At 39.3% G+C, this 127,964-nt stretch overlaps 3 protein-coding genes across 6 annotated transcripts; 2 read left to right on the forward strand and 1 right to left on the reverse strand.

The window, feature by feature from the left end:
* Window positions 1-41,802: 41,802 nt before the first annotated feature.
* On the forward strand, window positions 41,803-75,765 carry LOC120515127 (phospholipid transfer protein). 4 transcript variants are annotated; one of them, XM_039735857.1, is made up of 16 exons: window positions 41,803-41,957; window positions 46,061-46,187; window positions 46,783-46,882; window positions 47,119-47,247; window positions 47,531-47,686; window positions 48,298-48,361; window positions 50,547-50,610; window positions 50,933-51,024; window positions 58,265-58,441; window positions 61,919-61,978; window positions 62,142-62,306; window positions 62,524-62,591; window positions 72,801-72,843; window positions 73,437-73,500; window positions 73,586-73,662; window positions 73,745-75,765. In XM_039735857.1, exons 2-16 carry the CDS (start codon window positions 46,082-46,084, stop codon window positions 73,838-73,840), a joined length of 1,461 nt encoding a protein of 486 aa, XP_039591791.1. In that variant the 5' UTR covers window positions 41,803-41,957; window positions 46,061-46,081; the 3' UTR covers window positions 73,841-75,765. The 4 variants fall into 4 exon arrangements, with proteins under 4 accessions (XP_039591791.1, XP_039591793.1, XP_039591792.1 ...); XM_039735859.1 differs by lacking the exon at window positions 41,803-41,957 and adding an exon at window positions 42,089-42,107; XM_039735858.1 differs by lacking the exon at window positions 41,803-41,957 and adding an exon at window positions 42,307-42,346.
* Window positions 75,766-75,958: 193 nt separating this feature from the next.
* On the reverse strand, window positions 75,959-109,141 carry ctsa (cathepsin A). Its single transcript, XM_039735860.1, has 15 exons — window positions 109,011-109,141; window positions 101,949-102,112; window positions 98,157-98,268; window positions 97,939-97,989; window positions 93,462-93,548; window positions 92,992-93,147; window positions 92,814-92,905; window positions 92,352-92,436; window positions 90,611-90,702; window positions 83,420-83,498; window positions 83,007-83,155; window positions 77,899-77,974; window positions 77,555-77,644; window positions 77,368-77,469; window positions 75,959-76,850 (listed from the first exon to the last, which is right to left on the reverse strand). The coding sequence occupies exons 2-15, from the start codon at window positions 102,110-102,112 to the stop codon at window positions 76,767-76,769; spliced, it is 1,419 nt and encodes a 472-aa protein (XP_039591794.1). The 5' UTR covers window positions 109,011-109,141; the 3' UTR covers window positions 75,959-76,766.
* A 12,977-nt stretch (window positions 109,142-122,118) lies between these two features.
* On the forward strand, window positions 122,119-123,616 carry neurl2 (neuralized E3 ubiquitin protein ligase 2). The gene is made up of 2 exons (XM_039734954.1): window positions 122,119-122,883; window positions 123,098-123,616. The coding sequence occupies exons 1-2, from the start codon at window positions 122,184-122,186 to the stop codon at window positions 123,211-123,213; spliced, it is 816 nt and encodes a 271-aa protein (XP_039590888.1). The 5' UTR covers window positions 122,119-122,183; the 3' UTR covers window positions 123,214-123,616.
* The last annotated feature ends 4,348 nt before the right edge of the window (window positions 123,617-127,964 follow it).

The raw sequence follows: 127,964 nt of genomic DNA on the forward strand, positions 1-127,964 counted from the left end.
CCCTTAATGGATTGGCACACTATTCAAGTTTGGTTCTCACGTTGTGCCCAGTGCCACTGGTACACAGTCTAGATCCCCGTGGCCGTGAACTGGATGATCAGGTTTGAAAAACTAATGGATCTTTCTTATTGTAATCCACTAGTAAAATAGATTCAGTGCCTAATAATGTCACTCCACCCATGCATAGGCACATTCCTTTCTTTTCAATACAATGTATTAAATAATTTCTTTTGAGTGACTATATTTTGACAGGCATTGCCTATAAAGACAATACAAAGCTTATTGTGCTAATGCACATTATGGAAATGACTATTATAATAAATATTGTATCAACTATTAAATAATGTTAGTAAGAGTGTGTCCAATCTGATTATAACGTACACTGTTTTTAGTGCTGGCATGTTATAGGCAGGTTTTTAGTTCAAACATCCATCCAACCATTTTCCAACCTGCTATATCCTAACTACAGGGTCACGGGGGTCTGCTGGAGCCAATCCCAGCCAACACAGGGTGCAAGGCAGGAAACAAACCCCAGGCAGGGCACACACACACCCCCACACACCAAGCACACACTAGGGACAATTTAGAATCACCAGTGCACCTAACCTGCATGTCTTTGGACTGTGGGAGAAAACCAGATTACCCGGAGGAAACCCACGCAGACACGGGAAGAACATGCAAACTCCACGCAGGAAGGACCCGGGAAGCGAACCCTGGTCTCCTAACTGCGAGGCAGCAGTGCTAGCCACTTCACCACCGTGCCGCCCCTAGTTCAAACAAAATGGTTGAAATTTCACTTCATTTAAAGCATTTTGCACGATAGGACCACTGAAGTGAGCTTTTAAGCAAGTGTCTTCAGTCTCATCAGTAGTTGGAAGTGAAATTTTTCTGTTTACATTCTAGATGTTTAATATAATGGACAAAGAGTGGTGCAATGGTAGCACTGCTGCCTCACAACCAGGAGACTGGGCTTTGTGTCCTAGGTGCTCTATGCATGGAGTTTGCGTGTTGCCAGTGTTTTCATGTGAATTTCCTCAAAGACAGGTTGGACAGGTGAAGTGGTGTTGCTAAACTGCCCTGTGTGTGTTTGTGTGTGTTCACCCTGTGATGGATTGATTTGCCCAGTCCAGGCGTTGTTCCGCCTTGTGTCTGATGATTGCTAGTATAAGCACCATCTTCCCTGTGACCATGCTCTGGATAAGTGGGTTAAGAAGACAGATAGATGGGCAAAGAACAGTATGTAATATACAGTATACCAGAAAATTAGGCTTTTGAGGTCAGGAAAATTTAAAATGTATTAGTATTCATGATTTATATTATACAGTGTATGACACAAACTTCTTTTATTAAGAGTCAATGGACATTACTAACAGTCTAACATTACAAGAGAATATTCAACAATTCATTTAATTTAAGTTCGGGTTTGGAGGGGGGCAAGAACTTATCCTGGCAGCTTTGGGCACACAGGAGAAATCAGCCCTGGATAGTGTAACAATCCATTAACATAGGGCCAGTTTAGAATCACAGCATAACCTAGTACAAACATTGTTGGCATTGGGATGAAACCACATTCAGTGCTGTCTCTTACTATGGAGACAGTGAAGTAAAAATCTGACCATCAAGATGTTTAGCAAAAAAGAAAGCAGATAAAAGAGGAAAATGAGCAACAACCACAACATAAAGACATTCATGTTTCATCTATTTCTGAAACCCAATCAGAGATGCTATATCACTGTATTTGCTGGCTGAACATCTTTGCCCAGCTCTCAAGTAGGCATAAAAAATAATGCTTAAAATAAAATATGACAAGCTAACTCTTCAGCATTCTCACAAAGTTTCACACAATCTTTGCTTTCTAGTGAGGTACAGATCTGCTATTTTAAACAAATGGTATTGCTAATGAATCCTACTGCCAGTTTACTGTAACATGAAGTATTCCAATAACCCAGTGCCAATTCTGTACTAGTTTTATATTAGCTTCAGTCTACAGCTTGAATGTAACAGTTTACAATACAGGTGATGGTATTGTCAGTTTCTGAAAGATGTGTAAAATTAGATAATTTAGCATGGCTCTGAAAGGTAACTAATACAATGTTTCAAAATAAAAAAGTTATAAAAGCATTGTAAGCATTTTATTTGCAATATTTGACAGTTGTTTTTAATGTCAAAACTTCAAGGAAGATGAGGTTAGGAGCACACGCTGATACAGCTTCAAACAAATAAAAATATTGAACTAGCCATCTAGTATATTAATATAAGGTATTTGGGTCCTCCCAGGAGTATCATGTTTATATGCTATATAAATCATATACCAAGTGTTGTAATTATTTAGAAAGTCATTGGACATACAGTATGTGTTTGGAGATGCCCTTTGGCCCATCTATCTTCTTCTTATACTGTATATGAATAAAAAGTCTATGTGTGTATGTATGTATGTTCCAGCATCACGTCCGAACGGCTGCAGCGATTTTCATGAAACTTGGTACACATGTTTCTCATTGGTCGACTAAAAATACTGTAGGGTGAAATCAGCCGTAACCCACCCCCTTCTGGGTAGGGTGGGGGGTGATCTTGCGGTCTTGTATGCGTGTTATCATCCAATTGACACTCGGAACAACCACCAGAGGGCGAACTGGAGGCGACTGCCAGCATTCTTTATGTTTGAGCAGCACCGCACCCAAGTTGCTTTTGAAATTAAATAGAGTTCTACGCCTGGAAGTGTGTGTGTGTGTGTCTGTCCGGCCCGGAAGTGAGACGTAGAGACGGGGTGAGGGCTCCAGCTCCGAGGATGCGCAAGCAAGGCAAGTACGCCGGCAAAAGGAAACCTTCTAAGAAAGACAGTCGCTTAGCTGCTAATGCACACACGATGCGAGCACTTCGGCAACATGAAACCTTCTAGCAGAGAGATGCCCAGTGTAGTTCTGACGATTTAAATACTTTCTAGTATTAAATAGTTTCAATTATCCCGTGCTTTTAACAGTTCGTATATACAAGGCGACTGCCAGCATTCTTTATTTTTGAGCAGCACCGCGCACCTGTTGCTTTTCAAATTAAATACAGTTGGCCGGTTCCGAACGTCAACTAGATGATAACATACATACAAGACCGCAAGACAAGGACATTAGTGAGTGTTTATCCATCCATCCATTATCCAACCCGCTATATCCTAACTACAAGGTCATGGGGTCTGCTGGAGCCAATCCCAGCCAACCCCGCACAGCAGGAAACAAACCCCGGGCAGGGCGCCAGCCCACCGCAGACACGGGGCTAACATGCAAGCTCCATGCAGTGAGGATCCGGGAAGTGAACCCAGGTTTATTGTTTGTTAATTTATTTTTATTTTTAAAGTTCTTTAAGTTTAAGCAGCACCGCGCCCCACTTGCTTTTCAAGTTAAATAGAGTTGGCAGGTTCCGAGTATCAACTGGATGATAACATACATACAAGACCGCAAGACAAGGACATTATAGAGTCTTTATTGTTTGCTAATTTATTTTTATTTTTAAAAAAATGTTTTTCTCAAACAAATAAAAAAAAAAAACTTTATTTTCCTCCCAGGCAACGCTGGGTATTTCAGCTAGTTGTAGAATAAAACTTGTTTAGCCTTTCTGTTAAGTGCTAAAAGCCTACCTTTTCAGAGGACCTATAAATGCCATAGCTTTTCACTGTCTTCCCTGGTGTTGTTAATAGACCCTATTTGTGGAACATATTGGTTTATTGGTTATGTAATCTGAAACAAAACATTTAATCATGAATGAATTTCGCTTTTTGGCATTCTTTATTCCTATTTAGCTACAGAGCTTTATCCTCATTCAGTTATTTAATGAGCTGCCAGTGTTGTATTTTTATTTTTATTTATAGCTTATAGCAATTCATATGTCACCCCTGCCTTTTTCTGTGTTCCATCTAGCATCTAACTTACTGTAAATGTTTTCTTTGTCAAGTGTAATAACCATTTATTTTTGATTGACATTTTTATTTGTATGTGTTACCGTCAATGTGTGAAATTAGGCATTGTATAGAATTCCTAGGAAATCTATAGAATGCTGAAAATGGGACATCAAAATATGAAACAATTTAAATTTCAAACGTTTCCTAAGCATTCTATCCAATGCCAAAAGGAAAACCTGCAAAGTATAAAATACTTAAGCTAGTGACCAATGTCTCCTCTAGTAATTTTTATAGATGTGCTGTATAATTATGCAATTTTGCAAAATAATTTTTAAAACAAAATTAAATATGCGGAATATATATGTTTTATCAGTAGTTAATATTAGTTTATCAGCTGAGTGCACGGGAAATAAAGAAAAATGCTCAATTTGATACAATGCATGGCCAGGTCTTGTTTAAGTCTTAAGCTTTGTTTTATAATACTTTTTTCATTTTCATATACGCCATTTCATGATTCACTTTTCATACTTTTGCCTAAATAGCATTTGTCTTTCTGTATAATACCTATGTATTATATACAGTGCCCATGGAAAGTATATAGAATATTAAAGTAACACAGACATTTCATGTTTTACTTAAAAATGTCACGCATTTTATAAATTTGCTAAGCATTCTGTACAATACCTGCTTTTCACACATTGCTGCTAACATATTTATATACAGTTGAGGGGTTTATTTTTATTTATAACATTGTTCCTTTTCATTTGAAATTTGTATGGTTTAGGTTTCAAATACACCAGTCTATCCATTTTCCAAACCTGCTTATCCAGAGCAGGGTCACGGTGAAAGCTGGAGCCTGTTCCAGTAAGCGTTGGGCACAAGGCAGGTAAAATCTCTTGACTAGGCACCAATCCTTTGCAGAATTTCAAATACAATACAATATTGATTAAATCCAGCCAATAGTGTATTTTATAGCCTAAAAAATCAACATTTTCTGCTTTGAATCCGTTGTGTATTTGTGTCGGGATATACAGAAAATGGTATTGCACAGATGGAACAATGATTAAAGTATGTTAAGGACGGATGGGGATCCAGAGTCATGAAGATCTAAATCTGGCCTTGAGTTGTAAAAAAGGTTAGGCCTGGTAATTATAAGTGAATGCTGCTGTCAGGGGGTCGCACAGTGGTGCAGTGATAATGTTGCTGCTACCCAACAAGGAGACCGGGGTTCATATCCCTGGTGCTCCCCGTGTCAATGTGGGTTTCCTCAATGTGCTCTAGTTCCCTCCCACAATCCAAAGATTAGGTGGATTTGCACTGATAAGTTGGCCTGATGTGTATGTTTACCTTTTAAAGGACTTGTGCAGTGTCCAGGGTTGTTCCTGCCTTGTACTTGCTGGGATTTTGTGTTCAACCTACTCATAACAACCGAGTTTGAAAATGGATGAATGCTGCTGTCAGATAAAGAAACAACTAAGAGTTGCTAATGAAATCTCAAGAGCATCACAGCTCTAGTCTAGTGTCAAATACAACTCGCTCACTTACATTGCTTATGGTTAATCTTTTGACCTAAAGAAGCATTACCTTAGCTTAGCATATGGTAATTACATAGCTGATTAAATAATGGAAGCAACCAGTAGTTTTTTGTGAGGTGTCTTTTGGCCAAACATTTGCAATAATCTAAGGAAGACATAGTGAATTGTGAATAATCTAAGGAAGACATAGTGAATTGTTTCTCTATCTGAGATGCAGCTTTTGAAATATGTGTCTGCGGTCAATTGTCAGGTGCAGACACATGTGTGCCTGACAAACAGAGGTTGTAACATATAACCAGTTTTCATGTTATAACACGCACGTCTGCAGTCGTTTCAAGGATATTAATAAGTACTATTATTAATTTTTAGCATTACATTTATACATCACTAAACCTCTACTAATTTGAATTTTAGGGCTATAATTCGAATTCCAGTACTAAACAATTCATTTTTGTTCACATTTCAAAATATCTCATTAAGAGCAGTATTACTGTTTTGGTCTAATTCTTTCCTATATTTACTTGTTTAAACCAGTAAGGAGTTAATATTTACTTTAGTTAAGAAACCAAGGATTTTGATATTAATGTAAAAATTAGATTTTCTTAAATTACAGTTCATATCTTTATTTATATGTATTACCGTTTACACAGAACTTTAACAATGTTAAAAGTACCTGCCAAAATGTTGAAAAAATAAATTAATAAATAAACTAAAGCGATTTCCCGCCGCACCCAACATGGCGGCCATACACCGTCTACCCTGTGATTTTGATGTGTTCGCTCATTGGTCAAAACGCTCAATAAAATCTTCCTTCTTCTTTCTTCTTCTTTTTCTTTTATTGGTAGTTTTTATACCCTGTGTTGTTCTGGTAAAACCACTCCCTCTTATTGGCCCGAATGTTGTCTCCGTCAGTGCGAGTGGGTGTGACCATTTGAATTGACTGACACACGAAAGCAACGCCCCAATATTGCGGAGCGGCCTTTGCATGTTTAGCTTCGTTTGGTTTAGAAACTAAACGTGCTCGCTCTTCTCGTGTTATGAACGTCATAGAGCATCATCAGTACACCTCGCCATATTCGTGAAGTTAGTACGATTTCGAGAAATACAAAGATCACGTTTTAATGTCATGATCTGCCTATAAATGTACCGCCGAAGTGAAAGAAGGCTGCCGAGTTTTAAGTGAGTGACATCAACGTCTGCTGTCAGGTGTAAATTCCTGAAGTTTCGTGTTGGTTCTAAAAGCTAAACAGGTTAATTTTAAAATTAAACAAACTATATACAGAACTGTTGAATTACTGCGATATTGATTTGTTTCGACAGTAATAACTGTAATTTTTGTTATGACATAGAAACAGCTTATCATATATTTTTTTTATTAATTCTTTTCAGTCTGACTGAGGGATTTTATGCGAAAAATTCGCACCTGGACAGTTTTCAAGGCAGATGGTTTTCAATAAAATTCTCAAGCGTTTATTTAATCTTTTCTTCATAAATATAAATGTCATAGTTACCCCACCCATCCTTGATTTAGTTACAACAATTTATTAATCTTTTTAAATTTATAACATAACATATTCCACCCGGGGTGGGGGCGGGAGGACAAACGCTAACATTATTCAAAATTATTGTCTGTTTTTACATGCATTTTTATTACGCTTTAATTTAATATTGGTTTTTATTTTGTATCAGTATACTGCTGCTGGATTATGTGAATTTCCCCTTGGGATTAATAAAGTATCTTATCTATTACCTAGTGCCTTTCATATCTATCTATCTATCTATCTATCTATCTATCTATCTATCTATCTATCTATCTATGCCTGGTTTGTTAACATTTTTTTTATTTGATTTGATAAACTTTATTAATACCTAAGGGGAAATTGTCTCTTCACATGAAATTTGGTTGATATAGTTTTAGTTAGTTTTTATTTATTTATATATCACATTAAAACAACTAGAAGTTGACCAAAGTGCTTTACATAGGAAAAAAGTATGAAATAAAAGCCAGATAAAGAATTATTAAATAAAAAACAAAATGAAACATTATACATACATGAATACACATATATCAATTATCAACACACAAAAATAAATAAAATTATGCAAAATAAAGAAATACATAAGATGAGCTCAGTATAAAAAATATAAATAGAAAGATTTAACCCCTCAAACTCGCAAGCTAAAAAGCAAGTGAATAAAGGTGCTTTTTTAGCAAAAACTTAAAACTATGAAATGTGGGAGCTGACCTTATTACAAGTTGTACATTGAATGCCAAAGAGTTAAAAACATCTTTTCCATGTGTAGTGATAAAAGCAAATTATGTCAAAATGAAATCAAATTTACAAACAAATTAGAAAATGTAAACATGGTGCAATATTCAGGTGCTTTCATGGTCCATAAAGATACTGTGGCCCTCAACAGACTGAGTTCAGTAGGTAGGTTCTAGAACCTTCTCAGTTCATTTCAATGTCTGGCAAAATTCTGAATACAAGAATTGACAGGACTCTAGTCCATCATAAAGACCACTCACACATGGTATTTACATAGAGTAACAATTTGCAATTGCCAATCAACATAGGTTAAATTAAATTAAAAATATGTAATTAATTCCTTCTTTGCTTGAGCAAGTCTGGCTTTAGTAATTTCATGAAATGTGACTTGCAAAGCTTTTCAGTTATGACAAATATTAGGGAATATTAGAATTGAAAGGTAAAGGTGGCCATTATGGATATCAGATTACTGTAGCAATGGAAAGTAAATTATATGGTGACCAGATTTTTAAAGTTCCAAACTGGTGTGTAACATATACACATGCATAAAGTCCACCCTCATTTGTTCAATGGTTGCTTTATCTCATCATCATCAGTGAGGGATCAAGGCGCGGGAAAAAAAAAAAAACACCTTCACATATGAACACAAATGATTCTACACAGTGCTTCAAGTGGAAACAAATACACGGCAGTACTTGTCTATTTTTGTGTGCTTCTTGGTCAGAACAGTGGTTAGTACTTTTTATTCTTTTTCATGTTCCTTCATTCAGCACTACACAAATTCATTACCTGGATTTAAAATTATTTCATATATGGAGTTTAGATTGTATTCATGGATCATTTAAGCAAACTAAAAATGGTTATCAAAGTAGTATAGTGGTGGAAACACGAACTATGCTGGGAACAGATTCTGTTAAACTGGCATTAGACGGGTGACCAGTTTTAGGCCTGGAGGACTACAGTGAGTCAAGCATTTTCTTACTCAGAACCATTCTTGGTTTATGGAGCCTGTAACTGAACTGAATATCAAATTCCAGGTATTTGCTATCATTCTGCTGTGTCTAAAATTGCTCTCAGTGACTTGCATTTTACTTTCCACTCACACTTTTTTTCTTTGTATTTCATTTCACAAAGTGATTTACTATAAGCAGCTACCTTATAATGATTATACATGGAAGTGGAAATTGCATCAGTTTAGTTGATCAGCTTCTGTCCTTTTTATTTTACATTTATAATTTATTTTCTTAACAACATTAACTGTAAGGAACTTAGTTTTTTACAAGCATAAATAAAATGAAGCAAAACAGAGATTTCTCAGAACAAAAGGTCACAACAGCAGTAAGCATAAAATCACATTAGTAATTTCTGATACAGTAGGCAGCTAGAATGGGTCATCTGATTAAATGAGTGTAATTAGCAACATGTTTGTATATTGTAAGTCTGAACTTCTGGGGATTCCATAGTAATAAGGAATTATGGGTATTGGGGAGCTGTTAGGAAGTACTGTAGATAATAAGATGGTGTAACGTGTGCTCAAAAATGATCTTAGTAAAAGGACCTGTTAGAGTTTATCACTTTAAACCTGATTCCGTCTTCTTCTTTTATATGAGTACAATATACAATGTTTGCCATCTCATTAAAAATTACTTGAAAGAAAAGTTTGCAGCAAAAGCAGCATTCCTTAACCAGTACTTCCCACTTGTGCATTGGATAGTTACTCTGATTTAAAGAGATAGATAGTACTTAGCTATATGATTCCTAGAGGTGACATGGTGGAACAATGATTAGTACTGTTTATTATTTTTCATATTTCTTTATTCAACTCCGCACACATTCATTACCTGAATTTAACATTTGTTCCTCATACCGGAAAGAATTCCTGACATTTCTGCTTAGCTCTGTGTATCCTTGGATGATATGATGGCACGGCGATTAGTATTGCTGCTTAATGCAACCAGTGCCTGGTGGCTGTAGATTGCCAGATCCAAATAGACCGGATAGACAACTATTGGACTTATTAGATCTCAGTTTAAGGACTAATGAATTTGAATTTAATGGGAAGTTATATTTACAGATTCATGGAACAGCTATGGGGAAACGTTACGCACCGGCATATGCGAATATCTATATGGCAGAATGGGAGCGGTCGGCCTTTGCTAAATGCCAATAGAGATCAGAGCAATTACTTATCCAGCCCTGGAGTGGGGGGAGTGAGAAGAGAGGGGGTGGAAAAGTTAGACCTTTATTTTGAGTGTCCAGATGGATCACAAAGAACTGAGATGGTACAGAAAGGATGGGTGCGACTAGGATTATTGGAAGGTGATTATAGTTTGTTGGAGGCATTATGGGGAGATAGAGAAGAAAGAGTGGAAGAGGTGGAGGAGAATATGGATAGAACTAGAATTGAGGAGGTTGGGATGGGAGAGGTAGAATCATATAGATATGAACAATTACAACAACAGGGGAGAATACAAGAAAGAAAGGATAGAGAAGAAAAGATCCTACCCATTGTCTTCACATTTTCGGGACAGGCTAGACAAGTAATGGAAAGTTTAAAGAATAATTTTTTGAATTTCCAAAGTCAGGAGGGGGAATGGGCAGAATGGAGGGTGGTAAGCAGCCTACCGGCGGAATAAAACATTAAAGGATATATTAGTAAGGGCTTCATGCACAAAACGAAAACGAAAAAATAAATGTGCTTGGACAATTCCCGGCTGGGTGCGCTGCCCTGCAATCAAGGCCGGAGTCGGGTGAGGAGGAAGACGAGGTCGGTGCAGAGGAGGCGAGGAGAGGCCCAAGTGTGATTTGTGTGAGAAGAAGAAAGTGGCTATTGAGAGCCTGGACTTTGGGAGACTGTGGGGCTTGGTGGCGGTGCACGTAAGACTTTGTATATAGTAGAACTGTGAATAAACGTGTGGTGAAGGCTGAAACGGTGTCCGCCTGTGTGTTTGGGCTGCCCTATTTCACAAATATTACAAAGTCTTCATGGATTTTTCACTAGATTGGAAGAAGATTTATAATAGATATTATAATGTGCAAATCAAATGTAAGGGTGATGTGGTAGTTTCTGATTCAGTTATCTTTCCCGTAATTTAAGTTAAATATATAAGTTTGCATATAGAAAAAGGTAAATGTACTTTGATGGAATTGTTGAAGGAGGTAAAGCTGCACTGTTAAATTACTGCATAAATATAATAAATATTTAAATAAATAAAATCAGTAAAATAGAAACAGAAGGTCATTGTCCAGAAAGTTACTAAAACTTTTAACAAATAATATAGATACATTTTGTTTTTCAATAGATAAAGTCAGCAAAGTGATGTAGAATTTGAAGATCACTCAGGTGAATACAGTTGCACACAAACGATTTCAGTGATGTAAAAAAAAAAGAAAGGGCTCCAGACGCAACTCTCTATTCCCAAAATAATACCAAAGAGTTCAAAATTATAAAAAGGTTTGCTTATCATAAAAATATAGAACACACAAACATAATAAATAATTCATTGCTGCCACTGTGGACCTTACTGCTGTAACCCTGTCTACTTCCACCTCCAGAGTGTCACCAAATATACTGTAACACTTACCATGCCCCATCTCTCACTTTCACTTTCTCTTCCTCCCTTGCATAAGCCAGTTCTCCTCCTACCTCCAGATTCAGCCTGTTCTTTCCATTCTCAGAGACACTCTGGTCAAACTCTGTAATCACAATCCTGGTTAGAGCAGCACTACTTTGACTTCTAGAAATTCTTCCAGTAACACCTGGTGTTCTTCCACAATTAGGTATTTAATAACCCTTAAGAGACAAAGTTTCTAAGGCAGACTCCACCCTTTTCCCTCCTTCAGAGGAAAATCATTGCTCCAGCTGTTCCCATTTGGGACCATATTTTCTCCAATGCCTAAAAAGTTATGTTTATGTGGCCTACAATTATATCTCCATGGTTCCTGACTTTACTTTAAGGAGACAACTTGTTCCCCTTTTTAAAAAAAAAGTCATCCCTCTCTCTCATTTTCCTGCAACTACTTGACAATCTTTATTACCCGCTCCAATACTAAACAGAGTAATGACACCTGCAGAGTCACCTGCCCTCTAGTGTCTTGTGGGAATATATTATGTTTTCTCTCTTACACGCCTGCTTATTTATGGTCTGGCGAACATCTTGTCAGGAATGACATGGTGGTATAACCATTAGTCCTTTCTTTTACCTGTTTGAGTCTTTTGCTTGGCAACATTTCCTTATTTCAGGGCAAAGGAGGCATATTCCTTTAGCTAGGGTGATCAGGTAGCTTTAGTTTTATTCGTGTACAAAAGTAACAGCTAAACATAAGCAGATCTTGGTATGTTTCTCTCAGTCTGTGTTCCCTGATCCCTGTTTTTGTTTCCTTCTAAAATTACGTATTTAAAAATTGGGTATGTGTTAACTATCTTGTAACGTGGACATTTTCTATAATTATAAGAATCCAGGAGAAGTGTTATTGTGTGCTTTAACATAAATTAATTACCTCAACTAAAATTATTAGAGAAATTACCACAAAAAAGATTTTGTGGAAGAGAAAGAAATTATGTGTCCATTTCAAAATGTTTTATGCAAGGCTAAAACAACCACAAAGTACATAATAAATTTAGAATTCATCTGACCATTTTCTAATCAACTTATCCAGCTTAGGAGATCAAAAGCCTGTCCAAGCAACATTATTAACAAAGTAAGAATCTACCCTTGACAATATGTCCATCTTCTACAGGGAACACTTCGGGACATACTCACACCGGACAATTTAGAGTCTTTACTGTCCATTTTCATATATCTGTGATTAAGTATGTATGTAAAGTTGCCACATTTGTACTTCATTGTATTTGTAAATCTAATCCTGTTTTTCAATGTCTTCTGCACTTTTCTCTTGCCCTCTTTTAACTTTTTCTCAATTTCTGTGTCCTCAGACGAAATCTGTCCCTGCTACTTGTACCTTTTTCGCAGGGGTGCCTTGAAGTTCCTGTCCATTCAGTCAGTTTGGAAACATGATCTGTCACAGTCTGCTCCTCTTGATTGGGACCTGATTTTTAAGAACATCACTTTTGCCTCTAGGAATTAAAATTGTCAATATATACACTTCCAATTTGTGCAATTTCAGTCTCCTTAAATGGTTTGCTATGGACCTTTATAATGATCCCCATGGAGGAGGTGTTTTTATATTGTATTGTTGTTTTCATCATTATGTTTGATTTACTCTAACTTGTATTTGCAAATTTACCTAATAAAATTTGATGACAAAGGAAAAATCTTAATCCATTTTCAGTGAATTTCACAAAATAAGAATATATAAGACTTTTATTTAAAATATAAACTAAAAAAAAAAAACATATAAATGATGTAATGAAAGCAGACCATTGTAGAAGTAATCTGTACCCAGAAAAATAGCAAGGAGGCAAAAACGTGCAAAACTGGCACCTTTAACAATTACAGAGGGGGGATACTCAAAATGAAATAAACAGAAATACTTTCTTCCTTAGCTATTCCCATTTTCATATGGAGATACTTTTTTTGACTAGACTTCTTCACACCCTGCAGTCTTCATACGTGTTCCTTTTTAATCCTCCTCTCCTTCAGAACTTTACTTATGCAATCCATCCACCTCTTCTTTCGTCTCTCTTTCTTCTCCTTCCTTCAGCATCCAATCTCACTACCATCTTGCCTACATACCTGTTGTCTCGTCTCATAACATGGTCATACCATTGCAGCCTTTTCTTTTGGAACTTCTTCAAGATTTCTACACCTTTTGCTGTTTTCTTTATCTTGTCATTTTTGATCACGTTTTGTCAGTTTGCACATCCACCTCATCAACCTCATGTCCACTATGTCTAGCTTTCTGTCTTGGGTCTCCTCTTCAGGGGCCATATTTAAGCCCCATAGATAATTGCTGGTCTGACTACTGTCTTATAGAGTTGTCCTATAATTGTAACACCAGACAACTGTTTCCAGCAGTTCCATCCTGCCTGTATTCTATGATGTACCTCAATATCTAATCCACCATTTGCTGTCACATAGCAACCAAGATATTTCAGTTCACTTACCATTTTTAATCTCCCTGAGAGCAACCGAATGCTTCCTTCTCAATACTCTCCTTTAAAACACATATTGTATATTCTGTCTACTTTCTACTAATCTTGAATCCGCTATATTCCATGACTTCTCTCCATAGATCAAGGTTTCATTGCAGTTCCTCTCTTTTGGAGGCAATTATAACTATCTCATTATCAAAGAGCATGGCCCAAGGTGCTTGTTGTAGGATCTCACTACGTAGGACATCCATTATAAGATCAAAGATGTAAGGGTTTATGAATGATCCCAGGTGGAGTCTAATCTTCACAGTAAAGTTTTCTGTAGTTCCACCACTACTCTTGACTTTGACCATAGCCTTGTAATACATATCTTTCACTAGCCTTACATACTTCTCAGGTGTCTCTTTTTTCCTCATACGCCTCCATACCTCCTGCCACAGCACCCTGCCATATGCTTTCCCAGATCTATAAATCCTTTTTCTCTGTATCTATTTACGCTTTTCTCTGTACTTTTCCATTACTTGCCTCAATGCAAATATGGCACCACTTGTTCCTCTTTTGGGCATTAAGCCAAACTGCTGTTCACCGACTGTTGTTCCCTCTCTCATCATTTTTTCTAATATTCTTTCACAATTTTCATTGTGTGGAACATAAGTTTTATGCCAGAATAGTTTCCAAACTCCTGTATGTCAACTTTCTGTTTACAAATAGAGGTGAACACACCGTCTGTCCATGCATTTTGTATCCTTTCTTCATCTTACTCATTAAGTCCCATAGTAGATTCACCCCATCCTCACCCAGACTTTTCCATACTTTGTTGGCTGGTACTACATCAGATCCGGTAGCCTTTTTCATTTTTAATTTTTCCTCAAAGCCATTTTAATCTTTTCCCTATTTATTACAGAAGTTTCCTTTCATTTGGTAAATCATCCCTAGACCTTTTCCAGGGTTTTTGTTCATTTAGAAACTTTCAGAAATATCCTCTCCATCTTTTCTTGATTTCATTCTTACTGCCTAGGATTTTTCCATCCTCCTCCTTTTATTGTCTAATTTGCATAAAATTATTTTTTGGTTTATTCCTTACTTTGACGATATTATAGAGATTTTTCCATCCTCTGGAGTTTACAGCTCATCATATACAATGTCCATTGTTCTTGCCCCGGCACTTGCCACTGCTCTTTTTGCTTCTTTATTTGCCAAGATAAATGATTCCCTCTCTTCCTCTCCACCTACATTATTATGTACATTTTTAGCATCTTTCTTCATCTAGACTTTATCTTGTACTGCCTGATTCCACCACCACACTAATTTATCTCATGGAATGCCCTTTCCTGAGTTTTTATCAAGCATCTCTGTTCCTGCTTTAGAATAGTCTTGCTGTTTTCTTCCCAGTGTTCATGTACCTTTGCATTTGGTGTTACAACCTGGATCACTTGTTCTTTAAATTGATCCCTGAGGTTGCTCTTTAAGCTTCCACCAGTAGACTTTAGAAGTCATCAGTTACTTTTCTTTCCAATATGCTACCATCTGATGTTGTGCTGTTGCACTTTCATTGTTAAACACTTTGCAGTTTACAATCCTCTTTAAAAGTGACTTCTTCTGCACAAGATGTAATTACTGGTCTTCAGACTTTATAGAAAATGTGTTCCATATTGCCATGTCACATGCTACTACAAAGTCAACTATGCTGTCTCCTTCAGTGCTTCTTCCTCCATATAGCCCAAGCCTCAATGGATCTTTGGAGTGATTCCCTTATTTCTGCCTACATGACCATTTAGATCTCCACCAATAAAGACTATCTCCTTCTGATACTGAAGCCACCCCTTCATCCAGTTGTCTTCAGAATACTTCCTTCTCCTTCTCCTCACACCCCACCTATGGAGTGTAAGTACTTACTACATTTATTACTGTATTGCCATAATCAAATTAGGGCCTCACTGCCCTTTCTCTTTTTCTTAACCTCCACCAGATATTCTCTCCATTTCCTATTCAAGAAGATCCCAACTCTGTTTCTTCCTTTAATGTGTGCTCCACTGCACAGTAATTTTCAACCAGACCCCTGCTCTTGGGCTTTATTTCTTTCCATCCTTTTTCTTGGACTAAGGTTATTTCTATCTTCCTTCTCTCTATCAGATCCACCATCTCCCTTCCTCCTCGTGCCATACTACCAACATTGTTAGCTTCTTTACATTTCAGGCTTGCTTCTTTAGCCACGCTAAGCCATGACTTGATAGCACCTTGCTCACTTTCCACAGGAGACTGGCAAAGCTCCAGTGCATGGCTTACAGGGTACACTCTAACATTTTCCAAATATATATTTAAAGTAGGGCAGCATGGTGGTGCAGTGGTAGCGCTGCTGTCTCGCAGTTAGGAGACCCAGGTTCGCTTCCCGGGTCCTCCCTGTGTGCAGTTTGCATGTTGTCTGCGTGGGTTTCCTCCTGATGCTCCGGTTTCCTCCCACAGTCCAAAGACATGCAGGTTATGTGGATTGATGATTCTAAATTGGCCCTAGTGTGTGTGTGTTTTGTGGTGGGTTGGCACCCTGCCCAGGATTGGTTCCTGCCTTGTGCCTTGTGTTGGCTGGGATTGGCTCCAGCGGAACCCCGTGACCCTGTGTTTGGATTCAGCGGGTTGGAAAATGGATGGGTATTTGAAGTATTAATCATGTATAGGCTTCAGCATGTTTTTTACAGCCTGATGCCTTTCCTGATGCGAAAATGCTGATAATATCTCTCTATTATATAAAAAAAATCCTGAGACGAGACAAGACATTTTAGCCTGGGACGAGATGTGACTTTTTCAGAGAGATACTTTCAAATCCCATGAAATGAGACTTTGTGCCAAGAGATTTAACCAAGCCCGTGGCCGGAAATAAAAGACAAAGAGTAGATGATAAAGTAGAACTTCATAAAGAGGTTCAAAAACGTTGGCGTGATACACATGCAGAGCAGGTTAGAGATAATGAAAGTACTAAAATTTGAAGTCTCAAAAAAAGATGGTAAAGATTGCATTAGTGCAAACAAGCAGAAATTATTACTCAGTGAAGTAACCAAACAGCAAAAAGCGATCTAATATATTGTTCAGATTTAAACTTTAAGTCTGAGACTTGTAGATCGTCTAATTCGTGTTGCCATCAGGGAAAGGTAGTGTTTCTTCCACATGAAGGAGGCGTATCTGCAAGAATTAAAAGATTTGTTGTTTGGTGAAAGTGAAATCCACATATGAGAGTGGTGGCAGAGACGCGAAGTGGCTGGCACGTAGCTGAGGCCTGGGAGTTGGTGAAGCCCCTTAGTAAAATAGATATTTTTTATTTGGTTGGACTGATAATTAACCTGGAAACTTCATAAAAATGTTAAATATAATGAGATTTCTGAGAGGTTGCAGTTAGAGCCAAATCATTCAGTATGCACCCCAAAATTTTCAAATCCATTTAATCTAATACAGAGATACTCTAGTAGATATTTATCTAATGAAAAACCTACTGCCTTTGTACCCTCCACATTTCACACTCGCATAAGCCCAATTTTAAATCAACAATCAATCAAAGTGGGATGTTCAAAAACATTCCTCAGTTAAAAAGACTGACACCTAATCAATGACCTATCCAAATGAGTTAAAGACAGCTTATTGGAGCACTAGAATGTGTCCATCAAATGTGACCATGTGTTCTTTCCTTATAGTCCATAGTAATTGAATTATAGTCTAGACAAGACGTACCTTTGCAAATATTTAATTTAGGGAGCATATGTATCTTTGTCCTTGTGGTGTCCCAGCCCTGGATATGTGGGTTAGGAAGATGGATAGATGGATATCTTTGTGGGATATGCATGGACACCAGAAAATGCTGGAGTCAATGGGAATATCACAAATACAATGGCTGATATTGCATTAAGGAAAAACATTGTTAAAATTGCAATGTATAATGGATATTTTGAACTTAAAAACTTTTTAAAGGTTTCATTCCTGGTTTGAGTGTGATGTTGGTGGAATAGTCTTTGGCTCCTGCATCCTTGAATTTGAAATGGATGGATATGTTGCACAGCTTTAGCAAAATGATGGGCAGATACTGATTAAAGTTGCATGACAATGTAAATAAATCATTTATAATTAACTAAGTTAAGAGACTGCACTTTAAATCAGATACTTGTACTTCTGGAATACCTGCCAGTGGCTAACAGTATGTATTGCTATTGTGAAGAGTCTCTTCAGCCTGTATGGCTTCATTCCCGGAGGTCTTCATTTCCTGCAGGAATTGGTTTCATACAAATTCTTAATTAGAACCCATGTATTTGCTGCTAAAGTAACATGCTTTTTGGTTGTAATTTTAGTTAATTTACTTTTTATGATTCAAAAACCTTGATTGCTTATTTAATGTTTAAAAAGCTACAGCTAGGTTTTAATTGTTTCCTATTTTGATAACCAATTAAAAATGAGAAAAAAATGAAGAAACCACCAGCTCTCTGGATAACCTGGTTCCATTTAAAGATATATATTTACATCATGAAATAGCTATGTTAATAAAATATTTAGAAATAAATGAGAGAGAAAAGGAAATGACCATAGAGTACAAATGCATAATGCTTTGGTTCACAAAACATATGGATAATGTTCTCAGAAAATCAAAATCTGCAATGTGATAAAGATTTAGCCTTGCCCAAAATAGCACAAACAAACCATATAATTAAATACCAACATAACAATGGGATAAATGTAATTTGTTGTTTTCGTTTTTGGCGGAAATGGACTTCCATACTTCTAACTAGGAAACTGATTGGAACGAAAACCTGCTTTTATTGTGGTCCATGACCGAGGACCCCTGCTGTATGACACCATTGTATAATTTAATAAAGTGTTAGGGAATTAAAGGGAAAATACTATTTACCGATGTACCGATGGGAAAGAGAACCAGCTACATACGTATTTACATAATTTTCCCGCAGCATTAAGACTACAGTAGAAAAAGACTTAATGTGAAGACGTTGCGGCCAATTCCATCTCCATACGGTAGATGGCAGTGATGCACCGTTCAGCTCATCCTTTAACCACTTTTCTAGGTGAGGTTCGCGGCGGCCGCGGGCCAAGCAGATCTAACTGCCGGTACAGATTTCAACTCTTATTCTTACGACAGCCGGGAGATTGAATCCTGCCACTGTTTTGACACAAATCCTTTAACATTTCTATCATATGAAGAAACGGCAGCAGCTGCATTCCTTACTGCTGGTTAGGAGGTTACGTTAACGGTTAACCTTTTACGACGCTGCAGGTTATGCATTTATTGTACAAGGTGAGAAACGTGCAATAGCAAAACGGCACACCTAGTTTAAGTTTTTCAAGAACTGAGCTCCCCTTTTGTAATTAAAATATTCAGTTGCTACCCTTGTGCCACATTTTAGCTTAGTTTTTACACAAATATGTTATGAGACATGAATTATGAACACCAGTTTTGTGTTTTCATTTCAATATGTGGAGTGAATGTAAAACTGCTTATTTATAATGTTTAACACATCCATCTATTTTTCTGATCTTGGCATTGCAAATTTAGGCACGCTGGTGTTGCCAGCACATCTGTCATCAAACACCCGTGCATGCATAATGTTCTGGGCAGATAATGAGTTGGGGATTATTTATGGCACGAGGTTGCTTAGCACTGGGGGACCTGGAGAAAAGTTATAAAAGAGATAAACATGGAGAATATGTAGGTCTTATGCTAAAGTTGTACCAGTAACAAACTGCTGCACCCTCCTCACTTCATAAAGGGCTACAATGGCTGCATGTTTTCATTCCAACCCTTTCTTAATTAGTAGCCAGTTAGTACTGCTAATATAGCATGTTGCTTCCCATGAATGACCTGTACTTGAATATTCTAACACCTTAATTACCAATTTTGTCCATGATAAGATGTCAATTAACAAGCGCTGAGCTGTTGGGTGATGGTCTCTGAAAATTAAAAACAATACTGGAAAAGTCAGATGTGTCAATGTGAGTGCACTGCCAAGCTCTAATACATCTATCTATCCAGTCCTAGTTATTCAATGCAGCTCTAACACACATTGTTCAGTCTTAGTTTCGGGTGGACTGCAGTGTCTTCAGGCATTCACTTTAACTTATGTATCAAAAAATTAAATTTGAGAACACTGAATATTAGTTCTAGTATTCTCTTTCTTTTTTCATTTCAAGTACTGTATATATGAAAGTAGCTGGGTGTACCAATATTTAAAAAAAAATGGAATCAACAAATAACCAATGTTTTTCCCTAAAGTGATTAAAAGGGTACAATATAGCCATAATATTGCATAAAACACTAAATGAAATAGGAAAATTTGTTGAATTGTGATGCATTACTGTATTTGACTTATATTTTGTATAATTGGAACACAGGCAAGTTTGTTGACCTTGTAAGGATGCCATGGAGAGTAAGTGATTGGGACTGAACCAACAGCCTTATTTATGGCATACTCGCAAAATACCCACGCTTCGCAGTGGCAAAGTACTACCTTCAAATTTTTATTAAGAAGAAAATTAAACCTTTTTAAACTGAGGGAAAATATACCAATAATTATTTGTTAAGGATCTCTTTGTATACCACATTGTGAGTTCAGCCCTCCGGTTGTAACATGACCAAGCTGTGCGCTGAGCTTACTCTTGAGCATGCAACGTACAGTTGGCCATGTGAACAGTAATCTTGTTTCAAATCTCACAGCTTGGATTGCTGCTGTCACAATCGGTTTGAGTTTCATGGTTTGTTTCAATTACGACAGTATTTGCAGGATTTGTTGTGTTGAAGTGACATTTGGCATCTGTCAAGCGTTGTAAGTATAAAACCGGTTTCATCGATAACTTCACATCCAGCTTTTGAGAGTTTAAACATTCATAAACATGAAAGTGTCCACTACTGAAATCGTCACCTGTCAATCTAAGATGTTTAAGAGGCATTGGCGGTTGTCGAAAGGTGTAAAATATTTGGCCATTTCGGTACACTTGAAAGCGACAACCGAACAATTCAGCAGCAGCCATCAACTCACATGCAGATCCATAGGTGAAGGGCTTAAGGATTTCACTCTTCTAGTGCTCCTGTGTAGTATAATTATCTCCTGTACCGTCATCAGTCCACACCTTGAACCTGTCCCAGTCATTCAATACTTAAGACACAGTGTTCCTCCAGATATCAAGAGTGAGCCTGATATTGCCGTGCAATATGTAACAAAGAGAATGGAAAAGGCAGGTGCCATCTCCGGGCATGGAAACTACTCGGTAAGTGACAGTTCTTTGATCGATGGTGATCACCTCGATAGACATGTTAATGGGGGTACGGTTGGAATGAAAAAGGAAATGGGTACCTGAACAATGTAAAGTAAGTCTAAAATACCTACACAATAACTATAATCGTAATAAGTGAACAATAAAACAGCGGAGAAGCCGTGGATTAAATAAAAAGGCTGTAGTTATCAGCAGGGAGACGTGACTCCCGTGGCAAAGCAAGGAAGGGAATGAAGAGACCGGAGCGATGGACGGCCTTATATAGGCAGGAAGCCAACAATGTGGGAGGCGTGGGGATGGGGGACCCGCCGCCTCACACGGTGACCGAGCTGCAGGCTATGGACGTATATATGTACGTAAGTAGGATTCAGTTAGCGTTGGGAACCCTTGTACCAAATTTCTTGAAGATGGGCCCATAAGTAACAAAGACCGTTGAAAAGTTCAATATGGCGGCCAACAGTGGCATCATACCACTGAAATAAGTACCAAATTTCAGCCTTCTACCTACACGGGAAGTAGGAGAATTAGTGACGTTGGAAAGTTCAATATGGCGGCTGACAGTGGCGTCATACCACCAAAATAAGTACGTACATTGGTTTTGGTTAGCGCAGGGAAGCAACCTACCAAATTTCGTGAAGATGGGGCCATGAATAAGAAAGTTCAACATGGCGGACGTTGTTGACCGTTATGACCATTACGCGTAGAATTTCGGAGTGAAACCTGCTTAACTTTTGTAAGTAAGCTGTAAGGAATGAGCCTGCCAAATTTCAGCCTTCTACCTACACGGGAAGTTGGAGAATTAGTGATGTTGGAAAGTTCAATATGGCGGCCGACAGTGGCGTCATACCACCGGAATAAGTACATACATCGGTTTTGGTTAGCTCAGGGAAGCCGCCTACCAAATTTCGTGAAGATGGGGCCATAAATAAGAAAGTTCAACATGGCGGACGTTGTCGACCGTTATGACCGTTACGTGTAGAATTTCGAAATGAAACCTGCCCAGCTTTTGTAAGTAAGCTGTAAGGAATAAGCCTGCCAAATTTCAGCCTTCTACCTACACGGGAAGTTGGAGCATTAGTGATGAGTCAGTGAGTCAGTGAGGGCTTTGCCTTTTATTAGTATAGATAAACTAAGACTTTAGGCCTCTAGCACACACTGTCTTTAATCTTAGCAGACATTAAAATCTCAATATTAATTCAATTAAGGATTATGAGTTTTGAAAAGGAAATACTGTTATCTGAAGAAGTATTTTTGGTACTCGTGTGTTACTCATGCGTAGAATCTTCCAATGGCGATGACCCTTTCCATGTGAAACTTTGTGACAGAAGTAATGTTTCAAAAGTAATTAAAGATCAAATTTTACTTATTCTTGTTTTTGTTTTGTAAATAAACTTCTTCTTATTCTTCTTTCAGCTGCTCCCATTAGGAATTGCCACAATGGATCATCTTCTTCCATATCTTTCTGTCCTCTGCATCTTGTTCAGTTACACCCATCACCTGCATGTCCTCTCTCACCACATCCATAAACCTTCTCTTAGGCTTTCCTCTTTTCCTCTTCCCTGGCAGCTCTATCCTTAGCACCCTTCTGAAAATATACCCAGCATCTCTCCTCTGCACATGTACAAACCAATGCAATCTCGCCTCTCTGACTTTGACCCTCTAATGTACTCATTTCTAATCCTGTTCATCCTTGTCATGGCCAATGCAAATCTTAACATCTTCAACTCTGCCATCTCCAGCTCTGTCTCCTGCTTTCTGGTCAGTGCCATCGTCTCCAACCCATATAACATAGCTGGTCTCACTATTGTCCTGTAGACTTTCCCTTTCACTCTTGCTGATAACCGTCTGTCACAAATCACTCCTGACACTCTTCTCCACCCATTCCACCCTGCTTGAACTCTCTTTTTCACCTCTCTTCCACAATCCCTGTTACTCTGTACTGTTGATCCCAAGTATTTAAATTTCGCCAACTCTACTCCTTGCATACTCATCATTCCACTGACCTCCCTCTCATTCACACACATGTATTTTGCCTTGTTCCTACTGACCTTCATTTCTCTCCTCTCTAGAGGATATCTCCACCTCCCCGGGGTCTCCTCAGCCTGCTCCCTACTATCGCTACAGATCACAATTTCATCAGCAAACATCATAGTCGACGGGGACTCCTGTCTAATCTCGTCTGTCAATCTGTCCATCACCATTGCAAATAAGAAAGGGCTCAGAGCTGATCCCTAATGTAATCCCACCTCCACCTTGAATGCATCCGTCACTCCTACCGCAGACCTCACCACTGTCACACTTCCCTCGTTCATATCCTGTACAACTCTTACATACTTCTCTGCCACTCCCGACTTCCTCATACAATACCACAGTTCCTCTCAAGGCACCCTGTCATATGCTTTTTCCAGGTCCACAAAGACGCAATGCAACTCCTTCTGGCATTCTCTATACTTCCCCATCAACATCTTCAGAGCAAACATCACATTTGTAGTGCTCTTTCCTGGCATGAAACCATACTGCTGCTCACTAAACATCACCTCTCTTCTTAACCTAGCTTCTGCTACTCTTTCCCATAACTTCATGCTGTGGCTCATCAATTTTATCCCCCTGTAGTTACTACAGTTCTGCACATCCCCCTTATTCTTAAATATCAGCACCATTTTAGATCTGAGATTGGCTAAAATTTCAACAATGTCCGTTGTTAATACCCAGCCATCATTACTCAGTTTGCCAATACATGTCAGAAGGACGGATGCCAAAACCGAACTGCCCAAAGATAGATTTCGACGTACCAAGCAAATGGCGATATGTTCTTAATTACTTACGGTTCCAGAGCTGTCGAAGGGTTTAAGTCAGTCAACGATGTTAGTCCTGGAAAGTAGGCCCCAAAAACCAACCAAACGTACTGTTATCTGCTCGAACCAGCACCGACTTACTATACTTGGCCATCCAGCGGCGTCACTGAAGCATTCAAACATTCTTAGCCAATCATGCAATACTGCGTCTGCATTTGCCACGTTATGTTCTAACTACAGAGGCAGAGTCCCATTGCATGGTTCTAACTTGTATCGAGTCGAGGTATTGACATGAACTCCATACATACCTGGTATTGATGCGAACACCATACATACGGATAGTATCAAATTGATGCGAACACCGTACATACGGGATATTGACATGAACACCATACATACGGATAGTATCAAATTATATACAAGGATATTGGGATCAGTACTGCACAATAATGTGCAGTGAATACACTTGACTTGACCATACTCCACGCTCGTATGCATCCGACGCACGGCTGCCCGCTGCCCAGAGTTGATTCTTCAATAAAATGAAAATAAAGAGTAATAATTCCAAAACTCTTCCCTTTTAATATAAAGCTGTAGTACAGAGTTTCAGCGTAGTATATGTGTACCAAATTTCAGGCTACAGGTTATTTGATTTCTGACTTTGAAGATCCTGGGTTGATATTTGACCTTGGAGGTCAATCATCACCCTGAAAGCGGATAGTAGACGTCATGTAGTATATGTGAACCAAATTTCAGGTCAATAGGTCAAACGGTTTGCGAGCTACAGGTGATTTAAAACCCTGGACAGCCACGGTACTGTATTATATAAGAAGATACCTTTATGCTTGTAGTGAAGCACGTCAGGGATCCATGGCCATGTATGGTTTTAAAGAGAGTGCAGCTCAGGCTTTGTGGGTGTAGGTGCGCAGTGGTGGAAAGCTGTGCAGCTACAGAATGCTTGATGGAGAAATTGACTCATTGATCATTCACGTGCAAGCATGATCAGCACATCCATTCCCCACTGACACACTGTGTGTCATTAAGGCCATCACCTACACACTCAAGAAACAAAATGGACCTAAGAAGAGATAAGAAGGATCAAGATCATGAACAGGAGAAAAGGGAAAAAGCATGAGAGAAATTTGGCTGGTCTGTATAGTGTGGCTGAGAGGAGACAAAGCAGTCAGGTTGCCCCATGAGGGAGCGAGGGGAACAGTTGAGCACTAGAAGCAGGAGTTGCCGAGGGCTCTAAGGATTAGGCTGTGAATGATAAAGACAGACTGTGGGCATCCTAGTGGGTACTGTCTGAGGTCCCTGGGACGAGGGATAAAAAGGGTTAACCGCCTATCCTGTAGAAGAGAGCCAGAGAGTAAATAGTGGCGAAGGTGAGAGATTGAAAATAGAGAAGCATAAGAAAAGGAATGCAATTCTGGTTCTGTTTTATTCTTGATTTTTATTGTATTTATTGGACCTTATTTATTGATTGATTTTAAACTGTGCATGCACTGGTTCGTATGGATTATTTATTTGAGGAATTGCACTGCACTTTCTTGGACACAAATTGTTTGTTTGAATGTTAATAAGCACACTACTCAGTTTTGCACCAACCTTGTTGTTTGTGTCCTCATTGTTCTAGTCCATCCTCAGTTGTGACTATCAATGTCCCAGGATATGGGTGCATCACAATGCTGCAGTGGTTAACACTGATGCATCACGGTTCCTAATTTCAAACCTGCTTCCGACTGAAATCTGAGTGTAGTTTTGACATCTTCCCCTTGCCTGTTTGGATTTTTCTCCAACATTCAAAAAGATAACTATTAGTTTTATTGGCAACTCTAAACTGGGATTGCTGCCTCCCAGATCCAGTGGTCTGGGTTTAAGTCCCACATGCCAAGTTCATAAAAATAGATGGGCAGTGTTGAGTTCATACTTTTTCCTGTGTCGGTGTGGGTTTTCCTCTGGACACTCATATTTCTCCATCCACATGCAATAGAAGTGCATTTTAAGATAACAGGCAGCTGTGAGCAGGTCCACATATGAGTACATGAGTGTGGAGTATGTAAGGGTATCCTGCGATCGAGTGGTGTCCCATCCAGTGCTGGATCCCATCTTGTATCGGGTATTGTTTGGAGAGGCTTTGGCCTCCTTCAATCCTGAATTATATTAAGTGGATTTAAGAATGTTGGGTTACACTGTGACATTACTGGCAACTGTAGGTTAAACTATATTTCCTTATGGTTGTGATTCAAATTCGATATCTGCTTTTAAGTTTGATATTTTTTTGAATGTGAGTCACTCTAAATAGCCACAAGTTTAGTTTTTTTAAGGTTAGGGTGTAAGTCAAGAAGTCTTGAAAAAGGATTCTATGGATACGCATGAAACAGAGATTTGTTTTTGTTCTTTTATAAAAATCACACAACTCGTAAATAACGATTAGTAAATGCATTTTAGGACATCTTGACCTTGAATATTGCTTTTATGTTTAGTTTGTACAGCAAAAAGTCCTAGAATGGTTTTATAAATAGAAAGAGGTAATTTGAAACATCCTTACAGCTTTCCTCATTTAATACTGAAACCTATCATGGTAATGTAACTATTAATATTATCTTACATGACAATGATTAGCTTTGGTGCGTATTTTGTGAAGTCAAAATATTTTTAATGTTTGAAACTCTTACTAGTTTTTAGTCCTTTCAATGGTTTATAAAGGTCTCAATATCCATCCATTTTCTAGTTTGGCTTTCTCCATTACATAATTGTGTTGAGCAATGAGCAGTATCAGAAGTAAGGTTGTGATTGGGAGATCCATCTGTAGCAGGGCATCTTCGGCACATACCACCACTTGCCCGTATTGGGGCAAATTAATGTCCAGTCAACCTAATATGCAATTTGTGAAATAGAAAGAATTCTGGCTAATCCGTGAACACTCACATACACAGTGACCTAATGGAACCATCATTCCAGGAGAGATGAGGTAGTTGTGCTAACCACCATGCCAATATTCCATTTACTGTTATGTATTGTAACTCCAAGTCTAAAATAAATTATTAATCTTTTGTAATATAAGGGTAGTCCAAAAGATCAAGTATTAAGTGATTGATATAATAAATATATTTCCTTTTAGTAAGCCACATATTGTTTTACTTTTAATGATTAATATTGCAGACTTTAATTTACTGTATTTGCAAGCACATACTGTAAGAGAGTATTTTATGTCAGCTCACTTGTTGATACTCATAAGCAAGTTACTGCAGTAGTACTGTATCTCGTGGAGTGAAATCTGTGCCTTGCATTCTCAAATAGTGTAATTAAGAAAAAAAGTACCATATAATAGTTGAAAAAAACGTTTAAACATTAATGCTTGGCTAGCAGAATAATATTCTGTTTTCATCTGTGACATTTTAATAGCAATGTCAAGCGCATCATTTTTTAATTCTCTGTCAAAGCAGTTCATGAAATTAGTGGATATTTGCAGTATAAACTGCTGATTTACATTTTCAAAGAAGACCTTTACATCTTCAATTTAATTTATCCTGAAAACATGTTTGTGTTCCTTTCTTATTGGTTTTCTGTGTAAAGAAATACAAAGAGATTTTTGTCACACTGTAATAATTTTTTAGCCGCAAGTCCTGTAGATACACCCATTGCTTTTTTTAATGAACAACTGAATGTGATGGTAATGTTTTTTTGTATACTCTGTATTAAAGTAACCAATAAAAATTGTTTATATCCGTTTATCCCCTGTTAAAGTTTTTTTTTTCTTCTGTTCTAATTTTTCTCCCGTGTTTTAAAATTATTCTTGTATTACAATTTGTACATACTCCGTTTTGCACATAAAGCAGAATATATCCTATGTACTTGAGGCTTCAATAATCAGATTCTTTATTTTCTAGCAAAATACACTGTACCACTGTTTAAAATATCCTTGTTAAACTTTGAGTATTACCTGTTAAATGCTTTGCTTGTTATCGCTCAAGGTTTTAGAGTACAAACAGTTTGTCAATTAAAGCATTGCAAGACATTAAAGTCTCTGAGAAGTCCCTGAGAAATATTCATGAAAACTGCTTGAGATTAGCCAAGAAAATTTTTGGCTTAGCTTTATCCTTGAGTATCAATCTTTGTAATTTGTGTTTCAGTGTGATTAATAATCACCCTATTACCAAAAAAAGAAAAGCCATCATTAAATTTCCTGGATGTCCTTTTTCACTTAATGAGTCTTTTGGAGTTGTACCATACCTCAGAGGGTGGCACGGTGGTACAGTGGTGCAGTGGTAGTGCTGCTGCCTCGCAGTAAGGAGTCCTGAGTTCCCTGCGTGGAGTTTGCATGTTCTCCCCGTGTCTGTGTGGGTATCCTCCGGGTGCTCTGATTTACTCCCACAGTCCAAAGACTTGCAGGTTAGGTGTGTGTGTGTGTGTGCCCTGTGGTGGGATGGTGCCCTGTTTGTTCCTGCCTTGTGCCCTGTGTTGGCTGGGATTGGCTCCAGCAGACCCCCGTGACCCTGTGTTAGGATATAGCGGGTTGGATAATGACTGACTGACTGACCTTATGTACCTCGGGTGATGTAAGTGGAATGGCAGTCTAGAAATGATGGGAACTCAGAGTAATCTCTAGTAGTATTGTTTTAATGACACATCTTAAATCTAAAAGGGTATTGGTCAAGCCATTCATCTGAAGCATGTACTTACTAATCTTTCAGTAGCTGAATATATTTTTGTAGTTGAAACATAAAATGTCTTCAGTAATACATTTTTGTTATGATGCATGTTAAAGATACAGTATACATAATAAACTATATTATATATAATATATATAATACTACAGCAGGAAATTGTTTATCATTTAAATGATGATTTCACTGTTATTCTCAACTAGCAAAATACCCGCACTTCGCAGCAGAGAAGTAGTGTGTTAAAGAAGTAATGGAAAAAAAAGGAAACATTTAAAATTTAAAATAACGTAACATAATCCATCCATCCATTTTCCAACCCACTGAATCCAAACACAGGGTCACGGGGGTCTGCTGGAGCCAATCCCAGGGCACAAGGCAGGAACCAATCCTGGTTAGGGTGCCAACCCACCACGGGACACACACTAGGGCCAATTTAGAATCATCAATCCACCTAACCTGCATGTCTTTGGGAGGAAACCGGAGGGCCCGGAGGAAACCCACGCAGACACAGGGGAGAGAACATGCAAACTCCACGCAGGGAGGACCCGGGAAATGAACCTGGGTCTCCTAACTGCGAGGCAGCAGCGCTACCACTACGCCACTGTGCCGCCCATATGTAACATAATTGCCAATGTAATTGTTTTGTCACTGTTATGAGTGTTGCTGTCATATATATATATATATATATATATATATATATATATATATATATATATATATATATATATATATATATATATATATATATAAACATATATATACATATACACATATACATATACTTACATCCACATATATATATATACCCTTTGGGGTGCGAGCAGCTGTTGCTGGGGGTACCAGAATCCATCGAGGAAGAAAAATGAAAAACATTATTTGTACAAAATCTTAATTTATCTATCCATTCCTAAATAATTAGTGCAATACGCTACTTGTTAAAACAGATGACTCCTGCTCTTACGTGTATGTAGTGCTGCGTGGGTATTATGAACTATTGTATCTGTTCAAGTTCTATTTAAATTTTAAATATAAGTAATTTTTATTTAGTCGACAGAAATATGTTTGGTAGGAATGTAAGTTAAATTTAGTCATCATTGCATAAAATTTTCCTCACCATAGAAATTTAAAGACTAAATTCAACTTACATTACTACCAAAGATATTTCTGTCGACTAAATAGAACCTACTTATATCCAAATAGAACTTGAAAAGATATATTTTTTCGAATCTGATCGCGCATTTTAGATCGACTTGACGTGCACTACATCGAGCCTGTGCGCTATTGAGCTGTCGCCTGCCTGCCTCAATAAGTCATCGTCGCTTTGCTCTTACTTTTTTACCGTTCATTTAATCATGGCTAGTCGCGAAAAAATTAGAAAATGGAAGGAGGATTACACTGAGTATGGCTTTACCAAAACAATTATTGATGGCGAAGCATAAAGCTTCAATTGGTGATCTGTTTTTCTGCGTTAACCTAATATTTTTTCATACTACTTCTCAAACCAAGGAGGTGCAAAATCGGGATCGTCCGTCACAGGGGGTGCGAGTGTAAAATGAATCGGGAAGCGCTGATATATATGTATATATTGAAATAGTTTTACTGTCAAATAATGCAAAGAGTACGCAGCACATGTTTCACCCTAATTCTGGGCTCATCAGGCATACACACTCACTGCACCCTCTCTCGGGAATCAAACCTCAGACGTCAGCGCCAGAGGCGAAGCCTCTTGTGTTGCGCCACGGCGTGTGGTTCGTTTATTTGACAGTATGTAGATCGGGGTATATATCTATACTAATAAAAGGCAAAGCACTCACTCACTCACTCACTCATCACTAATTCTCCAACTTCCCGTGTAGATAGAAGGCTGAAATTTAGCAGGCTTATTTCCTTACAGCTTACTTACAAAAGTTAAGCAGGTTTCATTTCGAAATTCTACACGTAACGGTCATAACGGTCGATAACGGTCGACAACGTCCGCCATGTTGAACTTTCTTATTTATGGCCCCATCTTCACGAAATTTGGTAGTCGGCTTCCCTGCGCTAACCAAAATCGATGTACGTACTTATTTCGATGGTATGATGCCACTGTCGGCCGCCATATTGAACTTTCCAACATCACTAATTTTCCAACTTCCTGTGTAGGTAGAAGGCTGACCCCATCTTCACGAAATTTGGTAGGCTCATTCCTTACAGCTTACTTACAAAAGTTAAGCAGGTTTCATTTCGAAATTCTACGCGTAACGGTCATAACGGTCAACAACGTCCGCCATGTTGAACTTTCTTATTTATGGCCCCATCTTCACGAAATTTGGTAGGCGGCTTCCCTGCGCTGACCAAAACCAATGTACGTACTTATTTCGGTGGTATGATGCCACTGTCAGCCACCATATTGAACTTTTCAACGTCACTAATTCTCCAACTTCCCGTGTAGGTAGAAGGCTGAAATTTGGTACTTATTTCGGTGGTATGATGCCACTGTCGGCCGCCATATTGAACTTTTCAACGGTCTTTGTTACTTATGGGCCCATCTTCCTAACTGAATCCTACTTACGTACATATATACGTCCATAGCCTGCAGCTTGGTCACCGTGTGAGGCGCCGTTGGGTCCCCAACCCCCCTCCCACATTGTTGGCTGCCTGCCTATATAAGGCCGTCCATCGCTCCAGTCTCTACATTCCTTTCCTTGCTTCGCCACGGGATTCACGTCTCCCTGCTGATAACTACAGCCTTTTTATTTAATCCACGGCTTCTCCGCTGTTTTATTGTTCATTTATTAGGATTACAGTTATTGTGTAGGTATTTTAGACTTACTTTACATTGTTCAGGTACCCATTTCCTTTTTCATTCCAACCGTACCCCCATTAACATGTCTATCGAGGTGATCACCATCGATCAAAGAACTGTCACTTACCGAGTGGTTTCCATGCCCGGAGATACCACCTACCTTTTCCATTCTCTTTGTTACATATTGCACGGCCATATCAGGCTCACTCTTGATATCCGGAGGAACACTGTGTCTTAAGTATTGAATGACTGGGACAGGTTCAAGGTGTGGACTGATGACGGTACAGGAGATAATTATACTACACAGGAGCGCTAGAAGAGTGAAATGTTTAAGCCCTTCACCTATGCATCTGCATGTGAGTTGATGGCTGCCGCTGAATTGTTCGGTTGTCGCTTTCAAGTGTACCGCAATGGGCAAATATTTTACACCTTTCGACAACCGCCAATGCCTCTTAAACATCTTAGATTGACAGGTGACGATTTCAGTAGTGGACACTTTGATGTTTATGAATGTTTAAACTCTCAAAAGCTGGATGTGAAGTTATCGATGAAACCGGTTGTATACTTACAACGCTTGACAGATGCCGAATGTCACTTCAACACAAGTCCTACAAATACTGCCGTAATTGAAACAAACCATGAAACTCAAACCGATTATGACAGCAACAATCCAAGCTGTGAGATTTGAGACACATGGCCAACTGTATGTTACATGCTCAAGAGTAAGCTCAGCGCACAGCTTGGTCATATTACAACTCACAATGTGGTATAAAAGAGATCCTTAACAAATAATTATTGGCATATTTTCTCTCAGTTTAAAAAGGTTTAATTTTCTTCTTAATAAAAATTTTAAGGCAGTACTTAGCCGCTGCGAAGCGCGGGTATTTTGCTAGTATATATATATAAGATAACTCCTGTAGCCACAATAAATGCCTTTATTGAATAGACAAACCAGGGGTGAGCACGTCCCTTTCTACTGCAGCCACAGCCGCGACACACATAAAAAACATCAATAATAACTCATAAACTTGCAATATTATTTAGGAAAATCCCAACATTTTACTCACCAAAAATTCGGATTATTTGTAAACAAAATCCATCCTCCTCTCTTTCCTCAAAAACAGTTCAATCACTCTGTCAAACGGATTATCCATGCGCTTCAGTTCCTTTAAAAAGTCACTTTCTTTCTCCATCGAAGCTAATGCTGAAAGTCGAACCTGCCCTGTCATATTTGTGGCATAAGTTTTCATTCACTTTAGGGCTAAAAATGTCCACTCGACAGAAGCAGTGTACACGGGAATGGTCACCACCAAATATACCAATGTGAACAGCTGCCCCATGCTCTCATTCTGATTTTTCTGATGAAGGAAGTCAAGGAGAGTCCATCGAGCTGCAGTCTATTACAGTATATGGACGAAAATAGGTTCCAGTTATGACCACTACACAGAGAATAAGTAAGCTGTAAGGAATGAACCAGAGGGGACTGGGCGGTCTCATGGTCTGGAATCCCTGCAGATTTTATTTTTTTTCTCCAGCCGTCTGGAGTTTTTTTGTTTTTTCTGTCCCCCCTGGCCATTGGACCTTACTCTTATTCGATGTTAATTAATGTTGATTTATTTTGTTTTCTTATTGTGTTTATTTTTCTATTTTTTATTATGTAAAGCACTTTGAGCTACTGTTTGTATGAAGATGTGCTATATAAATAAATGTTGTTGTTGAACCTGCCAAATTTCAGCCTTCTACCTACACGGGACGTTGGAGAATTAGTGGTGAGTGAGTGAGTGAGTGAGTGATTGAGTCAGTCAGTCAGTCAGTCAGTCAGTCAGTGAGGGCTTTGCCTTTTATTAGTATAGATTATTTGTATACCAGTAACGGCGTATCGTGCAGTGAATACACTTTACTTCAGCATTCCTAGTTTTCATCCTCTTTCTCTGTACGTTTAGCATTCGTTTGCTCAGAGGTTGATGTGCTTGCTGCTTCCTGAGCAGCTCTTCTTTTCTCCACCCTAGCGGCCCGCTGCTTCTCTTCTTTCGTCGGCCTCTTTTTGCGTTAAAACTGATTAAGTTATTTTTTGTGTTCAATTACTTAGTACGTTTTCTTTAATTTTTCACTTACGCTGGCACTTAAGTCATCAATCTGCCTCAAGAACGATTAGCGAATATGGTAGGGAATGAGAACAGCGCCTGTACGCATGCGCCACACAGCCGTCCTGCTGTGTGCCGCCGAGAGTTGATTCTACAATAAAATAAAATAAAAATAAAAATAGTAATAAAAATCATCACCCCGAAAGCGGATAGTAGACGTCATGTAGTATATGTGTGCCAAATTTCAAGTCAATAGGTGAAACGGTCTGCGAGCTACAGGTGATTTAAAATCCTGGACAGACAAATGAAAAGCCATGGTAGCGTATTATATAAGAAGATACATCATGGAACACTAATGCTTAGCAAGGTGTAAACTGTAATATTAACACAAAATTCTCAAATCTATTTACTACAGCTCAATGTTATAGGGTGCTAGAGCCTGTCTCAGAGTATTTGACACAAAAGAAAAAACAATCCTAGATTGGACACTTAATTATTGCAGCATGCATTCATAAACCTATGAAACACTCACATTTACGCAAGGCTAGTTTAGATTCAAAAAATATACTTCATACACATGTCTTTTGAACTTGAAAGTATTGCATTCATAATATCTTTATGTTAAGATACTCATTAGAAAAATAAGTTTGCTTTATTATTTATTTTTTTGAGTGGCGCAGTGGTAGTGCTGCATGTTTGTATCCCAAGTCCTCCCTGCATGGAGTTTGCATGTTCTCCCTGTGTCTGCATGGGTGTCCTCCTACTGTCCCAAGGCATGCAGGATTAGGTGACGCTAAATTGGCGCGTGTGTGTGGTGCATACATGGGTATGTATACCCTGCGATGGTCTGGCGCCCTGTCTAGGGGATTGTTGCTGCCTTGCCACACTGTGCTTGTTGATATAGACTCCAGCACCTGTTTAAGCATGCTTAGGAAATTGTACGGTCTAATTTATTTGGAACATTTCTTCAGTCAGGCTTGGTCTGGGGCACAAAGACCATTTTCTTGGCACAGGTTGCAAGGCAGAAAGCTACCCTGGACAGGTTGCTAGTCCACCACAGGGTCAACTCACAAACATAGCGAATTTGAAATTGTCAGATATCTTTGAGAATGTGGGAAGAAACACACAACTACATGGGGAGACTGAGAGGACTCCACACGAACAATGACTGGGTGGGGGATTCAAAGTCCAGGATGCTGGATCTATGAGTCGGCGGCACCACCCACTGTTTCCCCTTGCTGTCCTATTTCTGCATCCCATAGGAGTGGATTAACTTTTTCAGATCTACTCGCACCAAACAAACCCTTTGAGTATGTTATTTATTTATCTTTACCCACTTGTCAGAAGCTAACTGCCTTCATTGTACATTTCTCATCTCCAAAATGTTTTTTAAAAGATGATATTATGAATACATAAAAAACATTTTTTTTGTCTTGGAAATGGTTATTACAAATTGAGTGTGTCTTGGGGTCATTTTTGATGACATTATGAGGTAGCATTCTGTCTGAGCATTGACTGGGGGCTGTAATATTTTGGTATCTTCTGCCATGAATTAGGGCTGAAAAAAAGCAGATTCTGTTCACATTCTCCTCGGCAGGAGTGTGTTCAGTGTTCTCCTTACATTGTGAGAGTTCCTTTTCTCTTTAACTATCTTGATGAAATTTGCGATCAGTAAGTTGGGTGGTGTGTCTGTTGGCTTAATTGAGCTGATTTCAAATGAAATGAGAGTTGGGTACCACTTTGCACGTCTTGTTATAAGTCTGCTGGTTCACATCTCCTATAACTGCCTGAGTTATGAGACTGACCTGTCTGCTACAGCTGATTGTTACTTCTTATTTTCCCATAAAGAATAAAGAATTTTGTGCTTCTGCTCTGTGTATGTGCATTTGCATGGGAAAAGCCTAGCATATTTCAGAAGTACACTGTGAGGGAAGCTGCATTTTCAGATTTAAAAGCCATCGTGCACAGCCACCAAGTCAACTTTTACACAGACATTATCTTTGTATGAAGGCGGAATAACTTTTATGACAAACCAATCAAAATGTTGATATTTAATTTTTACTTTGATATTCCATCCGGTAAAAATAAAATCTTATTCCAGAGATTATAAAGTCTGAAATAGGTTCGGTTTGACCAAATGTAATGAATAAATCATGACAAACTCAAAACTCCACTAAATCCAATTCAGAGTTGTGGTATACTGGAGCCTGTCCTGGTGGGCTGTCAGACCATCATAGGGCCCACTTATGTGCACACAACATCACAAATTAACCTTAACTGCGCATCTTTCGGGAGGAAGAGCCCATGAATACATGGGACTAACATGCAGATTTTATACAGAAGATAACTAGGTGTGGGATTTGAACCTTGTGTGCTGGATCGGCGAGAGGGCAGTGCTGCCCACTGTACTGCCCCCAACTAAATTGGAAGTTTAAATATAGGAGAAGTTGATATATTCTGGAGTTAGTTTAATATTGTAACATTATATAATTAAAAAATGCAAAATGTGTTAATTCAGGAGTAAAAAATGAAAGCACGATGCTAATGTTTTAAATATCAATCTTTTTTATGTAGCACATTAACACTGATGTAATATCGTAAACTCTTTACTTCCTTGGACTGATTGCCAGTTTAAAATCCCTACTTACAGTAACTCTTTCAGGGCTGATGTCGACTTTTGTCAAAAAGAAGAATGGTAATCAGTTGTAAACTTTGACAAAACCAACTGTTATGGTTTAGTTGGACTCTCGTTGTCTGAAGGAACGTTAGATTCATTGGTCTGACCGAGAGTTCCTGCGCTTTCGTGAGCAGCAAGGCGAAAACAATGGCAAAAATGGTACTGAGATCTGGCGAGAAATCAAAGCGAATGTGCAAAGTGGAACGCTCCGCAGTCGACATTTTGCATATTATCTCTGAACTGGACTATGACTTGTTGGACTCTGATTTTGATACAAATGATTGAAAACAAATGTGAGGTTCCAGCTTCAGCTGGTTGGTCCCCAGCTAATCGTGGTACTGACAATGTTCACCAGGTAGAACTGCCACTTAACAATGATAAGAGGTAGAAACCACATTGCAATGCACTGTGACCGTGACCGCTGCTGCCCCAGCCACACAAAGAGAGCCTGGCAGCAAACCTGCTGCACATTCTTTGCAAACTGGCAGCCGCAGCATGTAGATAGATAGATAGATAGATACTTTGTTAATCCCAAGGGGAAATTCACATAATCCAGCATCTTAGCAAGAGACGTTTAATGTTGATTTCTGTGTGAAACCGTTGCTTTTCAGAAACTGATTTTTGGAAAAAAATATTCAGCCCTCAAAGAGTTAATCAAATCTTCTCTTTGCTTGCATAAAGTGTTTTAATTGTATGTTACTTTGCAGTGTGCTTAATGGCATTGATGAATAAGTCTGAAATTTTATACTTTTATTTCTTGATTCTTTCTGATCGGATTAACCTCAAAGCACTCTGTTCTTAATTTAATGAAATTGTATCAAAATATTAAAATCGTAAAGTCATATTAAGACCTTGTGTGTGATCTGTAGCGATAGTAGGGAGCAGGTTGAGGAGACCCTGGAGAGGTGAAGATATGATCTAGAGAGGAGAGGAATGAAGGTCAGTAGGAAGAATACATGTGTGTGAATGAGAGGGAGGTCAGTGGAATGGTGAGGATGAGGGAGTAGAGTTGGTGAAGGTGGAGGAGTTGAAATACTTGGGATCAACAGTACGGAGTAATAGGGACTGTGGAAGAGAGGTGAAAAAGAGAGTGCAGGCAGGGTGGAATGGGTGGAGAAGAGTGTCAGGAGTGATTTGTATCAGACGGGTATCAGCAAGAGAGAACTGAAGGTCTACAGGACGATAGTGAGACCAGCTATGTTATATGGGTTGGAGATGGTGGCACTGACCAGAAAGCAGGAGACAGAGCTGGAGGTGGCAGAGTTAAAGATGCTAAGATTTGCATTGGGTGTGACGAGGATGGACAGGATTAGAAATGAGGACATTAGAGGGTCAGCTCAAGTTGGACAGTTGGAAGACAAAGTCAGAGAGGAGAGATTGCGTTGGTTTGGACATGTGCAGAGGAGAGATGCTGGGTATATTGGGAGAAAGATGCTAAGGATAGAACTGCCAGGGAAGAGGAAAAGAGGAAGGCCTAAGTGAAGATTTATGGATGTGGTAAGAGAGTACATGCAGGTGATGGGTGTAACAGAACAAGATGCAGAGGACAGAAAGATATGGAAGAAGATGATCCGCTGTGGCGACCGCTAATGGGAGGAGCTGAAAGAAAAAGGAGATCTCTTTAATCGCTAAATTAATTAAAATGTTTAGATATTAATGCAAATTGTGCCTCTTGGCAGATTTTGTGAATTCACTTTACATTCCAGGGTTGTGGACACCTGTAACCTGCACTAGTAACATCACTCACGCACACACCAGGGCAGTTTAGAGTATTCTGTACACCCAACTTACATGTCTCTAGATTCAGGGGACCTCAAAGGGAGCTTGCCAACTGGTAAAACAATAGGAAATGCTGTGTTTTTTTTTTTGTTTTTTTTTCAGTCATGCGTTTTTGCCTCCATCTCATCATATCACAAACTCAGAATTTAATGTAAACAGAACATGCTGACTGTTTAAACCCCTCACAACACAAATGAAAACTGTGCACGGCTCCATTTCAAATATACTCTTAAATTTAAGAAAAAATAGGTTCATTTTTAAGAGAATGGGTCATTCTTTCCAGTTTTAAATCTTCTTAGTCCAGTTTAGGGTAATTGAGCCAAAGCCTGGCCTGATGGATTAGATGCAATGTGGGAACCAATGCTGTTCAAGGCACCGCCCCATTACATGCCACACTTACCCATTTGGTGCCAATTTAGTGACAAACCTGGGATTCTAATCCAGTTTAGTGACGCTGTGAGGCAGCAGTACTAGCCACTCTTTCAAAATGTATTTTAATGTAATTTAACAGTACACTGTCTCTTGTGTTCGTATTACTGTAAGATTTTGTTTTATATGACTGTCTGGAGGTTTTGTCTTTTTACTTACAGTATTCTTGTAAAGAGCCACTGAGGAATAGTATGAGGGCTTCAAGTGTTGTGAGTAAAACTGTGAAAAATTAAATAAGGGGACTGAAAAGTGAAGATTTATCTTACCATTAGATGTTACTTAAGTAAATTCAGTATCGATGCATATGTTTGTTTTATATATGCTTCCACTTACTGGAGAAAAAAGCTCCAGTTTTGTCCAACAGACATTCTCACAGAAGTATTGTGACATGTTAATATGCATTTTCAAAAATTCCATTCTCCTGGGTCTTCTTTAATTAAAGAAAAAAGCTAGTGTGAAAAATCACTGTAATCCAATTATTTATGATCTTTTTTGGCTGTACCAAGAAATGTAACCAGGCTATTGTAGTACATCTTTGTAGAAGAAGCAGTGGAGTACTTGATCTCTGCCCTGCGGTGGGCTGGCACCCTGCCCGGTGTTTGTTTCCTGCCTTGCACCCTGTGTTGGCTGGAATTGGCTCCAGCAGACCCCCATGACCCTGTAGTTTGGATATAGTGGGTTGGATGATGGATGGATGGTATTTGATCTCTTTTCACACTTGCTTTGCATTACTCGATGACATATCAAAGGCATTCAAGTATACATGGGACAACCGCTTTTCATTTATTCACATTTCAGGAGGCATACAGCATATTTTCAGCTAGCTTTAAGGGTTCCAACACAACATATATGTCATACATACACTGTGTGCACAATTATTAGGCAAGTTGTATTTTTGAGGATTAATTTTAATATGGAACAAACACAGTGCTATCAGTCAATCCAAAATGTTAATAAACCTGAAACCTGAATGTTTCACAACGGAAATGTGAGTGTGAACATCATCAGGGGAATACATATGTGCGCACAATTATTAGGAAACTAGTGTGCAGATTTATTAGGCAACTAAAGGAAAAATGAAAATTTTCCCATCTCACTTGTTTATTTTCATCTGTTATAGTGAGAATAATAAACAAACACCTCAAAATTTACAAATAAACATCTCTGACATTTCAAAAAAAATAAATCAATCAATGAATGACCAATACAGCCACCCTTCTTTCCAATAACAGTCATAAGCCTTTCCATTCATGGAGTCTGTCAGTTTCTTGATCTGTTGACGATCAGCTTTTTGTGGAGCAGTGACTACAGCCTCCCAGACACTCTTCAGAGAGGTGTATTGTTTTTCTCCCCCGTAAATCTAGCGTTTAAGAAGTGCCCACAAGTTCTCGATAGGGTTTAGGTCAGATGAGGAAGGGGGGCCATGTCATTATTCCTTCATCTCCTTTAGGTTTGGGAGTTGATTTTGAGTTCATCTTCAATGCAAAAAGGTCCAACTAGCTCATCTTTAAAAATACCAGTACCCCACCTCCACGTTGGAGTGGAGCTCTGTGCCCATTACTGATCCACAGGTCCATCCATCTGGTCCATCAAGAGTCACTCTCATCTCATCGGTCCATAAAACCTTTGAAAAAAATCTGTCTTCAGATATTTCTTGGCCCAGTTTTGACGTTTCAACTTATGTTTCTTGTTCAGTGGTGGTTGGGTTTCAGCCCTCCTTACCTTGGCCATGTCTTTGAGCACTGAACACCTTGTACTTCTGGGCACTCCAGGTAGGTTGCAGCTCTGGAATATGAAAGTACTGGAGGATAATGCGTTCCTGGTAGCTTCACGTTTGATTCTTCTCAAATCTTTGGCAGCTAATTTGCGTCTTTTGTTCTCAACACGTTTCTTGCGACCCTGTTGACTATTTACAACAAAATGTTTGATGATTCTGTGATCACACACCAATATCTTAGCAATTCCAAAAGTGCTGCATCCCTCTGAAAGACTTTTTACAATTTTTGACTTTTCAGAGTCAGTTAAATCTCTTTTTTGGCCCGTTTTGCCCGAGGAAAGCTAGCTGCCTAATAATTCTGCACACCTTGATATAGGGTGTTGATCTCCTTAGGCCACACCCTCCCTCATTACACAAATACACATCACCTGACGTGCTTAAATCCAATAAGCATTCAAGTTAATGCAGCTTGGAGTTGGAATATACGCACAAAAATGATGATATGGTCAAAATACTCACTTGCCTAATAATTGTGCACACAGTGTATAGAATGCATTGAACTTCTTACTTGCATGTCTGACCAACATGACCTGTAGCAGCTTGCCACTCTTTGGCACCATGATCTGCCAGTATTACTAGTTGATCGTGAACTTGAGCTTGAAACCTTTGGATTCTGCCTTTCCCTAAAGCAATCTTTTTAAAAGAAGTACTCTGCAAATCTATGTCATCCACATTCTGAAAAGGATCATCCCATAGGCAAATATCAGTTTAATTTGATAGAAATCACCTGAAAACTGGTTTGTCACATGCAGTGGGGCGTCCACTCCAAGGCAGTTCAAGTGCAATCACTGTTATTAAGAAGAGAAAGAAATTGGAAAGGACTAACTAATGGTGAATCAAGAGTCATTCCTACAATCAATTTAAAAGTAATTTAAGAGGGCAATCTCAGTAGCACCTCCAGTATGACAGTGCTGAACTTATTAATGACTTGGAAGTGCTACATTTTGCCTGAACTATTCCTTTAATGCTCTGATGAGTATGCCTATTTCATAACAAGGCAGACTAAAAGCTCTTGAGTCATAGGAAGCTTACTATTGCTGGAGGGCCCAGGATGAGTTAACAGCTTTAAAGAATGGTGCATAATATCTGTTGAGTCAAGACAGAAGACAGACGGCTAAGACAAATCCAGCCATGCTGTATACAGATTTTATGAAAGTGAGCAAAAAGCAAGAAGACTAGAAATACAGCTCACAAAACACCTCTCATTGATTTTTACAGAGTCTGAGCGTGCTGTAAAGAGAGGCGTGCCTCACAACCACAGGCTCCTTCCCAGGAGCCGTTCCAGGCAGGATAGCCTCTGTGGCTTTACTGAAGTTCTGCTTGTCCTTTGGTGCTGCTATTCTGAGAAGTCATTAATGTATCTCCACTACGACTTCAAAGGATCAAAACTTGAGGAGGTTTGGCAGCTCATGGCCGCCTCTTCTCTTCTTACAGTATTAATGATCAGCTTTAAACTTCTAGAATTTAGAAGAGAAAGTAAAGTGCCCCCCCCTCCCCCCCCCAAAACCCCTTACCATATTCAAACTGAGACTATGGATGGGATTTCTATTTAGTTATTCACAGGGACCTCAGCAGGGTCTATGAGAATGCCTAGAGTGCACCCCCTGTAGGCTGCCCCCATAAACAGTGCTGACTCACCACGGTGGTGTGATGGGAGGGTTTTGACTAGAATTTGATTGACTGGTTCATATGAAAGGGGTGGTATGATCTGCCTCAAATGCTGCAACTTTTCTGCCCAGTTATTAAGTGAATTACAGTGATTACAGCAAACCACACATCAGTCCTGCCCAGAGAGCTGAGACCCCACCTGCCTATATAATAAGAGGGTTTGCAGGAGGCGAAGAGAGTGAGAGTGTGTGGCGTAACTCCATACCAGCTGCTTCTTTTTTTTAAAAAAAAACAAAAAACAGTTCCAGTTAACGGACAAGCCAAGCAGCCAGCCAAAGATAAGAGCTGTAAGTATTAAGGTCTGTTGTGCAAGCTGTTAGAAACTCTGAACAAAGGTGAAAGACGTACAAAACAAGGCAAACTGCACCAAACTGGAATGGCTGTGGCGGGACGGATGTCAGCCAGGTTATGCAGCCAAGAGAATGGCCCTGGCAAAGGTAGGCAGGTTGCGGACAATCGGGTCATTGTGCTGTGTTTAGGTGGCACTTCCGTTGTCATGGTAGTGCTACTGAATGGGTCTCGTTTTAAGTTGTAGTGGAGGCACACTGAGTGTGGGGATGAATAAAGTTCAGAGAGAGTAACTTGAAAACCTTTCCCTCAGTTATTACAAGGTGTCCAGCCTAGCTGCCTGATAGATGATGCCTGCTGCCCACTATTGTCCTGTTTTCTTGCAAAGGTGGGTTATAGTGTCACTAATGGGTGATGACTACTGAGGAAACTGGAACATCTACAATTGGATTTCAGGAAATCTGAGGAATCTTCATTCAGCCCATGCAGGAAAATCACAGCTAGCACACATTCATAATTGGTTATAGCATATTCGTGAGTAACTGATGGGTTGCATGATTGTATGGGACCTCGCTCTGTGATAAGGATGTTAGTTTTATTCAGTTATTTGTAGGAGACTTGGATTGTTAATGAGGGAATCTTGACCAAATAGGCTGCCCTACTCGTAGCCCCCATTTTTTCCCCTGCCTTCAGTCTGTGAGTTCATGACTGTATTTTTTTTAACACTCTATGGCACTATATTTATTTCCTGTGTTCTTGGAAGTTCCCACTTATCCTTGGGATGTCCTGTCTGTGGTCTTGTTTTGTAGGAAGCCAAGCCTTGTGACCCTATAAATGTGTTAGTTGTTGCAGGGGCTCAGCGAGAAAGGCTATTTGGCTGTTAAAGGAAATTTCTTTGTGGGTCAGCAGCTCAGGAGGAAGTGGCTTGGTCACTTTGAATTATTCCCCCACCCCTACCGAATTAGATCAAAACGTTTAAGAGCTGTCACATCTCACTGGAGGCAGCAGTCTGCTGATAAACAGGACACTTGGAGGTTACAAGATATTCTGTGGTAAAACGCTTAGCAGAAGGAGCAGCTGCCACACAGGAGGACACCAGTGAGAGGAATCGGAGCGGCACAAAAAAAGGCAAGGAAGCTTTTTTGCAGCAGCCAAGGATTAAGAGGAGCTGTGGGTTGCTCAACCGAACAAGTTTTCTTGTGAGTCAGGATAATTAGAGAGCTGGGGGAGTGTGTGGCAATGATAGACCACACAAAGGCTTCCATCTGCTATAGAACAAGTTTATGAGACATATAAATCCTGCCGCCACAGGCGAATGCAGTGATTCCACTTGACAAGGCCTGCCTGCTTTTCTGTGACACGGCTAAATGCATCTGCTTTTCAGCTAGATTAATATGCATCAAGGCCACAATGAGCAGTAATGCAGAAGTGTTTGCTGCTGGGGATGAACAATGCTAGCGGCCTTTTGATTATGCAAGGGAGGTGATCTGTGATACTCAGATCTTTGTTCACGGCAGGAAATGGACAGCATGAACCTTAATCAGAATTCACCTTATTGGCCAAGTATACTAATCTGTACTAGGAATTTAGCTTTTTAGAATTGATACAACATAGAAGAACAACACAAAATACAAAAAGATGAATAGAAAGTCTAATGCAGCATGCGAGGACAAATTTAAATATAAAATCTACTGCAGTAATGCAATGACAGAACAAAATATAGAGAGATATAATAGGATAAGCCCAAGTACTTGCGCTTAGAGTGTGTATTTGCTGTTAGAATATACAGTATATAATATATATATATATTATATATATATATATTATATCTATCTCTCTCTCTCTCTCTCTCTCTATATATATATATATATATATATATATATATAATTTGATACTATTTATATGCATGGTGTCCGCGTCAATACCCCGTATGTATGGTGTTCGCATCAATGCCCCGTATGTAGGTGTTCACGTCAATTTGATGCTATCCGTATGTATGGTGTTCGTGTCAATACCGCAACCCAATACAAGTTAGAACCATGTAATGGGACTCTGCCTCTGTAATTAGAACATCACGTGGCAAACGCGGACACAGTATTGCATGATTGGCTAAGAATGTTCGAATGCTTCAGTGACGCCGTTGGATGGCCGAGTATAGTAAGTCGGTGTTGGTTTGAGCAGATAACAGTAAGTTTGATTGGTTTCTGGAACGTTGGTTTGGTGGGGCGTACTTTCCAGGACTAACATCGTCGACTGACTTAAACCCTTCGACAACTCCAGAACTGTAAGTAATTTAGAACGTATCGCCATTTGCTTGGTACGTCGAAATCTATCTTTGAGCAGTTCGGTTTTGGCATGCGTTCTTCTGACATCTATTGGCAAACTGAGTAATGACGGCTGGGTAATAACAACGGTCATTGTTTAAATTTTAGTCGATCACAGATCTAAAATGACCACGCCAACATAATTATTACTCCGACTCTAATTACAGTCGTAAAATACGGTTTGTTTTGAAAATTTGTTTGCCGGAAAAAATCAAATGAGGTACGCCGAAGAGCTGAGTTCACGTCTCGCAGCCCTGTTTAAACAGGAAGCACTTCATTACATCGGCCGAAAAGGTCTATTTTAAGCACAAATCAGTGCCATGATAATAAAACCATTTTAAGGACTTAAAAAAACAAATAATTCTTTGCAGAGAAAGTATGGATTGCACAAACGTACAATTTTTAGCCCGATTCGATCAGGCTCCTAGTCGCTAGTATAATATATATAAGTGACAGAGATACACAAGTAGGATTGTGGGGGCAGCCTCAGATCAGTGACTGATTAGTTACTCTTGTTAGACAGGACTTTTGGTTTTGAGGGTCTACAGTACAGTCTGATACACAGGTGTTTCAGTTCAGATGGCTTCTAATCTGGAGTCTTCTTTCAGAGGAACATGTGGTCATTCAGAAGGCTCAGTAGAGAAAGAGGGAAACTGCTAATAATTTCAAGTGGAAACACCGTGCGTACTTGAATGTTTTTCTTCTCAGTATCTTGATGTGGCATTTGGTGCCACTGCTCTGCTGCCAAGGTGCTTTCCTGTATATGGAAAATTCATCTCAGAAAAAGGAGCGTTAGAATCATCCGATGGAAAGATTCTGTCATGGAATTGGACAGCTCAGCACAGACTCCACTATAGAATGGCTAAGAAGGGTAGGCGCTTACTTGGCAGAAGTCTCTAGGACTGTTACTGTTTCTGACTTTCTCTTTGACTTTCTTTTTTGCAGTTTTAATCTCCTACTTTATTAAATAACTAATGGACAGATAATGTTGGCTGCCGGTTATGTTAATTAGTTTCTATTCTGTTTTCTTTGTATTTTAACAGATTGGAATATTTATATGTACTAATTCTGTATTTCGTAATTGGTATAATGTATACTTGCATTTTACCTTTGAATTTGTTCACAGCACTTTGACTGCACCCAGTGAGGAGCACTATACAAAAAAAGGTTGCATTGTATAGAAGCCTCAGGTCAGTGGACCTCTAGCCAGAAACGATTACTTCAGTCTTAGCTTGGAGGATTTATACTGTTTTATAAGTCAGAGTGTGTCTAGATACTCTGATAGATAGGTATCCAGGACCTCTGGTCCACCAGTCTGATGTAAGTTCCAGAGGCTTTCAAGTTACTCTAATGGGCTTAGTTCTTAGCTCGGCAGAGTCCTAGTTGTTGGGCACCTTCATAAGAGAAAGCCTCTAGAAATCTGAAGCAGATTCAGTTCAGTGTCCACTGATATTATAAGTAGCCACTCAGGGGGCAGTAAGTACTTACAGGAAGACAAGAGCCTTTACCCAAAGGTACTCTAGCCATCCTGGAGCCTCAGCAGAGCAGAAGTAGTAATTCAGATGTCCCCCTCCTCAAACACCACTATTTATTTTGATGGATAGGCTCCTGTGGTCCTAGTCAGACAGACAGGCAGGCAAGAGTCTTGGCACAAAGGGCTGCCAGATAGGAAATGGCAAATCACATGTGTCATCAATAAGAAAGGAAAACTATTAACTCTAAGACGTTCTAAGTATGACTGACTAAACAGTAACTTTTGTTTTGTCTTTGTGTTTCAGCTATTGGCAGAGTGAGGAACTATGGCTGCCTTGAAATGTGTTTTGTTCCTGATTTGTATCATCTCCATGGCATCTGCTGTCACTCCTGGGTGTAAAATTCGAATCACAAGCAAGGGTCTTGAATATTGTAAGAATATTACTGTGATTAAATTCTGCCAGCACCAGGATCAAATCTCAGTCTTGCTGTTGCCTAAGTTTAGTCTGCACTTTTGCGTATGCCTGCTTGGGTTCTCCTCTGACATCCTAGAGCTGTGTGTGTGTGTGTGTGTGTGTTAGGTCAATTGGCCAATCTTAATTTGCCTTACATGAGTGAGTGTGTGTCTGTTCATGAATGAGCTCTGTGATGCACTGGCCACTTAATCAGAACTGGTTCCTACCTTGCACTCAGAGCTGCCAGGATAGGCTCTGGTCCTTGTAAGATAAGTGGGTTAGAAGATGAGGGAATGAATTTTATTGTGGTTTTCTGAGGAGGACCCCACTCTGCATTTTCTGAACAGTGTTTTCAGGTCTCTTTTGCCACTATTTTGTCTCTTGGCTATCTAATAATGTATAACAGTGAAGTACTAACAACTGCCACAGTCATTGACACACATTTATTACATACGCCTGGATGGTCTGTGCAATCAAATGTGCCCAAGGCTACTAACATCTAAACAAAATATGGGCTTCTGTGTTAAAGTCAGTAAGACTGGCTTCTGACATTTGACCGTGTCTTTTCACAGTGAGGCAGGAAAGCCTGAAGTTTGTGGAGGAGGAGCTAGAGAACATTCAGATCCCTGATATGTCTGGAAGGGAAGGCCGATTCTCATACTCTATAAAAGAGTGAGTGTTGATATTTTAGTGATATGTGTCCTTGATCTCTTACTTTTGTGTCTCTATGTTTTCCTTTTTAAGTTTGTTCTTGTCCCTCATCCTGCCTGAACTCCAGGATTCTCACATTCCAGACAGTAGTACACTATCCATTAACAAGTCTTACTGGTATAACTGACTGGTTAATTTACTTAAGCTAATATACCTGACCACTAATGTAAGTCATCATGTTGTACACCTAACTCTAGGGTGAAGATCACAGAATTGAACATCACATATTCAAACCTGCATTTCCAACCGGATTTTGGCATCGTCTTTGAGGTGCAGAACTCTTCCATCAGCCTCACCTTCAAGCGTCAGATCCTCTACTGGCTCTTGTGAGTTTTTATTGCTGACCTTGACTCAGTTAATCTGCTACTGTAGTAGATTGGACATTGCACGACTGTCTTACATGGCAGGTGTACAGGAGAGAAAGGTCATATTCTGTGAAACAGCCTGTGCAGTGATCCTGTGCTTTATATATAGTGCTATCTCATCTTCAAGCTGAAACAGTTGAATTGTGAGACTTTCAGTACCGTGCAAATCTGTTATGTGTGATGATCAGTCCACTTTGGATGTTTCTTGTGGGCCAATAAAACATTCTCTTTCTTGTTCTCTTAGTCAAGATGTTGGTTCTATCAATGCATCCGCTGAGGGGGTCAACATACATACAGCTCTCAGGCTGTCTAAGGACAAAGCTGGCCGTCTAAAAATATCCAACATCATCTGTGATGCATCTATCTCCAAAATGCGTGCAAAATTCTCTGGTACTATGAGGTAGAAAAGAAAAGTGTTATTTTTCTTTTTATCCTAATATATATTCATTTCTAGTGGACTCGTGAAGTTGGGTGGATGTCAGTAGTAAAAAAAGTACAGAAAGGTGGAAGGCACTGGGACAGGTAGAAGGGGTACATATAAACAATGGGCAGAGAGCCAGGTGAAGCAGTACCACAAGGGGTAAGGAATGGTGAAAGTTCCACAAAGATGGAAATTGGAGGTATATGCATAGTATGTGGCAGCAGTGGAACGTTTTGAAAGAGAAGATTATAAGTTAGCATAAAACTGAGAAAAGGGTCAGATATATTTCCAGAATTAAAGAGAATGGAGATATTCCTTGGATAAGAATCAACACTAGAATAGCAAAATCCTAGGTGACAAAGATCTCAGTTTAGAATAATCCCATACATAGGCTTTAAATGTGATAGGGGGGAGACAGGGGGCTGGCAAAAAGAAGGCTAGCTATAGGGCAGTGAGCACTTGGATAGGAGATACTGTATGGAATTTGGGCCTAGGTCTATACAGACAAAGGGTAGACATTTTTGCAGTGTGAAGAAAGATGTGACAGAGGGAAAGCTGACCAGCTGCTCTAATGCTTTCTTTCCTTGCAGCAAGGTATACAACATCCTCGCGTCTTTCATCACCACAGGCATGCGATTCATACTAAACCAGCAGGTATGTAACTCTAGCTCTGAGTGTGCTTTCATAGGAATGCTAAAGAGTATAATTAAGATAACAAAATTTAAACAAGTCAGTGTGTTTACCAGATTTGTATTGTTGTCTGCAAGAGGAAGAGGAAGAGAGTGAGTGCAGAGCCAAGGATCAAATGGTGGAAGTTGAAAAAGGAAGACTGCAAGGATGAGTTTAGGGAGAAGGCGAGACAGGCACTGGGTGGCAGTGAAGAGTTACCAGACAGCTGGGAAACTACAGCAGATGTAGTAAGGGTAACAGCAAGAAGGGAGCTTGGTGTGACATCTGGAAAGAGGAAGGAGGAAAAGGAAACCTGGTGGTGGAATGAGGAAATACTGGAGAGTATACAAAGGAAGAGGATGGCAAAGAAGAAGTGGGATAGTCAGAGAGATGCAAAAAGTAGACAAGAGTACAAGGAGATAAGGTGCAAGGTGAAGAGAGAGGTGGTGAAGGCTAAAGAAAAGACGTATGATGAGTTGTATGAGAGGCTGGACACTAAGGAGGGAGAAAAGGACCAGTGGATTAGACAGAGGGACCGAGCTGGGAAAGATGTGCAGCAGATTAGGGTGATAAAGGATAAAGATGGAAATGTACCCACAAGCTAGGAGAGTGTGTTGAGAAGATGGAAAGAGTACTTTGAGAGGCTGATGAATGAAGAGAACGAGAGAGAGAAGAGGTTGGATGATGTGGAGATAGTGAATCAGGAAGTGCAACGGATTAGCAAGGAGGAAGTAAGGAGAGCTATGAAGAGGATGAAGAATGGAAAGGCTGTTGGTCCAGATGACATATCTATGGAAGCATGGAGGTGTTTAGGAGAGATGGCAGTGGCGTTTTTAACCAGATTGTTTAATGGAATCTTGTAAAGTGACAGGATGCCTGAGGAGTGGAGAAGAAGTGTACTGGTGCTGATATTTAAGAATAAGGGGGATGTGCAGGACTGCAGTAACTACAGGGGGATAAAATTGATGAGCCACAGCATGAAGTTATGGGAAAGAGTAGTGGAAGCTAGATTAAGAAGTGAGGTGATGATTAGTGAGCAGCAGTATGGTTTCATGCCAAGAAAGAGTGCCATAGATGCAATGTTTGCTCTGAAGATGTTGATGGAGAAGTTTAGAGAAGGCCAGAAGGAGTTGCATTGCGTCTTTGTGGACCTGGAGAAAGCATATGACAGAGTGCCTCGAGAGGAGCTGTGGTATCGTATGAGGAAGTCGGGAGTGGCACAGACGTACGTAAGAGTTGTACAGGATATGTACGAGGGAAGTGTGACAGTGGTGAGGTCTGCGGTAGGAGTGACGGATGCATTCAATGTGGAGGTGGGATTACATCAGGGATTGCCTCTACTCAGAGAGTAGAGTTGGCGAAGGTAGATGAGTTTAAATACTTGGGATCAACAGTACAGAATAACAGGGATTGTTGAAGAAAGGTGAAGAAGAGAGTACAGGCAGGGTGGAATGGGTGGAGAAGAGTGTCAGGAGTAATTTGTGACAGACGGGTATCTGCAAGAGTGAAAGGGAAGGTCTACAGGACAGTATTGAGACCAGCAATGTTATATGAGTTGGAGACGGTGGCACTGACCAGAAAGCAGGAGACAGAGCTGGATGTGGCAGAGTTAAAGATGCTAAGATTTGCATTGGGTGTGACGAGGATGGACAGGATTAGAAATGAGGACATTAGAGGGTCAGCTCAAGTTGGACGGTTGGGAGACAAAGTCAGAGAGGCGAGATTGCATTGGTTTGGACATGTGCAGAGGAGAGATGCTGGGTATATTGGGAGAAGGATGCTAAGGATAGAGTTGCCAGGGAAGAGGAAAAGAGGAAGGCCTAAGAGAAGGTTTATGGATGTGGTGAGAGAGGACATGCAGGTGATGGGTGTAACAGAACAAGATGCAGAGGACAGAAAGATATGGAAGAAGATGATCCATTGTGGCAACCCCTAATGGGAGCAGCTGAAAGAAGAAGAGTGTGTTTACCAGCTTGGCCTTCACTTTTGGCCAGTAATTTCAAATGAAAGAGCTGAAAGCTCCAACAACAGGGTGTGAAGAGTTTTAGGTGCAGGTCATTAATGTCTGTGCTGCCACTGGCCACCTTTTAGGGCCGTAATGACTTTGAGGCCAGCTCTGCTCCTGCAGTACTTGTCAAGGTTACATGTTTGAGTTGGTTTTTTTTTTCAGATCTGTCCAGTGCTCAACCATGCAGGAACAGTGCTGTTAAACTCTCTCCTGGACACCGTGCCTGGTGAGTGTTCACTTCTATTCTGTTTCACATACCATAGTTTACCAGATTTCGTCCAGCACCATGTGTGTTTATGGCCCAGAATAGTAACAGTGGTCTGGTCTTACACAAACTCATATAATGTAATAAAGTGTCACAGCAAAGGCATTTATAACCATGTTACACTCTGTAGAAATAAGAATATTGATTTCCATTGTACTGTAGCGCATTTTCAAAAATAGGAAGCAGAGAGTCAGGCTCAAAGCAGCTTCTGCTGGATCCATAAGTATCGTCAGCCATAACAGTCAAACACAATGCAACTTTGTCTCTTTTAATTCTCTTTCAGTCAAGACACAAGTTGACAACTATGTTGGAATTGACTATTCCCTCCTCAGTAACCCTGTTGTGACCTCAGAGAACCTAGACATGGACTTCATGGTAAGCCGAGTACCTCCTCCTCCAAAACCACAACACCAGGTTGTCACACTCTGTTCCTGGAACAGTGGATGCCTGTCTTTAGTCTAAACAACCTTTAAATTAGAAGACTGTTAGTGCTGTTAATGGAATATACTGTAGTTGAGGTGGCAGGGCTCATTGTTGCTGCATTATAGCTTTGGCTCTATAAGTCTGGAGTTTGCACAGTTCTCCCTGTGCTGTGTTGCTTTCTGAGACCACACTTGTTTCCTAAAATATTCATTGTTTCAGGTTAATTAGTGGCTGTAAATTGACACTGTATGGTGTGTGGGAGTGTGCCTTGAAATGGATACTGGTTTGGTGTTTGATTGTACCCAATTTTTTACAGTTCCAGCACCTGTGACCCTGAATAAAATTAATCAGCTCTCAGAATGGATGGTTGTATGGATAGATGGAATAAAACCTTGTAAATATTGAGAACCTTCAACTTTCTTGATTTTAGTCCTAGAGAGATGTTTTTGGAGGGCATGCTGACAAATGCGCAGCAGCAAAAGGGCACAGTGGCAAATATATACTGGGAAAAATAAAGGCACCAATAAATGCGTAAAGTTACCGGGCTGCTCTTTTCATCTTGGACAGTCATTGTGGGGAAAAGTGTGAGAATTTCATCCAGTAAATACTTACGTTTACAATGAAAAGAGTCCCCTGCACTTAAAAATGTAACTTGCTTTAAGTTTGGCACCTTGTAATGACATACACACGTTTGAAAGCCTTATAGATATTTTCCTGTCCAGAGCTAGAGGTGTCTAAATCAAGATAAGTCAATACCAACGTGAGCCAGTGCCATTTTTAGACTTGTTGTGAAGGATTGCACATTATATGGGACCATATATTGCACAGTATTAGTTTGTATGTTTTTTGTGTTCTCTCCATTTGTTTAGTGTTTTTTCCAATCAGGGCTGTTTGAAGGAATTTGGGGGCCCCAAGCAAAATGGACATGGAGGCCCCCCGCACGCACGCACGCACACACGCAAAGGAACCACAGTATAGCCATACTGTACATATTTCTGCTAGCCTACCTGCTGCAAAATTGCACCATTTGTACAAGACAAGTAGAGCTATTTTATGTGTGTAATTTATCACTTACCACTGTCTTGTTTTTTCTTATCCTCCTCTTCCTTTCTCTTCTTTCTTTTTTGGCTTCCTGAAGCATAATTCCGCTTCATGACTGCCGAGGAAGTTTTGTATTTTGCCGGCAGCAGAGATCGCGTGGTTGGCTGGCTGCTGTCAGCGAGGGGGGCCCCCTTGAGGGGGCTCCCGATAACAGTGTCATTGCACTTTACTGCATTCACTATCAATGGGGCACTCACACAGTTTGTCGCTGCATTTTATTCTTAACCAGTCGTTGTCTCGGGGCCCCAAGCAAGTGCTTGGTTTGCCTGCCTTGTCGCGACGGGCCTGTTTCCAATATACATTTTGTTTTGCCATATTTTCTTTAAATTAGTTTTGCAAAAAAGAACATCTTTCCAGTGGAAACTCACAATTCATTATGGGCTCATATATCAAATTTGAAATTTTATGTATATGTGTACTGCATATGTAATGAAGAAAAGAGGGGGTTTATTAACTGTACTTATTTATCACTGTATGCACTTTGTCCCTGCCTGTTTGCTGCCATGTCAGATGTTGTGAGCTCATCTTGAACATGCCCGCTTAGTTCTTTTTTGGCTTAGGCCACAGGAATGTTTCTACTTTGGGCAATCTTTATTTTCAAACCTTTGTTCTACTAGTAGGTACTAATTTGATTTGTATTTTTCCATTTGTATATACTCAAAATAGCACAAAGGCACAATCATGCTAAAAGCTGAACAGTGCTTCCAAAGGCCAGCTTACTGTCTGTAAAATGAAAAACTGGAAACGCAAGGTAAAGTGTCGGCAAACGTAACAGTTAGAAGTGAGGCAAAAAAATGTAATTTTGGACTTGAAATCTGTTGACAAACTGTGATGAAGATTTGAGGTCACTTTTTTTTTTTTGAATAGCTTTGATTTTCCCCCTCTTCTAAGAAGCCCAAATTTGTTATGTACTTGCTGTCTTTGGTGTGGTGTCTCCTATGTCAGCTCTAAAGACTGTAATTAGTGGCCAAGCACCAAAATGGCTGAGCCATAATAATGTGTGAAGTTTTGGTTCATTTTTTCCAGTCTTCCACCAGTTTAAAATCACAGTCCTGTTACTATAGATACATTAATATGTACATTTTATCACTGTTCCTTACAGTGTCTTTTTTTATAGTGGTCTAATTGTACTCCTTATTAGGCAGTTTGCAGTTTGACTTCTGGCTGGAGTACGTCTTAGTGTTCATTTTTAGACAGCAGTTCTTAGTAATCATGCTGATTTTCCAGAAAGTCATATACAGTGCTGCGTAAATACTTCATGGAATTGGTAGCTGTATATCCTTCAGTTTTAAAGTTGTGAGCTAGACTTCTTAAATGACAGGATAAGTACGTTGGTTATATAGTCAAATTCTGTGGTAATTTGGCACCTCTTTCAGATACTTAAACACACTAGAAGAGGTAAACATGACTCCTACTGATGATGATTAGGAACAGGATAAGGGAGTGAAGTATGGCCAGGATACCCCACCATCTGGTCCCTAACAAGCTCACTTATGAGCATAGATAGATAGATAGATAGATACTTTATTAATCCCAAGGGGAAATTCACATAATCCAGCAGCAGTATACTGATACAAAAAACAATATTAAATTAAAGAATAATAAAAATGCAGGTAAAACAGACAATAACTTTTTATAATGTTAACATTTACTCCCCCCGGGTGGAATTGAAGAGTCACATAGTGTGGGGTCTCCTCAGTCTGTCAGTGGAGCAGGATGGTGACAGCAGTCTGTCGCTGAAGCTGCTTCTCTGTCTGGAGATGATCCTGTTCAGTGGATGCGGTGGATTCTCCATGATTGACAAGAGTCTGCTCAGCGCCCGTCGCTCTGCCACAGATGTCAAACTGTCCAGCTCCGTGCCTATAATAGAGCCTGCCTTCCTCACCAGTTTGTGCAGGCATGAGATGTCCTTCTTCTTTATGCTGCCTCCCCAGCACACCACCGTGTAGAAGAGGGCACTCACCACAACTGTCTGGTAAAACATCTACAGCATTTTATTGCAGATGTTGAAGGGCGCCAACCTTCTAAGGACGTATAGTTGGCTCTGATCTTTCTTACACAGAGCATCAGTATTGGCAATCCAGTCCAATGTATCATCCAGCTGCACTCCCAGGTATTTATAGGTCTGCAGCCTCTGCACACAGTCTCCACATAGTATCTAGATGACCAGTGGAGTCAAGAGTTTAAGAAGGAGAAGGCTGAAGAAAGCAGATTTCCAAACGGGAATGGAAATAGAGTCAACAGACCTCCAACAGAAGGCTAAGGCTTTCTTAATAGCCATTGTACCCAATGTAAGAAGCCTCATCTGGAGGGAAGAAAGAGAGAGAAAAGAGAATTTCAAGGGAAACAATGGAATTTTAATGGATAAAATGGAGGATACAAAGGCAGCTATAGAGAGCCAAAAGGCAGATACTAATGGGCATTCCCAGAACATTTGTAGAAGGGTACCTGGAGTCTTCAATGAAAAGAGATGACAAGCAGGATCGTTAGTCAAGTCCATAGCAAAGCAGATTCTGTTGTTAATGTACAAAAGATGTACACACTTGAATTGTTAAAATTGTAGGTCAGAATTTTAGGAAGAATCAGGAATATTTCTGAAAACATTTATCTACAAATGGATGGACTATGAGGGGGGGCTATGCTGCCACACTGAAATGGATGGTATAGGACAGGGGTCCTCAATCACGGTGGTCCTGGAGAGCCGCAGTGGCTGCAGGTTTTTGCTCCAACCCAGTTGCTTAATAAAAAGCACTCATTGCTAAAGTAACACTTCTGCTTCACTTTAGTGATTTTGAGCCCTTATTGCTTAATTTTGTCTTAAACAGCTATTTTAATTGCTCCTTATTATCAATAACATGCAAATGACAAAAGAGAGAGCAGCATTTCTCTATTTAGCTTATTTACATTTACACCTGTGTGTATTTATCTGCACTATTGGGTTTAATTAAATACTTGGAAGAAAAATGAAGAGAAAAAAAGTGAAGGACTGAGAATTACTCGTCCATTTTAGCCTTCAAATCATTTGCATGATAGAAAGGGAAAGAAAATCTAGGATATGAGAATGACCTGACATAGCAGAGTTAATTTAATTTCATAGCTTGTTAGTGCTTTATTGGCAAGAATTGCTTTCTAATTAAGCAACCAGGTCAGAACAAAAACCTGCAGCCACTGCGGCTCTCCAGGACTGGGATTGAGGACCCCTGGTATAGGATCATAGGAAGCCCGGCAAAGGATAGAGTATAATGCAGCAACTGGTTTCAAAGGAGGAAATCAAACAAGAGAATTTTAAAGGGGATGATGTGGTTGAGGCAAAGACAATGAGGCAACAGGGGCATTAAGAACAGATCATAGTTGTAGATAAAAAACGAGGAAGATGGAATGGAAAATCCGGACCTCAAAGACTGGAATATGTGGAGCGCTGACTCGTCAAAAATATCTCCTAATGTCTGGATGCTACAAGATGACCAAGATGAGATGGGATGTTCATAAAGATAAACTATGGAAGAATGGGGTGTGTGAATGCCAAGAATGGCAAGGATTCAGCCATTTTTCAACTTTGCATGAAGTTTCCACAGTGTAGCTTAATGGTGTCTCAGAATTTAGAAAGCGTGCCTTTATCTGAGTTTGGAGAAAGGGTTGCAGTGTTGGATTTGATACCATGTCAGAGTGGGGGTAGGTCAGGTGGAAAAATCACCCAGGTTGGTCAAAGAGTAAAAGCCCAATGTTAAAACTTAGATTAGGCAGAGAGATTCTGCCCATGGAATACCGTGGTCATTAGTTGGCTCTCTTTTTATTCCATAAAAAGTGGGATAGCAGAGATCTTACAATAGACACAAACATTTTAGGAGGTAGAAGGGTAAATATTGCACTTACAAAGTAATACTGAGGTAATAGCTACCAACTGTGATTTAAATGACAGAGGAGGGAATGATAAAGATGCAAGAGAGTCCTTGGACTTTTTAAAAATCTGCCAATAGTTAGTTGTGACTGTGTCTGATAGGGAAGGAGAAATGTCAGTGCCCAAATACTTAGCTGAACTGAGCAGCGGGGTTTAGGAAAAGGGTATGGAAGGCCAGAGGGGGCATTATCTAGAAAGAGTAGTACATGACTCTCAAATAAGGATGTCTTGTGTGGGGAGCTAACTGTGTAATAACTGGTGTAATCAACTCATATGCTTTTAGAACAGCTGAAATAGCCTCGAGAGGGAGATTAAAAAGTAAAGGGAATAAGGGCAATCCTGCCCAGCGCCTTTGAAAATCTGCAGAGGTTGCGAAATATATCTTTATACAGGGTGAGTCAAAATTATGTTAACATTTGAATTGCGGAAACAATTTATTCACAAAACATACTTCTTATGTGCAAGATGATTTACAGGAATGTCTCAGCCTGTTGGCCATCATGTTCAACACACAAATAACAACGAGCAACAGTACCATTTAAAGCCTGGACACACGTTTCGCAGGGAATAGATGATACCAGTCCATATTCTGTCCTTCAGGTCATTGATATCATGAACTTTCCTGCTATACACACACTCCTTCACCATACCTCATAACCAGAAAATACAGAATGTCAAATCAGGGAGTGTGGAGGCCATAGCAATGGTCCACCACGACCTACCCATTGACCTGGAAAGCCTTATTAATTCTAGAAGTATTGTGCTCTCAAAACTCTTCAGATTGCTTTGCATTTCCTTAATATTTCCTAAAAGTTCTGCCATGCTACTGAATTTTTCACAAATTAAAATGTTGAGAAGACTTAGGAAATAGGAATATTTGTGTTGGTTAATAAGAGGAGGCACAGTCACTGCTGATGCAGCTTGGACAACTTGCCGGTGCAGTTTTGCAGTAAGGACCAAAAAGGAACACTGAGAGGAAACTGATTTACTAAAAGCCCAATTCCATACCAGAAGATGACAAGTAATGTGCGTCCAGCTCCTTTAAGAAAGAGAAACCATGGCCTGCAGTTCTCTGTTAAGATAGTGCCTTCAGATTGACATTATGTGCTACAACACCACAATTTTGGGTTGGGAGTTTTGCTAATAGTTTGGAAAGTGAGATTCTAAAAATGCGAAAGTATTATTATACAGAAAACTATTATTGCGTGTTTAAAAGTATTTTATGAAAATCTAACATTTCTATTATTGCAAATGAAGTTAAAGGCTACATTTATTTGAAGTTATTTTGTGTTCTAAAGTTAAATGTATAAGTAGGCTCCTATAAATTAAAAAAGTACATATTCTGTCCTGGCACTTTGTAATGACCAGAAAACAAAAGCCAATAAACTTACCAAATATGTCCACAATGAAATGGTGAAAGTTTCAGTATAAGAAAACATGCCTTCCATGTTTCTGATGCATGTTATTGATAATGATTTGGATCTGGAAATAATCATTTTATTACATAGTCCTGGCGCTGTTTTTCTTGAGGTAAGGATATACTTCCTTTTCACTTGTATGACAATAGCAGCTTTTGTGGAAGGAGTTCTCACATAAATATGGAAGTAAATTAACGCAATACCAAGCACATGTCTTTTGAGAGGAAGCCATGGTCTGGGGGTCAAAGGTTACTGGGAAAAAAGATAAATGCAGCTGGTCTTTTTTCAAAATGATTACATCTCATAATATTGGCATTTTTTTGTTACAAAATTACATATTTAAGCTATTTTACAATGTGTGTGCTTGAGAATTTTCTTCACTTGTAAAAGGGAATTATTTGGTAAGTTTCCCAGTAAGGCTCTGTGCCCAATGACTTCCATTATAAAATGCCAGGACAGGCTGTTTATTTTTTAAAATTTAACTTTAAAACACCATTTTGCTTGGCAAATGCATACTGTATATACCATGCTTATGAAGAAATAACTTTGACTAATAAATATCAAACTAATCCTTTAATGAAAACCTTGAACCGGATTTTTGCTTGGTGCAGTGCACAGGTAGGTAGGTAGTAGGTAAAGGATAAGAAGAACATACACTGTGTGTTTTCTCAAGATGCAAGTCCATCTTCATTATTCCATACACCTACTAGTTACTATTTTTGAGTGTTTCAAATAGAAGAATCACCTGCTTACAATTGATTTCTTTTTCTTGCAGGGGATGTTCTATGGCTTATATGATGAAAATGACACCCTTGTAAACTACTCCGAGGAACCTAAAATCCGTGAATACAAGCATATGGTGTACCTGTCACTCTCGGAATACTTCTTTGATAGTGCCATGTACTCCTACTTCAAGGCTGGAGTCTTCAGCACAGAAATCTCTCGTGAGAAGGTACGTAGGACTCTGTACTCTTCAGTCATTAGGGAGACTGTGTTCCAGAATAAAAAAATGAAGGTTGTGTTTAGGAATGATGGACTATGGTAATGTAATATGAGGCAGCCATGAGAGCATGTTCCCAGGAGAGCAGAAAGTACCACATAATGTGAATTTGTGTTGCGAAAAAACAAACTGGAGAATCGTCATGTTTATTTAGAAACAAAAGTAGGGAATACAGTCTGTACCTTGAGTTAGAAGGCAGCAAGGCCAAAGTAGAGAAAATCGGAATGTCCAGAGAAAATGCCGAGCAAACACTGGGAAGGATTTGGTCAGTTCCATTCAGACAGCTATCAGATGCAGAAGTTGAACATAGGAACCTGAATCCTTAAGGCTAAAGGTCCATTACAGTTAAGTCATATTCTTTTGTTTTTAGTTTATGAAAAATATTACAGCCATGCTTAAGATACAATGGTGACCTGAAATTTCACACTGGAGCTGTCCAGCCTCATTAGCTACATCCACACTACTGTTTTCATTTAAAAAGTGTTTTTAAGCAAAAATGATCTCTGTCCACGTTAGCATTTTCACATTGTTTATGAAAGTATCTGTGTCCATAATGAAACAACCAAAAACACATATGATGTAGACATTGACCTACTGTACACTGGGCACATGTACATCAGTGGAAAAATTCTTGAAGGACTGGTAATGTTGACGGCCAGAGATTTATTGGAAAACTGTAGTGTCCAGTAAATTATTTACTTCTTGGTCATGTTTGCTGCATTCAAACTATACAAAATACGGTTTTGATACATACAGGAAACCAACACAAATGCCATGGAAAGTAACTCCTCTATGTCTGCTAAATTTGGAATAAGGTGACCAGTCAGTGAGTGTGACATATAATGTGCAGGAATCAATCAGGGAAAGTCTACATAATACGCACAAATATATCAGAGTGCGATTAGAATCAGTGTTTTCAAAGCTCTCCATTTTTTCCCATCCACATGCAACAGTGAGCCTGTGTTGTCAGAAATATACGGCTCTGGAGAGTGTTTTCAAATGTCTCCATTTTTTAAAAGTTAAAAATGCCGGCCAGGGTAGTGTGGGTGAAAGGAAGAAACAGTGACTAATGTCTGTATTATAAATGAAAATGTTATTGTGTGGAAGTGGCTGAAGACATGTTGATTGCTCAGCCTGACGTTCTGTTGGGGCATTCTTAAGTGCAAAGGAACTCCCACTGTGTTCTCTAAAGGCTATCAACACCAGATTAACACTAGAATTACCAAAACCTACAAAAAAACTTGTAAATCTGTCCCACCTTAAATCCCTTCGCACCTCTCCATCAGCGTCTTTTGTCCTGTAAATGTGTCGATAATCAGCAAGTAGCCTACTATCACATCCCCCTACCACCGCACAGTTTTCTCAGCTCAAGTCTGTTTTCCTGAGTGTCAGTTGCTTAGAGTTGTATAGAGTGAGAAGTCAAGCAAAATGACACCTTTTATAAATACTATATCGTTATTTGGAACACATGCATTTCATGAGCGTTCCGTGTCTACAACAATCTATGTAAACACATTGTTAAAACAAACGTTTTTCATGTTTTCGTAATAATTGACAAAATGTAGACATGAAGTGTATAATGTGTGAAGCCTGAAGTCCAAATATCAAATAAACATTTTCACAAAAGGTACAAATATAACAGAACAAGTGCACTTATATTCAAGAATATAACTGCAGGAAAAGAACCAGGGTTAGGGTGCGACATCAACATGTATTTGCTACGACCGCTTCGGTGGCGCAACAGTAACAACTGTTGACTGGTAATCAAAACTTCACGGGTTTGACTCCGGACGTGTCTGTTTTGAGAAGTGAGCTGCTCTTATTCTTACTATTTTAGAATAAAAACATACATTTGATTTGAGTCTGTAACAGCTGGTGTAAATTTATGATACTTGTAAAGGTTAGCTTTGTTTTCTGTTTTATTCGGTTTTATTCTCCCAGTCACGTTCACACTTCCCCTGATCTGACACTGCTGTTTTCACATGAAGACGTCCTATAACAGAGGTGAACTCAGATGACGACAAGGGTTCTACATCGGAGAAAGAATGCACATCACACTTTTGCCATCGCTGTACTTTGTATATGTACACGGGAAGCTCTGCAGTCTACTTGTGACTTTATGGTGTAGGAAGATAAGTAAATAAATCAAGGTAAACAGGTAAATAACATTCGATCTGGCTTTTATATACAAAGTACAGTGACGGCAGATTCCACCTGCAGCTATAGACTCTTCAGTACGCGAGTGACTCTCCACGCTAGTGTTTAGGTCTGGAGGGTGATATTTAGATCTGGAAGTGATAGTTGGACTTCAGGCTTCACACATTATACACTTCATGTCTACATTCTGTCACTTATTACGAAAACATGACAAACATTTCTGTTTTAACGATGTGTTTACATTGTTGTAGACACGGAACACAAATGAAATGCATGTGTTCCAATTCACGATATAGTATTTATAAAAGGTGTTATTTTGCTTGACTTCTCACTCTATACAACTCTAAGCAACTGACACACAGGTAAACAGACTTGAGCTGAGAAAACTGTGTGGAAGTGGTGGGGACGTGATAGTAGGCTGCTTGCTGTTTATCTACACATTTAGAAGACAAAAGACGCTGATGGAGAGGTGCGAAGGGATTTAAGGTGGGACGGATTTACAAGTTTTTTCATAGGCTTTGGTAATTCTAGTGTTAAACACTGGTGGCCTTGTGGGGGTGCATGGTATAAGTAGATTTTAAGGAGCTCAGTGGTAGACAGCAGAGATGGTACCCATAATATAATAAGAAGTAAACCAAAATTTCATTGTCTGAGAAGCAAGGTCATGAAGAGGCTGGACGTTAAAACATGGCCATGCACATTTTAAAAAAACAACCCAAAAAGGGCAGGCAAGGTCAAAATCCACTAGAGCATGGGTCACCAAGTCCAGTCCTGGAGGACCACCGCGGCAGCCCAGTTTGTGCTGCTAATTAACTTCTTGTGAATTCATTTTAATTGAATTGCTTTTTTAAGATTTGCTCCCCTGAATTTCTTCATCGTTCCTCTGAATTGCTTCATTTCCTTCCTTCTTTAAATGGCACCCAAACAGAAATAAAATGTGAAGTGAGGGAGGTCCTCCAGGACCTGAGTTGGTGACCCCTGCACTAGAGCAAGCAAAAACAATTAATCAGAAAGCAAAAATTATCAAAGAAAAAACATCAAAACACAATACCAAAGCACAAAGTGCTGTCATACATACTGTAAGCTGTAAAGTATTGCACTTGTGCACTTATGGAACACCAAAACAACACAACAGTATGGGAAGGTGGAGGTGCAAGCAGCACATAAGTCAGTCTGCAGTTTGAGCCTTGCATCTGTGCTGTAGACCTTTGGAAAGAGCCTGCAGTCCACACTCTGTGCCCCTGGTCACATCACCTTCTTTTCCTCTTTCAGATGTCCAAAGACTTAGAGCTACTTTTAAGAACAACATACTTTGGGACAATCATGCTGCTGGTAAGAAAATGACTTTCTTTGAAGTGTGTTTTTAAATTTCTGTTTGGCCATCTTTCAGCTTCTCCACAGAATTGGTTCTTCTGTCGCAGATACCCCCTCGCGGACCTTGCTGCTTGGCTTTTTTTTTCTCTTTGATTGTTGTGTCCATGTCTGCTTCTCCTAGGACCCTTCAGTGATGGATGGGGCCATCGGCTTGGAGCTGAAAGTCACATCTCCCCCCAAATGTGTCATTAAACCTTCAGGGACCACTGTGTCTGTTACAGCAGTTGTTAATGTCTTACTACTGCCCGACAATCAGGAGCCCATCCAACTCTCCAGCATGACAATGGTATGTGGATTGGGGGACCAAAATATACGTAATGGAAGTGTTGTGTTGGGAAAACAGCTTTGATTTTCCTTACATACACACTGGGACAATAAAGCTGGGAAGCCATTAGATGCGGACTGTTGCATTATGTGTCTGAAAAGAGATACTGTGTTTTGGGGCCTGCCTATTCATACACAGCCTTTTGCTATGTAAAATAAAAATTGATTGTTTTCTCTAGGAATCAAAAATGAATGCCAAAGTGTCAATGAAGGGAAAGAAGCTAGCTGTCCACATGGATCTGAGAAGGTAAATAGTAAAAGGAACGTATAATCTTCTGCAGTGGGCTGGCGCCCTGCCAGGGGTATGTTTCCTGCCATGCACCCTGTGTTGGCTGGGATTGGCTCCAGCAGACCCCCTTGACCCTGTAGTTAGGATATAGCAGGTTGGATAATGGATGGATGGACGTATAATCTTATCCTAAGGAGACAAAGAGTGTAAGGTGCTCCTCCCAATGCTGCCTAACACCTTTTCCAGCAAAGACAGAAAGATTGTTAGAGGTAGTAGACTAATAAATGCAGGTCTGTGATGGTCGTGACCTTTTTCACACATGGCATTTTTTAAGTTGTAGTCAACACACAGAACCAAAACAAAGGGTACCACGCCACATGCGCCTCAGAACAGGTCATTCACCTGAAGCTAAGCATGCTTGGGCCTGGCCAGTACATAGATGGGAGACCATCTAGGAAAACTTGGTTTGCTGCTGGAAGAGGTGTTGGTGAGGGGGCACTTACCCTGTGGTCTGAATATAGATCCCAATACCCCAGTGCTGTACTATAAAAAGGGTGCCGTCCTTCGGATGAGACATAAAACCGAGGTCCTCACTCTCTATGGTTATAAAAGAATTTGAAAAGATCAGGGTGTATCCCAATGTCCAGGCTAAATTGCCCACCACGACCTAGTCATTCTGACCCCCTGATCATCCCCTGTCTCTAATTGGCTCTCTCTCTTACCACTTTAATACTAATGTGTGGTAAGTGTACTGGCACAAAAATGGCTACCGTTGCCTTATCCAAGTGGATGCTACACATCTGAGTAGTGAGAAAAGTGCTACATAATTGTAAAGAATTATTATTATTAATGTCTGGAAGCCATTTAGATATGCGGGCTGAAGTGGTGGGAGGTAAGCTCTTGTGGCTGATTGTGCCTTTAAAATACCATTTAGTTATTCCATTATCCTGAGCAAGGTCATGGGAAGTGGGAGCAAGGCAGGAACAATTCCTGGACTCTGCACAGTCCATTTTAGCCTTTACAATTCGATAGTTGGTAATGAGCAATGGCTAATTACAATTGAAGAGCTCAGTTCCAAAATCAGCTAAGTACAAAAGATAAATTTTGGAGATAAATAGGAAAATCTGGGTCCATACTTAGCAGATTTTGAAACTAAATCCCTAAAACTATAGCGCTACACTGTTGCAATTAGCAGGTTTTGAAGCTCAAACATATTTTCGGCGCATGACCAACTGCATGAAAAGGCACAGTCACGTGTTCACTAAATTTTACCAAAAGGTGTAATTAGCAGATTTTGGAACTCACATCTTCAATTATCTGTAACAGCAAAGGTAACGGTTAAGCCAATGTCAGTATATTTGCTAATTAAATATCCTTTAAAGTCTGTGACATTTTTAATGAAGACGGTATTTATAGTTTACCCAGGCTCTAAATATTTTAACCAAAATTCCAACTTTACAACCACCTAAATGAATCTGGCCATGCCCATGCAACAAACTGAAAGAGATGGGCAGCCATGAAGCCTTACAAAAAGATCCAGTAGAAAATGATGATTGACCAATAAACCCGCATGTGTATTTTATCTGTGCTTTATAACTGATTGATAATAAGATGGATGTTCTATATCTATCTATCTTATCCTTCCTACTATACTAAAATTGATATCTATCTTATCCTTCCTACTATACTAAAATTGATATCTATCTTATCCTTCCTACTATACTAAAATTGATATCTGTCTATCTATCTTATCCTTCCTACTATACTAAAATTGATATCTGTCTATCTATCTATCTATCTATTTCAAACCTCAATGAAAGGAGCTTATTATCTAGCAAGCTAGCTGGACAGGCATCTTCTTTCAATGAGTGTGTCTAGCCTTCTAGCTGAGAAAATAAAGACATCAATTGAGGATTTTTTTTTTTCCATCATCACAGCTCAGATGCAATGGCAGCACATAACGAAATGTAGTGAAACTGAAACAAAGTGCTGGCAGAAGCAAGCCTGCTTACCTTAGTGCACTGCTGTCACTGCTGGTGGAAAATGCATTGCTTGTCAAAGCTGAGGATGGTAGAGAAGTGCAGAGTAAGCTAGCGAGATAAGCAGAGCACACGTGCCACTACCTGGACAGTCGTTTTCACAAACCTGGCTTCTTTTGTATATGTGAAATAAACAATAGAAAAAGGTAAATGTTGCCACACAAGTCCAAATGTGCATCTAAGGGATGAGATAGAACAAAACCAGTAAACCCCCGATTCTCTAAAGAATCGCAAATCCAAGAATGGCAATCACTTTCTGTTCCCTCCGATCTTTGGAGGGATGAAAAATGATGGAGGGTGGGAACGCCCTGGGAAAGTTTTCATTTAATTAAATAACTATATTAGTACTAAAGTTAACCAATTTATTAAAACTAAAATTGAAATGTAATTGTTATATCATTTAAGTCCAAAATGTCTTTGAGTTGCTGCGCTTATAAGTAAAAAAAATATCTGAGTGCAAAGGTTTAAATGAATTGGAAACAAAAAATTCATAAAATGCTAAATACAAAATAGTTAATCAAAAATTTCCTTATAAACAACATTTTTGGTAAAGATGGTTTCCTGTCCTTGAATTAGCTCTCCCTGGTATGGAGTAGTTTAAACCTTCACTTTAACGTCACACGAACGCAGGACTCTTGAAAAGGCAACATAAAGCTGTCTATGTTCAAATACAGGCTCCGATAGGTAAAACCCTACTTTGTCCATGGTTCATCGTTGGGATTTGTTGATCGTCATGGCAAATGCAGCCTTAATGAGAAATTGGCATTGTTAAAGTTTAAATGGTAATTCCAGGTCAGAACTTGTAAGGTCAATTGTGGGAATCAAAACAGTATTGCCAGTATGGGATCCTGTAAGCACTTGTGCCTCAATAACATTTTCTCTCATGCTGTTCACGACCAACTGTGTACCATTGCATAAACCTTGTTTATTAAGGTTTCTTAATAGCATGATTATTGTCCCTACTTTAAGGTTAAGATTGTGTTGTGGTAATCCAGCTGGGTTAATAGTACTTAAACATTCTAATGGGAAATTAAGGTGCTCAGTTTCGTCTTCAGAATCAACACTGTCAGTACTTAGAAAGACGTGGCTTTCTCCAGGAAGCAATCCAATCACTTGGTTATTTATCTGGTCAACGTCAATAGGCTGTATATGCGGTGGTGTTCGTGTTTGGGAGTGTGGAAGACAAATGTTCTCTTCGTTCCCTTGTACTAATTCATGTCTGAGAAGTAAGCTTTACGAAACCAAGTAATAGCATGCTTTGTTTTAGCAAACAGAAAAATATTTGTGCAAAGGACTCAAGGTCTGAGCATTCCACACATGAGTCTGCCTTATCACGTTTTCCCTTAGCTTACATCTGAACGCCATAACAAAAGGGGCCAAGAAATCAAGTTGCATAAGGGACATTGAAGGGGCTCAAGGATTGTGTATAATAAAGTGTTGACTGTTACATTTTATAATGATATTAAATTACGCATTCTAGGGGTATAAAACTGGACCCCACCCAACAGACGGGGTTCAGAAGAGCCCTGACGGTGTCATTTATATTTGATTGTCTGCTTTTCTGAAACTCTTCTCACCGTGACTCTAAAAATAAAGCTGCTTTATAACCACACCTGCTGTCGGGTCTGCGATTTCGTCCACAGGAGGCAGTTGTATTGTGCACGGCTTGCTTCTGGACTAATTCCTGGTTTGGAGATCTACATTAAACAAAAGTTGTATATGCAGTGGTGTGCGCATTCATGTTTGGGCGGCGGTTGTATTGTGCACGACTTGCTTCTGGCCTCTGCATTCTGTGCATATATACAAACATTACTAAACGAAGGTTGTATATGTGGTGGTGTGCGTGTTCGCGTTCGGGTGGCGGTTGTATTGTGACCTGAAGTTTAGTTTACAGGTTGTGTTGTGTTGTTTGGGCACCACTTACTGACTCTGGGGCGGTGAGGCGCTGTGCACTTTCGGTGTTTCTGGCCTCTGGCATCTGTGCATATATACAGTACAACCTTCGTTTAGTAATATAGATATTAAAAGTAGTGGTCCATTAGCAGCTATGGGACATACAGGAAATGACATGGGCTACAATCCCTGTGCTGCACAGGTCTGCTGATCTTTTGAGTTTAGTCAATAGTTTCAAAATGTATGAACCTTTGTGCTTTTATAGAAGTAACAGGGCTTCTGTAAACTTTGTACACAATACAGTATTGTGGAGTCCAAAACCCAGAAAAGTCAGTCAGATCTGAAATGAAATGTACTATGAGTTAGTGGTACGTAATAAAATTTGTCATCAGTACATTACAATAGTAAAGCACACCTAAATAATCAGGGACCTCCACACCATGGAGAGCAAGAATTAGTGTAGAGGATCCACTACATGGCCAAAAGTTTGTGGGCTCCAGATCATACCTATGGTATATGAGCTTGTTGGGCATCCCATTCCAAAACCCTGTGCATTGTTTGAATTTTTGATTATTATTAATCAATAAGATGGCCATCAAGGAGGATGCCATAATGTGGAATTTGAAAAAAGAAATTTTAACTTGGTTAATTATTAGTTCTGCCTTTGGAAATATTAGCAATTTAATCCAATAATCTGACAAGGCTCCTACTTTATTTTCCTTTCCTTTCTCTGTTGTAGGAGGGGGGTCTCCAGTTTTTAGCCTTATTTCAAGGTAACTGAAGCACGCACGTTTTAAGGAACAGTATAGAATATTTTAATTACCACAAGAATTATACAAATATAACTGCATATGTATATTGACATATAAGACTTGACTCAGATACACTAGACAAATAAACATATCTATTATAAAAAAAAAAACCTTGCGACGATACGAGACTTTTTTTCCTGTGATGAGATATGATCTTTTGATGAGAGACACTTTTAAGTCCTGCGAAACGGACAAGTCACGTTATACTTACAACCTTTGGAAACAAGTCCTGTGATACACATGCAGAGCAGGTTAGAGATAATGGAAGTCTCAAAAAAAGGAGAGTAAAGATCGCATTAGCGCAAACAAACAGAAAATATTACTCGGTGAAATAACAGAGCAGCGAAAAGAGATCGAATAGTGTTTGAGGATGTCTGGAGGAGAAGAGAGACAAGGCAGTGAGACAAAAGGACAGCTGCTGTACAGGCTTTTAAACGTTCAAAGTGCAGTGCGAGATGCAGATCACACAACACGGCACCAGCAGCAGCAAGCCAGCAGCTGATCGAGCAAAGAGGAGGTAAAAAAAAGAGTGGTGTTTGTTCCCCATTGTATCACCATTTAAGAGGGGGTTTCAGAGCAGCGACCACATCTCCTTGGTGCGTCTACCCCACCTCTTCACAACGGTGCGTAGCGTTGGCGATGGCTTGTGGGGCGAGGCTCCCTAGTAGTAATAATCCATTTTATTTATTCGTATGTGCCTTTCTAAACACTCATGGACACTGAACAATAGATAAATCACACATTATAAACAAAACTAAAACACAAAATGTAAAATCAGACAGAGCAATTGTAGTCAAAGAGAAAAAGCCATCTTAAACAGATGAGGTTTAAGTTTGGATTTGAAAAGTGAGAATGATTCAATATTTCTAAGCTCAGATGGTAGTGCGTTCCAGAGCTGGGGAGCAGAGCATTCAGTTGGTGGTAAGATGGACGAAGGGGACAATCGAGTGGATGGAAGAAGAGGATCTAAGGGTGCGGGAGGGAAAGGCAACATGGAGGAGGTCAGACAGATATGGAGGGGCAAGGTTGTGGATAGTTTTAAAAGTTAACAGAAGAATTTTGAATTGAATGCTGAACTTAACTGGAAGCCGGTGAAGCTGCTGCAAGACGGGAGTGATATGGTGAATAGAGGAGGTCCTAGTAATGATGTGGGCAGCTGAATTCTGTAGCCGTTGAAGCTTATAAAGAGGTTTGCGAGAAAGACCAAAGAAAAGGGAATTACAATCGAGATGATAAGTGACAAGGCTATGAATGAGGATAGCAGTGGTGTGGGGAGTGAGGGAGGCCCGAATACGATTAATGTCACGCAGGAGGAAATACGCAGACCAGGAGATGTTATTGATGTGGGACTGAAAACATAAAATACTGTCAAGGATGACACTTAGTCTCTTAACCTGTGGGGAAGGGGAGACAGAGGAATTATCAACAACAAAAGAAAAATGATCAGTTTTGGATAATGTTGATTTTGTACCAATGAGGAGAACCTCAGTTTTGTCACTATTTAATTTAAGAAAATTTGAAGAAAACCAGGATTTGATTTATGTTATGCAGTCAATAAGCAAGGAAGGTGGAAAGGAAACAGTAGGTTTGCTAGTGAGGTAGAGCTGGGTGTCATCAGCATAACAGTGGAAACTAAGGTGATATATTTATGAAAGATATTACCAAGGGGAAGGAGGTAAATAATGAAGAGGAGGGGTCGCAGGACAGAGCCCTGGGCACAACTAAAGTAATAGTGGTGGGTTGGGATGTAAAAGTTTTAAGCTGAGAGAGAGGATCTGAGCCACTCTAGTGGAGTGTGGGTAATGCCAATCGAAGATAATCTATTAAGAAGAATAGTGTGACAAATGGTGTCAAAGGCTGCACTCCGATCAAGAAGGATGAGAATAGTAATTAAACCAGAATCTGCTGCCATAAGGAGGTCGTTAGTAATTTCGATAAGTGCCGTTTCTGTACTATATAACATACAGGCTGGCTGTTTACTGCTATTTGGAGTTCTACTTTATCTTGAAACAGACAAATAGTTTACGATACCATTATGGATGATGTCCGATGTTGTTTGGAGCTATTGCTTTGTTGTTGCTCCAGGTTCAAGCAGAAGATTCCTCATGCATTGGAGTGCACTCTTTCTCTTTGCTGCATGATCCTTTGTGTGTGATGTGCTCTGCTGCTGCTTCCTGCTGCCTTCTGCCACTTCATAGGGAAAAGGCTTCAGTCATTGTGATGCAAGTTTAGATTCTGAAGTTCCCTTCTTGTAGTCATGGCTTCTCAGCCTTGTCAGACTACTGGCACACAGCTTTGGCTTGACAGAGTGGGTCTTGCTTCAGGAGACAAGTTTGTTAAATTCAGCTGTCCAATCAGGAGGTTCATAGCTTTTTGGGTCTGAGATCAGGATTCAGATGCTTTCAGTCATTTTGGAAAGTTCTTGAACTTATTTCAACATGCCATTCTCTTGTCTCGGGGTGCATGTGGTTTTAAAGGAAGGTTGAACCTTCTGCCGATTGGATTAAAGTCACTCCCAGTTAGAATATCAGTGTCTTCTAATAGGTGAGTTATCCTGGACATCTTGTTTGTCATCGCTTGAATTTCAGGTTTTTGTCCTTGAGTCAGATTCACTCCTTCACACTCAAGAGGTCTGCAGAGGGCCCTCAGGTCACCTCCGATTTACACCTTTGTTATCAGATGAGGTCCAGGCAGATCCTGATAAAAGCTGGAGTTCAGTCACTTAGTTTGGAATGCAAGTAGAGGAAGGCACATCTGGATGCCTGCATCCCTGTTAAATCTGCTTTCTTGCAGGCCTGGTGTGTCACTAAAGCCTAGCAGAATTGTCAATGCCTGCTTCGTCCTATAGCGTTAATATTGAGTTGGTCCTCAGCCTGTGGTTATAACAGCCTTCACTCTTGCAGGACATCTTTGCACAAACGTCTGGAGTGTGTCTGAAGGAATTTGTGTCCATTCAGCTGAAAGAGCATTTGTGAAGTCAGGTACTGATGTTAGACTTGAAGATGAGGCTTGCAATCAGTGTTGCAATTCATCCCAGAGGTGCTCAGTACAGTTGAGGTAAGGGCTCTCTGCAGGCCATTTAGATTCCTCCACGACCTTATGGACCAGACTTGGCTTTGTGCACAGGGGCACAGTCATGTTGGAACAGAAAAGGGACTTTACCAAAATGTTGCCACAAAGTTAATAGGGCAGAATTGTCTAAAACAGGGGTTGGCAACCTTTCAGCGGTGTCGTGTCGAACCTATGTTACAATGTTATTTACCGTGCCGACATAATTCTAGGACTTTTTGCTTCAAAAGTATATATTATAATAATTTTATAATAATATAAAAGTATATTATACCAGTAACGGCACACTGCAGAATCCACTTGACTTGAACATTCCTAGTTTTCATCCTCTTTCTCTGTACGTTTAGCGTTCGTTTGCTCAGAGGTTGATGCGCTTGCTGCTTCCTGAGCAGATCTTCTTTTCTTCACCTTAGCGGCCCGCTGCTTCTCTTCTTTCGTCGGCATCTCTTTGCATTAAAACTGATTAAGTCAGTGTTTGTGTTGCAATTACTTAGTACGTTTTCCTTCATTTTTCACTTAAGCTGGCACTTAAGTCTTCAATCTGCCTCAAGAATGATTTAAGATATGAAGAGGTGACGGCGAAAGCGGTAGGGATGAGAACGGCGCCTGTACGTATATGCCACAAGGCCTCACTGCTGGCTGCTGTCGAGAGTTGATTCTACAATAAAATAAAATAAAAATAAAAAGAGGAATAACCTTGGCGGTCAATCATCACCCCGAAAGCCGATAGTAGACGTCACGTAGTATATGTGTACCAAATTTCAGGTCAATAGTTCAAATGGTTTGTGAGCTACAGGTGATTTAAAATCCTGGGCAGACAAACAGACAGCCATGGTAGCGTATTATAAAGATACTTTTGAAGCCCATTATAACTGGATCTTATATTATTGGTGATTCAATATTTTAAAACACATAGGATCATATGTGAAAAGAATGTTTTGTCAAATTTTAATTTAACACATTTATTAAAAATTGTATTAAGAATTATGTCTGTAGTACTAGGGTGTTGTACCGTGTTAGCCATTATGAATGTAGAGAAGAGCCAAGCAAAATGACACCTTTTATTGGCTAACTAAAAAGACTACAATATGCAAGCTTTCAAGGCAACTCAGGCCCCTTCTTCAGGCAAGATGTAATCTTGTAATCTTGTGTTACATCTTGTCTGAAGAAGGGGCCCGAGTTGCCTTGAAAGCTTGCATATTGTAGTCTTTTTAGTTAGCCAATAAAAGGTGTCATTTTGCTTGGCTCTTCTCTACATTAAAAATTATAAATGACAAATTTTTAATACAAGATACATAGTTTTAATAAGAATTCTAATATGATTAATCATTCTTTATTATTAATCAGCGCTATTAATCAATTAATGTGAACCATGTCCCTGTACCTCTTTGCTCAGTTGCTCGATATCAGGTGTGTAACGTTTAGCTTCACGCAGGGCTCTGAGTGTTCAGGTGTTAGACAAATTCGTTTATAGCATCACTTTTTGTCATCAGAGATTTTAAACGTGGACTCATGTTTAGTTTGATAACATCTTTGCACACTTGACGTACGACACTTTCACAGCATAACGCACATACAGCATGATCCTTCTGTTGTACAAATCCATATTCATCTTGAAAAGAGCAAACATCAAGTTTTTGTCTATTATGAGTCACTTTAGGGCAGTGTATTACTTAATAATAGCAAGAGGTTTGTTTTAACGTACTGAACACATGATTTCCATTTACATGCGAGTCGCACACGCAAAAACAAAACGTAGGTGAAGGCGTGAACACATGCGCTGTAATTAAAATATAGTTTGGAAGGTGGCATTCTCCTAGCATCTCCCAAATCCAGACTGGCAGATAGAGAAGTAAGAGTGATGACTTGAGTCTGGTGGCAGAGTGTTTAGCTCAACTCCCACTGACGCTTGGCACTGTACGTAGTGATCTTGGGCATTTTGTGCAGCTGCCCACCCACAGAAACCCATCTCATGAAGCGCCTGATGGACAGTTCTTGTGCACATGATAGTTTGTGAGTATTGAAAAAGAGGATATTTTTAAATTTTATTCATTTTATCATAGCCTCTGCTCATTTTTTTTTTTTTCTTCTTAGAATTTTCTACTTTAAGCCACTTTTTTGTCTAAGATGATAGGCTTATCTTCGTGAAACAAAATTCTGCTTCTTGCCGGAGATACGTGTAATCCTAAATGCTGTCACGCTACAAATGGAAAACGTTTTTGAACACCAGCCTTTCCAAATGGCTGGATATCCTGCCCCGTTAAGGATGTGGAAAGCCAGCAAGGCGGACAGAACCTTGACCGGTACACTCCACTAGTTTTGAGAGCTTTCAAAATTTGAATAAACCAAGTAGCATCAGGACAGTAGATCCTTCCTTACAAAAGTAACTTGCCTTTGTTTGTTTCATTTTTCAGGTTTAGGATCTACTCTAACCAGTCTGCGCTGGAGTCTCTGGCGGTATGTATCAGCACCAAATAGTTTATCCTGAACATTTTCAGTGCAGTTGTTTGTGCTGCTGCCGCTTCACAGAGCCAGCATTCAGTCATCATCTGTGTGAGGTTAGCTTGTTCCCTCCATGTCTGCTTGGTATTTTCTTCCTACTTTCCAAACTATATGCATGTTAGCTTACTTATCTGACCATTCTGACCTGGTCCCATCCGAGTGTGGGCATACAATGCTCACTGCTACCTTAACATCCAATGCTACTGAGATCAGCTCTGCTTTCCCACAAACCTAAACTGAGTTAAGGAGGTTTGGAAATGTTTGGTGATGTTGAATTTGAGGAGAACAAGGGGTTCTGAGACACAAAAAAAAGTGGCGTTAATAGTAAAAAAAACAATCAAAATCAACATCAACCACTACACTACCTAGCTGGCAGCATGTGGTCCGCTACCATTTTTTAATTTAATTTGAATTGCATAAGCCTTTGTGTTTGAGTATGCCTGCCAGCAAACTGATCCTATCAAGTTGAGCAATGGTGGTCATTGTGACTTGTGCTAAACGATTAAAATAAAAGGTCCATACAATGCTCTCTGTTCTTGCCATTGTAGCTGATCCCTCTGCAGACTCCTCTGAAGACCCTCCTACAGCTGGCAGTTATGCCAGTTATTAATGGTAAGTTACACTCTCTTACATGTCCTGATTGTGTGGTGGTGTCGTACTGATAGTTCATCTCACCTCAGTTGTCATTTATCTGCAGAGCGAACTAAAAGAGGAGTTCAGATCCCACTGCCAGAGGGGATGGACTTCAAAGAGGAGGTAGTCCAAAATCACATGGTAAGTGAGCCTCACATCCAAAGGGGCTGTCAAAGTGGTTTACCACGGGCTGCCCACCGTTTACCATATCTTCTCTTTGCAGGGCTTCATTACAATAGGTGCGAATCTACACTTCAGCAAGGGCCTGAGAGAGGTCATCGAAAAGAACCGGCCAGCTTCAAACAGCACCCAGCCCTAACTGGGCTTTGGCTGCCCTCCTGTCATGTCTGCAGCGCCCCATCTACAATAACACACTGCTTCAGGCTCATTGCTAATCAGTCATATTAATGGTAAATAGGAGATATCATGTGTATAATTATTAGAAGAAATATACTACCAACTTGCAGGAATGTCTGTGGCTCAACATCCTCATCCTGAATATTATTCATGGCCATTTGTGGCTGTTTCCCCCTTGTCCTCCTTCAAGTGACCCCCGCCGAGAGATAGCACTTGGTAAAGCACTCCTCTTGTGTTCCCCTCCCTTCTACCATTAAATCAACAATCCTTTCATTCATTCAGAGGCACTTGATTGATTTGACAGAGGGACAACAGACAGTAATATAATAAATTATTAGGCCTTTAGCTGCGCCTGCCAGCTACCGGTATGTGCGCATATCCTTCCAACATTCAACACTGCCGTTAATGTGGTTGGTTTCTTTCTTTGGAAATTTGAACCTAGAATGACTTTTGGCATTGACTGCTTTTCTAATCTTCACTGTAATCCCAATGGCGTATTACCCTGCGCTTCCAGCGTGATAAACGAGTCAGGCCATATTTCAGTTGATGTAAAATAGTACGGACACACCACTCCATAGCTTCATTACTTGTACCTGCTGAGATTAATCAGGGGGGCAGCAGGTTAAAGCCTCTTGTTAACACTGGATGCAAAACTTGACGGAAGCCAGTTCATCACAAAGCACACATTTTAAGGCCACCAGTAAACATTACACAGTAAGGAAGTGGGAAACACCACCACCAAATGCAGAAGATGGATGTCTACCTGCACATAAAAAAGCTACTTAGGTGCTTTTATTATTATTTTTAATGCCTTGACTGTTGCTTGGCATTTCTGAATCTTCAAGATCTGTTTGTGTGCTTTAACTGGTTCACTTAGCTTAGATATACAAAAGGTGAACGCTCCAAAATACAAACCTACACAGCATTAAAAGAAAACAAAATGTGTGAAATGTGTCTATTGCACTGCTTTGGCCTGCAGCCGCTCCCCACTTCTACTCAAATGGCCGAAAATGGAGCAGATGCTACAGGGTCCCGTGTGACTGATAGTGTTTACGTTACTCTTTTGTCTTTATATTCTTCCTGTGATGCTGCTTTTGACAAAGTAAGAAAAAAAAACAAAATTGCACCATTTAATTGTGGAGCTGCTTGGATCAGAAAGCCTGCACAACATTCCAACGGAAAAGAAACAAAGCAACCCTGGCATTAGGGTCAAGGGTTTAACACTGGAAAAGTGGCTAATAAGAAAGAACTTTCTATCCAGTATAAAAGGAGGCTTAGAGGGTCAACGCAACGTGTTGCCATCTATGAGAGGCCGAGAGAGAAGAAAATAAGGTCTACAAGTTATTTAAAAAAAAGACCAGAGGATTTGAAGCTGCTAAGCCTCTTGGCAGTGGGTCAGCACCCATCAAACCACCGTCTAAATGAAATGGCTTCCCTTTTAATTTGGAGAATGGTAAACTGGGTCACAAACAGTAATACTACAAATGAGGCCTTGTCCGCATCTCCATGTGACCAGACCAGGCGTCCTCCCTGCCAAGTCACATTCTGCTCTTATACCTCTCGATCTGCCCGTCTCCTCCCACGCTAACACTTAAACTGCTGCTGTGCTGTTCCTCGTTTAGTTTAATTGTCGCCCATCATCATCATCATCATCTCTCTAAATTGTAATAATATTGTAATAATATTGTTCTTCCTCCCTACCATTCCTCATTTCCAGTAAGCTCAGCCGTCAGTTTTTTTTTGTGTTTTTGCTACTCAAGCTTGCTTTGTTCATTCTTTTCAGTAGCTGTGATTTGTATAATTGTCGTTTGTCACAGTTTTGTACTTCAGTAAATTTTATATACCAGTTTTTTTGTGTTTGTAATAAATAAAGATGCCAAACAAAAACAAGCCAGTGCACCTTCGTGTGACTTGCTATCCAATACTCCAGCCCAAGGCATGCCAACGTACTGTAGTACTATACTACACCGGGACCACCACCCGACATTGCGTCCTGCACTACTGAGGGTGGCATGCCCACAGCCGAATGGAAAGTACCAAGGTATTTGAACATAAGAAAAAGTAACAATATACAGAAATATATACTTTTTTTATGGTTTTAAATTTTATTTCCAGGCTTTCAGGGAGTCTAAAGTGTTAATTAGGGCATCTCAGGCACCCCAACCACCTTGGATCCCACATATTTTGCACTTTGCATCTATCCATCTTCAAATTCAGATAAGGTCTGTAGGGAGCCACTGCCTATACTGGGCGCGATTCTGGAACTAACCCCAGGTTGGCTGGAGTACTACTCCAGGACATACTCACTCACTTCTACCTGCCAGCCGAGCGACCAATGTGGAGTGACAGCAACGAGAAGAAATCGCAATATACAGAAATATTTTTAATTAAAAAAATCTGCCAAAAAATTAAATTGCAAAATGATTCTGCATATACAAACAGATGAAATTAACAAAAGTTGAATGTGATGCAAGCCACATGTTCGCTCCAGTGCCTCATTCTGCCTAAGTAGTTGACTGTGTCATCTTCTCAGAAGAACCTGACAGCTAAACCAGAAGGACTTTGTGACATCCACCACATGACAGGCCAAAGACAAGGAGGCCCAGCAGCTTTTATATGCAGGGACAGAAAGTGCTTAGCAAAATGTACACATTTGTACACTGGATTTGAGAATCATCATGGAGTATTCTGAAAATAATCACAGTAGCAGGGCAGAGTAGAAACTAACTCGGGTTGCATGGAGGTAAAACCTGGTGAACCTTATGCAAAATAAACATCACCCACCAGCATCCAGCAAGGGGTGAGAGAGTGAGATAAAGACAAAGTCCTGGCTTTTTCCAAAAAAAAAAAAAACAAAAAACCACCATGTAACTGGGTCATCTCTTCAGTCAGTATGGTTCATTCTTCAGGAAGCGGCTGAACATTGTGAAAGCAGCAATAGGTCTATCCGTAGGGACCATGTGTCCTGAGCCCTGCAAAACAGCACAAAACGGACTAGGAGTCAGTGACAGGTTACTCACAATACAGGGCAGTGACTGACCTCATTACTCATATTATCTCCACGTCCAATGTGTCTAAGAGAGGAAAAAAAGGGAACGGCTACAACTTAAAAAAAAAAAAAAATACAAATAAAAAGAAGCTGGGCCTGAGATGGACTGGCATCCTCCTGTCCATGGCAGTTGTTTGCCACACACCTGATGGTGCCAAGATGTGCCCTTTAAACTGGATGATGGATTAGCAAATGTTATATTCATAAAAGGATAGCAGAGACATAAAAAAATGAAAGAACTATGAGCATGAGGGCTGAAATGGCACACACTCTAAAAAATAAAAAGAAGGGAGTAAGTGGTAGAGCATGGTGGTAGTAAGTAACTGGTGATGGGGTACTATTAGAGGAACAATGAACTGAAGGGATTCATAATAAATACAAAAAATCATCATGTGTGGATTTAATCAAGAAGGGTGAATACTGAATAGAAATGAGCAGACCTTGACTGTGACGAAGGCCAGATTTGTGAACTCCTTCACAAAGCCTCCGACCTGCTGGTTTTGCCCATTGTTGTAAAGCCAGGTCCTCCTGTTCACCTGCACCTGTGGAGACACAACCATGGAAGTTAAAGCTGGTATCTTGCTATGAAAAGGAGAAAGCAAACACGATATTACACACACAACTCACCTTCTGCTGTAGAGACTCAACAAACCACTGGTCACCCAGAAAGTTGCAGGCCATGTCCACATCACCATTGTACACCAGTATGCGATACTTCTGTTGGGGGGCAAAAAGCAGGTCTACATTAGGTTTTTTAGGCCGCTTCCTCTGTCACAGGTGTAGTCAGTGTGAACTGCTGCCTACAGCCTTTATATTCTTGAGAGGAACTACGCAGGATTTTAAGAAAAAGTGCATCCAAGATTGCAAATCCAGGTTTTAATTTATTATTTTTAATGCAGCATTCTTCATTCAATAAAGATAGTTCAAAAGTTTTAAGGTTTAAGTTCAAAAACATGATCCATTTAGCTTACCAGGGCACCCAACAGCTTCAGGTACTGATCCCGAACATCTTTATAGAGCCGAACATATTTCAAGTTTACTTCAGCGCTGCAACCAAATTTAAAAGAAGAAAAAAAAATTATCACATTTCAACAAAGTCAGGTGTGAAACAGCAAGAGGGCAAAATGAGCCTCCTTTTTAGTAAATCCCAATGGGCACTATTATAGTATGGCTGCCAAATTCAGCATTTACTGTGGACATTGCACAGAAGTATTTCATTTGCATGTCCATTCGTGTTAAGTGATGTTACTATAAAAGTGACTGGACCTGACTAAATTGCATCTAACTCTATCCATACTGTGCTGTTTTTAAAGAGTGTGGACTACAATGAAGTGCTGTAAAAAGAATTGTGAAGCATAAATCACAAGCAGGAAGAAAAAATGGAAATCTTAGGAAGGGCAATTTAATAAGGGACCCTCTTCTTCCAAGTAGGTTGTGTATGCAGTGGGGTTAAAAAAAAAAGGGGGGGGGTAAATACAAATACAAAACATCATACAAGTGGTCCTCTTCACATAGCTAGAGGGCCAATCTATCATTGCCACCTCAGAAGTACAATCATCTATCACATCTGTGCACATTTGGTTGCCATGTCATTGCAACGGATAGCACATCACAAACATTAACACTGCTTTTACAAATCCCACACCAAACGGCATATAACACAGACATACATGCTGCATGGTGCACTGCACACGTTAATGTGGAAGTCTACGTTGACGACTCGAGACAGGTAGCACCTCCAGTATGATACACTTTGTCCTTGCACAGCGCTCCTCACCAAGTGCAGGCACAGAGTGCCATGATAACCCGCAAGGCAAGAACAGATACACAGAAAACAAAGCAGAAACCGATTAACAGTACAACATGAGAGAGTTTCTGTATTTAAAAATAAAAAAAAAAACTATCTGGCTAAACTGAGCTACATGTGGAACCCTCCTGCTTTTGACTCTTAAATAATAATACTAATAATAAACCATTTTATTTACAGTATATGGCATCTTTCTCATGCTAGGAATACAGATATTCAGAGAGAACAGGGCACATACAACATTGGATACAAATAATATTTGTATTAATCTATATATACAGTATACATATACATACATACAGGGTGACACAGAAAAATGGGAACTTTTGAAAAACCCAATAAAAATAGAAGATTTCCAACAAAAAAAATGTACTGACGGCAATTGAACCACTACAACTTGCCTTTTAAGAGACAGTAATCCAAATTATCAATGTCTGAAAATTACGTCCTGTAGACGGCGTCCTCCTGTACGTATGCATTCTTCCAATCTGCTGTTGAAGTTCCCCATTGATCGCTGCAACATCTCAGCTGGGATACCACGAATTTCGTCTTGAATTCTTTGTTTTAATTCATTCAGTGTCCTTGGCCGAGTCGTGTAGAACCGACTCTTAAAGTAGCCTCACAACAAAAAAATCACAAACTGACAAATTTGGTGATCTTGAGGGCCAGGGAATGTCACCAAATCTTGAGATGACACGGTTACCGAACAATTCTCGCACAGCTGCAATTGATTACTAAATGGCGAGATTGTTTACAGCTCAAGGTCCCTGTTCTGCAGTGCTGCCAACTATACATGGCTGCCACAACACATTTCAAAAGTTACCGTTTTTCTGTCACCCTATATATATATATATATATATATATATATATATATATATATATATACATACATATACACACACACACACACACAGTGGGTATGGAAAGTATTCAATTTTTCACTCTTTGTTATATTGCAGCCATTTGCTAAAATCATTTAAATTAATTTTTTTTCCTCATTAATGTACACACAGCACCACACACAAAAATAATTTTTTAAATTGTTGCAGATTTATTAAAAAAGAAAAACTGAAAAATCACATGGTCCTAAGTATGTGAAATATCACATGGTCCTTAACCCTTTGCTCAGTATTTAATAGAAGCACCCTTTTGAGCTAATACAGCCATGAGTCTTCTTGGGAAAGATGCAACAAGTTTTTCACAACTGGATTTGGGGATCCTCTGCCATTCCTCCTTGCAGATCCTCTCCAGTTCTGTCAGATTGGATGGTAAACGTTGGTGGACAGCCATTTTAGGTCTCTCCAGAGATGCTCAATTGGGTTTAAGTCAGGGCTCTGGCTGGGCCATTCAAGAACAGTCACAGAGTTGTTGTGAAGCCACTCCTTCGTTATTTTAGCTGTGTGCTTAGGATCATTGTCTTGTTGGAAGGTAAACTTTTGGCCCAGTCTGAGGTCCTTAGCACTCTGGAGAAGGTTTTTGTCCAGGATATCCCTGTACTTGGCCGCATTCATCTTTCCCTCGATTGCAACCAGTCGTCCTGTCTCTGCAGCTGAAAAACACCCCCACAGCATGATGCTGCCACCGCCATGCTTCACTGTGGGGACTGTACACATACCGCTTAGAATTAAGGCCAAAAAGTTCTATCTTGGTCTCATCATTGATGTCTGTCAATATGGGGTGCTGTGTGTACATTAATAAGGGAAAAAATTAATTTAAATGATTTTAGCAAATGGCTGCAATATAAAAAAGAGTGAAAAATTGAAGGGGGTCTGAATACTTTCTGTACCCACTATATACACACACACACACATATATACATATACATATATATATACATATATATACACATATACATACATATATATATATACACACATATATATATATATATACACATATACATACATATATATATATATATATACACATATATACACATATATATACACATATATATATATATATACACACACACATTTCTCATGGTCTTAGAGTCCTTCAGGTGCCTTTTGGCAAACTCAAGGCGGGCTGCCATGTGCCTTTTATTAAGGAGTGGCTTCCGTCTGGCCACTCTACCATAAAGGCCTGATTGATGGATTGCTGAAGAGATGGTTGTCCTTCTGGAAGGTTCTCCTCTCTCCACAGAGGACCTCTGGAGATCTGACAGAGTGACCATCAGGTTCTTGGTCACCTCCCTAGCTAAGGCCCTTCTCCCCTGATCAGTTTAGATGACCGGCCAGCTCTAGGAAGAGTCCTGGTGGTTTCGAACTTCATCCACTTACGGATGATGGAGGCCACTGTGCTCATTGGGACCTCCAAAGCAGCAGAAATTTTTCTGTAACCTTCCCCAGATTTGTGCCTCGAGACAATCCTGCCTCAGAGGTCTGCAGACAATTCCTTTGACTTCATGCTTGGCTTGTGCTCTGACATGAACTGTCAACTGTGGGACCTTCTATAGACAGGTGTGTGCCTTTCCAAATCATGTCCAATCAACTGAATTTACCACAGGTGGACTCCAAATAAGCTGCAGAAACATCTCAAGGATGATCAGGGGAAACAGGATGCACCTGAGCTCAATTTTGAGCTTCATGGCAAAGGACGTGAATACTTATGTACATGTGCTTTCTCAGTTTTTTTTTTATTTTTAATAGATCAGCAAAAATCTCAAGTAAACTTTTTTCACATTCTCATTATGGGGTGTTGTGTGTAGAATTCTGAGGAAAAAAATGAATTTAATGCATTTTGGAATAAGGCTGTGACATAACAAAATGTGGAAAAAGTGATGCGCTGTGAATACGCTGGGTATTTCAGTTAAATATTAAGACTAATTACTGCTAATTTGATATACTGCTCTGCTGCAACATTCTAACATCCAAGAATGAGCAAAACCATACTTTTCAAATACTCTTCCGTTTGAACGACTTAACGACTAAACATATTGCAAAGTTATGACAAATCACAATATGGAACAAATACGCCACTTCACCATTTTAACTACTGAAGTGCAAAGTACAACATTTTGGAAAATGCCCCAAAACATTTAAGTTTGAGCCGCATCAATTGATGGTAAAATTGAGACTCTGTCAGTTATTTTTGACTGTGAACTCCCACTCACCAATCAAACAGTGTATTCTCTTCATATATTCTCCTGACTTGAGATTTTGGTTTTCTTGCCTTTATTTTCAACAGACTTTACCCAACTTCTACTGCTAATGGACTTTAGAATAAATGACTTGCTTCTCCTAAGCATTGAACTTGCTCTGTTTTATGTTAGTGTTTAATGTGTTTTTTATGTTTGTGTATGTAAAGGTTGTATGATCAGCTGGTGATTTACTGTTAGTACATTATCACTGTTAATATAATAAAATGCAAGTGCTCTAAGCCTGTACTAAGACTCAGTCAGTCATTTTCCAAGCCACTATATCCAAACACAGGGTCACGGAGCCAATCCCAGCCAACACAGGGCGCAAGGCAAGAACAAATCCCGGGCAGGGAGCCAGCCTACCGCAGGACACACACACACCAAGTACACACTAGGGACAATTTAGGATCACCAATGCACCTAACCTGCATGTCCTTGGACTGTGGGAGGAAACCCATGCAGACACGGGGAGAGCATGCAAACTCCACGCAGGGAGGATCCAGGAAGCAAACCCAGGTCTCCATACTGCGAGGCAGTAGTGCTACCATGCCACCCCGTACTAAGAGTGTTACATAAAAATAAACTGGACTGACTACTTATGCTGAATGATCATCATTTCCCATAAAATTTCAAATTTGCAGATGCCTTAATAAATCTCGATTCTGTGCCATGCCCACCTGATACACACCACCAGCACCAAACTGAACTAAAAAAATGAAAGTAAACCTTAAACACAAAGATTAAATGGGTCTAATAAGAAAAATGACCAATTATGAAAGAACAAAGAAGAGAATGATGTCAGAAACAGACAGGTTAAAAAAAAAGAAAAAATGACAGAGCCCCCCAAACAGCAGACAAAACATTAAAATGAGTAAAGAATTATTACCATTTTTAGCTCAATATTAACAGATAGTTTCAAAACATAACATTACACAAAATGAACCATACCATATGCAAAGCACAAAAAGGCTGTAAAAGTAAACAGATCGGGGGATTCAAAGCAGCGAAGTTAAGTTCTAAGTTAGAAAGGCACAGCAGCATTAAGCCTGAGAGCTGGTGCTTTCCCCAGCCACATGAAGTGAAATCATTTGAATGAGTACAAAAGTGCCAGTCCTGTGTCCTGTAAATACCTGCATATCTGCCAATCTTGTGCTTCAGGGCTGATGTGGAGAGCCTGCTTTACATATGCATTGTTCAAGTATGTGGTGGCTGCTGTTGAATTGGTACAGGGAGGGTCCAGCCTTACAGACTCGCTCAGAGAGTTCATAGCAAGCAGCTTCTACAGTGGTACATTGGAAAAAGAAAAACATTTAAAGTTCACTAACAAAAAAAAAAAATCGTTTGTCAGCTTTATGAGGAAGTAATTAAAATATGTTGATGACCAGATATTTTAGTGTTTTGGTTAAGTTGTATTCAGTATCCATGGACTATTTTATGTTAGGATTTAACATTTAATTTCAGCTTCTGAAAGTTTATAGTGCAGCTCCTTAAAGTAAAGCAAAAAATACCGACCTCACTGCAACCAATGAAGTGGAAAACCTACCTGTCTCCATAGATGCTTTGAACCAAGCTGCCGGAAGTGGTTCCCCAAATCATAAAAAATTACTCCTCTGTTGTCAGACCTGTGAAACAAAAGCTTCCAGATAAGAAGCCCATTCCTAATGCCAATAATATAAAAAAAATCTTTACATACAATATAAAATCTAGACAATCAATAATATAAAGGCTGATTAGCAGCTTCCTCCAAGCACATATAACTCTGTGTTTTGGTATTAAGATGCATTAAAATGTTATGGGAAATTTAGATGATACCATTTGTGATGAAGGATGTCATAGTGGCACAGGGGTAGCATTGTTGCCTCACAGTATGGTGACCAGGGTTTGTGTCCTTAGTCCTCCCTGTGCATCTGCATGGGTCTCCTCTCAGTGCTCTGGTTTCCTCCCACTATCCAAAGACATGCAAGTTTGGTGAACTGGCCTGTGTGTGTGTTTGTCCCATCAAGGGTTTGTTTCTGTCTTGTGCCCTATGCTAGCTGGGATAGACTCCTGTCCCCCTGCAACCTTGGTCTGGATTAGGCAGGTTAGAAAAATGACATGACATTTATGATGACAGACATTCTTATATTGTTCTGTTCACGTGCATTTCTAATTGAAGTTTGGAAGAGATTGCAAGGTCACTATTGATTTGTAGTTCAAGCTGCGCAACTCTTTTCTCAAAATTACGTGTGTGAAAAGAAAAAGAGAAGGAAACCTTTTAAAACAGCACAGTACTGCTCCATAAGGCAACTGCCAAATACCATTTTAGTATAATGAAATGAAGTGAGAGGTGAGAGTTACATCATACCTTGTCAAACTTGGGTAACAAAGTTACTGGTGAAATGGATTACTGAGAGCTACTACTTGGAAGAGAGTTTACATGAAATATCTTTCTAGTAGCTCATATTTCCTTACGCATGTGAATACACCGCAAGTGTGTTTAATATTCAGTAGAGACAGTGGAGAAGCTCAACTCTGAAGTAACAGTGTTAAGGAATACATGAAATGGTTATCTAGAATGTGTAATTGAAGGTTTTGATAAGTTAAGAATATAGCTTGCATATGGGACTTACTCTTATGAGCTCTTAATTTTTTCTTAATTTTCTTTAATCTGTATCTGATTTACTTAGACAAATACTGTTGTAAAAACAAGCTAACAAATAGAGATTTAAATCCTATATCTCAAATCTTATCAGTCTGTAGCATAGAGGAGAACCACATTGTGGACCTTTTAACGAATCCTTGGTACATACACACTTTATTAGAAATGGGGAGAATGTGGCAGCATCCAAGGCATTAATGACAATCTTCTAGATTTTAACATTGAGTATTAAAATAAACAAAAAAGTACAAGACAGTTGGCTGCACTCAAGCAAAACCAAAGCCTCTAGCCTGCACAGAAGTACAATGTAGAATTTCCATGGAGGGGCCAGGTAGACACCAGACTGGAATTTATCTTTTTCTACAGACAGTCATCTCAAATATTTGTAGTCAATGGAATCTTGATAGGCTAGAGTTTCATCCGTTTTTCCTCTTTTGCCATTTGGTCTTAATTTAATGTATAGCATAATTTATGTATACATTTTCATTTACTTTTATATGTCCTATCGGCACTTTAAAACTAATGTCTACAGAAATCCCTGCAGTTGTGTTTACTGACCGTTGTTAAAGGAGTATAGCACACACACACACACATATACATATATATATATATATATATATATATATATATATATATATATACATATATATATATATATATACATATATATATATATACATATATATATATATATACATATATATATATATATATATATATATATATATACATATATATATATATATATATATGCACATACGCACACACACACAAACACACACATATATACACTAGGGGCCTTTGCCTCCTGCTTGCTTCGCTTGCCAACCCCCGTTTTTGGTTTTTCATGATACACACTTTTAAGATTTTTTTTTCTTTGAATTGTTGCTATTTCATTAGTTTCACTTTTACTTCAGAACTTCTGTAAAAACAACATTTGGAATCTTTTAAATCCCAATGTGCTAAATCTTTTTAATGAGGTCAGTGAGACATGTGTTTAATGGCTTTGTACCATAATTCAGGATAGCTGAAGTTGATTTATTTCAGCAATTCCATTCAAAAAGTGAAACTTGTATATTAGATTCATTCATTACACACAGACTGATGTATTTCAAATGTTTATTTCTTTTAATTTTGATGATTATAACTGACAACAATTGAAAGTCCCAAATTCAAATACTGAATCGTTATTTCTCCGAGTAATAATTTTTTATTTGTTTGTTTAATGCGATCTTTATTTTTTGGCACTTTCATTTTTTTCTGCTTTTATATTCTGTATCTCGCTCTGCATGCGTTTTGTTGCTACATTTTTTTGAGTGTTTTGAATTCCAGTTTTCATTATCTCTATCCTGCTCTGCATGTGTTTGGCCCCCTTGTTTTTTAACCTCTTTATGACGTTTTACTTTGTTTTCTACTGTCTTTTATTTCTGACCTCGCTTTATCCTGCTTTTTTTCCCATGACACCTGGTCCGTGGTGATTATTTTCCCCATTTTCAAGTAATAATTTCCATCTGTTTGCGCTACTGCAATCTTTACTAGAATTCTGAGGAAAAAAATTAATTTAATCCATATACATATATATATATATATACATATACATATATATATATATATATATATATATATATATATATATATATATATATATATATACATACACACACACATATATAAACATATATATACATATACATACATATCTACATATATACACACACAGCTATTTCGTATCAGTGCAATACACTGTTTGTTAAAACGGTTGACTCCCGCTCTTACGTGCAATAACAAATCAAATCATTCAGTTGTCTTTGCTCATATGTCATTTTAGAGCTGGACGCCTGGCATCTTTTTTTGGCCACAAGTTCGTTTCTGTTTGGTGTGAGGTTCTGTGTTGTGGAGATTCTCAGGATGGATTGCAGGTGCTCATCAGTGAGGCGACTCCTGTGTGCTGTTTTGTTAGTCTTTATCACTGAAAGAGCTTCTCACACAGATATGTGCTACCAAACATGCACAAGGTTCGAGCCGCATGTAGACGGACTTTTTTTGTTCTTCAAAGTCACCAAAGCGCCGTGCAAACTCAGTGCGCAATAACTATAGCTTCGCAATAACTTGCAGCATCATAAGGTAGACTTGATTAATGCGGTAAGTGTTCGGCAAGGCAGCTGAAGCGCTGCATTATGGGATCTGTAGTTTATTGTGTTACCAGCGCTTCATATACCCGGGCCATTAATAACAATAATACAGTATATAAAATGATCTCGGGCCGGATATAATTACGCCGGGCCGGATGTGGCCCTGCGGCCCTTGAGTTTGACACATATGGACTAAATAGAACTTGAAAAGATATATTTTTCAAATGTGATCGCGCAATTCAGATAGAGTTGGCGCACTACAGCCTGCATGCCTCAATGAGTCATCCTCCCCTCGCTCTTACTTTTTTACCGTTCATCTAATGAATACACTGAGTATGGCTTTACCAAAACAATCATTGATGGCGAATAAAGTATCCATTATTCGAGTATGTAGAGCGGGATATATATATATACATATATATATACCCGCGTATCGCAGCGGAGAAGTAGTGTGTTAAAAAGGTAGAAAAGAAAAGGGAACATTTTAAAAATAACGTAACATGACTGTCAATATACAGTATTTGTTTTGTGAGTGTTACTGAGTGTTGCTGTCATCAAGGATTTGATTATCATTATTTCTTTCAATCAGGTTCGTATTTGTAGGATGTGTTGTGTTCAAGTTACATTCCGTGTTTGTCAATCGTTGTAAAGATGACAGGTTTCATTCATCGATTCGTTTCTTACTGCATCAATAAACAGCTCTTCTTCTTCTTTATCTGAGACCTGACACACTGCATGCACGGGTTTTTACACTGTCTTCCTTTAGCGGGACATTGACTTTTTCCACCGTGTGCTTTGTTTCCACAGTAGCTGCATTTATGAATATGCTTATCAGACGCTTCATATTTTTGCTGCCTTTTCAATTGTGTAATTCGGTTTTGTTCAGCTCTTTGGAACTGTTGCTTTTATCTGTGCACTGCGTCAGTTCACGTGAGCCACTCGGTGTACTTGCATGGAAGGTTCCCAGCTGTGCTGGTGCCATCTCGTGCTATGTCCATAGCTTTATTTAATGTTACCTTAGTCCTGGCACTTAAAACTTTCTCTCGCAGTTTCGCTGAGTTTGTGTCAAACACCACCCTGACCATCTCATCTTCCTCTCCATAAGCACAGTCCTTCACCCGTGAATATTTACCCGTGGCAGTTTGCTATTGGATTGCCGCTGACGGACGGCCTTATATGGGCAGGCACTAAATTACAAACGCCAGGCAGCCTGTCTATGAACTTAATTTAAAGTGTAGGTTTACATCGTGCTTTGTTTCCGAAGTAGCAGAACTCATCAATATGGTTGTATATGTCACTCGCTCGCTTCTTATTGTTTCGCTGCCTTCTCAATTATATAATGCATGTTTTCTTGAGCGCTTTTTTGAGGTCTTCCTGGTTTTCTATGTACTGCGTGATTACGTGGGAGGCGTGATGATGTCACACGAAACTCCCCCCCGCGTTGAAGCTCATCTCCATTACAGTAAATGGAGAAAACTGCTTCCAGTTATGACCATTACGCGTAGAATTTCGATATAAAACCTGCCCAACTTTTGTAAGGAAGCTGTAAGGAATGAACCTGCCAAATTTCAGCCTTCCACCCACACGGGAAGTTGGAGAATTAGTGATGAGTCAGTGAGTGAGTGAGTGAGTGAGGGCTTTGCCTTTTATATTTTTAGTATAGATACACATACATACACACACACATATAGATATATATATATATATCTATATGTGTGTGTGTGTGTATGTATGTGTGTATATATATATATATATATACACACACACACACACACACACATACATACACACACACATATAGATATATATATACATATATAGATATATATATATATATATATCACACATACACGTTTATATATATATATATATATATATATATATATATATATATATATATATATACCATACATACATACATACATACATACATACATACATATATATTTGTTTGCGTGAATGTGACGTGCACTCTCTTGTTTGACACTTTACTTTCGAATTTTAGTACTGTCATATTTTTTTAACTTGCTCTGCGTGTGTATCGCGCCATGGTTTTTTTTGAGCCTTTTCAATTCCACTGCTTTCATAATCTGTAACCTGCTCTGCATGTGAATGGCACCAATGTTTTTGAATGTCTGTATGAAGTTCTACTGTGTCTTTTACTCTGTCATTTATTTCTGACACCGTTTGCACCTGCAAGGTTTTCAATTCCACTTGTTCTGGGCTGATTATTACTTTCCTTGCCTAGGTCACCGTCTCATGGGAACATGCTTCCAATGGATGTCAGTACGACGTGACTTGACCGTGTCACGGGAAGTGAAAGCGTTTCTCTTCAGAAGATCACATGTCGTTACAAGATTTTTTTATTTTTTTTAATAATAGAGAGATATCTGCATCTCATTCTCAATCAACAAAACAAGGTAAACAGATGTGTTGAACTTTGAAGAGAACCCTCAGGTCTTTATAGCACTTGCAGTACTACATTAATAGAACTGATCAACAAAAAGCAACCAAACAGGCCCCAGGTGAAAACTAAATGTAAAATAAAATCTATGACAAGACTGTGGTCCACTTCTAATCCTTTACTAACCCAAGTGTGCTTATGCACCTCAACCTAGAGAGATAGGCATACATTAAGCCTTTTTAGTTCTTACTATTTGATTATTATAATTATTTTTCAGTTTGATACTACAGCCAAAAGCCATACCACATGTACTTTAGAACAGGTAATCCACCTGAAGCTAAGCATGTTCAGGCCTGGTCAGTACTTGGATGGGACATCATCTAGGAAAAGCTTGGGTTGCAGCTGGAAGAGGTGGTGGAGAGGCCAAAATGAAGCACTTGGCCTGTGAGGATCTAAGTGAGAATCCCAATACTCTAGTGCAGTGTTGGGGGTAACATGCTGTAAAAATTGTACCACCCTTCGGATGAGACATAAAACTGAGGGCCTAACTCTCAGTGGTCATAAAAGATCCCAGTTTCTGCTTTCCATGGCCTGGTCATTCTGGTCCCCTATTCATCCCGTCTCAAAATGTCTCTCTCTCAACTCTTAACCACCTAATGGCAAATGTGTGGTGGGCACAGTGCAAAACAGCTGCCGTGGCATCATCCAGGTTGTTGCTGCACACTGGTGGTGGATAAACTGCCTCCCCTCTCATAACAAGTGCTTTGAGTGGTGGGAATAGCACTATATAAATGTAAAGAATTATTATTACAGGGTCTGCTATATACTGTATATTATTAAAAGAAACTTCAATCCAAATAAAAATTAAATGTACTTGTAGGAAGCATATAAATTAAAATGTACAAGAGAGCATTCCCACAGCAACATGAAAGTACAACACAACCCTCGATTTCAAGTCTAGAGCAAATGATTACTGGTATTTTTATTCAATATTGTAGCATGTGGGCTGTATATGTGGACTGACTGGGCAGTCTGCCTACAGTGACAAATTAGTCTAGTACCAGGCACCGATTTTAAATATAACTGAGAAAACACTTTTTATTTTGGAAAACCAAAATTAATTTATGAACCTTGATAAAGCTCCAAAACTAGTACCCTTTAATTTTAACCAGAGTTTCCAAAGTATCTGTCATGAGGTGGGGTATTTTTAGTCTTGTAATCATATTCTTAAATATATTATGTGACCAAAGGCCTAAGTCAATAAAGGAATGAGGTTATTTATTCTACCTTTTAGACAGGGTTTCAAAACCTAAAATAGGTCCCGATAGGCGGAGTTTTATTTCTCTTCTGTTACGGTTTGTACTTTGTATTGGCCCTGTGTTTAAGTCTCTTTGAGGTACTTTTTTGACTAATAATGACCCTAATTTTTGAACAGCTTGGTGCCCTTGGCATTATTCTGGGTATTAAGGCCACTACCATATCAACCCCTCATTGTGACATTCTGAAGAAATGAGCATAGACAAATGCTAGATAATGTTACCATATCGATCAATCTCTTACAGTGTCTGCCCTGGCACGCCTCCTGCACAAGGTGCATATAAATTATAGATGTTAAGTCCAGAGCTATCAATGATTTTCTCCACCTCCATTAGCTGCAAATAAAGGCAAAAATAAATTACTCTGTCTTACAATGCTCAAACATAAACAGGACAATTGAAACATCTAATCAAAGTTTTTGTTTATTTCTATAGAATTATAGACTCAACTTTAAGAAACCATTTTCATTTCTCCATCATAAGAAAGCAAAATATTAATAGGAAATACAAACCAGGATTACCAACGGCCCGTAACATTGGGTTATACTTGTTTGGACACCTGATGCTGGTTAAAATTCTCTTAGTGAGAAATATTTTCCTTTGTTTTACCTTCTAAAGCATCAGATTCCATGCTGGCAGGATGCCAGTCTCACTCTCACTTCTATGTTTCTTGCTTTTGACAGGAAGCAGAAAAATCTGAAGGCAGTTAAACTATTAAAAACATGCAGCTGAAATACTGTACTGTGGACACGATTGTCAACCACAAAATATTTAAGTTTTTGGAAAAGTGCTGTCCCTATCCATCTGATGATCTTTCGGAAGCTTTACCTATTAGCAAACAGCACTATACTTCTGTCAGAAGTGTCATCAGCATTTTGTTACATGATGGTAAAACTCTCTAAAAAGGGTTTATAGTTACTGTATGCATGTTTGAATATCAAATAGATGTGATCAACCCGATTTAGTACTGGCACAGAAAGTGGAAAAAAACAGTCAACTGCATGGGTTTGTATGGACACAGGCATCTTGGTTTCAAATGGCCAGGGCAAACATTACCAGATTCATCTACTGTGTAATGACTGAGCGCCTTCTTTGTTTATTTTAAATGCATCATTCAACATTCCTCAATATACACGGTGTCAATATAGTCCGTGTGCAATTTAAAACAGAATCTGTAAAAAGTTACATCACATATACTTACAAAGGATTAGAAAGAAGAAACACTTACATTTTTTATTGTTCTTGTTAATTTTCAACATGTCCATCTTCATTACTATTACAAAGGGTAATATGATTCTGCAGTTCTCTGAAAACGTTTTCAAGCCGATTTTCAGTAATACCAGCAATCTAATCAGTTATCCTAGCTTGCAAGTCTTCTAAAAATTAAGGTTTGGTTGAACAAACATTAGTTTTCACATGACCCCATAAAAAGAAATCCAATGGGGTCAAATCTAGCGAACTCTTCCAATCCATCTGTTAGGGAATTTCTCATGTAGAAACTGTCTAACATGCAAAGCAAAGTGACAAGGGGCACCATCTTGTTGTAACACTGTATTCCCTATCAGTCCTAATTGTTCAAGTTGAGAAATAAAGTAATTTTGCAGCATTTCTAAATAGCTATCACCATCAACAACACACCACTCCAAAAAAAGAATGGCTCTATGACTCAATTTTTTCCCAAAGCACACCACACTAACTTCAGAAGATTCTCTTTCATGTTTAACAGACTTGTGTAGATTTTCAATTCCCCAAATACTGCAAAAATAAAACTTCTAAAGACAAAAAAATAGATACATCAAGCTTTCTAATACTTTTTACGAATTCTTTCTATCACATATACTTACAGAGTTACAACTATTTTAAATTGCACACGGACTTTATGGACACCCTGTATAAGCTAGATCTAAAGCATGTCTTACCAATTAGCAATTTACATTACTTCAACATATTAGGCTGTCCTAAAAAAAAAAAAAAAGTGTACTTACACGGATGGAGCAGTTTTGGTCCCGATTGTCAAAAAAATTGCAATTCCCCTTTGAGCAGCAATATTCCTGCAATTCTCCCCATAATCTAATAATATAAAAAGGTGTGACATACATACATATATATACATATACATATATATATATATACACATATACACATATATATATACATATATATATATATATATATATATATATATATATATACATATACATATATATATATATATATATATATATATATATATATATATATATATATATATAAACAAACAAGTGTATTTACATATCATGGTTGACCTACTCCTTTGGAACATGCAAGGGTAGCCTGCTTCATTTCTAAGCATGACCAACACCTGCCAATGGATTAAATGAGAACTACACATGTTTTAAACTACTAAAGCTGGGTCTCACAGTTCCTGACAGATGCTTCTCAAAATCAAAACAAAAAAGCTTCCGTACCTGCTTCCCAGAAGTCCATGATAGTAAGCGAAAAAAACCAAGGAATTATCATTCATTTCATAGCTGGACATGCCATTTCCAACAGCAATTCCCTACAATAAAAATGAAGCAAATCTGTATGAGCACCATTGTCAGCTGAGCCCCCTCACTGGCCACTACAAAATATAAAGTGTCCTACTTTTAAGTTAATTGCATCATCCTCCATAACACGCTCAGCTAGTGTTGGTACATAGATCCCTCCATAACTCTCGCCAGTGATATAGAAGTCATTCTTGCTGTACTCTGGAAACAGCTTGAAAAACTGTTTGAGAGCCAAGTAATTGTTCATGGAAACCTGAAGATATAAATAATGAAGACATATATATATATCTATTAAATCTTAAATTAAACAACAGAATGTTTGCCTAATACTCAATTCTTGTGAATTCTTTTGAACACATCTAAATGTATAAACAGTGTTTAAGCAATAGATTGGCAGGATTTTAATAAAACCTAGAGGATCCAAGTTCTCTTTACTTGATGTCTTTGGGACTGGAAACGTTACCTATGCAAGTGTGAAGATTTGTATCAACATAATCAAAAACTGCATATCTACTTTATACCTGGGCAGTGACTGAGGTTCCATTGAAATTAAGAGCATCTGCCTACCTCTGTATCATTAGTTTTGTAATTCTTATCATCAGAATATGAAAAGCCAACACCTGCTGGAGATTCCAGGTACAGCACATTCGCAATCTGTTAAAACAGAGGAAAAATTAAAGAAAATAATGAGTACTGTGTACCTCACTGGTAGTACCAGTACAGAAAAATTACATCCTTGAAATCCCTGAGATTGTCAATACTATGGTCTGGGGTTAATCTAATGTTGCATTAAATATCTAATCTTTAAGTTTGGGCATAGACGTGTAACCTACTGTCACTATTCCTTTGTGAGATTTAATGCCTGCCGTTAGTCATATAGTCAAGTCATTGATGAGCTTATGATATTACAACTTGGCAAACAAATTGGGAGTACTATAATTTGGTAGTATGTTTGTATTATAATTTTCTTAGAAACAAAAATGGGTTCTGCTATTAAGGTTTGCAGATTGTACAATATTTTTGGAATAATTCATACTGATCACAGCAGCAGATTAAAAAGTACAACTACATATCTAGAGCAGATATAAAAGCCAAATTCAAAAACACTTCAAAAACTGGGTCTGGCAAGAAGGAAGATGTTAGTCCTGAAATGAAATTGTTCATTTCATTTAAAAGCATGAAAATTAAAACTAATTTAATTAGATGTGCACTGATGGCTCGCAATTTGAATCAAACAATTTGCCCTCAATGTGTGAGCAGACAACTAACTAATGTTTTGCAAATCTTATCTTCCATACAGTACAAGACAAAAGAATCTCCTCATTTGAATTTTATAAAAAGCAAAATTAATGCCTATTGCCTATTATTATTGTGGCACCTAACGAATCAAAAACAATTCTAAATTGATCAAAGTTGATGCACCCTGCCTCTCACTTCACAGAACCCCCTTATACTGCTTGACTGGCTCACAGATTATGTAGAACACATTTAGAAGAAAGAAATGTCACTACAGTCAAATCATTCAGTACATGCAAAGTTTTAAAAGAAACCTTAAACATAGTGCTGGGAGGTATGACCAAAATTCTATGTCACGGTATTTTTCAAAACTATACCGGTTTCACGGTATTCAACGGTATTTTTTTCCCCATGCATGAGTGGATGTTAACCACATTTTCCACTTCAATTACTGCAGTAAACTGGCTAAAAATAACCTATTCCACGGTCATGAGAATTGTACATTATACAAAAAAAAAACATTTTAATGTGCACACAAGTATTAATACAGGTTTGCATGGCCCCATAAAGTGATAGTTTTCAAGGGTGTGGCACTAATGAAGAGAAGGAATCACATTGCATGACAGTTGCAGTCAAAATATAGAACCTTTTTATTGAACAAATTCTGCAAACAACTTAAACTAAAATTTTGACAAGTCAAGATGCCAACTTTATTCTCGTCATAAGCGTCGAGATTAAAGTGGAAATGTTGAGAATAAAGTCAACATGTCGTTACACTATTACACAGTACCCAGGTACATTACACAGTATTGAAAAAAAAATAAAACAAGTACAACTTGGCTTGCAGCATTATCCAGTAGTATAAAAACAGTATTCACAGATTTGAACATGACAGTCCACATCCGACCTTTTAAAACTAAAGTATCTCCAGACAACAGACGCGACTCCTTTTCGAGCAAAAGTTCTTCTGTGTCATCATGTTCAACTTTATCGTCTGCTAAAGCAATACCTCCACTACCGCATGTACTCCGTTGCATACGTGTTTAGCGGTGTAGCAGTGCAAAAGGCCCCCCATGCAATGCCTTCACTAATGCATGTACTCCGTTGCATGCGTGTTTAGCAGTGTAGCAGTGAAAAAGTTCCCACCTTAAACAGTTTCCTGCTGCGCCACATTCCAAACATTGTTTAGGCAATTTAAACCGGTGTTGTGGTATAAGGAAAATCCATATCATAACAAAAATAAAAAACAGTTTTTGGTATGAACCGGTATATTGCCCAGCACTACTTAAGCATGACCTTGACTGTCAAAAATCATATGGCACTACAAACAAAATACATTTTAAACCAGCATTTCTTAACAGATAAAAGCAAAACAGGAACCACTCTAAACAGTTATAAGTGTACAGTACCTGCCTCTGCAGCAAGTCTCTAAGGTGAACAGCACCAGTCACAACTGAACAATATAAGACAGACAGGTCTGCCTGCAGCATCTTTAATGACAGGATAGAGACTGGCTCTAAAAGCGGTTCTGATTGGGAGAAGAATACTGACAGTACAGTGCCACAATGCCTTTCTCTTGGCTTGCCCAGCTCAGCTAAATAAAGTGTTTAGTCCGATTCAAGACCAGTAACTATCAGCAGATAGTGCACTAAAGATCCCATTTCCCATTAGTTCTTGTTTGAGTGAAATCATTTTGGGTGTGCTTTAAATGGATGACTAATACGGTCTAAGATTTTTTTAAAGAAGGATAAACAGAGTCCTCTTACTTATTCCCATACCATGAATATTTGAGGTGTGTTACATTCAGTAATCATGGAGCGAGAGAGTGGCAATGTGTTGCATTATATATTATGCACACAACAGCAATAACTCTATGAGCCTCCAACTGAATCCCCTACGTATTCCACTGATGCAAATAAGTTACGAATTTTGAAAATTGTGTCATTTTTCTGAAGATGACAGCTTTGGAACTACAATTTTTGCCTATGAATGGCAGCAGTGGATTAAAACAGAACCTTCCAAAAAAAAAAACACACCACAACTGACATGGGCTTGTAACATAAACTTACGTAACAAAGTCAGCTTACTTTATTTTTTGTATTTCAGTTAGTTGAAAACTGTTGTAAATGTAACTTTAAAATCCATAGTATGAAAATTTCAAACAAAGAATTGACTCAGGTCATTAGCAGTGCACGCAATACTATTCCAATACAATAACTGACTAAATCTGCATACTATTTTAAGTCGGGTGTCACAGTGGTAGTACTACTGCCTCACAGTAAAGAAACCAGGGTTAGTTTCCCATATCCTCTCTGCGTAGACTTTGCAAGTTCTCCACACGTTTGCATGCGTTTCCTCCAGGTGCTCTAGTCATCCTCCCTCTGTTAAGACATGCAGGTTAGCTGAACTGTCAAAACTAAACTGGCCTTAAAGTGTGTTTGGTGTGTGGAAGTGCAAGTGTGTGTGAGTGTGTTTGACCTGCAATGGACTGACACCCTGTCCAGGGTTTATTCCTGTCTTGCGCCCTATGCTAGCTGGGATAGGATGCAGCCAACTGCAATAAAATAACATGGTTGTATTTTAAATCAGTTCCTCCAAGTTAAACTGCTCTAGGTCCTCTGAGAAAAAAGAAAAATGGATCTGCATCACTAGTAACTGTATTTAAACTGCACAATTAAAGCTGCAATATCACCAGTCAGGTAAAGAAAGGAGTGGTGGCTCTTAGGCTAGGGATCTGCACTAGCAATCGGAAGGTTGCCGGTTCGAATCCTGTAAATGGCAACAGGGACTCTGCTCTGTTGAGCCCTTGAGCAAGGCCCTTAACCTGCAATTCTGAGTGCTTTCAGTAGAGAGAAAAGTGCTATATAAATGCAAAAGAATTATTATTATTATCTGCTGTTCATCTCCCTCAGTCCATATGCCTTTGTGTGTATGCGAATACCCTGAATATTTCTCATCTGGGTCTTATAAAAATGTACTAAAAAATATTTTCAAGCAAGAGAAACGCAATGAAAGCAATTCTTTTTTACCTGTAAAAAACATGTTCCTTGAATTACCTTGAGCAACTTTGCCTGTGCTATTTACTTTTTACCACTTTGCACAAACTGTGTGCTCATGAGCAACTTCATTGGCCTTCAAAAAAATATGCACACTTCAAACTACAGAAAGTGGTGTTTTAAAATATGAGAATGGGAAATAAATTAACTAATAAGAAGCCAGATGCTATTTATTTACCTCCTCGCATATGAGAAGGCTGTTAACTAAATTAAACAAACTGAAAAACTGTCAACTAAATTTCAACTAAAATCTAAAGCTGAAACTTTTACTAACAATGAAATCATAACAAGACTAACATTGCTTCATGTTTATCTATCAACCCAGATATGACACAGCTTTGTTTTTTTTTTGGCCAATTGTTTGCATTTGACACATTATTTTAACCTCACTTAACTATGGTATTTTAGATAAATTAAAAATACTAAATATCATGCAGCATTTTCTCATCTGCATGGCTACATAACTTTTTTGGAATTTCAATGCTGTGTTTCATCAGAAACAAACTGTACACTAAATTTGATTAGGGTATGCCTGTAAACTATTTGAACCATAACTCTCTAGTTATCTGGTTTACCTTGAAAACAAAAATACTGTATACGTCATTTAAAATATAATATTTTTGCAATGCTGTAGCTAATCTTTTTGACAGAAGTTCTTGATTGGGTGTCTGTAGTCAAGAGGAAACAATAATGTATGGTAGACAACAATGCAAAAAGAAAAGATAGTTGCTTACTTTGCTCACTCAACCTACCATATTCCAAGCATATGGGTTGTACTTTAAAGAAGCACCGTCAGGCTGAACCTACAAAAGGAAATAACGCTGGCTTATTACTGGGAAAGTAAAATAAAGTACTTGACTGTTTTAGACATAACATCTAACAAGTTTCACCCATTGAAAAAAACAAAAGTTAGCCACAAGGCTATCTCATTCTAAGCAAGGAGATCATAACACTTCACAACAAAACATACCAGGAAAGGCCCATGTTCTGTTAGTAATCCATCCAAAGAGCTACAGCCTGGACCTCCATTGAGCCAAAGTACTACAGGGCTGGATGAAGGGTTGGTCTGTGATTCTACAAACCTGAGAGAGAGAGAGAGACACACATATATAACTTGGAAGAAAAAGAGAATTGTTTCAATAAATAAAGATAAAATAACAGGCAGCATTCATGTAGAAGGCATTTATATAATATATTCCAGACAGTTTGTTTTCCATGATTAACATTTACCAACCAAACCCAGGTGGAGTTCTGTATGAACTTCAGTGGAAATAAAGAAGCATAGAATACTGTATACATGCAATTATTTATTTCAAAGTAATTTTATTTGCTCTAATAGTGCAGTTAAGGTTTCTCTAAACAAATTATTTTCATGTTTGCGTGTATTTTACAATACAGCATTCAGAGTCATAATCAGTTATTGTAGGATTAAAGTTGGACAGTTTAACATCTGTGGCAGAGCGACGGGCACTAAGCAAACTCCTGTCAATCATGGAGAATCCACTGCATCCACTTAACAGTGTCATCTCCAGGCAGAGGAGTAGCTTCAGTGACAGACGTTTGTCACTGTCCTGTTCCACTGACAGACTAAAGAGATCGTTCCTCCCCCACACTATGCGACTCTTCAATTCCACCCGGGGGAGTAAATGCGAACATTAATTTTATTTTAATTCTTTTCATTTTTATTACTATTTAATTTAATATTGTTTCTTTGTATCAGTATACTGCTGCTGGATTATGTAAATTTCCCCTTGGGATTAATAAAGTATCTATCTATCTATCTATGTGGTGAATAAGATCTTTTCATTGTAGTATATCATCATATGCTCTCCACTCTAACCCCTGCTGCAAATACTATCCAATTTGTATGACTTACATCCATGGAGCATAAATGCAAATACTGACAGATTATAATTTAATAATTTATCAAAAATAAGAAGCAAATAATTTGCCACAAATCAATTTTATAATACTGAATGTCAATCTTGGGTAAGACAGGGTATACTAAAGCTTGGGGGATTCTGCTCTCTGTCAAAGTCAACTCTTTATCCCTCCCCCCCACCCCATAATGCAATGATTCAAGACCTTTGTAAAAGAACATTTACAAAGTAAGATTTAAACAAAGTACTGTAACCACTATAGTACAGGCAAAACTTTAGGGCTGAAACTACTCTTTGGGAGACTTGAGTAATTCGATTACTAAAAATCATTGAAGCAAATTCTTTGCATAGAAGCTTTGTTTAATCCATGTAACTGCACCTCGGCAAGCTCAGCGTGTTTTGCACAGATGATTATTAGTACTGCACAACAAGCTTACATTGTGGATAAATGACATGATTTGATGGTCCAGATTGCAAAATGGAGAAAGAGAGAAAAAAAACGCAACATGCTATCCTTATACACACAAACGCACACCATATCTACCTCATCCAGGGGATACGATCCTGTCAGAAGGGTTTTTTTTTTTTTGTCTCCTAAAAATGCCCGAAAGCCTTTCAAGAAGACAGTAAAGGCTTACATAATGCTTGAGCTGCTGTAGTTGGGATGAAACTTGTAGTTCTGAAAGTTGCACAAATTAAACACAATTTTAATGTATGATTATTATTGATTTATGCCTTATTTAGGCTGTATATATACCTTGTTTAAAGTAATTTGTAATTGATATATTATTTTTGTATTTATTTGTTTGTGTTTCAGACAATATTTTCTTTAAAGCCCAGAACATAATATGGCAGTTCAATGAACTGAACAGGCTTTGTTTTGACAAATAATTTTATTGCATGCAATTTAAGCATTAAAAATTTTTTTTCTAAAATGGAAATCAATCACCTGATAATTTTAAGAGAGAGGTCTCATTTTCTCTTTTATGTATTAGCTATTGCTTCTTAAAGCAAAAGTATTCTTATCCAAATACTTGATTAATCGATGGAATAATTGGTAGAATACTCAATTACTGAGGCCGTACAAAACTTGAATGCTAAAGTATATATACTGTAGGTTAAAATGGAATATTTATCCTGATAGCTTTACAAAAATTGACATAATTAACTAAATTATAGTTTTGTTACACTGAAGCATTGTACTGAAAGGCCTCCTCTATACAATGCAGTTTATGCACACAATGTTAACTATAGAAACCAAAATATAAAGGATGAGATGGTGGTAAACAGTTTTAGCCAGGAGGTTATGTATTTTCTCAAGATGGATAATTACCATTATGGATTATACTGTACAACTACAAAATGTACAACATAAAACAGAGAAACAACTATGAATCGCAGCTTTGCAATAGTGCCCTCATGTGTTTGGTTTGCATTATTCTCTGATATACAGTAATCACAATAAAGACTTGAACATGAGGCATAAAGAAAATACAGCTGTGTTATGGAAATAAACTTCCTGCAAATGCACTTAAACACACAATATCTTAAATTTCCATACAATTGCCTACAATGTGATCAGAGCAGCTAAGAAATTAACATTTATACTTTAAAATATTCATTTATTTCAGGACCACAGAAACCATCACAACTGAAATATGCTGTAACAGGTGAGCAAACAGAGTGAAACATGTCACCTGCATTGACTAGTGTGTGTTTTTCTTCTGAAATGCATATTTTGAACTAAGCCATGTCTTAAGAAAAAATCTGACTCAAATAACATTAAATGCATCTGCTGTGAACAGAGCCTTCATACTTTAGAACACCAAAACAAGAATTCCAGAACATAAAAAGCTGGTGCTACAGTATTAAGATATAATACATTTTTCAAACATAAAAACATATTTTTTGCTGAAAACATCATGTACATATTGTTTTGATGATTTAAAACCTTGAAAAAGTTGTAAACTAATTATCCTTTAGGATCTCTGAAGTGATTACATAATATGAACCCTTCAACTTTCTTTAATCTATACAAAAAGGGACAAGAATATCACATTTCATTTGACAAAAATATAGCATTGACTGATGGATTTTAAATTTCGTGTAACCTATACTATCAAGACAAAAAATGGCAATTTATAAAACTCATACTCAGAGGTTTACACTGTTATATTATCTAAAAAAAAGCTGTATGTGCAAAATGCACATGTCGAAAACATCAGTAGACAAAGGCCTTTTTGTACAAAAAGACAACTTAAAGGCCAGGGTGTCATTTTGTCGAAACTTAAGCACACTCTTCATACTACTTGAAGTAAGTGAACTACATTTCAATATCAACTATCCCTCCCTACCCCTTCTCTTTTTGTTGGTCACCAATGAGTTTGTGCTTCCATTATAGACAAGAAGCTTGTTCTTGCTTAAGCTCAGAAGTGCTGGAATGAACACGCCCGCAAAGTTGCCGATAGCCAATTAATATGGAAGTTTATTGAGATAAGAAAAGTAAATGGTAAGAAAAAAGGACCTTCAAATTTCTCATTTTTAATGTCAAAAAGATGTTAAGGCTTTTTAATTTCAGTAGCCACACCCATTTCTGTTTACTTCCACTAATCGCTGAAATGCAGCGTAATAAGCAAATGTTAGACATAGAGTAAATGGAAAAAGATGTGCATGAGTTCTCATAATTTGTTTGATCAGTATGACAAGTATATATCAGCTGATAGCTAGCAAGTATAACAAGTCACTTATTAATGGTACATTGTTAGTTTTACTTCCTGATTTAATTAAACAATAACAGTTACTAAGAGTTCAACAATGCTAGTATTACTTAGCAATGTATCACCATGCTGTAGATAATATGTAACATAACAGTGTAGTCATACCAATAGTGAAGGTGCTTGTCCTCCATGACATTCAAGTATCCAGAGTACTGTCTGAAGCTGGGCTGCTTTTCAAGGCCAGGCAAGTATTTGATCTCATCTGACTCAGGAGCACCCTGGATATGCAGAACTCCTAAACTGAAGACTAAGGACAAAAGGAAGGCCATCTGAAAAGCAAACAGAAGATTTCAGCAAAATGGCACGTTTAAATTGCAGTCTGGTCTCAGAAAGCTCAGTTACATGAGACCTGATCAATTTAAAACATATTCATGTACATCAAAAACTGCATTCTTTACTTGGAACGTACAAAGCAGGAACATTAATTACAGCCAAAGTTGAAATTTACCCCAGACCCATGATAGATAGATAGATAGATAGATAGATAGATAGATAGATAGATAGATAGATAGATAAACTAATGAAGAAATAAAAATAGAAATGTATATTACAATTACCAGTTTACTATATTAAGAGTGTTCTTGTGTATCATACTCTTCTCACTAAATGAATAGATGAATAAGAGACATTGCTTCATGTAACAATTGGTTCTTCAGTTTAAGATACAATACGTTTTTCAAGCATATATTAAAAAATACCAATATAAAAAAAATGTAATTAAGTCGGTGAAACAGAACTGACAAAATGTTACTATGCAACATCCGTCCATTCCAAGTCTTCCTAGCCTCATACCTGATGAACTTTTTTATGATGTGAACAGTGTGTGTTGAGTTCCTGTCTGTCTGGATAATGAAGTACTGTATATAATATACTGCCAAGTCAAGAGGTATTTTCCTGTAATCAGCAGGCAGTAATAATGGCCTTCTCACTGTTAGTATAGCCTTTCTCTGGGTACTCAGGCTATCCTGCCACCTCTTGGAGGCACAAATGTTTTGCATGATTTTGTTACATGAATGTACTCCACAATGAGCGGATATTGCCTCCACAATTGGTTTCTTTATTGGTTTCAAAGCTAGTAGGACTGCCTCTTGCCACTGTTAAAACATGTTTAATTTAGCAAAGGATCAAAAGGTATATAGGGAATGAAAGTGTTTGTGTATTCTTCTGAGTTTTACTGTTGAAATCCTACATTACAGCATCATTCACAAAGAGGTAACCAGTTTCAAAGACAGGCCTGTATGATCAAGCCATGACACTCCTTCCTATTTATTTTACAAATAAAGTAGTGTGCTTGGGATAAGGGGTAATTGGTTTCCTGCTGTCTCTTATCTTTGTATCATGTGTCGATAGACCTTTGCTCCAGAACCATACAAATTCATCTCTCCACTGGCCCAGTGATGAGAGTGTTGGATTTTTTGCCTTTATATCTCCTGTGAGTGACTTATGCGAAGTGGAGGCTATTGTTTATAGCAGGGGCAGTTATTTATTCTATGCCATTCTTTGCTTTGTTAGCCAACCAGGTCATTGATTACAACAAAATACACTATTGGTTTCTTGCTTTTTGAACAAAACATCAATTTGTATACACAATGTCTGTATTAAAAGCACTTTCACCATGCGACCCGTTTGTGTCTTCTCTTATGCACAATTCTCTTAGTGAACATCAGACAGTACACATTCCCATCCGTTTTTATATAAGAACAAATGGATGCAATGGGAAACAACTAATAGACTGCCAATAGTTATTCCCACCTAAACTGAAGCTAGATGCAGTGTGTCACTATTTAAAACAAATACACAGGCAGAACCACATTGTAGTTTTTCCTCATAACAAACAGTACGGTAAAAATGAAAGTTTCAGCTTCACTGCCAAGTGCTAATGGAGGGCACTCGAACCTTGTCCTTCTTTGTTCAGTTCAGAGGCGTGCTTATCCTAGTAGGACTGAGCTGGCACCAGTCAAAAACAAACTCCAGACAGGACACCAGTCCATCACAGATTAAACTCGGTGTTGCAGTCTCTTAATCCATTTGCTTTTATTCCAAATTACAGGGCGATTCATTACTTTGTTTTTGTCTCATTAGTACGATTGAGTTTCACACTGCAGACTTTAATGTAAACTTAGTTTTGCTGAAGCCAGACGTTGAAGACAACCATGAGTGAATTTTGTTTAAAACTCTGTGGGAACAATTAGATGCTCACCGAGTGTCACATTTCTAAGACAATCCAATGCCTCATCCACACAGAACTTAAAGTACGAATTGCAAAGAGCAGTGGTGCTCTCATTGATTAATTACGATGACCCATCTACAGTTGAAGTCTCCAAAAAAAAAACAACTTACTAGACATGTGTCATGCGTGCAGACAGCATGTTGCACATCTTAAATATAACCTGATGCAAAGGAAAACCTTTCCTGTATCATCAGCTTATATATTTGGCATTCAATAGTATCAATGAACTGATGGTAAACATGAATGGTATGTTGTTGCAGGTGCTGAGTGTGCTCTCTGTTGTTCATCAAAAGGAATGCAGCTAAGAGAGCTGATTTAATTATTTATTTAGATCATTTATTTATTTTTTTTTTAATCAGTATGCTGCCGCTGGAGTACGTGAATTTCACCTTGGGATTAATAAAGTATCTATCTATCTAAAGAGCCACAGGAGATCCAGAGTTCAGTATTCCAAACACATGAATCAAAAAATCTGCCTTATACCAGTATATGCACAGATGAGGCTGCATAACATCCACTTGCTGACTGCACGCCTAAACAACAAAATTCGGACACGAGCGTCAGAAGGCTTTGCAGGCTAGGAACCAAGTTACCTGAACTGTTCTAGAAAATTTCAGTAATTATTTACCATTCTGATGCTGATCTTTCTGATCATAAAATAAGTCACTATGATAGCAAATCGACGAGAAGAATTCATAATTACACTGCAGAATTATGGTATTTGAGGGTTCCTCTAGAGCAGGGGTGTCAAACTCTGGGCCTGGTAGGCCGCAGGTTTTCATTCTTACCCTTTTCCAAATCAGTGACCAGTTTTCACTGCTAATGAACTTCTTTTCCCTGCATTTTAGTAGCCCTGTTTTTAAGGATTCAGTCCTCTCAATTGATTCTCTTCTTCATTAAATGACAGCCAAACAGAAATGAGACGTGAAACGAGCCAACAGATAACCAACTAAATTCCAAAAAACAAACTCTAAATGAGAATCTGATTCTTGCTGTTAATTAAACCAGTTATTTAATTCCATGGCTTGTTGCTGCTCTCATTCTGCCACAGCAGACATTTCCAAAACTGTTGATTTTTCAGTGTTTTCTAAGAACACTGTCAAAATGTTTTGGTGACCTGAGAGATCAACATTACTATGACCATCACCTTTCTTTATTTTCAGATACTGTGAGATGGGCACTGGTCAGCTGGTCATGTGGCAGCTTGTTTTGTCTGTCGTTATTGTTTGGCTGCTTGTTAAGGAAAAAGAAACTACTAAGGGTTCTGAGTCATGTCAATTAAAACTAAGGCAAAAGAAATTAATTAGCAAAAAAACTGGTCACTAATGAAGATGATTAGAATGGAAACCTGCAGCCACTGAGGCCCTCCAGGATCGGAGTTCGACACTCATGTTCTAGTCCAGTGTTTCCCAGCCTCAGTCCTGGGGACCCTTTGTGGCTGCAGGTTTTTGTTCCAACCAGATTCCTAATCAGTGACAACACCTGATAACACTGGTCCCATTTAATTAGCTGGTATTATTTTTCTCTTATTCTGCATTCAGAAAAGCACAACAGCATTTTTACATTTATAAAACATTTAGAAATATTTCTGCTTTTGCCATAGAGTTAAATGCTTGACTCTCTTTTGTTGATTTCATTATATTTTGCCCTTTCTCTGTGCAGTTTTTCCCTTTCATTGTGTCTTATTAATGACAATTAAAAATGAGCAGAGCAGACACGCTGGCAAACAACACTGAATAAGCAAAGGCTGCAACTACTTTAGCATCAGACCCACTAATTAGTAAATAATGGATTAATTAAACAATTAGAACACCTAGAAAAGTAGAATGAAAATCAAGATGAAAATATTGTTAAAAAGAAAACATACTTTATTCCCATATAACTGCTTGGTACATTTTAATATATATATATATATATATTTTTTTTTACCAAACTTAGTTTTCTAATTTCTATATTGCTTCCAATACACAGAACTTGGGAAATCACACATCACTTAATTAGCCCAGGAGTCCAATTAAAAACAGAAGCTGGTTGGAACAAAAACCCGCAGCCACAATGTGCCCCCAGGACCGAAGTTGGGAAACACTGATCTAGAGAGTGTCTCTTTGTCTTGTACGATTTGGCTCAAAAACGAATTAGCACATCGTCATCTCATGACAGGCTGAAGTTTCGAGTTTGGTATTTTTTCCGTCCAGCCATTTTAGTTCTAGACTGTCGTCCAGAAACTGCGACACACACAGACACCCATCAGAGATATTGATGCTTTCGGTATCAGGGGACCCTGAAACGTCAAATAACTGTTGAAAACCGGTGCTCAACAGTTTTGAAGAATCTAAACCTTTCATGCCCCCCATAGACAATAGGATATGGTGCGGGAGGGTGCAAAGCAGAAATTTAAGAAATTTACCATTCCTGTCTAATTGGAAATGCAAACATGTCCAGAAAAACTGCAGCATTTTAAAATGCTCTATAACCGTAGACCACAACGCTTATCTAAACTTTATATGTGGTTATGTCATATAGTGATGCAATAGTTAAAATGACAGAAAAATATAACAGAGAAAGGCACATCTCAAACATATGGAGCCCAGTTGCTGTGGTGGTCTGTGTGTGTCTGTCTTAACCATTGCTGCACTCATTACAACATGCAAATTATTAAGCTTCAGTTATCTTGTTCCACTGAAGGTTGGAGGCAGGATTAACACTTTTAGCAACTAGCTGGGGGCCAGAGCCAGCTGGGATGCCTTGATGGACCTAGAGGTGGCATGTATGTCCTCCGGGCCACGAGGGGGCAACTGCCCTGGACCAGAGGAGGACCACAGGAGAAGAGCAAGGAGGCTCAAGCCCACTGGGGCCCATGGCCACCGCCAGGTCGCCCAGAGTATCGGAGGGCCCGGGAATGATCTACTTCTGCCACACCCGGAAAGATGGAGGAGGATCCCTCCAGGGACGCCCCGAGTGCTTCCGAGTACTCTCCTGACACTTCTGCCACACCAGGAAATGTAGTCAGAGGGAACACCTGGAGCACATCCAAGTGAGAATAAAAGGGCCCCCCTTCCTACAGTCTGGGAGCAGGACGAGGCTCCCGTGGAGAGAGGAAAGGTGGCTCATGGACATTTAGAGAGAGGCATGGAGTAAAGGTGGTTGGTGCTAGGAAGCACTGTGTGGAACTGTGAAAATAAATGTGTGGTTTTGTAAAGATGTGGTCTCAGTCTGGTGGTGTCCGGGCAGGTCTCACGCACTCCAGCTACCGTACAAATTCCTCAGACTGTTCCAATGTGGTGCTGAGGTGTCACTCATTGCACGGCTGCATTCGGGACCCACCCCGGGTGGTTTGTCATGTGCTGGGTGTGGTAATGTGCTGTGATCGGCATATGCTTCCAACCTCTCTCTTTCATTCTGCTGAGCTCCTGATTGGATAACAAATTTAGTTTTTCATTTTCCCTCAGGGTCAAGCCTTTGTGCAGTATCTTTGGCGCTCTCTCTTCAACACCCCAGCAGCAGTTTAAAATGCACAGACTGAAGCAATTGGGGGCAGGTGCTTATGGAAGAAGCTCTACGACACAGTTACATCAAAGGTAGTATGTGCACTAAAATGATGCCCCATCACTTTATTTGTAGCATTGCCCTTCTATAGTATTGGTTTATCAATACCTCTGTGTGTGTGTGTGTTTTTTTTTTCCTTTAACATGGTCAACTGCTGAAGGGTGACAGCACGAATCAGCAGTTGCTCCGATTTACTGGCAATTGTATGACTCATTTTGTGTGTCCACATTTGTACCTACAGTACTTGTGCATTTCATTTTTTGACCAATTTGTTTTTAATTTTCCTTGTTAAACCTTGACTCATTCTGATGTCCACTATATTCCCTTATAATCAACAGCAGAAGCTTGGCAGGACTACCACAGTAAGCACAGTTTCACGCATATAGTTAGATCGAACTCGTGTCTAATCACATTCAAACCTTAGGCGCGCCGCTCCAGAGTTGGCTTGTTACCCCACCGAGACCACCCTTTTCAAAAGGTCTTGGTACGGTCCTTACGGTCCGCAGCAGAATTCTATTTCGAGGAAATCGCAACATAGTTCAAAAACGATGAAACCAAATGAACTAGATGATAAAACGCATTTAGGTTCAACTCAGCTTTTTGGAATCGGGTTACAAACACAAACTTTCCAACTAAAATGAATATGCAAACACCTCTCCCACAGTACGGGCCGTGAAGGTGTTGTGGTTGCTAATCACCGCGCCACCGTAGCACCCGATATTAAAACCTACCGAATAAAGAAATCGCTTTAAACACAATTCAGTTTTATTACTATCTAAAAAAAACACAAAATTGATTATTTGTAATCTTTGGCCTAAGATCTGAAACTGGAAAAGAGGAAGTCAGATAAATAATTCGACGAAAGACTCAAATGAACCTCCAGTACAAAAAACTGCTCTCGCCTTGGGCTTCTCGTCCACCTAGAGGCGATAATCGGCCCAATTATGACCACATTTAGAACAACTCACGTCAAAAGACAGCCATCACCACTGCGTCAGACGAGGTGCGCTATCCGCTGCACAACTCAACGCTGCCTCGGCTCTGGTTGACTGGATGGAAGCACTTGCTATTACAGACTGAATTAGACTGCACGATTTGGTATGGGTTTATGCAAGACTTCGTATTGGTTTTTGTGGTTATTGATTTTCAAATGCACATAAACACTCAAAAACACAAAAATAACGAGACAGATATAGGAGCAATAAATAAATTCATTCAGAATATTGGGCGCGTTTAACTTTGTAAGCGTCGCTCCTTTCTCGTCTTCATCGCTATAATTCGCTTCGAATCACGACTCTTGTACCGGCCTCCACATTTCTTTGCTGCCCACTTTCCTTCCCATCCTCTGTTGACGCTCTAAACCAAACACCCAACTAACAACCTTTACTTACCTTGTGCTACTTGTAAGATGATACGACCAACCGCACTTTTAAAATGTTAAACTTCGGGGAAAGCACCCTCACGTGACCGCTGCCGGTGAACGTCGCACGTGACTTGACTGTCACCTGACAGAGAATAGGCGGCCCACGGGGCAGGGCCAATCTGTCAGCTGAAAATCACGGAACCTGTTTTCAAAATATTACATTTATTAATTTCCAGGCCCGGTTAATCAAATATACACATGGTAAAAACAATTACTGAACAAATTAAAATACCGGAGACAGTCATTAATCGTTATATTTCATCGACACGGAGTCGATTTTTTATCTTTGCAGTGGGTGCTTATATAGAAACACAAGGGACAGGCAGGGGTTAAACTGAGTTGCAGACCAGCGTAACCGCGCTTGCAAATGGCGTGCAGTTGTTTTACAGAAGGCGTACATCACCGCGGGGGAGCAGTAAAGAGGTCCTGTAGCCTCGCACTTTGTGCGCATGTGTACGACATTTCCAAGGAAATTCTACAGCTGTACACGCATGAGTCTTTTTGGAGTTTCTCTATTTGTTGGGTTAACAGGTGTCGTGGAATAAAGTCCTTTATCTCATCTTTTATTTATTATAGTAACAGAAATTCTTGAGATTTACATTAAAAAAATCAGACATTAGCAAACTTAGTGTACTTGGAAACCCATTCATCATTATACAATTTGTTGATGACACCGTTATCTTTTTAAAAAAATCTTAACGACATCTAAAAAAAACCTTAATGTTATTAGATTTTTTTTTCTTAAAATCATCTGGTTTAACTTTAAATCTAAAGAAATGTGAACTAATGCCAGTTCAGAATTGTCCAGTAATAGTTATATGGAGTTTGCATGTTCTCCCCGTGTCTGCGTGGGTTTCCTCCGGGTGCTCCGGTTTCCTCCCACAGTCCAAAGACATGCAGGTTAGGTGCATTGGCGATCTTAAATTGCCGCTAGTGTGTGCTTGGTCTGTGTGTGTGCGCGCCCTGCCCAGGGTTTGTTTCCTGCCTTGCGCCCTGTGTTGGCTGGGATTGGCTCCAGCAGACCCCCATGACCCTGTAGTTAGGATATAGCAGATTGGATAACGGATGAATGGCTGGACAGATAGTTATAACATTCAGATTAAAGCCATTATAAAATATATACAAATTACTGAAGACAGTGACTTAGGTGAATATTTAAATGTTTACAGTACACTTGATAAACGTAAATCTAAGATTGATACATGGCTTCAGAGAGATGTATTGATATTAAGTCGAATTTACTTAACATACAGTTAAATATAAAACCTTGGAAGGCATATATATCCGGCATACTCATTAGTTTCTTTCTAAAACCTATCAAAAATTAAATCAAGTAAACTTTGACTTTATTTAGAGGATAAAAACACATGTTATATGAGAAAAGACAGATTAATCAAAGATTGTAAAGATGGTGGTCTTCAAGTTATAGTCTTTGAATGTTTAAACGGTACTATTAAGATCAAGTAGTTGAAATCTTTTTTTAACTTGGAATAATTTTGGCATCCTATTCCTCTGGAAATATTTGCCCAAACTGCAGGTATTCATTATCTTTTATCTTGTGACTTTATTATATACAAACTACCTGTTAAGTTATCTTCATTGCACCAGCAAGTATTACTATACTGGGATCTGTCATAATATTACCCAGTACAATATTCCAATTTGGGATAACAGATACATTTTAATCCTAAACATATTGCTATACAACAATATCTGGATGGAACAGGGTTAATAGTGCATCTGTTAGGTAACAAAATAATTCTTATACTTTTTCAAGATTTTCAAAATTTAAATTTAGTGTTAATCAAAAAGAAAAAGTTTGATTATTAAGACTGATACTTCTGCAGTTTTAAGAATGGTAGAGTCCTTTTTGATATTCTGTTTCAATAAAAATAATAATAATTCCTTCATTATTAATTCAAGAGCTTGATTTCAACATTAGTGTTCTTTCAAACAAACCCATGCATAGTTGTTTTAACAGCTTATTACATCCAACGTCTTTAAATAAGAATTCTGTGTCACAGCAGAGAACAATATACATCTGGCTTAGGCAACGTCGGTCCTGTGGGGCCACAGTGGCTGCAGGTTTTCTTTCCAACCTAATTTTTTAATTAGAAACCAATTTCAGATCTTATTTAATTTTATGGCTTGCTAGTCTCCATTGGTAGGTTCTTATATTTTTCCTTTCCAAAGATATCATCCAAATAATTTGAAGCCTAAAACAGATCATTTTCAGTCTGTCACATTTTTTCTGTTAAGTGTTTTATTAAATCAAACGGTGCATGATGAACAAACACAGATGTAAATGGAAATAAGTTAGATGGAGAACTGCCGGCTCCTTTGTCAATTGCATCTTATGCTAATAAGGAGCCATTAAAACAGTGAATGCAGCATTTTAAGATTGAAATAAGTGGGGAACCTTAACAAGCGAGACCACTAAAATGAAGCATCAGAATGTCACTTGAGTAATAAGTCCTTCATCAGCAATTATTGACCTCTCATTGAGAAACTGGGCTGCAACAAAAACCTGCAGGCACTGCGGCTCTCCAGGACTGATGTTGCCTACCCCAGGTATACGCCATATAAGAGCTAAATATTTCAAGTTTCCTGTTCCTTCAAAATCTAAAGACATTCATTTTCAAATTTTAAATGTTATATACCGGTACATTTCTAAGCAACTCCTAAGATAATTATTTGGTTTTGATTGTAATACTTGTAGTTACTATTGTAATGAAATTGATTAAATAAATCATTTATTTTTTTGTATTTATTTCAGTGAGCTCTAGTATGATTTACATGCATGATTATACGAAAAAAAAACTTACCTTGCCAGTTTTTGTAGATATTGTATTATTGTTGGCTTTATTTTAGAACACAAAGGAGATAACCTTGTTATTAATGCTAATATTTTAGATATTTTTTTTTAATCCATAAATGTAGGCATCTTAAAATTACTCCTTGTTCCTCAATTTTTCTAAATGACCTGAATAATTATTCCTCTGCCATAAAGCATGTTAGAGAGCTGCCGAAAGATTGGTAAATTTTAATTAGGGAATATGGTTTAACAGATATTTAATAGTTCCTTTACCCCATATAATTTATTGTATTTTATGTCATTCAATTCTTGCAATTTATATTCAATTTTCCTTACTTTTTATTTTATGTAAGTTACATCTGAATCTTTATTATTATGATAAGATTGTGATTTATATTGAAAGATGGGTTTTATTGGTTGTGTAATATGTCAGTAGAGATTAAGGAAAAAGCTGAAAAACAATGTTTGCATAATGTATTATACACAGGTCTGCAAAGTTAAACTCATAAAAAAAGTTTTAATTGTGCATAGGTATTTTTATTTGCATTCATGAATACAACAATATATTAGAGTGTTTCCATCACATTACATCTAAGTACAAAATTGAAAAGAAATTTTATTAACTTAACAAATTACACAGTTAATTAATTTATACCGTGTTGTTCTAAATCAATTTTACATTAAAATATATAGTCAAGCTAATCTTTAATATACTGTGTCACAAAAATGGGACAAACAGATAAAGGTTTGGGGCAGCCACCCATTTAATACGGTATCCTGGCTGCAAAGTCGTTTTTTATTAAATAAACAGCACTGATGTGCTTACAATTGAGTCCAGAACAAGACTGAGGGAAAAGGGGAAAAAGGGCAGGCTTTTAAAGGGGAAGACAGGAAGTGAGGTCATAAGGATCAACCCATGTTCTTCAATCATTGGTTCGAGCCCGGACGTGACATCACAGGGGCCGGAGCCGGTAAGGTCTACTTCCATTGGCTCGGTCCCAGAAGTGACGTCAAGAGAGTCAGGTGGAATCTCCCGGGAATGGTCTACAGGAAAGGGAGAAAAAGAGTCAGTGCACTCTGCCACATCCCGGCATGCATCAGAACCGCCTTCACTCAAGCCCTTTAGCTGCCTCCCATGCGCACATGTGTGACAAGGCTCCCCCCTTAGCCTGACCCGTTAGGTCGGGCGACCCTAACCGAGAGGTCGTGAACCCAAGAAAGAGCATCAGCGTTGGCATGGAGAGCGCCTCAGTGATGAACGAGCGAAAACTTATACGGCTGTGGGTCAAAAAGCCACCAGGTAACCCACGGATTCGACTCCTTGTGCAGGGCCATCCACTGTAGAGGTGCATGGTCCGTGACAAGGGTGAATTCCCGGCCCAACAGGTAGTACCTAAGCTGAGTAATCGGCCATTTAATCGCCAAAGCCTCCCTTTCCACTGCTGCATACCTGGTCTCCCGATCCAACAGTTTCCGGCTCAGGAACATGATGGGATGTTCCACACCATCGACACTTTGGCTCAGCATGGCCCCCAGGCCTGTGTCTGAAGTGTCCATCTGGAGGATAAAAGGCAAAGAAAAGTTAGGTGCCATCAAAATAGGTGCGGACGTAAGGGCCTGCTTTAAGTCACCAAATGCAGCGCCTGTTTTTTCAGTCCATACCACAATGTTCGGGCCCTCTTCTTTGTTAAATCAGTCAAGGGTGCCGCTCTCTCCGAAAACCGGCGTACAAACCGGCGGTAGCACCCTGCTAACCCGAGAAAGGCTTGACCTGCCGCTTGGTTCGAGGACGGGGCCATTTCAAAATGGCATCAACTTTGGAGCACTGTGGCCTTACGGTACCCTGACCCACCAGGTAGCCTAAATATTTGGCCTCGCTTAATCCAAAGAAGCATTTCTTGGGATTAATCCGGAGCCCGGCCTCACCAAGTGTCCGTAATACCGCTTGGACATGCTGTAGGTGTTCCTTCCATGTGCTGGAATAGATGACCACGTCATCCAGGTAGGCAGCACTGTATGAGTTATGAGGCCGAAGCACTTTGTCCACCAGACGCTGAAAGGTTGCTGGAGCCCCGTAACCCAAATGGAAGGACACGATACTGCCAGTGTCCGCTAGGGGTACTAAACGCGTTTTTTTCCTTCGCGAAGTCCATTAAAGGAACCTGCCAATACCCTTTTTTCATGTCCAGTGTGGTCAGGTATTGAGCCTGTCCAAGCCTCTCGAGGAGGTCGTCCACGTGGCATTGGATAGGCATCAAATTGGGAGACTTGATTAAGCCGACGGAAGTCATTGCAGAACCTCCAACTCCCGCCAGGCTTACCGACTAGCACAATGGGGCTGGACCAGGGACTATAACTTTCCTCAATCACACCTAGTTCCAGCATGCGCTTGATCTCAAGCTCCACTTCAGCCCTTTTTGCCTCGGGAAGATGATACGGGCGTTCTCGACAACAACCCCGGCTCTGTCACAATGTTGTGCTCAATCAGAGAGGTCCTTCCGGGTTCTCACTGACTACCTCCCGAACGGCCCGGATAACTGTTTCCAGCTCCTGCCGTTGTCTGGGACTTATTTCTGTTCCACAGTTAAGGCTGTGTGTGTGAGCGAAGAGTGAGCAGGGCTGGCCGGAGGAGGGATCGGGATCCCTGTCCTTCCACGGTTTCAGCAGGTTCACATGATAAACCTGCTCCTTCGGTCGATGATTGGGTTGACTCACAAAATAGTCGACGAGTCCCTTCCTCTACTTAACTTTGTAGGGGCCTTGCCAATGGGCAAGCAACTTAGAGTGGGAGGTAGGCACTAGTGCCATGACCCGATCTCCCGGGTGGAACTCCCGGAGTGAAGTGCATCGGTTGTAGTAACGGACCTGTGCTGCTTGGGCCTCTTCCATGTGACATTTAAGGAGGGGCCGAATCTTTCCAAATCTATCACGTAATTGCGCAATATACCCTAATATGTTTGTAGAGGGGAGAGCCTCTTCTTCCCATCCTTCTTTAAAATATCTAATATGCCCCGAGGTTGTCGCCCATACAGTAATTCAAAAGGGGAGAACCCCGTGGAGGCTTGTGGGACTTCCCGATAGGCAAAAAGGACGAGGGGGAGGAGCTGATCCCAGTTCCTTCCATCCTCGCTGACCACCTTACGCAGCATTTGTTTGAGTGTCTGATTAAACCTCTCCACTAAACCGCCGGTTTGAGGATGATACACCGGTCTTTAAATGCTTTATTTTCAGTAACTTGGCAGACTCTTTGAACGTCTCCGTGGTGAAAGGTATCCCCTGGTCCGTCAAGACTTCTTTGGGAATACCCACACGCGCAAAGACCCCTAGTAATTCCTGTGCGATGGCTTTAGAAGTGTCTGAGCGCAACAGAACAGCTTCAGGGTATTTGGTAGCATAATCCACGAGGACAAGGATGTACTTGTGTCCTCGGGCTGAGGGCTCTAGAGGTCCAACTATATCAACCCCAATTCGATGGAAGGGAATGTCAATCAGGGGAATAGGAATGAGAGGATCACGGTCCTTTCTTGGAATTTGATGCAATTGACACTCTGGATAGGAAGAGCAAAAGTGGCGAATCTCCTTATTGATTCCCGGCCAGTAGAAACAGAGCTTGATCCGCTCCAGGGTTTTCTAGGTGCCCAAATGGCCACCTAGGAGGTGGGCTTGTGCTAACTCGCAGACCTGCCGCCGGAAGGTTCGCGGAACTAGCAGTAGCCTTCTCTCCTGCCCATCATGCATTGCTACTCGATAGAGAAGGTTGTTGTCTAACACAAAGTGAGGACCCTGTGGCATTGACTGGTTAGCGCGCTGGCCTTTGACTAGGACCACTGCATTTTTCGCAAATTTCAGGGAATCGTCACTCCACTGCTCCCTTTTAAAGGAAGCCAGCGTCTCTCTAAATTGGAACCGTAAAAGGGAGAGAGGGTCTGAACCAACCTCAAGGGGCGTGGTTTCCTCTGTCTCGGCGCTGGTTGATGACGTATCAGCACGCAACGGCCTGGGAGTTGCCACGTCACTCAGGGCAGCCGATTCATCTCTCTCTGCCGGCTGAGTACACGGCGTGGAGGCAGCTTGAGACGGCTCATCCCCGTCCATAACTAGGCCCAAGTTAACCCCAGGAGTGGTCTGTGTCTCACTGCTTTTGATGTTAGACCAGTCCCGCCATAGTATCACCGGGTGTGGAGGATCAGGGAGGATCGCCACGGTTAATTTCTGAACTGATCCTCCGTAACTGATGACACAAACGGCGGTCCTGTACCAGTGGGTTTCTCCGTCGACACTGGTAATACTGGTCTACTGGTTGCGGTAGCACAAACCGGTGGGCAACAATGGAAATGTTGCTGCCGGAATCAAACAGAGCAGAAGTTTTATACCCGTTAACGATCAGCATGCCTGTGTGTGGGACCGCCAAAGGGTTTGTCAGAGCACACCAACCCCTCCTCCCCCTCCACCTGCATTCCCCCTCATTCCCAAGTGGTTTGCGCGACCGCGTCTTCGGGACGTCGGCACAAGTTCTGGGTTGTACGGGATCTAGGTTTTGGGACATATTCCAGCTGAGTTCAACCAAGGGACAGTTCAGTTCCCCCAGATTGTGAGGCCGTCATTTGTATTTCTACGAGCTCTATGAGCTCGGCCATGTTTCTGAATTGTTTACCCCAGACTGGCTGGGTGAAGCTCCGGGGTAGTGTGTCCAGAAGCAGGTAGCAAGCCACCTGTTCTATTATCTGCGAAGGCTTGTTTTCCTGTGGCCGTAGCCACTGCCCTACCTTTTCCCATAATGGCCTGGCTTGTTGATGGGTCGGCCACTCTGGGTCAAACCTCCAGTTTTTCAGGCTACTCACCTGCCAGTCTGGGGCACCCCTAGGCGGAAATCGGGGCTCTGGCTTCACAGGGAGGCGGGCACTCTCCTCCGAGAGAGCATAAACAGTCCTCTTTGCCTCCCCCTTCCGAACCAGCCCAATTATGTGAGCCCCTCCCGCACACTCCCTGGCCTGCCTAGGTTGCCTAGTGGAGCATGCCGGGGGTAGAGCCTGTACTGGACCACTCCAAAACACGGGACAGCCTCCCTGCCTGGAAACTCGGCCCCGGTATGCTCCCACCTGGATGTGTTGCAGGTCCTGTCCCCTTCTCTTCCAGGACTTCTCCATCCTGCCAACTACGCCAATGTCACAAAAATGAGACATAAACAGATAAAGGTTTGGGGCAGCCACCCATATAATATGGTATCCTGGCTGCAAAGTCGTTTTTTTTATCAAATAAACAGCACTGATGTGCATACAACTGAGTCCAGAACAAGACTGAGGGAAAAGGGAAAAAGGGCAGGCTTTTAAAGGGGAAGACAGGAAGTGAGGTCATAAGGATCGGGCCCATGTTCTTCAATCATTGGTTTGAGCCCGGATGTGACATCACAGGGGCCGGAGCCGGTAAGGTCTACTCCATTGGCTCGGTCCCAGAAGTGACGTCAAGAGAGCCAGGTGGAATCTCCCAGGAATGGTCTACAGAAGAGGGAGAAAAAGAGTCAGTGCACTCTGCCACATCCCGGCATGCATCAGAACCGCCTTCACTCAAGCCCTTTAGCTGCCTCCCATGCGCACGTGTGTGACAACTGTATATGTAAAGAAAACAATACCTATTCATTGTCTTTCAGTACATATAACTTTTCTAGTTTTTTCACTTCTTAGATTTTTGTTCCAAAACTATGTTTATTGGCCCATTGTTTGTACTCTTTCTCTGGTGTGTCCCACATGACTCATTCAGCAGTAGTCAGCCATTATAATGACATCCCAACGTCTCTGGTACCTTCTTTCCATGTCCTTGATATCCTGGCGAATCTCTAACTTACTCTTCACTCACTGCTCCAAGATTTTCAGAGGAAAATTCCAATTGTGAAACCAAAAAATAAACTTTGAGAGTTTCATGTTGCAAACCAATCCCTTAATAACTTAACTAATATATCTTTTCACAGTTTTGTATAATTTGAATCTTTCTTGTTACCCAAAAACCTAGAAATTACTTCTTTGAATGATATCCAAGCCTGTCATTCCAAGTTGTTCATCGCAACAATCCTTTTTCTAATATCAACTCTGGTGAAAATGCCCACTGTCAATTTAGCCCCAGAAACGTTCAGCACAAATACATAAAACAGGCACGATCTTTAGATAGAGCTCTTAGATAGAGCTCAAATTGTTTCATTAAATCAAGCTTCATATGAAGTGGTGGTAGCAGCACTTTATCTGGATCCACCAAACTTAATGATGTTTTTCACACCAAGTTGTATCTTTTTTTTTTAGCTGGCCATTCCTTCTAAACCAAATGTTGATTCTTGGCTCTGCTGCCCACTCACATGGTGATTTTGAATGCCCTGACTGGTGATCCAGCAAGATACACAACTTTCAGGTGTGCACATGTGTACAAATGGTGCTATTGTAGTTACTTTTCTCAAGAAAGTCCCTCAGTTGTATTGTTAGTGAATTATTAATGCCGATAATGCAGCCAGAAGGGTTTTTTTTTAATGTAATGTAAATACTATTTAATATTTGATCTATGCATAATGGATTACAGAGGGAGCTCCAGTAAGATAGGTGACCTTTTCTCTTCTTGCTTTCATTTTTAATTTTTATGTTTATGAATATTCATTAATTTACATGATATAAATTCAGTAGCAGGAGAAGCGAGTTGGTGTTGCAAGTCCAATACACTGTCTTAAGTTTTTATCATTTATATTGCAGATCTCTTTGGCTGGATAGGCTCCAGCTTCCTGGGGACCCTACCCTGGATAAGTGGGTTAGGAAAATGAGTGGTTTGATGGATCTCTTTTGCCATCAGTAGAAGCTATCAGATGTGCAAATGTGGAAAATATGCAAGTTGAGATATCCTTTCTCAATGTAAATTTGAAAGAATTTGTTTATTAGTAAGTGAGGTAATATATATATTTCTCTGTTTTAAGATTGAGGATTTTGAAAATTTACTTATCAAATGATTGTACAGCCAGCCATTCAAGATACAGTTAAGTCCATAAGTATTTGGACAATGATACAATTTTCATAATTTTGGCTCTGTGTGCCACTGTAATGGATTTGAAATGAAGCAATCAAGATGTGATTAAAGTGAAGACTTATTCAGCAAATGCATTGTATAAGCCATATAGAAAAGACATCCATTTTTATACATGCCCACACATTTTCATTGACTCAAACGTATTTGGACAAACTAACATAATCATGAATATACTGATCATTTTCAATATTTGGTTGAAAATCCTTTCCATTCAATGACTGCCTTAAGTCTGGAACCCATGGCCATCTCCAAGTGCTGGGTTGCTTTGCCAGGCCTTTACTGCAGCTGTCTTCAGGTGCTGCTTGTTCATTGGACTTTTCGCCATCAGTTTTGTCTTCAGCAAGTGAAATGCATGTCCAACTGACTTGGCTGTTGAAGAATATTCCACTTCTTTGCTATGAAAAGCATTTGGTTTGCTGTCACAGTAAGTTTTGTCTCATTGTCCATCTGTATAATGAAGCGCCATCCTATCAGTTATTTTATTTTTTTTTTATTTCACCTTATACAATTTATCGTATTAGTAATTTGTTAGTTTTCGCATATCCCTTGGGGTCAGAGCGCAGGGTCAGCCATTGTAAAGCACCCCTGGAGCAATTGAAGGTTAAGGGCCTCCGCCCTAGTTTTGCAGCATTTGTTTGAATCTGAACAGACAGTATAGCCCTGTGCACTTCAGAAATCATCCTTCAACTGTTGTCATATCATTAATAAACACTAGTGACCCAATTCAATTGGCATGCCTATGCCACTGCACTGCCTCCACCATGTTTCACAGATGATGTAGTATGCTACCGATCATGAGCTATTCTTTCCATTCTCCATACTCTTCTCTACCCACCATTCAGGTATACATAGATGTTAATTTCATCTGTCCAAAGAAAACTGTTCCAAATCTGGACTGTTTTTTTAAAGATATTTTCTGACAAAGTCTAATCTGTCCTTTCTTTGCTTGAGCTTTGATTACTATGTAATAAATTTGCAAACCTTTTCGAAAACATGCTTTCACTTTGCCATTATGGGTAATTGAGTATAGACTGATTGGAAAAAGTAGAAAGATTTTACATCTAAAATTCAATTTCCAAAGCAAAAGCAGTGTGCAGAAAGTGGAGGGGTCTGAATACTTTTGAGTCTACTGTACATACAAAGTGTGTTGGAAGATGTGTCCACAGGTATTCCTCCTCACCATGTCAATAGCATCTAAAACCCTTAATGTCAGGAAACTCTCTTTTTTCCCCATTGGTACTTCCCCTATCAAATAATGACTACTGATGTTTCAGCAGTATGGAAAAAAAAAATAAAGACTAGGACAACTTTAAGGGAATATGGACTGTGCCACCAGGTGGTTCTTCCCTTGAGCTATTATTTTGTAAAAGCCCAGCTGGCAAGAAGTTGACAGAGGGCACCCCAAGTTTTCACAGGGTAGAGTTAAGTTCCACAAAAGATTTGCCGACATGAGAGCGAGGGAAGGAGAGGGTTTGCTCTGGGATGGTTTCCACACTTCTGTTTCTCTTGGTAATCTGCATTCAAACCTCAGCCTTGTCACCTTTTCCCATGCCTGCGTTTGCTGTCTTTTGGTACTTCAGCTGACAATGTAATGAATCACTCAAGTTCAAAAAATGGACAGGTAGAGAAGTACCAGAGGTGTTAAGAAGTAAACTTTTGTATTGTGGGACTGTTCACTAACTTTTAATTAACAGATGCAAATGAATAAAATGTGTGCTACTTCTGTATGTTTTTTTTTGTGCTTTTGTTCAGTTTCAAACCTCCCATATGCCACTGATGTGCTAATAGGTTGACTGGTGATTCCAAATTGGCCCAGTTTGAGTGTAGGTGTGTGCATGAGTGAGTCCTAAGATGGATTGTCGCTCTTTCCAGGGTTTGGCCTAATGTCGCTAGGACAGGTTCTGGCACCATGCAACCTTAAGTTACATTAACCATGTTTGAGAACGTTATCCTTTTTAGTTTTATTCATGTAAGTAGAGAAAAGCCAAGCAAAATGACACCTTTTATTGGCTAACTAAAAAGATTACAATATGCAAGCTTTCGAGGCAACTCGGGCCCCTTCTTCAGGCAAGATGTAATGTTTATTCATATAAAACCAAAGTTGGTGGACTGCATTGTGGACTCAGCAAGATTGGACCCAGGTTTGATTTTCTGATTTTCCTTCCCACAGTGTCTTTCCACTGTTCAACTACATTTTACTTTGTCTAATGGCTCTAAATAAGCCCCATTGTGAGTGTCGGCATGTGTAAAAGTGTGTTCTATAACGGGGGTTTGTACTTTGAACTTGTTGCTGCAGGAATGGGCTCCAGCTCCCGACAAACTTGACCCAGGCAAAAGCAAATTATTAAAATGACCGGCAGATCTACCCATCTAATGAAATATGAACGTAGCCAGGCAGTATTTGGCACAAGGAAGGTAAACAGGGTGGCTGGCAGTCTGTTACAGACACTCTCACAAGGGCGGTGAAGAGTCATCAGTTAGCCTAAAATGCGTGTCTGTGAGGGAGAAAAAAAAAAAAACTGCACTACATAAAGAAAAGCTCACAGAAACAGAGAGGGCATGCAGACTCCACAGAGACAACAAACAAGCAGTGATTTGAACTCCAGGCTCTGGAGGCACCTGCCCTGCTGCTCTGCCCTCTAGTGGAAGCTATTTCATCTTTTTTGAGCTGTAATTTTTTTTTTTCACTGTAAGTGCTTTGTAGCAGAAATTTGTATTAAAAAATCTGGTCTTTATAATGGGATAATCCCTTCTGATTTACAGAGGTTTTGCCAGCCATTTGTTTTCATTGCCCACTTATTGAATTCAAGGTTGCAGAGATAGGAGACTACCCTGATGACCCTGAGTAAAAGGCAGAAACAAACCCTGGAATGGATGTATGTACTGTATGTACTCCTTCATTCACCCAATCTACAGTAAAGTCGCCAATGAACCTATCGCAGACATATTTGGGATATGTGAGAAAGACAGACAGACACAAGGGTTATGCACCCCCCCTTCATATAAACACTTGACGGTATTTTGTCAAGATCAACATTTTTTGAAAAGGGCAACTCATTTCAGCCCAACATACAAAGTGCTGCCCAATCTCTTTCATCACTGAGGGTCTGTATAACCACAGAGGAAAACATTGGTGGGGGGTGGGCTGTGCTTCTCATCAAAAATGACAGGCAGGCAACAGCTAGTCATCTGGAGTCCCATTTAAAAATAGCAGCAGGCACAGGAACAGAGAACGAGAGAGAGGGAGAGAGAATTGGCAGGGCCTGCGTGATGGCTGCAGCTTGTGGTCAGTTTATGGAGTTTCACCAAATTCATGGAGCCAATGTGAAGATTGAAAAGATGGGCACTCGTGCCACCCGAGTACAGAGCTTTGCCGATGGAATCTGCTTTAGCAAGTGCCCCTTGGCTCCTGGGGAAATCTTTCTGGTGGAGATTGAGGATAAGGAGCTAGGCTGGTGTGGTCACTTACGAATGGGACTAACTAGTCATGATCCCAGAGCTTTGGAGGCAGTTCCAGAGTACTCTCTCCCAGATTTAGTAAGCATGGGACAGAGCTGGATCTTTGCCATCACCAGAAATCATAACAGGGTGCTTTCAGAAGATGATGGTGAGGATCTGAGTCCTTCAGCTATCCACAGTTCTAAAAGCTTCTTCACAGATGCCTACCTTCACGTGGATAACATACGAATTCCTCGGGACAAGCTGGTGGGGCGCAGTCGGCCTGGAAGATTTAGCCACATCCTGGATGACCTCTACAAAAGCAATACGTTACCGCCAACTGCCCGCAGGAGTAGGATTGGGGTAATGTATGTTCCCAAAGGGCAGGAGACTGCGGACATGCACATTATAATCAATGGGGAAGACATGGGGGCGAGCGCCAAGGGAATTCCTACCAAGGAGCCACTTTATGCTGTAGTGGATGTGTTTGCAGCAACCAAAAGTGTGGGCATCATTCAGGTGGAGTATGGCTGTGAGTATCCTATCTGCCTTGTGGTGGGGGGTGTTTGTGTTCAGTTGATGTCTCATCCGTCCCTCTCTTTGTAAATTTACCCAGGATCTTATAAGGTATTGATTGCACCCAGCTCATACAATAAAATTAAATAGAAGTTTTGTTCATTCAAGCAAATGTTACCCTTCCTGATGTCCTGTATAATATAACAGTCTCTAATTCTTTTTAATTTCAGTTCCCTCACTGCAGACCCTCTGTCGACAGACCATCCAAAAACATATTGTGCACCGCATGGCAATCGACTGGTTGGATCTGCCTGAACTGCTGAAGCATGTGTGCAAATACGAGTGACTGAAGGTACCTAGCACATGGCGTGCCTATAAAAGGCTGAGTGATATGCACTGGCCACCAGGGAGAGATTCTGCTTGAGCTAATAGTGGTGCACAATCTGGATGGGTTAATGACTAGAAATGAGTACCAAGTGACATTCCACGCTCTTTCTCATTCATATCTGCATTGTGCCCTTCTTTCTTCACTTCTTTCACCTCTATTGTGAGGTTGTCCCTCCTTCTAAAATGTGGGATTGTCCTAGTGTCTGCTGATGGATTTTTTTTTGGAAACAAACCTGACCAGTCTTTTTCTTTTGAAGGATAACACGGATGTGTTGTGAAGAGGACACACTTGACCTCACATGACTGGCTGTTTTTATGGCTTAACTTTTCCTAGGCATTAATAAATATCAGTCTGTGTAAAATGATGAAGTTACTGCCTCTGTAGATTCCCACCTCAAGCTGACCAGACAACACTGCTGGCTTACAAAACATTATTATCCTAAAATAGCTTTTGCTTTATATTGGACTTTTCTAGTCACAATTTCAACAGGTCGGGTACAATCTTATACATTTACATCATATTTTACATTTACATTTACCTTTATTTACAGTAATTAGGAGACAATAAGCGACTTGCAAAAGAGCTCAACATACGCGAGCAGACATCAGTCTGGGGCACTGCTTGGGTGCAAATGTTACAGGGCAAGGGTACAAAATTGATCACCGTAAGTGAAGAGCTCAGAACAAAATACAATTTGGTTTCAAAATCCTAAGAGTTAATGTCAGTTAGACAGAAGATCACCAAACAAGAGAATCTTCAAACTCTAAAACACATTGAGGGAGTCGGAAGTTCAAACAGTTGTGGGCAGCTTGCTCCACCAGCTAGGAGATACACATGAAAAGAGTCTTAATGTAGATTTAACCCCATTCAGAGATGGCATCACCAGACACCATTCATAAGCAGATGTGAGTTGTTGAGAAGGAGCATTGAACCTCACAAGTGCCTTCATATATATATAAGTGCTGATCCATTGACTAATCTATAGGCAAGCATCAAGGATTCAAACTTAATACATGGCTCTACATGGACCCAATGTAGTGATCTGAAGAATGAAGTGATGTGTGCCCACCTTGGCTGGTTGAACACCAGATGTGCTGATGCATACTGAATAATCTACAGTGGTTTAGTCACCAGGGGTTGTGCTGCCCGCTCCTTCAGGTATGGTCTAATCTTGAAGATATTGTATAGAGTGAGTCTGCAAGATCAAGAGACTATAGCAACATGATCCCTGAAGGATAGCTGGTCATCGATCCTCACACCAAGGTTCAGACTTGGTGGGTGTTTGTGATAATGAGTCAAGCTGAACTGAGATGGGGTACTGGACAGACAGATGAGCTGAGATAACAAGAAGGTTGAGCTGGGGATGGTACTCCTTCACCTACAGTAGGTTGCTATATCAGTGAGACATGCAGAGATCCTAGCTCATACCATGTGGTTCTTTGTAGGGAACTACAAGTACAGCTGCGTGTAATCAAGAAAAACCATGGGACAATTAAATTGGGTCACCCTGACTTTTAGGAGATGACAGTACATTTTTAATAAACTGGGCCAATTTATTCCACACTCGTTAGCACATTTCTTGATTTTCACATTTAGATTCACTTTGTGGGTTAATCTGGGTCAGTACATATTTTAATATAGCTTTGTAAATTAGCCATCATTAGTTATTTTTTATTGGAAATGCCAAACATGCATCAATTGACTTGATTCTTGTGCATCACAGCACGTTCTACACTGGATTTTGAAGGTTATGAGTTATAGCTATGTCTACTTTGTAGAAAGCCAGATGTGAAGCAATTTTCTGTCTGCTGTTTATTCTATTATTAAGTTGAAGTATTTCAAGCTCAAGTATCCAAGTGGTTAGCATTGTTCTTTCACAGGTCTAAATCCTGGATTCACTCTGTGTGTGGTGTTTGTACATTCTCCTCATGTCTACCTTAGTTTTTCTCTCATGGCACTAGTGTGTTGAACATGGATTAGACATGCAAGTATGAATTTCTCCATACTTTGTACAGGTGACTATACTACTACATCCCAAAGATGCATGTTTAGGTAACTGGCTGGACTAAATCAGCTGAATGTGAGAGCCTTGGGGATGTGTGGGTAAGTGTGTGGGTCCCAAAAATCAGTTGGCACCCTATGCAGGGCTTGTCCCTGCCTTGCCCACAGTGTTGCCTACCACTTCAAAAAGGTTGAGTGTTAGATGGTAGATATGTGAATTTAAACTGGAGGTACTTAATAATAATTATAATAAGTTAATTTCATACATTCAAGGACACTTTACAATTCAATAAACACATTAACAAGACAATAGAAATTACATACAAGAAAATGAATAATACTCATTGAAGAGATGTGTTTTTAACAGGATTTTGAAATGAATAATAGATTTTTCCTCAAGAAGGATTACTTCTTATCACTCAACCCAAGGTTGGTTCCTGTCAAGTGTCGAATGCTCCTAGGATAGGCTTTCAAACTTCTCAGCTAATGGCAGATGGATGTTTCTGTCATTTGTGCCAACTCTGTCCATGGGCTTGCTGTATTGCACAGAGGGTACGTGTCTGCTTTTTGGAGTATTTTTGTCCCATTTACTGTTGATTCAGGTCTTGTGTTTTGCATTGCTAACATAAGCTGTAGTTTCCATAGCTCAGGAGAGAAAAGAACTGCTAAAGAAAATGCATAGAGGGATGGCTGTGACTCTAGAACCCAATAAATACAGATTTTGAAATAGCAATGTTGCAGATAGTATTCCACCCAAAAATGACATTTTTATATGTTACCCCATGTGATTTGTAATGATAGCCAGAAAAAAAATCTCATGTTTTTATTGATAACGAAGATAAAAAAAAACGTACAGTATGATATAATGGAAGTCAATAGTGGCCAGTGCTGTATATCAGCAAGCAATATGGGAAATGTCCATAAAAATACAGTTTTCTGTTCACAACATGGAAAGCACACACAATTTTTTGCTAAATATTGTTTAAGCAACACTTCAGGAAAAACCAGCAAACATCATAAACAGGAAGCATATTTATATAATGCTGAGCTTTTGAATTGAAAGTCCACCTCTCCCCCTCATTCATTGGCTAAGAGTCCTGTCTTCATTACATGACTGCGGTTTCTGTTTATGATGTGTGCTGTTTTTTTCCCTAAGTATCTAGTAATTTTGTAACCAAAAAATGCAGATGTAGTGCACGTTGTGAGCAACTGCTTAACTGAAAAGTGAGATTTTTCATATCGTTTGCCATTGTACAGCAGTGTTCAACATTGGTCTCCATTACTGTTTATCACACTTGTTTATCTTCATTCTCCACAAAAGCATGAAATTAAAAATTTTGCTTTGCCATCACCACAAAACACATAAGGTAAGTAGCATAAAATAATACCATTTTTTGGAAGGATATTGTTTATTGGATGACCTCCACCACATTTGGGTTGCAATTATTGAACTTTTTGCATTATACTAAGCTTAAAGATTATGATTCAATAAGTACAAAAACAACGCAATCAAATACAAACAGTCAATGCAAACTCTCCTAAAGAATAATGTTAGGAATTACAAAAATTACAATCAGTACCCCCACCCCTAAAGTTCAGAAAGCCAAATGAACAAAAGGCCCCTTATGAAGCAGTTCCTCACACACTTCAAAAATCAAAAGAAGAGCAGAACTGAGGCAGAGGCTCAGCAGACAATTTTAGATTTAATGAATTCCTGCCAAGTCCTGAAAACAGCTTTGCAGGGTTCCTTGTAGGAAAATTTGCATTTTCTTTTAGATAATAATAATAATAATAAATCACTTTCCCATTAAGTTATAGAAAGTGGATTTGGATTTTTCCATTTGAGCAAAATAAGTCTGCATGTGAGCAAAATAATATCAGAGACCACAAAAGAAGTATTGCAGTATAATCTTATCCCATCTCTTATTATTCCAAATAATGCTATTAGGAGATTTGGGGAGATTGTAAAACCAAAACCTTATGGCTAATAAGTGAGTATTCACTACAAAAACAGAGTGTGTGCCGACATCGTTAACAATAAAGATTCCGTTCCTGATAGATTTAACTTTGAGAGGTGTGTGTGATGTCCAATTTTAAGATCAATAGGCTATATGCGCAAGGTAGTGCCGACTGACGTACTTTCGAGGAAATCTCGGCCAGCTCGGTCGCTTCTGTTGTCCATACTGCAGTCGTGATTTTTGTTTAGTGGTGAGAATATCAGAGAAAAAAGAAGTTTATGTTTTAGCGTACAAACAGCTCTGTAGCTGAATATTGTTGTGAACCTTTATGTCGAGCTTCCAGTAAGTAGGTACTTTGTTTTTCCAGTGTAGAAACAATCTAAATGGATCACCGCTATTTGAAAAGAGAGCTTTACAATTAGTCCCCATACCTGTATTTGTTGTTAAAAAAAGAGGATTTTCGTGAGCCATGGGTCTGAGACAAGGTGGCGACTGTTGAAGAACGGAGCAGTTCTTTAAAACTTTTGACTTTTTCAAGGCTGATATATTTTGTAAGAAGTCACATCCCGCCTAAACCACGTTTCATTCTTACTGTAATCTAACTAGCCTAGTTTGTTGGAAAACCCGCACATCTGTCAAACCTGACTGCAACTGAGTCAGCGTCTCACTCATTCTCCTGCACAGTGCGACGTTCACTCGCTCTTTCTCTATCTCTGTTCTTACTCAAGGCTGTCACCTTTATTTTGGGAT

This window comes from Polypterus senegalus, chromosome 14 (genome assembly GCF_016835505.1).
Source record: "Polypterus senegalus isolate Bchr_013 chromosome 14, ASM1683550v1, whole genome shotgun sequence".
NCBI lineage: Eukaryota > Metazoa > Chordata > Cladistia > Polypteriformes > Polypteridae > Polypterus > Polypterus senegalus.

What these genes read in the sequence shown, in the direction of transcription:
- LOC120515127 (XM_039735857.1), top strand. Translation starts at nt 46,082, where the DNA reads ATGGCTGCCTTGAAATGTGTTTTGTTCCTGATTTGTATCATCTCCATG. An exon ending in AAGCAAGGGTCTTGAATATT is followed by an intron (nt 46,188 to 46,782) that starts GTAAGAATATTA and finishes GTCTTTTCACAG; the next exon opens with TGAGGCAGGAAAGCCTGAAG. An exon ending in CTGCGCTGGAGTCTCTGGCG is followed by an intron (nt 72,844 to 73,436) that starts GTATGTATCAGC and finishes TTGCCATTGTAG; the next exon opens with CTGATCCCTCTGCAGACTCC.
- ctsa (XM_039735860.1), bottom strand. Translation starts at nt 102,112, where the DNA reads ATGGCCTTCCTTTTGTCCTTAGTCTTCAGTTTAGGAGTTCTGCATATC. An exon ending in CAGAACATGGGCCTTTCCTG is followed by an intron (nt 97,990 to 98,156) that starts GTATGTTTTGTT and finishes TTCCTTTTGTAG; the next exon opens with GTTCAGCCTGACGGTGCTTC. An exon ending in ACCAAAACTGCTCCATCCGT is followed by an intron (nt 90,703 to 92,351) that starts GTAAGTACACTT and finishes CTTTATTTGCAG; the next exon opens with CTAATGGAGGTGGAGAAAAT.
- neurl2 (XM_039734954.1), top strand. Translation starts at nt 122,184, where the DNA reads ATGGCTGCAGCTTGTGGTCAGTTTATGGAGTTTCACCAAATTCATGGA. An exon ending in CATTCAGGTGGAGTATGGCT is followed by an intron (nt 122,884 to 123,097) that starts GTGAGTATCCTA and finishes TTTTAATTTCAG; the next exon opens with TTCCCTCACTGCAGACCCTC.